The 144,179-nt window shown below is 35.5% G+C and overlaps 2 protein-coding genes and 2 long non-coding RNA genes across 9 annotated transcripts; 3 read left to right on the forward strand and 1 right to left on the reverse strand.

Moving 5' to 3' along the window:
- Positions 1-30,170: 30,170 nt before the first annotated feature.
- On the forward strand, positions 30,171-35,671 carry LOC127934214 (SLIT and NTRK-like protein 3). Its single transcript, XM_052531448.1, has 2 exons — positions 30,171-30,489; positions 31,374-35,671. Exon 2 carries the CDS (start codon positions 31,423-31,425, stop codon positions 34,036-34,038), a length of 2,616 nt encoding a protein of 871 aa, XP_052387408.1. The 5' UTR covers positions 30,171-30,489; positions 31,374-31,422; the 3' UTR covers positions 34,039-35,671.
- Positions 35,672-48,853: 13,182 nt separating this feature from the next.
- Positions 48,854-51,906, forward strand: LOC127934233 (uncharacterized). 3 transcript variants are annotated; one of them, XR_008147728.1, is made up of 5 exons: positions 48,854-49,100; positions 49,834-49,933; positions 50,934-51,049; positions 51,168-51,252; positions 51,761-51,906. It is a non-coding gene; the product is annotated as an uncharacterized LOC127934233 (long non-coding RNA). The 3 variants fall into 3 exon arrangements; XR_008147727.1 differs by lacking the exon at positions 48,854-49,100 and having other exon boundaries at positions 49,744-49,933; XR_008147726.1 differs by lacking the exons at positions 48,854-49,100; positions 49,834-49,933 and having other exon boundaries at positions 50,434-51,049.
- A 2,426-nt stretch (positions 51,907-54,332) lies between these two features.
- On the reverse strand, positions 54,333-56,877 carry LOC127934234 (uncharacterized). Of its 2 annotated transcripts, XR_008147730.1 has the most exons (4): positions 56,622-56,877; positions 55,846-55,945; positions 55,520-55,680; positions 54,333-55,132 (listed from the first exon to the last, which is right to left on the reverse strand). It is a non-coding gene; the product is annotated as an uncharacterized LOC127934234 (long non-coding RNA). The 2 variants fall into 2 exon arrangements; XR_008147729.1 differs by lacking the exon at positions 55,520-55,680.
- A 3,933-nt stretch (positions 56,878-60,810) lies between these two features.
- Positions 60,811-106,250, forward strand: LOC127934210 (sucrase-isomaltase, intestinal-like). Of its 3 annotated transcripts, none has more exons than XM_052531440.1 (48): positions 60,811-60,928; positions 61,388-61,511; positions 63,238-63,329; positions 63,409-63,529; positions 64,080-64,189; positions 64,276-64,430; positions 65,708-65,879; positions 66,682-66,781; positions 66,989-67,101; positions 67,514-67,639; positions 68,434-68,565; positions 68,737-68,853; positions 70,295-70,408; positions 70,972-71,056; positions 71,170-71,287; positions 72,140-72,311; positions 72,961-73,077; positions 73,518-73,672; positions 74,048-74,132; positions 75,997-76,053; positions 77,395-77,519; positions 78,372-78,460; positions 81,069-81,118; positions 81,297-81,470; positions 83,954-84,097; positions 84,193-84,345; positions 86,760-86,914; positions 87,437-87,605; positions 88,075-88,171; positions 89,484-89,596; positions 89,888-90,013; positions 90,693-90,824; positions 90,968-91,087; positions 92,057-92,119; positions 92,475-92,591; positions 92,908-92,998; positions 93,092-93,230; positions 93,326-93,459; positions 94,235-94,269; positions 94,527-94,643; positions 98,728-98,876; positions 99,937-100,021; positions 100,163-100,219; positions 100,403-100,527; positions 100,763-100,851; positions 102,499-102,548; positions 103,166-103,327; positions 105,273-106,250. In XM_052531440.1, exons 2-48 carry the CDS (start codon positions 61,388-61,390, stop codon positions 105,351-105,353), a joined length of 5,406 nt encoding a protein of 1,801 aa, XP_052387400.1. In that variant the 5' UTR covers positions 60,811-60,928; the 3' UTR covers positions 105,354-106,250. The 3 variants fall into 3 exon arrangements, with proteins under 3 accessions (XP_052387400.1, XP_052387401.1, XP_052387399.1); XM_052531439.1 differs by having other exon boundaries at positions 60,812-60,928; positions 84,193-84,387; XM_052531441.1 differs by lacking the exons at positions 100,763-100,851; positions 105,273-106,250 and having other exon boundaries at positions 84,193-84,387; positions 103,166-103,314.
- Positions 106,251-144,179: the final 37,929 nt, after the last annotated feature.

The following is a 144,179-nucleotide window of genomic DNA, read 5'->3' on the forward strand; positions in this document are numbered from 1 at the left end:
AATGAATTTCAATGATTCTGAATCGAGTCTCAGAAGTTTAAATAATTGACATGAAAACAGAAATGTTGATCTGTTCTACATACAAAGCTTCAGAAGACACATGAAGGACTAATTTTACAATATTTTCATTGTGCTTTATAGAGCTTAAGAGCTTCAGTGTGCCTTCAAGTGCATGCAACAGAGCAATCGGAAATTGGCCCAGAATAAATACAAGTCCACAAACATTCAATCTCACCTACTGTAGATCTGATCTGTGCCAGACATTGTGAAAAAAAAAAAAAAGTACACTGACTGCAGGAAGCCAACCTGAAAGTCCAAAACCTGCACTTTCATCTCAGCAGCTGAAAGAGAGTGAGATGGTTCTGAAGAAATAGCAGGAGTGACTCTGGGTATAACTGAATGGTATACAACATTCATTTGTTGACAGGAAATATATATATATATATATATATATATATATATATATATATATATATATATATATATATATATATATATATATATATATATATATATATTTCTTTGCATTTTTTGCACAGTATGGATATATCATATATGCATGAAACATACAGGTATTCTACAATGTTTGCCAAAATGTGCAGTATGCCATGCACTTGATGGTTTAGAGATGGCCTAGATCCTACCTGTCCGATCGCTACCATTTTTTTTTTTTTTTAAATGGGGAGTCATCTCAAATATGGAGTGCCACAAGGATCCGTCCTAGGTCCCCTTCTATTTTCAATATACATGTTGCCCCTTGGTAATGTTATTAGAAAATACGTAATTAGCTTCCACTGTTATGCTGATGATACTCAACTATATATCTCAACGAGACCAGATTCAACTTCTAAATTATCTAAGCTAACAGAGTGTGTTAAAAATTTAAAAGATTGGATGACCAATAATTTTCTCCCATTAAATTTGGATAAGACAGAGATATTAATTATTGGCCCAAAAAAAAAAAAAAAACAGTACACAGAATCTTGTAAATTACAATTTGCAACTAGACGGATGCACTGTTACTTCCTCTACAGTCAAAAATCTGGGTGTTATAGACAGCAACTTGTCTTTTGAAAATCATATTTCCCATGTTACAAAATTTGCATTCTTCCATCTTAGAAACATTGCCAAGCTACGAAACATGTTATCTGTTTCTGATGCAGAAAAGCTAGTTCATGCATTCATGACCTCTAGACTGGACTATTGTAATGCACTTCTAGGTGGTTGTCCTGCTTCTTCAATAAACAAGCTACAGGTAGTCCAAAATGCAGCAGCTAGATTCCTTACCAGGTCAAGAAAATATGATCATATTACCCCAATTTTACAGTCTCTGCACTGGCTACCTATTAAGTTCCATATCAGTTACAAATTATCATTACTTACCTATAAGGCCCTAAATGGTTTAGCTCCAGCGTACCTAACTAGCCTTCTACCACGTTACAATCCATCACGCACCCTAAGGTCACAAAATGCTGGACTTTTGGTAGTTCCTAGGATAGCAAATCCACTAAAGGAGGTAGAGCTTTCTCACATTTGGCTCCCAAACTCTGAAATAGCCTTCCTGATAATGTTTGGGGTTCAGACACACTCTCTCTGTTTAAATCTAGATTAAAAACACATCTCTTTCGCCTAGCATTCGAATAACGTATCTCTTAAATTGTGAGTGTAGTTGCATCTGATCAAATGTGGATTCTTATTCTTTAGCTTGGGTTAAACTAATTAATTTTACTCTGTTAGAACAGCAGCTATGCTCTATTTGTTTCTATGTTTTATGTATGCTCTATGTCTCTATTTGCTTCTATGTTTTGCCACTGGATTTACATATTGCTACAAGTGTGACTCATATAATAATTGCTGATAATAAGGTTCATCGTCTGGCTGGCTACGTCTTTTTCTTAAAAATCCTGTCATCGTCCACAAACTGACAGTCACCACTTATAAGCTAATACTAAATATTGTAGAAACGTAATTTTCTGTAACGAGATGTATTGTAAAAAGTGCTATACAAATAAACTTGAATTGAACTGAACTTGACTTCACCTTCCATTTCTACAAAAAAAAAAAAAATGTAGCATTCATTAATGATTTATTCATAGTGTTCATGATACAGACATGAATGCATCCATCTGAGGGTCTTGTTGGGAAGAGGTGTGCTATTTTACTTATTTTATAATGATTAGATGTACACTTTGAAGGGGGGACCAGATCCATATATAAAGACTTGAGTGGAAAACTTATAGAGCCAGTAAACAACCACATATCCTAGCAATATAATAAACATGCTTAAAATAAATTAATACATACATATAAATGCATAGCAAACTGCTAAAATACCTAGCATACATATTGTATTATTATTATTATACTTTACTAAAGTTGAATTCACCTTTTTTTTCCCCTTGGCTGTTAGATATTTGGAGGGTCAAAGGAAACAGAAAGGAAAAATGTAAAGTCTTATCAAGAGTCATCTACAAAAATCTAGATCCAATATTTGTCATATACACTATTTATTTATTACTGCATGTTTCACATACTATTTTTAATATGCTTTGAGCTACATTAAGATAGGACTTCAGCGATTCTGCAAAGCTGTGCATTGCAGTTCATTGCAAACCCAAATTATCATAACTGGCAATGATTTGATGGAATGGTTTCAAATATGCAACTATGCAGGTTAAAGACTATTATTAGATTATAGATAATAATGATTATTACAGACTATTATAAATATACAACTATGCAAATCAAAGACATGCAACAATGAGAGAATGTTTTTAAAAGTTTAGTTTAGTTTGATCTTCATATACATGGTATATATCTGTAAAAACAACAACGGCAAACGTGTGGTGCAATGACACTTAAACTTTAATGGCCTGTGGAAAATGTATGACATCCATTAGCAAAGGTTCAAATTGCTGCTGCAATCAGCTGAACAATACTGCACAAAGCGGTTTAAAAATATGACCTGCATGTTTGTATAGTAAAACATTTTTCCTCGTCTCCTTTGCATTGACATTTCAGTGGTTATATATAATACTGTATGTTGTTTTGAGATCCCTCAGTAACCCCTCGTATCTTTTTAGACTTTTATTTATACCCTGTGTGGTTAATGATAAATTATGTTTGTGTAAATTATGTCTTTATTGATTATGTAACCCACTTAAAAGCAAGATGCACCACAATAAAGCAAAAATGCTATATACATACTCCCATGAGTTCAATAAAAAAATATATTTGTGTATAGAATAACTGATTGTCAAAATAATAGATTAACCACTAGGATTAGAGTTAGTCACTAAATTATTCACTTACAGGGTAAAGCAAAAGAGCTTGCATGCATCACACTGCTATGATACTTCTGTTTTACTGTTTTGCTAAAACAAAGCCAAGAAGAATCACAATGAAATGCTAAATTTGAAAGAAATAAAGATTAACCGGAATGATGTCTTTATTTATTCATTTTCATGTTCTTTCAAACCTGTATGAACTTTTTAACAATGTCAGACTACAAAAACGACAAAAAAAAAGCAAAAAAAAAAAAAAAAAAAAAAAAAAAAAAAACATTATGATGTCATATTTATTAAGTGTAAGTTATTCTTAGTTATTCTTCCATTCCTCTGAAGAAAAACATCATAGATGCTTGGAACAACAAAAAGATGGCAATTTTAGGAATACTAATTTCAGTTTAATTTCAGTTCACAGTAATTGCTGTATATTATTAAATTCACACACACACTTACACAATTTAATTGTTTTCATAGTATTTTTAAAGCATTCAAAGCATCTGCCTATGTTGCCCCATGCACATGGAGTTTTATTCAACAGATTCACAATGGGGAGACTTCAATACAGTGCAATTCCATGGTGCTTTGTGTTGTATAACGTCACTCACAACTTAAAAACAGTACAGAAACAAGACTGTGCTCAGCTGAGGTTCTTGAATGCTCTGTATTGATTTCTTGAGAAATGGATGTGCTTCTTTTCTCTTTCCCCTTTTCTCAGGCTGTTTACTGTTAACATCCATGGACCATGAGTATCCTACGCTCATTGTGGAAGGACAACATCTGGGGGGGGTTGTCTTGTCCACGTTCCCCTAACACCTAATTAAATGCATCCAGTGGCACATGGGGCAAGAAGCGGAAATGAGCTGGGGTTAGCTGGTCAGGGGCCGGGACAGTATGCGGTGGCCTGGGTGAGCTGGAGGATGCAGCTCATAAATCCCCCTCCTGCTGGAGCTCCAGGCGTGAACTTTCTGGGGTTTACAGAGCAGAAAAAGCTTCTAGGCAAGTTCATCCCTCACTGAGTGAAGATTTGTCCAGCCAGCCACCAGACTCCTGGTCCTGGCCATACACAGACAAAAGCCCAGCAAGAGTTTGGGTGGTCACTTAGCTGTTTGTTGGAGTAGTTCCTTAATGGAAATTTCTTAACTGGTGCACAGTCACACGGCTATGACTATTGACTATTTGGGTCAATTTTTTTTTTAAATTAATGATAGGGTGGCCATTCATGCCATTTTCGCAGTACACGTCCTGGCCACGATTTCTATATTGCCTAAAATATCCACGTTTTGGCTTTGTTTGCGCTGCACAGACCAGTGGCTTCTTGTGCTTTTGAATTGCTCTCACATTACTTTAATATCATACACCTCTCAGTAAGCTCAATGCTGCTTTCCAGTCCGACACTAAAATTTACACGTATTTCCATCGGTTTGACCGTTCTCTGTAAATCCCACCTTCTCATGCACCACGATTGGTCGATTTACATACAAAGTCTGCAGGTTATTGGTCAAATGATCATTACCGTCATTTAGTATGTAAACACGAAACCAAAGCCAAAACCTGGATATTTTAGGCAATAGAGAAATCCTGGCCAGGACGTTTCCTGTGAAAATGGCATGAATGGCCACCCTAATTAATGAAGTCATCCAAAACCAAACATGGCAAAACATCCAGTATAGTATTATAAAGGTCTGATTTTGCAATGGTCATTGAAGAAAGATGCATTTAAGATCAATTAGCAGAGACAAATGGGAAATGCTAACCTGCTAACATTTACCCAACCCATTGTTTTTGAGTAACATTGATGATTAATTGAAGACCATTATGCTTTAGCAGGTTTAAATCTGGCTTTCAACATGTCTAACCCATGTTGCCCCCTTTTCCTTTCGCCGTCATTCTCAGCTGTATTTGTTTAATAACATCCACATATCAAATATAAGGTGCTTTTCTTCATCATTAAATCTAGATTGTTCTCTACTTTCCTCAGTATTTATTGACATTTCAGAATCCCAAATGGTGAATTCTGAAGTTTTTCCTCTAGTCAGAAAAGTTCATATTAAAAATGCTCTCAAGAAGAGTATTGATGTATTATCTGACATTAAAGCAGGCTGAATTTAACTTTCTGTCTCCAACTCTCCAGTCCTGTCATCTTAAACAGAATTATGACATCATTAATGATTAATGGATGGAGAGGGGAGCACACGTATCCCATTGTCTCCTGGGAAGATTGAAATCCCGCAAAATGAGCCCCTTTTCTTTGTAGTGTTCGAGTTAAATGAAAATGTGTACGTGTTAAGAATAGAAGTGTGGTTGTATGTATGCAGGGTGATTTTATATAACTCTGGGAATGGTTGATCATACACAAATAGAAAAGGCTATTTGGGTCGTTTATTATACATATGCATGATTATGTAAATTTTTAATACATATAACACTCTTTTACCAACTTTCCTCAAACGAAGCTTATCTTTTTTCTGTGAGATCAGTTTTTGTCCTTCATAGTCTTTGCTCAGATAGATGTAAAGTACATTTTTGGCATGACAATGCTAAATGGGAAATACAACCCACATAAAACTTGCTGTTTATCATTCATGTGTGATTTGAAATCTGTTTAATTGAAAAGTGTGTAAAACTTTGTGCAGCTATGTCTAAATGCACTCATGCTCACTTTTTCCTCATATAGTGAACTATGCATGAATAATGCAGCAAATTTACAGTAGAGTTTGCTTGGACATGACCTTTGACATTCACAGCATAAGATACTGAACGAAATTTCTCCTACTTTAAAAGTTGATAAGCCTATTTTATTTCTTAACTCTGCACCATTATATGGTTAGTTGCATTTAGCTTCGGATTCCTCCCGCTGACTGCGACCCTATTAAAAACTGACCCTTTTTGATCCACCGCATTAGCAGATCTGTCTGTAATGGATGTCTGTGCTGTAAGAAGGTGAAATATCTCTGCATTGTTAGTTTAGAAGCATCCCCCATAAACAAGAATGGCGTTTAATATAAAGGTGTGCACTCTTGTGATTGTATACTGTTATAGGATTTTTTCTCATAGCTCAGTCTATTCCTTGTTTACAAAGCTTTATTAACCTCCCAGAGCCCCTCCAGCCCAATGTGCTGATGCCAATTATTCTTGATATTTGTATTGTAAAATAGACTCTCACCTCTTAATATCTAATAAATGTTTGGCCTGTATGTTTTCATTCTGAAATGTCCTCTCAAGACATCCATTGAGTTAACGACCTGGAATACATGCAAGTTCCAAACTAACAAAGAGAGACTCTTGTATAGATTTAGCTATGTGCTTTTTATCAGCACATTTGGGATTTAAAGAAATGTATTTATTTATTGATTTAATTTTCATTTTTATTTGACAGACAGCATTTGACACCATCAACAAAATGTAAAGGAGGTGTTTTCCCCATCTTGTTGTTCTTACTATACACAAAAAAGAAAATTTGCTGAAAATGTACTCTCTCTCTCAGGCCATCCAAAATGTAGAAGAGTTTGTTTCTTCATTGGATCAGATTTGGAGAAATGTAGCATTTACATCACTTGCTCACCAATAGATCCTCTGTAGTGAATGGGTGCTGTCAAACAGCTAATAAAAACATCACAATACTCCACAAGTAATCCAGACCACTCCAGTTCATTTGTTAACATCTTGAGAAGTTAAAATGCTGCATAAGACATTTTTTAGTGTAAGTCTACAATCCACAATAAAGCATCCTCCCGTGAAAAAGTCCATCTCCTGTGTTCCTCACATAACAAAATCCACCAACATATTTGTTTGGATCTGTTTTGGACTGTTTTGGCTCGTGAACAGTGTTTGATCTGTGCATATTTCTCTCCCGATTCAGATGAGATGCCATTATCACTTTGTTTGTCAGAAACAAATCTATAATTTTCTCTTCACTAAATGTTGGACTGGAGTGGTGTAGATTACTTGTGGATTATTGTGATATTTTTATCAGGTGTTTTGACTCTCATTCTGGCGGCACCCATTCACTGCAGAGGATCCACTGGTGAGCAAGGGATGTAATGCTAAATTTCCAAAAAAAAAAAAAAGGTGTTGCCTTGAGCAAACAACCCATCAACTTCTTGGATAATCTGCTGATTACATGTTTAGTAATTTCATTTTTTATTTTTCTGTTTACAATTCCTTTAAGGACACGACCCATCTGTTGCAGATACAGTATTGTTCAAAATAATAGCAGTACAATGTGACTAACCAGAATAATCAAGGTTTTTAGTATATTTTTTATTGCTACGTGGCAAACAAGTTACCAGTAGGTTCAGTAGATTCTCAGAAAACAAACAAGACCCAGCATTCATGATATGCACGCTCTTAAGGCTTTGCAATTGGGCAATTAGTTGAAAGGGGTGTGTTCAAAAAAATAGCAGTGTCTACCTTTGACTGTACAAACTCAAAACTATTTTGTACAAACATTTTTTTTTTTTTCTGGGATTTAGCAATCCTGTGAATCACTAAACTAATATTTAGTTGTATGACCACAGTTTTTTAAAACTGCTTGACATCTGGGTGGCATGGAGTCAACCAACTTGTGGCACCTCTCAGCTGTTATTCCACTCCATGATTCTTTAACAACATTCCACAATTCATTCACATTTCTTGGTTTTGCTTCAGAAACAGCATTTTTGATATCACCCCACAAGTTCTCAATTGGATTAAGGTCTGGAGATTGGGCTGGCCACTCCATAACATTAATTTTGTTGGTTTGGAACCAAGACTTTGCCCGTTTACTAGTGTGTTTTGGGTCATTGTCTTGTTGAAACAACCATTTCAAGGGCATGTCCTCTTCAGCATAGGGCAACATGACCTCTTCAAGTATTTTAACATATGCAAACTGATCCATGATCCCTGGTATGCGATAAATAGGCCCAACACCATAGTAGGAGAAACATGCCCATATCATGATGCTTGCACCTCCATGCTTCACTGTCTTCACTGTGTACTGTGGCTTGAATTCAGAGTTTGGGGGTCGTCTCACAAACTGCCTGTGGCCCTTGGACCCAAAAAGAACAATTTTACTCTCATCAGTCCACAAAATGTTCCTCCATTTCTCTTTAGGCCAGTTGATGTGTTTTTTGGCAAATTGTAACCTCTTCTGCACATGCCTTTTTTTTAACAGAGGGACTTTGCGGGGGATTCTTGAAAATAGATTAGCTTCACACAGACGTCTTCTAACTGTCACAGTACTTACAGGTAACTCCAGACTGTCTTTGATCATCCTGGAGGTGATCATTGGCTGAGCCTTTGCCATTCTGGTTATTCTTCTATCCATTTTGATGGTTGTCTTCCATTTTCTTCCACGTCTCTCTGGTTTTGCTCTCCATTTTAAGGCATTGGAGATCATTTTAGCTGAACAGCCTATCATTTTTTGCACCTCTTTATAGGTTTTCCCCTCTCTAATCAACTTTTTAATCAAAGTACGCTGTTCTTCTGAACAATGTCTTGAACGACCCATTTTCCTCAGCTTTCAAATGCATGTTCAACAAGTGTTGGCTTCATCCTTAAATAGGGGCCACCTGATTCACACCTGTTTCTTCACAAAATTGATGACCTCAGTGATTGAATGCCACACTGCTATTTTTTTGAACACACCCCTTTCAACTAATTCAACTAATTGCCCAATTGCACAGCCTTAAGAGCGTGCATATCATGAATGCTGGGTCTCATTTGTTTTCTGAGAATCTACTGAACCTACTGGTAACTTGTTTGCCACGTAGCAATAAAAAAATATACGAAAAACCTTGATTATTCTGGTTAGTCACATTGTACTGCTATTATTTTGAAAAATACTGTACATAGAGGCATACTGTTATGGTTCTCTCTGTGTCCTTTTTAAAGCCTGAATGTTCCTATTTATTTTACTCTGATGGAAAAGAACATGGATCAGTCTTCAGATTTGCTCATTGTGTGTGCAGTGGAGGAAAGTCATGTAGCGAGTAAGTGGTAAACAAAATTTTATTTCATTTTCTTTTAAATTTAAATGTTTTGTCTGTGGTAATCAATATTGCACAACAAATGCAGTCGATTTTAATTTGTATTGGACCTGGAACATTAATTTAAGTTAAATTGCAACTTGTTTCATGCAGTCATTTTGTGTTCAATTTTCCTGTTTCTTTCAGTGGTGTGTTCCATGGATTCTGACCTTTTTATGCTTCCCCAGAGCTGCAATGCATGTCTGCAGTAGTGAAGTAGGGTTATCTATGGAGAAAGAATCGAATTGACACAACTGCTGCACTCTGTGCTGTTCAGTTGCTGACAAATACAGAGATTTGTGAACATACACCGTGTGTCCTTAACAAACTAGTCATACAACAACAGAGAAATTAGGAGAGAAACAACAAGAGACAGAAATAAACTCATAATCTGTGTAATATCTCTCCTATGCCCTTCTCTAAACATTACCACCTGTTTCTCCTGCTGATATCCAGTGAACGGGACTGTGTTGTGCCCAAAAAAGGCCACTTGCTAGAGTTGCTAATCCTCTGGGTGAGCTTTCTTGGAGGCCCAGAGGACATGCAGAAGGCCACTTGTGAGCATGATGGTTTGGGTTTCCAAGGAGATATTGCCTCCCACTCACTTATTGCTCATATTCACAGCAAGAGATCGATAACTTTAGCATGCAAATGCATGCAGGTTGTGTTTGTGTGTTAGATAATCCAAAATGTCTAGATCAGCACTTTAACGAAAGTAGTAAATAATTAGGTATATAATACTGTAACATTTTATATATTTTAATATATAATTTATGATTTACTGTATAATTTAATAATAATATACAATAACATATAAAAAATAATAATAAATACTATTATCAAATTTATATTTACAGAATTATATTATTTAACAACAACAACAACAACAATAATAATTATACATTTGATATTAGAATGTTTTATTTATTATTATTATTATTATTATTATTATTATTATTTTTTTTTTATTATTATTTATTTATTTATTTATTTATTTATTTATTTTTTTTTACACTAAATGTATATTCCAATAATCAGTACTTATTACTTCGGTTGGATAAATTTCATTTTGGCACTAGATCAATAAGATATATTATTTAATATCATAACTAATGCATTCGGTTAAATTAAACCATATGATTCTTTCTTTCTTTTTATCACAATAATTTCTCTGGCACATCACAATCAATCAAGCAAGCGAGCAATCAATGTTTCTGCGTACAAATTCAGAATGTCCCACTTTTTTTTTTTTTATATTACAAATAATTATATTTCATATTAGATATTCACTTTTAAAAAAGCACCAATTTAAAACAACTAAATAACAAAAAAATGTTAATTAAATTAATTTGAATAGATTGTAGTTTATGAATGCAGCTTCACATTATTATCATTTGAGCTGATTTGTGTTTGTTGCTTTTTCATTATATCCAGGCCTTGTCTTGACATTCCAAGTATTTTCTCAGCATTCGTCTGTGATTTCATCACAAAGCTGATCCCCAAACAGCATGAAGCGACACACCAAACAAAGCTCCAAGAAGCACATTTGGTCATTCGGTTTGCTCTGGTCTGTTTTCTAGAACCTCAAGGATTCCTGCCTACAACACATTAGCAACCAGTCTGCTTCGCAATCTGTGCTTGGACTTCAAGCATTGCTGAGTTCTGTATCGCAATCAAGCTCCCTCTGAAGGTCCCAACTGACATATGAACTGAAGCCATGTAATTTGAATTTTTACAGTACGCCTCTTCAACTGTTGGAATGGCCTTGCTGTGCAGTGAGAGGTGGTTAGGGAACGTTAGCGTTCTTTATGCTTGGTCTAATACCTGCTACGACACATGGTGCGGGAAAGAGCAATCGTTCTGCCATAATCAAATGACTGGAAATGTTATGAAGCATTATGTAACTAATGATGTGTACTGTATGCATAAAGTCAGACAGGGAGAGGAAACAGAGTGGGGGAGTAGGAGCCGTAAAGGTAAATACAAATATATTAAACAGTTATTTCAAAGCGATATATTGTTTTAAAATTGTACTGTTTTTTCAATATATTTTTGATCGAATAAATGCAGCCTTGGTGAGTAGAAGATATTTTTTTCAGAAACATTTTACCATCCCTAAACTTCTGAACAGCAGTGTATGTAGATGAATTTTGTGAAAGTGAAAGTCGTGACATTTACAAAGTATGGAAACCCATACTCAAAAATGGTGCTCTGCATTTAACCCATCCAAGTGCACACACACACACACACACACACACCTGGAGCAGTGGGCAGCTATAGATCCAGCAGCCGGGGAGCAACTGGGGGTTCAGTGCCTCGCTCAAGGGCACTTCAGCCATGGGTATTGAGGGTGGAAGAGAGCGCTGTTCATTCACTCAACCCACCTACAACTCCTGCCAGCACCGAGACTCGAACCTGCAACCTTCCAGTTTACAAGTCCAACTCTCTAACCTTAGGCCACAGCTGCCCCCACATCGTCGTCGACTTACACTCTGTAGAGTTAGTCCACTATAATACGAAAATAAAGATAAGTTAAACATCAGTTTGTATCTTTTCAGCTTTCTCCCCCAGTGTGTGTCAACATTAATTGACTTTATGCTAAATAGCTGCACAGTTCCAGGTGCTCGGCCTCGGTGTGTTTGCTGAAGCGAGCTCTGATGTGACACCCCTGCATGGGGAAATTATCCAGGATGGTTATGACACACTCCGCTGAGCCAGGGTCATCTGGAAGCTCATGAAATAACCTCAACCACCTCCAAGACTTTCAGCATATGGCCCGCTTGACCCTCAAGGGCACAGATACTCAAAAAAAAAAAAAAAAAACTCGGAGCAGCTTCATAATTCCTTGGCTTCTGAGACAACAGGTAAGGTATGTAAGTATTTTTAGTATTGTATTTTTAGTAAAACTATAGTCTGTAACAGGATTCTGATTGATCAATACAGTGTTCCAGCTACTGCATGGTGTGGCTATAAAATAAGTTGTAACTAAAGCAAAGTTTATTGGAGTATGTTTTACTAGTAATTTACGAGCGAAAATGGTTTCTTACACCAACGTTTTGAGTTTGCTCTTTAAAAAATAGTTCTCATATCCCATATCCGTTTAGAAAGTTGTGTTCATAACGCTAAAAGCTATTATCTTGTGACTAATGAAATTGTGGCAAATTTCAATATTATATGAGATTTGAGAGCTATGGATAAGTTCCAAAGTTTGGGTCAGTTCGGTTTTTACATATTTTTTTATGAATAGACTATTTTATTCAGGAAGGATGCATTAACTTGCAAAAGTGACAGTAAAGAAATGTATAATGTTTCAAAAGATTTCTATTTTAAATCTTTTGAACTTTGAATTGATCAGATAACCCTCGGGGGGCTTCACAAAAGAATCACAAAATATGAAGCGACACAACTGCTTTGACATTGATAGTATCATAAATTATTCTTGAGCAGCAAATCAGCACATTAGAATGATTTCTGAAGGATCATGTGACACTGAAGACTGGAGGAATGATGCTGAAAATACAGCTTTGATCACAGGAATAAATTACATTTTAAAATATATTTAAACAGAAAACAGTTTTTTCTTAATTGTAATAATATTTCACAATATTACAGATTTTATTACTTTTATGTTTGTTTGTTTGCTTGTTTATTTATCAAATCAATGAAGCATTGTTGAGCATTAGAAAAAAAAAAACGTTAAAAACCTGATCAACCCCAAACATTTTAAATGTGATGTCTTCATAATACGTTTTTTTTTCTTAACAACTGTACTGTTTCACTGAAGAACGAAAATGTGGATGATTAGCTATTCCTTTAAACACTGTTTGAGATTCAACTCCTTCCATGAACTTTTTTTTTTCTTTTTTTTTTTTTTTTAGCTGAAAAGATTAAGGTTGAAGGTTTTTGCAAAGCACAAGGCAAGAGTGGTTAAAGATGTATTAAGGCAGCAGAAAGATACTCGAAACCTTCTGATTCTCAGAAATGTTGACATTTATGTTCACAGGAAGAAGCTGGTGGGAGCAAACCGCTTGTGGTGATGAGGTGCTATTTTGCACTGATAAAAATATGTGCTTTATTTTCATACCAAGCATATAATTATAAACTCTCACAGCTTAGCCCTTAATGAATAAGGGAGGAAGGGTGAAAAGCAAAAAGAAACATCAAAAGCTTTCCACACAGCACTCTGTGGTCCAAAGCTGCCCACACACCCAGGCATTTCCATCTCTGCATCCACAGCATCACCCTTTACGTATACACCCAGATCCAGCTTCCTCAGCCAATCACAGAGCAGCACTGTGACCTGCTGTTGCCCTCATCCTGTCCACAGCCAATGATCTCATCCCCCTCGGTAGATCCCGCCCACTTCTGGTGCTTTTGCTGCATTCGCCCGAGGTCACTGGGATTTCTAGCAATTATCACTCTTTCTCTTCGCCATTCTGTGCTCCATTCAAGCTCTTTTTAGTATGCTCGAATGGGGGTGAGAGGATGTTCTCAGGGTGCTTGTTCTTGCAGTTTGTTCAGATAAACTTAGACAAATCATCAAATACTTCATACAAGGCAAGTCCGTTCACTTGTCTGACAACAAACCCGATTCTAGTCATGCAAGTACAGCTCCTGTCTTGTAGAATGGGGAAGGGGAAGTCTGAAATCTGCTGGTCTACATAACATGACTGTTTGTTTCAACAACATGAAAGTCTTAGAGCCCAGTACAGCCAGTGTCATGAGTAAAAACAGCAATAATAATTATAACTACACCATCTATATAGCTTACATACTGTATAAACTACTGTAAGAGTTCATAAAAACATTATGAAACAATAATAATAATAAATGCTGTTCTTTTGCACTTTCTACCCATCAAAGAAAGAAAGAAAGAATGAAAGAAATAATTATATTTATTGTATTTTTTATCAAATTTATGCAGCTTTGGTCAGCAAAATTATGTGTTTTAACACCATCAACATATCTTACTTCAAACTTTTGAATGTGTTTTTATTTATTTATTTATTTGCCTATTTATTTAATTATATATAGCTTTTTGGAAGGTTAAAAACCCTTAATCCCCCTTTTTTAAATGTATTATTTTAACTTCTTTTCTTATGTTTTATACAGTCTTTAAGTCTTGACCTCAGTGTTGTCCTCTCAAACGTCTTGTTTCTTCCCTGTTTTCCCTCATAGTGAAGGTTTGCAGGGACACAGGGAGATGGTTTATTGTCTTATTGGGGTGCTGAGCATTCGGCCCTGTGCCTTTTTACTGTTGGATGGAGCCCTGCAGGGAAATCAGGAAGGAATCAGTCTAATCCAACGAGCCTGCTGTATCTCTCAACACATTCTGCCAATGAACAGAGTGAACACACACACACACATACTTTATAGCAGCACTTCATCAGTCTCTCTGTGTCCCTCAGCTACCCTATCTTCCTCCATCTCGTTGATTCTCTCGCAGTACACCTGTTTATTCTCTAACCATCTTCACTCTTTTTTCCCTCTTCTTCAGGCTAAACTCAAACACCATTGCATGAGAAGTAAACAAACCAGCGCCTGACTGCAGTGTCTTCTCAAATGAAGCTCTTGAAGGGGATTGGCGGTCTTGTGGCCTTCGACCATATGCAGGTTTCTTTTATATCATTTTAGGTTTCAGAATGGTGGACTATCCCAGCAGCCCATGCAGAAAATGCAGACTCTGAGGAACAAAATACTATTTGGAACAAGTGATAAGTTCTAAATGAGACTTTCCTTGCAAATTAATTGGATTTATTGGCACTGAAGCTCCTAGTAGGGTGACATCAGACACATCAGCACATATAAACCTTCACTCCTTCTAGTGTAAGCTCCTGCTCAGCGGGAAAAACACGGCAAAAGTTGTCAATCACAGATGGCTTAGCACTGGGATATACACCCACCCCCCCCCCCCCCCCCCCCCGTCCCCTGCTTATACCTAATACCTTCCTAGCAAGGGCATCATGTATAATGGAGGACAGTTGCAAGATAACCTGTTAATCGATTTTAAAATGACCAGGTGACATTAAAAAAAATCTGTGTTCCGAAGATGAACGGAGATCTTACGTGATTGAAACGACATGAAGGTGAGTCATTAATAACGTAATTTCCATTTTTGGGTGAACTAACCCTTTAAAAGTGCTAAAATGGTTCACGATTTGAAAATGGACTAAATGGCTTGATGGCGTTTGGAGGCTAATATTGGTTCACCCATGTGTTTAGAATTGATTTGAATGATTTAGGACTGATTATTCAATATATTATGCAGTGATATGTTATTTACCGTATGCCTTTTTGTGATATACAGTAAGATCCACCACTGTCTTGTCTTTATATTTAGATGCTTTTGGTTCAACAATTCAAATATAATTGCTTTTTAATAAGTAATTTTGGTGGCAGTTTCTTCCTAATAGAGATGTATTGGGGGTTAGGAGCAGATGTGATCATTGCTTTCTTTTTCCCACACTGAAATTTTTAAGTGGCTTCTAAACAGCACAAAAAATAAGAGAAAATCTAGTAACAGTGTTGTTCTGGTAGAAATGATAATATTAAATAATCAATTCAGAGATATCTCATTTATTTTTATTTAAACTGTAGAAGTTGTAGCTAGAGCCCAGTTTCTAGAGTTTTTCATAACAAATGCCATAGTTTGTGTAATAGAAAAAACTCTCTGCAATGACAGCACAGTAATCACAGAAATGAGGAGGCGTCTTACCTGTGGTTATTTTCTACATACCCCAAAAGCTGTATTATTCACTATGAAGATCTTTAGTACATTTTCATAAGGCCAAGTACAAAGTAGAATCAATGACTTTAAACTCTGGACCTCCATGAATTATGGACCAAGCTTTCAGTTTTCCTCCTGCGTTTTGTTCTAATGATCTTTGATCATAGTGAAAAACCTGGCCTTGCTTGGCCTCCAGATATTCCAGGAGAAGACTTGAATCAGTAAGTGCCTGATGAAAGGAAAACAATATTTGTTAAGGAGTAGGAAACAAACATTTTCAGCATGATGCCATTGATGTCATGTACTGCATTTGTAAAAGTCTTTTTAATATAAATGATCTACAAAGTTATACAGTTATATTCAGTTTGCCTTCTCAAAGTAATTAGGACAAGTGGTTCTATCTATCTATCTATCTATCTATCTATCTATCTATCTATCTATCTATCTATCTATCTATCTATCTATCTATCTATCTATCTATCTATCTATCTATCTATCTATCTATCTATCTATCTATCTATCTATCTATCATGTTGGCCTGCTTTTCAATTTGTTATTCAATAACTGATAACTTAAGTATTATGTTTTCTTCTGCTTCTTACTGTATAAAGGAGGTATGGCATTGAGATTAAATTCTTCTGATGGCATTGGGGAAATATTTAAACCGAGGTAAGTGATATTGTCCGTATTGAAAATAGCTTTCAAGGTTGAACTCAGTTATTCAGTTTCACCATGTTCCTGTATAATGGTCGATTCGTTCCACATTAGAGAATTATATGATATTTTGGAGAATAAGTCAATCAGTGTAAAAACTCAATTGATATTGCATGTAAACAGTCGTATGGATTTTTATATGCGTCTCATCATTGTTTTGGTGAACAGCAGATGCTAATGTTTCTATAAGCAGGGCAAAGAGTAATGGAGATAGCAAAGCCTTGTCTTGTTCCTCGGTAAAGCGTAAATTGTTTTGATATAATTCGATTAGTAATGACAGTAGCCCTAGGTGAGTGATAAAAAACATTGATCCACTGTGCAAATGACTCCCCAAAGCCAAACTTTCTTAGTGTTGCATAAAGAAAAGTCCGGTTTACTTACAAATGTCTTTTCTGCATTAAATCTAAGAAAACTGTTTTATTGATTTTAGAAGGATGCAATGAAATGCAATGTTTATTTAGACATGAGGATGCATTTAAAAAATAATATCTGTTTTATGATAAGTGCTGTTATAGAGTGTGTACTGTAATTTGCTACATGCACTAAAGAGTTATATATATATATATATTGGTTTGTAAAGCTAGCTTTTGTAATTCACTTCATTGGTTGAATTCATGCTGCTGGTCTGGAAGCTCAAACAGTCAGCAATGTTTTGCTTTTAATGCAATGTTGCACTTACTGGTGGAATCAACCTACAAATGGCTTATAAGTTGTTTCTGCATAGTAAGCTAATGATACAAGAAATCTTTTACCATCAAGAAAATGACTCACATTCACATTTTAGGCTGTTTTCTTACTTGGTTTGACCGCTTGGTCCGAACCCAAGTCTGATTCCACCTCCTCCGCCCACTGTATTATTTGTTTCTGAACTGCATGACATTTCCAGAACTGTACATCAGAAAACTTACTCAATTCAGTTTTAAGCTTTCTCTAGGATTAATAATAATAGTGTTTGATTGGTTCAGACTTATTACATATATTCTTAACATCAAAGTTTATTTATTTAGCAGGCATTACACTTTTAACCCTCAAAATGTAGTCGTTAAATTACCTTTGAAGTTATATTAGTGTCAAAAAGTTTTAAAGTATTTAGCCTTTTTCCCATTTCTCAAATACTTTTGCTACTGAATTTGGTTGATTAACATTAATAGGTTATAACACCTATTTACAAACCATTGCAGTATGAAAAAAATATATAGATTTTTTTTCATCATCTGAATGTGAAATATTATTGCAAGTAGAACAAATTAATTTTGTTTGAAAAGTTTTTCAGCGTAATATTTAGGTTGTTGTGATGCTGTTTTGTAATAAATAAATATGTAGGTTTCAGAAACTTGAAATATGTTTGAGCAATCATGAGTTTCAAACAATAAATAAAAAAAGGAATCTATTTACATTCCTTTCCATCGATAATACTTTAAATAAATTCCAGTTTCTCTTATATATTATATATTATATATATTATATATATTATATATATATATATATATAAAATACGGTAATAACATGGTGGCCTTCATAACTTTGATTTTTTTTTTTTTTTTTTTTTTTTTACATTCACTCAAGTTGCTGATCGGATACAATATGGTTTTAGTTGAAAAAACTAACAGTTATAACTGTTTCATTAAATTATTTTTTGGGTCCAAATGCAAAAATCATATTCATGCAAAAATCATATACAGATTTGAATCCATTATGAGGGTTATCTGCATTTGTTTCTGTCATGCCCACCTTTGTCACATTCTTTTGGTTTTTATCCCTTTCTGTTGAATCTCAGAAATAGGTTCTATTGAGAAAAATATCAACAACAACAACAACATCGCTGTATATGTGTTTTCAGTTTTCACTTTCTGAATTCCCAAACCATTGAAAATAATCAGCCATGCAATACAAAAGAGATGGATGGGAGGATTGTAACTGTCAAGCTCCAGAAAGCACATAAAACTTTCATAAAAGGAGTCCTTCTAACTTGTGCTGTTCCAAGTCTTCTGAAGCCATTTAATAGATTTGTATGAATGAGAGACTGAATTTAAGCCATTATTCACTGGTAATCTTCCTTTCTGTCAATCAAACCTTGTGCATCAATGATACATTTTAATCAAGTGCACTCGACACCTGTGTGAAGAACTGCACAGAAAGTTCATCGGTTTTTGCAAATGAGATTTAAAAGTGAGAAAGGAAATTAGATTTTAAAGCTATAGGAAACTCTCCCACGCACCTTACAGTTTAAGAACAGCAACTTTAAAGGATCAGGGTGAAAGTGGAGCATCAATAGACCTTCTCTGCAGCTGTGTAACAGTGTGAAAATGTGTTCAGCTGAGCTGAATATCTGCAGGATTTGTTTGTAAAACCATACATTTACACACAGAAGGAGCCTAAAACACCTTATTGTGTGTCAGTCAGTTGCTTGCACACTTACAAAATAAAATAAATAAACAAAAAGCATATTAAACATGGAAGGTATAAACAAAAAGCATATTAAACATGGAAGGTATTAAGAGTTGGAAGTAGAATGACAAGGTTGTATTTTTAGGGTGGGAAGCACAAAGACAAAAATAGAGGCCCTTCAGTTTTCTCTATCTTACTGCGCTTGATGTCAACAAATCCTGTTGTGTGATGACACTCAGAATGGAAGCTGTGTGTACAGGTGTCAAATTCACAGATGGAGCATGTGCGATCAAAACACACCCACTTTTTGAAAAGCCACTCACACGGGATGTGCTCTTGCATTCAAAGATTTGAACTGGAACACAACCGAATGGATGTGTCTTTAAAGCAATATAGTTCACCCCAAAATTTTAAATTGCTGTAAATGTACTTATCCTCAGGCAATAAAATACGGAGTTGAGTTTGTTTCTTCATCGAAACAGATTTGGAGAAATGTAGCTTTCCATCACTTTGCTCAGCAATGGATCCTCTGCAGTGAATGGGTGCCGTCAGAATGAGAGTCCAAACAGCTGATAAAAACATCACAATAATCCACAAGTAATCCACACCGCTCGAGTAAATTAATAAATTAATGTCTTGTGAATCCAAAAGCTGCATATTTGTAAGACACAAATTCATCATTAAGACATTTGAGATGACTTTATCACTGGAGAAAGCAATATCATGGATTACAGACTTGTATTTTAGCAGAAAGCAATGGACCAAAGTTAAAAACGTCTTAATAAGGGATTTTTTTTCGCAAACTTGAATTGATGTTAATTGATGGATTTGAGTGGTGTGGATTTCTTGTGGATTATTTTGATGTTTGATGTTTGAAGCTCTTTGGACTCTCATCCTGGCAGCACCCATTTACTGCAGAGGAATCATTACTGAGCAAGGGATGCAATACTACATTTCTAAAAATCTGTTCTGATGAAGAAACAAAATCATCTACATCTTGGCCTGAGTGTAAATTTTCAGCAAATTTTCATTTTGGGGTCAACCAAAACAGAATAATGTAATGTCTTTGAATTATAATATTTAGATTATTTTTCTCACACTATATTATAAAATCATTAATAGGTATTCCATGTAATTAATTTGATTGCCATTTTAATATATTTTTAACCAAACTTAAACATTTGAACCAGTATTACTTGGATTTTATGTTCATTCTAATAGAAAGCAGATGGCTTCATCTGAAAAAAAAAAAAAAATCCTTGATTTACAGACAAATTGTAGTACTTCAATAAACAATCATATTCTCTGTCATCTGCGTAACTGTCGTCATTACCGTAATTGCTGTCATTTCAAACTCATTTGTACTAACACCAAGCGTTTGGTACTATTTCCATAAGGTTGCAAGTCTTGCAATAGTACAACGCTAATTTAAAGAAAATTTCCTCTCATTTGTCAAAGTGCTCTGGGAACAAGATTAAAGAGAAAACACTCTGTTCTCTCAATCCCAATCTCAATCTCAATCTGCGTTCTGATCATTATTGTCCACATGACAAATTTAAAAAAAGAAAATAGTTTAATTTGATGAATTAATGCACGAAAGACAAGTTGATATGTTATTCAGCTCAGCTTTATGTATTACATTCAGGTTTAAGAAATTCTTGAATATGCTAATTTGAGACCTTCTGTTCAGTGTTTCACCTCTGATGTTTGGCACATCATTAACTCTTCACTTCATATTACGTTTTAATTGGAGCAATAATTATCATGAATTACAGTAATTACTATAAAGGTTTATTTTATTTCTTTCTTTCTTTATTTATTTTCAGCAATAATTCTTCACCGTCACTATGTAATCAGTGTTTCTTATTTGTCCCGTGGTCGTTGTGGGCAGTGTGGCGAATGTCTTGATGTCTGGCTTTAGGCAGCCAGATGAGTTGAGGAAGATAATTGCGATAATTAACATGTCCACACAGTTTCTGGTTGACCTCTGGTGGGGCGACAGGTTCAAGCGTCTCTGGCTCAAGAGTGTTTTAAACCTTTTTCACATGAAACATTTTATTTTCGTGAATAACTGAGGTGGCACTATTATTACAAATGCAGGTTGCTACAGTTGACTAAAATTAAAACCATTAAAAAATCCTTACTTAAAATAACGTTTTATTTATTTATTATTATTGTTATTCAGCTAGATACACAGGAAACATTTGTCATTTTCATTTAGTTTAATTTTATGTACTTAAATATATTAAATCTATTTGTGTGTGTGTGTGTGTGTGTGTGTGTGTGTGTGTGTGTGTGTGTGTGTGTGTGTGTGTGTGTGTGTGTGTGTGTGTGTTTGTGTACATATATTGTATCACACACACACATTTATATATATATATATATATATATATATATATATATATATATATATATATATATATATATATATATATATATATATATATATATATATATATATATATAAATGACAAAAAACACATGCACAAAAAAGTACAAATAAAAAATAAGGTAAAAACAGAAATTGTAAAATGAAAAAAAAAAAAGAAATAATAATAAACTATTAATAAAAACAGAATATCACTAAAATAACATTTGAAACACCGTACTGACCCCTAACTTTGACTGATACTTTCCTATCTTCATCATTCTTGTTTCCTTCATCTTCTCATTCTTGGACTTCGTGTTTGTCCTTCTCAGAGCGATACAGAACGTTTTGATCATTTTACGGGGTCACCACACACTGCGTCAACACTAGCATGGCCCAATTACTCAGTTGTGGCCCAAAGACAGGGAACGTTGTGATGTGCAAGCTAAATAGAGGAGCTGTAAAGTAGGCCAGCTCTGTTTCTGTGTTTGAAGAGCAGTTTAAAATCAAATTACTGTGAATAAGCAAGTGCAAGTGTATACGCAAATACAAGGTTATGTTTTGTGCTGTTTGCTATTGCTCATACCTTGAGCAAAATCCTGACCCATGTTTGTGCTACAGATGTGACTAATACCACAAATCATGTGCTCATATTGCATTCAAATTTAGGAATTTACACACTGCACACCATCTGAGCCATAAGTAAATTATTACCACTCATATGTCCTTCAGAAAAGGAAAAAAAAATATTGTTAAAGGTGGCACTGGCTATCAGCTATTGGTCATAATGTGATATGAATGCATTCTTGTCATCTATTTTTTTTTTTTTTTTTCACCCACATGGGTCTGATTAATTGTGTCCTAGTTCTCGTGCAGTCTCACGTTGTCAGAGAAGAAAAGGTGTTTATAAAGGTGTGGGCATTGAGGGTGATGGGGCTGTTAAATTTTAGCCTACTATGCTAAATCTCAGCCTATTAGTAGTTCATCTGCAGGCTTTTACCCTTTTCTCTCACCAATTTATTCTAGCGCTTCATATTCTGAGTAAATTAGTATACCTCTGAGATATTATGCTTGCAAAATTGGACAGTTTTAGGCCATAGAAAACTGCTTCTGAAAAAAAAAAAAAAACAAAAAAAAATGGATTTCTTTCACCCATTTGGGAGATTTACAGCTGTCCCGACGCTTAACATTATTTGGAGGCTAATTTTCTAAGAAGGCACATTTTAATAGTAATTTCCCAAAATAGCATTATCTATTTGGAGTTTATGTTCACACAGTTTTAAATGAAATTATTGGAGTACATTTTACAAGAGCATACCATTTCAGTCTTTCTACTTTATGCTGCCTTGGTTACTAAATGAAATAAAATAAAAGTAAAAATTATGATAATTACTAAAACATAAATAAATAAATAAATAAATAAATAAATAAATAAATGATTACATGAATAAATAAATAAACAAATAAACAGAAATGCAAACAAATACAAAAATCTCATAAAATGGCTAAAACAAAAATATAATAATAATAATAATAATAATAATAATAATAATAATAATAATAATAATAATAATAAAAGCTAATTAAAATAAATAAATACATACTACTAGAATATATATATATATATATATATATATATATATATATATATATATATATATATATATATATATATATATAAAATCATAACCTAAATAAATAAAAGACCCTTAAAACACCCCAAAGCAGGTGACAGTATGTGCAATTCATTGCTGTGACAATATTAAAATTACCTGAGAAATTCCCAGGATGCCTTATTGTTCCCATCAACAAATATCTTTTGAGATTTGGGTCGCCATCCTGCTAGCTTCTAGAAAATCCTCTGGATAATGTCTTGTGACCCCATTGAAAAAGAAGAGCAGGGTTGTTTGACCCAGAGATTGGGAAGAAAGCTGGCTCCATGCTAAAACATCGAATCAAAGAGAATTTTAAAAAAGCTCCGTCATGCTTGATATTTTTGGAGTGCTTTTGATGTTCTGGGTCAGCCTTGGAGAAACCTCAGCAAAAGATCTGGAACACGGTAAAGCCAGCCAAGCAAGCGGGGTGTTTTTCCAGCATCTGGCAAAGTACTGTGTAATCTCCCTTTCGAAGAGAGGGAATAATAAACAAGGTGGTAAATTCGGGCTCCAGTAAAAAATGAAGGCTATATAATGACAGAGGCAAATTGAGTGAAAGATGGTTGATAAACAATGGAAGTATAGAATGAGGCAAAAACTTTGGTAACTCTAGATAACAGAACACATATTAACTTTTTCCTCAATAATCTCTCAATATGCTGCTTATTGATAGCAAGTACGGTAGTTGTAGTAGTTATGTTTAGGTACAAGCCTTGTCCAAATACCCACACCTCTGGTCTTTGCATGAATTTCCTTTATTTGGCCCAAGTGTTCGAGTGAGGATGAAGACCACAAGTGTGTGTCAAACTTTTCATTATCTGTGTGGATTTATTCTGTGTTAAGGGCACTGCGCTTTGGCGTTTTTAAGATCTGGACAGGTTTGCACACTTAATTCCTGTCTCTCGCACACGCCCTCAAGTGGCCAAGACCGCAAGTGAGGGTATTTGGACAAGGCATTTGGGTATAGGGTTATGGTCCTATGACCCTATAAACATAAAGAATATGGTCATGCATTCATGTGCTTTATAAGTATTGATAAACAGCTAATAGGCTAGTAACATTCATGCTTAAGTAACTGGTTAATAGTGAGAACTCGTCCCTAAAAAAAATAAAAATAATAATAATATATATATTTTTTGATTTCTGATTAAGGAGCAATAAAATGACATACTCAAAATGAAATGGATGCAGTTCATGATTCCTTTGTACTACAGGCTTAACTCTAGTCTCTTTTGAAAGATAGACTATTAGAAGTTTTATTCAAGAGACAGAATTCAAATCATAAAGAGAAACAAATGTGTCTCAGAACTATTGACTGTTTGTAACATTATTAATAATAATAATAATAATAATAATAATAATAATAATAATAATACATTATTCTTGAGCAGCAAATCATCATATTAGAATGATTTCTGAAGGATCATGTGAAACTGAAGACTGGAGTAATGATGCAGAAAATTCAGCTTTGATCAAAGGAAAATTTACATTTTAAAATATATTGCAATATACTGAAAAGCACTTATTTTAAATGGTAGTACGTGTTTTATCATTTTATATAGAAAATGTAATCGCTGCTTCACGGCTTGATGCTACAGTATTGATGTCGGTTGCCATGTGGTTGCTCAGATGTTTTGAGTGTTTTAGCTCATTGGATTTGAACATACCCTTAAATTGATCAGATATGATATGTGAATTTTCATTTTCACCAGCGAGTGGAATGCAGTTATTGCTTTGGTTGAAAGGAGTTTACTGTGGACGGGTGATGTGTTCTATGTTCTAATAATCCTGGTCATGTCTTTTTGGCACAAGTACGGCATGCTCATAGGTATGGCACAGACTGTGCCTGGGCTTTCTGCCATACTGAAACATGGCTCCACCAACTGCCTCACGCTCCTGGTGTTATTTTGGGGTGTTGCTTGTCCAAAGATTTGTGTGCATCAAAGAAAGCTGAGGCATAACGTGACACCTGCCTCAAGTCATCAGACCTATTGACTCTTTTGACCATGACTGTACTCAGCTGGGTGATAAGTTATAAAATACACTAATGTGTCAACATTTCTTTCCACAGAAAGAATATGTTGACACAAACTGACTCAGGTCTTCTAGAGATCCAACACACATAGAGGAATAAGCGTTCCACTTTCATCAAAGTGCAATATCTTTAAATAACCTTTCCAATGTCAAGTCTCTTTGCTGTCACTGTGAGTAATGGCTGCATTTAAAGCTGGACCTGTCAAGTACTTTAGTGATGGAAGAGGAGTTTGTATGTGATTGACATTGCCATATTTTTGTTTTTCAGGATGGAGAAATTCCAGGGTGGCTGATGAACTGTTACAGAAGCACAAAAGAGAAATGTTGTTTTGCGCAAAAGGACACCTTGAGCATTTATTATTTAATGGTGTAAAGACATTCCTTTCGGTCCTGTCGTGCATTGAGAATGATGTGGATGTCATTATTGGATAAATACCTTAGATTTTGGCTATATATATATATATATATATATATATATATATATATATATATATATATATATATATATATATATATATATACAGATATATATATTATATATATATATATTCACAACTATAAAAAAAAATATTTTTATTTTATATTTATACTTTATACTTTTATACTACACAAAAAACAGGTCAATAACCCTACACCTGTAGTATTTGTGTGTTCGTTTGTTTGTTTAGTACAAACCCTGGCTGGTTTGGTTAAAGAACAGTTTAGAATGGCTCATTGATTTATTTATCTATCTCTATGCTATAGTGGAAAATGCATGCTCTCTGTTATTGACAGCAGCATTACTGAGAGCAAAGTTGTCACAAGTTGATGTGAGAATTTGCATTTTACAACATGCATGTTTTGACATTAATTAAAAACAAGAAGTGAAATCAGAGGCGATTAGAAATGGCAAATTGCGATTAGGGAATTGCATACTGATGGAAAAAATAATGCAAATTAAGAAGGAGGAAAATAACAACACGTGTTATGAACTGGCTTTAGTACACTAGGATTTATAAAAGCGGAAAAATAGCAGAACAAAAAGGAATAAAGGGATTTAGGAGTGACTGGCAGAGGCAGAAATGAAAGATGGCTTTCACACAAGAAAATATGATTGACTGGCAGTTTTACACACTGCTGCACACCAACCCAGATGCGCTCTTAAACCTTCTCTTCACTCACCCCATCATTCTCTCTCTCCTCTTCTTTTTCTTGCAGACGTTAATCCACCTTGTGCCATCATGACTAATACTAACCAGCCAATCAGAAGAGCCCTCTAGGTGCGGCTTCATGTTGCATGCATCAGTGCATTGGGAAAGGTGAGCAAAGTAAAAATGTTTCCCATTGACCCTGTGGTTTTGGGTTCCTTTTAGTTGCCATAGGCTTACTCTTAAATCTTAACTCACTAGTTTACTTATCTTTACTGTGAGTGTGCTTTGTGCTTGCACTGCATTTACATTCAGATCCAGTCCAGGGAAGGCATACAAATTTATAACAGTGGTTATTTTTTATTTATTTTTTTTTTCACTCTGAGATCAAGAACTATGATTAAAAACATAATAAATATAGATTTATTTATTTATTTGGGTCATTTAGGTACTAAAATGTACTTTTAAGGCACTAATTGTTAGAAGTATGATCTGTGTTTCCTCTTTTGTTGTGTTTTGGTTTTGCCTTGTGACCTAGTTTTCCTGAGTTGTCTTATCTGTCATTAAATTCACCTGTGTTTTAACTCATTAGTTCCTTGTTTGCTTTGTGTACCTAAACCTTCAGTTCTCCCTCAGTATTTGTCAGTTCTAGTTTGCGATTGTGTTTGGTAGTTTTTGTTCCTGTTCTCCAGTGAGTTTGATATTAAACAAGTGCTCCTGAACTATTCTTCTTTGTTGTGCAAGTTATCATACTACCATACAGTAACAGAAGAACTGACCACAAGCAGTAATATTATTAGCAGCGTTTTTCACTAATTTGCTTGTTTTTAATCTCTTATTTCTTCCCATGGACCAGTCCAACTTTTCTGCTTGGAGCAGGGAGAGGGTGTGCTGGAAAACCACACATGGTTTGGTTGGTTTTTACCATACCTACCTGAGCAGGTGTTTGAAGGCACACCTTTCAGTGGACGGTCCTAAAGAGGATTCTGCTGCTTTTGTGGATGCTGGTGAACAACAATTCTCCTTTCACCATTGGCCCTGTGGAGGATGACTTTGCCACTACCCCCACTCCATTACCACTACAGACCAGCCATCACCGACTGGCGTACAATGCGACAGGGTTGTTGCTTTTGCCCACCACAGATCTTAAAGACCGGTCTTCCGAGATTGATGAGCCCCGACCGAGGTATAGGTTGGATGGAGTCATTACCCCGGAGCTCACTTCACATCATCTGTCTGAACAGCTGCGCGAACCAGCAACTCCACAGATTATGAGGGAGGGTTAGTGGAGATAGATGGCTTAGAGAAAATCCCCCCACACTCCCACCACTGTGAGTGAGTTGAACCTGGCCTCTGGAGCTTATTATGAGGAACTTAAGGATATTTTTGAGAAGAAGCTTATAGACTGAATTGTAGAGATTATTCCCAGTTCCCCTGAATCTCCAGAATGTCCCTACTGGTTCTGCCCAGCTCCTGTTCTCATGTGTTCCTTCCCAGCCTCCCTCTACCACCTCCTCAATCAGCCAGTTCCTCAGCCCCGCCTCCGCTGCTGTCCTTCAGCCCCTCTGCATCTGTCTCTCCAGGTTCCTTCATCCCTCCGGCTCTACCTTGGTCAGACATTGACCTGCCTGTGCCTTTGGCTCCGTCTGGATCTGCTTCACCCCCAGCTCCACCTTTATCCTCAGTTCCACTGGCTCAGCCTCTGTCAGCTCTACCTCCGTCTCCAGTACCATCTGCGCTGCATGGGCTCATCGGCACCACCTGGGTCCCCTTCAGTGGTGGTCGGTCATCCCCAGGGTGTTGGCTACCATCATATAGACATTTCTATTTAACTTGTATTAAAACTTGTCAAGAATAAATTACACAATAACACAGATCTGTGCAACATAAAAATGTTCATTGGTAGCCATGCTGCTGTTTTTAAATAGAGTAAACTGGCAATGTTTCAATCTGGAAAAATGTATTATTTTTACAATCCATTTCATATGACTAATATTCTAATCAATATTTTATATAATAAAAACAATTACATAAGCTTACTTGAAATCAGAGTTGACTGGCATAACAGATTTTATTTAATCGTTAATAGCCAAAATGATAGTCATGGTAATTATACAGTTTAGCTGTAATAATAATCATCATCATCATCATCATCATCATCATCATCATCATCATCATCATCATCATCGTCATCATCATCATCGCAAGCCTTAATGCAATATTTATAGTCCTTGAACAATCCAATTAAGCATGACTCATGAAAACAATCTTGTGTAAATTTATTTAAACAACCTATGCTCCAAACACTTTAAAATAACTTTAATTAAGCAACTGAAAACTTGATCTATGTTAAATATGAACAAATCAGTAGTTCAAGTACATTCAAAACATATAGCGAAGACCAAGGTTAGTTATTAAAAGGGATTTAACATAACTTAGCGATAAGATTTCCAGTCCAAACGTTTTTAAAGTACAAACTGTCTTGTGTAGACAGTGGCAAGTTATCCTTTTATTATTATTATTATTATAGGTTTTTACAATTTTAATAATAAAATTTAATTAAAATTTAATTTAATAATTTTTTTGGGCAGGGAAATAAATGAGAAAATGCTCCATAGTTTTTTAGTAGCTAAGACTATAATATAGCCTACTGTACCGTGTGTACCGAACCTGAACTATATACACAAATCTACCTTTTGCAATAAATATTCATAGTATAAAAGTGTGAATGCTTAGCCCAGGTCTTCCATTTAATTCAAAGTTAAATTACATATCAATTTGAATCTATAATAAAGATCTCCTTAGCATTATTTAAAGTAATAAGGTTTTTGTGTTATTAATAAATCGTATTACAGCGTGTTACCCATAACCTCTCCCTCATTTCCATGTAAATTTGCAGAGTAAAGGTATCCTGTCATCGCCCCTGCCCACGCGCAGAGCTCGATTGCCCGCTGCAGGCAGAGCGCGGGAAGACAGGACGCGGGAAGCGCGTGGAGAAGCAGCTGTCTTCACTGCAGATAAAACCAAACTAAATTTATTCATAAGAAAAATACAATTGTTTTATTGGACAGTGTCCTTGTTTTAATGTGTAAAGCCAAGGAACCTCGGACTCGCATTTCAACGAATGTAGTGACATTTTTTTAAATTAATTAAAGATGATAAACTGTTTAAAATGGGAATGTGGCACCCAACGCCTCAAAAGAGTTCACAGATGAAGCTCAGAGTTAAATAGCATGTGGCATGTACATCTGAACATAAATCGGAGATGAGATCGCCCTATAACATAACATTACATCGCTGACGAAGAAAGAGAGACAGAGAGAGAGAGAGAGCGAGCGCGAGGGAGAGAACACACGGTTGCGGGCGCGCTCCCGGTGCGGCAGTCAGCGCGAACTCAACAGCTCGTGCCTCCTCCATCCCAACCCTCTCCGCCAACGCCGTCTCTCCAATCTCTGCCCTCTCCCTCCCTGCTCGCTTTTCTTAAAGCTCATTTCCGTGACGATCCGAAGCTCTTCTCCGGCACGATGAGAGACGCGAGCAGCGCAGCAGTGGGACAACCCGAACCGAACCGCTCGAAGCGGAACTGAGCTGCATAACTGAACGAACCGGCGTCATAAACAAACCTGTATTAAAAAGAATAAGAAGAAGATTTCTTTCAAATCACGTCTTCATCTTCTATCTTCTTGGTCTTAGAGAGAGAGAGAGACCGAAAGAGAGGGAGAGAGATCGGGAAAAGGCACAGGAAATCTTTGAACTCGTCTTATTTCGGATGCTCCGGTGAAAAAAAAAAAAAAAAAAAAAAAGGTTTTTTTTTTTTCGTTTCAGACTTTTTGGAGATGGGAGAATGTAATGGGTGATCCAAAGAGTAATCTCTGTATTTAATACACTTATGCATTGATTTGTTTCTGATGTAACTGCGCAGAATGCTATACAAATCACCCAGTTTTAATATTATTTTTGTTAAAAGAAAATCCAAGTTATATCTAAAGTGCAAGTTAAATATTAAGTTTAACGCTGATATTTAAAATACGGAGATTTTCTAATTATTTTAATTCCGATGCATGCTTTTTATTGTATTTTTATTTGTACATTTATTATTTTCTTTGTAGACAGCCATCGGAGGCAGTCTGGGACCACCCGTCTCCAAACCCTGGAGATGTAAAGTTGGACACCACTAAAACCGAGTAGGTATTCGCTGCTTTATCGCTTGGGAATGGAATGACGTTGGAATTGATTGCTAAAGCCAGGACACAGAGGGGTGGGAGGAAAATACAAAGTGCGCTATTCATGGAAAATTGCAGTTTCTTCTGGACGGAAAACAAGGATCTTTCGAGGGTTTTTGATCCCTTTTTCCCTTTTTCAGAGTGTAGCACACCCAGCAGCATTTGGCTCTGAATTTCTTCACTGATTTGCTGATAACATCTGCTCTAATTAAGTGCATCCAGACTCTTGAAAGCAAATAACCATCGTTACGCATTAAAGGTCTGATTGGCGTTTTGGCGACAGTCTTGGGATGCACCTGTCATAGTTTTATTTATTTTTATTATTTTTTTATGTTAAGTGGATACAGCGGTTGATTCGATTTAAATATAGATTTATTTTTATTTCATGTTTTATTGATCTAATGTTTGAGATTTGCATGAAAGCGATATTTATTAAAAAAAAACATGACAAAAGTAATATTTCTCCAAATGTCTCTTGTTCTGCACTGTGTTTGTACTGTATGTGTGTGACAGATGTAGAAGAATACAAACTGAACTGTTTGTAATGGTTATATGATTTAAACAATTTCGATTTGGTTTGTTTCATTCTGTGGTTAAAAACATTAGTGGTGATTATGCCCTTGAATCCTTTTTTGGGATTAGTGTAAGCGATCATCGAATGAAAGATGTCAAATCCATGATAATGCATGATCTTTATCGTAAACATGTCATGATGTGGAAGAGGAGGTGTTTTTTTTGTGTGTGTGTGTAGTTCATTGTACAAAATGCTCAAAGCATTGCAACTGACACTCGCTGTCTGAACCTTCTCATCTGATTTTTTTTCTCTCTCTGTGTTTTTTTGGCAGTGCTGTGAAGTGGCTCTCAGCCTTAACTTCATCAGGACTCGGTGGAAGGATGCTGTGGTTTACCCTGCTAAGCACAATAGCTTTAGGATGGACTACGCCGATCCCTCTGTTGGATGAGTCGGAAGAAATAGATGAGCCTTGCTTTGACCCTTGCTACTGTGAAGTCAAGGAGGGTATTTTCCACGTCCACTGCGACAGCAAAGGATTTACAAATGTCAGCCAGATCTCCCAGACTTGGACGAGACCCTTTAAACTCAATCTGCAGAGGAACTCCATGCGCAGGCTGTATTTTAATAGCTTTTTGCACCTCAATAATGCTGTGTCACTCAATCTGGGGAATAATGCACTACAGGACATACATGTGGGCGCGTTCAATGGCCTGAGCATCTTAAAAAAACTATTTCTGCATGAAAACAAACTGGAGGTGTTCAGGAATGACACTTTTATGGGGCTGGAGAGTCTTGAGTATCTTCAGGCGGATTACAACGTCATCAAGAGAATAGAGAGTGGGGCGTTTCGGAACCTGCACAAACTCAGAGTACTTATTTTGAACGACAATTTGATACCCGTGCTACCCAATTTATTATTCAGGTCTGTATCTCTCACGCACCTTGACTTACGTGGCAACCGCTTAAGAATTCTACCCTATAAAGGGACGCTGGAATACATCGGTCGCAGCTTGATGGAGATTCAGCTAGAGGAAAATCCATGGAACTGTGTTTGTGACATTGTGCAGCTCAAAACCTGGCTGGAGCGCATCCCCTACACAGCACTGGTGGGCGACATTACGTGTGAATACCCTTTTCATTTACACGGTAAGGATCTTCGTGAGATCAAGAGAAGTGAACTCTGTCCCTTACTTTCTGAAGCAGAGCTGGAGGCCAAACATGGCATTCCCAGATTACCGTTTAATAATGAAAATGTCTGGCCCACCAAGCCTTCTTCTATGTTGTCATCTTTTCATAACACAGCCTCCTCAGTAGAGTACAGAGAGAGACACGTAAAGCCGACTAAACGGTTCAGACCCACAAAAACACCACCCACTCCTCGTAGCATTTACCCAGGACAGAATCAGCCTCCAGTCGCTGCCTACCAAACCAGACCCCCTATACCAATCATTTGCCCCACAGGGTGCATGTGCAATTTACACATTACTGACTTGGGCCTCACTGTCAATTGCAAAGAGAAAGGGTTTCACAACATTTCTGAGCTGCTACCACGACCACTCAACGCCAAGAAACTCTATCTAAGTGGGAATTTGATTCAGAAAATTTACAGGTCGGATTTTTGGAACTTCTCTAGCTTGGATTTATTGCACTTGGGTAACAATCGGATATCATATGTTCAAGAAGGCGCCTTTATGAACCTACCTAATTTGAAAAGTTTATACTTGAATGGCAACGACATTGAAAGGCTCACCCCTGGCATGTTTCGTGGTCTGCAGGCACTTAGTTACCTGTATTTCGAGTACAACGTCATTCGAGAGATCCAACCGGCGGCCTTCAGCCTCATGCCAAACTTGCAGTTGGTTTTTCTCAATGACAACCTGCTGCGCACCCTGCCCATGGATACATTTGCTGGCACCTCCCTGGCTAGGCTCAACCTGCGCAACAACTACTTTCTCTACCTTCCAGTGAGCGGAGTCCTGGAGCATCTCCACTCCATCGTTCAAATCGACCTTCACCAGAACCCTTGGGACTGCTCTTGCGACATTATCCCGCTCAAGCAGTGGATTGAGAAGCTCAGCTCCGTCATTGTTGTGGGGGAAGTGACCTGCAAGACCCCGGAATACGCTCTTGGCAAGGATCTGCGCACCCTGGAGGCTGAGGTCATATGCCCTGAGTTGAAATTCACAGCTTCTTCTCCAGTCCTGCCCAATGAAATGACGGCCACCAGCGGCTCAGACTTAGGAGAAGCGCCAACAGCGGGAGCTGTTCCGCTCTCTGTAATGATTCTCAGCCTACTGATTCTCTTCATCTCCTCTGTGTTTGTGGCAGCCGGTCTCTTCGCATTCGTCCTACGGAGGCGAAAAAAACTTCCCTTCAGGAAGCGTCAGGAGGTGGACCTTACGGGCATTCAAATGCAGTGCAAGATCTTTGAAGAAAGACAAACTGGCTCACCTGAGAAGCCACCCGGTCACATCTATGACTACATCCCCCATCCCGTTACTCAAATGTGTAACAATCCAATTTACAAACCACGAGAAGGAGAGATCGAGGGCGAGCAATTTACAGAAACCAAGGAAAATAACAGTAATTATCGAACACTTCTGGAAAAAGAGAAGGAATGGACGATGGCTGTGTCCAATTCCCAGCTCAACACCATTGTCACCATCAATCAGTCAGGTGACATGGCAGGATTTCACGAAAATGGAGTGCTTTGCCCTACTGTGATTGACAGCCAGAGACCAACCCCTACAGTGGGTTTTGTAGACTGCCTGTACACCACCGTCCCCAAATTAAAGGACATGCACGTTGCACATTCACATCCACCCGGAATGCAATACCCTGATTTACAACAAGACGCCAGATTAAAAGAAACATTACTTTTCACTGCAGGGAAAGGATTCCCTGAGCATACCCAAAGTGAATACCTTGAATTAAGGGCAAAACTCCAAACCAAGCCGGATTACCTCGAAGTCTTGGAGAAATCATATAGATTCTAATTAAATTGAAAACAATATTACACAAACTCTCTCACTCCACACCCACAAAGAATATGTATCAAAAAAGAAGCATGACAAAATTATGTGTTTCACACACTTACACATACACACACTGACACACATTTCCCCCAAGTTGCTTTTGGAGGAAAGGCCATACTCAGATTCTTCAATGAAGTGCCTTTTTTTCAGAGTAGCCAGCAATGTTACCACCCATTATTTTTGTATGGAGCAGATTTGTTGTTGAACCTCTGGAGCGCCTGGCACAGTTAGTAGAATATTTGCAGATTGCTGCATGCATTGGACTGCAGAAGGAGGTTATCGATCATAAACTTCACCTGCTATAGAGATACAGCGACGTATTACCCCGTTGAGTGGTCTATTTCATTTTCTATACAACAAAAGACAGAATTCTATCTCAAGGACGCACCGGAGGATCAATATTTGTGAATATCTAATAACACTTCAAGATTTTATGGAGTTCAGCGCACTTTCTTAAGAAAATTGCTTCTGGATACTATCACTAACAGCTTTTTAGGAAGCACTTTTAATGTTTTCTCTCTCTCACAAAGATTTGACAAAGTTACAAATGTGCATATATTTATTCTGTAATTTCAGTGAAAGATTTAATTGTAAAGGTAATGTTAAATCAATGTATAGTGATTATGCGTCTGGTATAGCCTTCTTAATAAAAATACAAAGTCTTAAATCAAATAAAAAGGGTACCAATGCATACTGTTTGTGAGAAATAGACTTGACATATTGGTATGGCGCTTCAAATGACAAATTATAAAATGCACATTAACCTATCAAGGTCTTATTGCTGCTAGAAGAGACAGATTGAGACAGACTGATGTTCCTGCCTGTGTGCATGTGTCATTGATGGGTTTGGACTAGAAAAGGAGACCTTGGATTAGATTTGAGTCTTTCTGTAAGGTATGTTGTTATACCTTGTCCACTGCTTACTAAATTACACAACATTTGAGATGAATATTTCATGCAATGTCACTTTTACATGTGTCCACAAGAGGGAGAAAGAGAGACACAACCATGTCTGTGAATGGACAAAGTTGATGTTTGTTTATTTGAAGGAAAACGCCACTTATATATTTCAGGTATGATATACAACTCTGTGTAACATATGGCATTTGAACATAAGTTATGCTTCTATGTGTGTTGGGGGTCATTTTAATGTTGATGCATTACTCATACTAGAAAGTGATCTGTCCAACAAAAACTGATTTTCTACTCCCCTTTGAGAACAACATGGATATTTTTTAAACCAAATATTTGATGTCTGTTTGTCTATGCCAGTTCTATCCATAACCATTAACTACAAACATTGAAATACAGTTAATCTTATATCGCGTATCAATATTTATCCTGAGGTTGTCTGGGATGATGGAAAGTCTTTTTTTCTGTTTTTATTATTATTATTATTATTATTATTATTTTATTATTATTATTATTATTATTTTTATTATTATTATGTTTTTAATCGTTGATTTGACTAGCGTAGCTTCTGTTTCCTCTGTTCAATACCCACCAAGATTTTTATTTATATTTTGTCCCTACATTCATCATTTAACCAGCCTGTTTTGTCAATTTCAATAAATTTTGCTTGTTCCATATTTAACAGCAATCCCTTTTGTGCAAATTTACTTCACAATAATAATGTGTCCAAACATAGATCCTTTGTCAAAAAAAAAAAAAAAAACCTGCAAGTGCTATTTCACAATTCTTAACTGGGTCTTTTTCTTTCTTTCATGTATTCTTTCAGAGCTTGTTTGACTCATTCTTATGTAGAATGAGAGGTGTAACTGTTGTAAGTGAAGTTGCCATACATAGATTGTTGGGTGATAGCTAATTTGGATTCTTCACTTGTGATGAAGAACCGCTCAGGGGACAGTAATCGTCATAGGGACAGTGTCACCTTGGATTACATCTAGGTTGTCCTTTTGTCTCTATATTTCAAAGTAATGATCTTACTTTATTTTTTGCTAAAGGGTAGTGAAGCTAATGATGTTTGATGTTAGTGTTAACAGAGTTCATTTTTTGAATGAATGATGTTGCTAAGGGTTGACCAGCATTATTATTACATCAGCTATTCTTGTTTTGGCTACGATTCATTGTATTGTTGTTGTTTTAAATGGCCTATCTTTATGACATCAAATTATTTATAAGGAGACATTTGGTTCCAAAAACAAAACTTAGTTGTATGATTGTAGTCACATATCCAGCCCAGATCACATTGTCTGTTTGCTACTATGATATGCAGGTTTTTGCTGTAAAAGCTTGCATCCGTGTTTATTTGTGGTTTTCCCACGTCTTGTCATCTTGTCATTACCCTAAATTTAATCTTGGCTTGTTAAATCTGTGCTTGATAAATGACCAGTTGATTGGGGTTTATGTAATCTATACTTGAATTATGTCCACAAACTTGTAGCTCATTTGTAGTATTGAGTGATTTCCTACAACAACATCATTGTTTTGTTTTTTGGCTTGGTCCTGGCGAACCATCGAATCTTTTGCTCGCTTCCTTTTTGCTGTGGGGGGTTTTGTTGCAATGCATTATGGGAGATGGATCACTGAATCTGTGTTTCACTTAGTTTCTTCATCATCTTGATAGTTTGTTCTTGGGCTTTTCAAAGGACTTAATTAGCTAAAAATGATCAAAACCCAAGGAGGTGAATTGAGGGGGAAAATTAAAAAGGAAACGGGAGGAAGAAAGAGCTGAATTTAAACAGGCCAAGTGTCAGATCTTCTGGAATGTGAAAAAACTGAAACTGGATTTTGGAGTTGTTAGAGTGCAATTTATTGAAGACTTTCAATCGATATTAAATAAGCAAGCATGCTTGGGTTAGTATGACTTATCATATTTCTGGTACTCCAGAAAGTTTTTGAACACATTAAAAATGTCTGAATGCCATTGCATTAGATGCAAAATATTAAAGCAGGTTGCATCTAAGATCAAATGAAATTCCTCAGTGTCTTTTAATAAGCTGGTGTTTTGATGATTTTTAGTGGGTATATGCAGAATAGTCACATGAACATGAACTTTTCGGGGCTCAAGTGTCTTTTCTGGGGTCTCTGTATACCTGTGTAGATGGATGTTTTTCATTAGTCTACCAAGTATTTGCTAGCTTTTTGAAAGATGTTGACAGAATAGTGAAGATGGCTTCAGAGCCCGAGGGAATGGGGAATGTTTAAGGTGCTGAAATTACTTTGCATGTGAATGGAATTGAAATGAACTCCTTAGAATTGTACTGTTTTGAAGTCTGATTTTAAATTAGAATGTGGAACTGCCAAAATTATTAATTTTAAGTCTTTCATTTTCCGTTAACAAATAACATTCATTTCCTCTGAATTATGAACTGAGAGCTGGAACGTATCCCATTATACAGTATTAATAATGCACATTACTTCAGTGTAAGTTAATTGCGGGAGTCAGTTTTTGTGTTATTTACTATACATGAAAACTATTTTTTTCTTTTTCTTTTATAAATATGTGTATGTATTTAATTACCCATTGTTTCTGTGCAGAGGCACAGTAATTGAGAGCTGATAGAGATCAAACCTCCCCGTGGAGAATCTGTTCACATGTCACGTCTATGCATGTGTGAGTTCAGTTTAAAAGAGGAAAAAGACAGTAAGAGGGAGACGGAGAATTGAATACCATGCTTGTGAAAAATATCTCCCCGAATTTTATTACAATTGCAAGTATTGTGTTAGACAGCATTGTGTTCGGGCTGATGTTTAGGTGTGAGCAGGCAGCAGTTTTCTCTTTCTTCTTTTGTCTCGTGGTTTTCTTTGCAGCTCGTTCATGTAGGACAAAGAATGAGAGCAGATAGATAAATTGAGAGAAGTGGGGGTGTTGTCTGCGTGTACTGTATCTGCAGTGGCATAAAACTATTCACTTTGTGGGATTCTGCTGCTGTTACAGGGCAGATATTACTGATGCTTTGCAATCATAATTTTTTTATTATTATTTATTTTATAATCATGCTCACACCATCCAATATGTACAGTAGATTAATTTGTTTCTTCAAGGGAACAGATTTGGAGAAATGTAGCATTCCATCTCTTGCTCACTAATGGATCATCTGCAGTGAATGGGTGCCGTCAGAATGAGAGACCAGCTGATAAATACATCATAAAATCCATCAAGGTTTTTTTTTTTTCTTTTTTTTTTTTTTGAGTTAGGGTTAGGTTAGAGTGGGTTAGGGTTAGAGTTAGAGTTAGGGTTTTGCCTAAAATATGAGTTCTCTATCCATAATACTGCTGTCTCCAGATTAAAAGTTCTAAAAGTCTTGTCTGAATCAAGAGAGAAATATGCACAAATCAAGCATCAAGTGAAAACAGTCCAAAAAAGCTCTAAACAAATATGGCTTTAGATTTTGATATTTGATATTTTGATCTTTAGACTTTTTGTTGGAGTAAGTGTTATTGTGTATTATGAGCTTGCATTTTGGCTAGAAAAGTGATGGGTCAAAGTTTATATGCCTTGATGGATTTGTTTCTTACAAGCATGCCGCTTTTGACTTCACAGGATGTTAATTGATGGACTGTATTGGTGTGGATTACTTGTGGATTATTGTAATGTTTTTATTAGCTGTTTGGACTCTCATTCTGACGGCACCCATTTACCGCAGAGGATCCATTACTGAACAAGTGGTGCAATGCTGCATATCTCCAAATCTGTGGAAGAAATAAACTCATCTACATCTTGGATATCCCGAGGGGGAGAAAATGTTCTCATTTTTGGGTTAACTATGCCTGTACTACAACTTAAATCTATAGCTAGACAGACAGATGCTCATTTGTGAGAGATGAGATGGTGGCTATTCCTGGAAATGTTGGAAGAGTTGGAAACAAACTCTGATTATATTACCAAGTTATCTTATGCTATAATGCATCAGAGAGGCTTGTATGAATGCTGGAAAGAGGTTGCTGTGTACTGTATTGTAGCAGGCAGTTAACTTTCTTTTGGCTCTCCGAGCTATTAGAATGCACCTCAGAACGGTACAGACACAGCTGAGTGTATCGATCCAAACCGGCAGCGCTTGCCACCGCTCGATAGAAATATCTTTGCAAGCACCTGATCGTGACTCTCTCTGTCTGTGTGTGTGTGTGTGTGTGTGTGTGTTCTTTCCTGTGATGTAAGTTGCATCTGTGCATATGGAAACGTTGAGCTGGTGTATGTGCGATTTATTCCACTGTTTTATTTTTAGAATGTATTCATGAGTGGGTTAATGATGGCAGTTTTGCATAAGCAAGGTCACTTACATCATTTCTCACTGGGTGATGAAACCCACATCAATCAATGAGGCATTTACTGATTTAATACCAGCAAACCCTTTCATACCTGCTTAATGCAAATCAGAGCATTGTTTGTTTACATTTGCATGTGACAGCAGCACGTCAAGGCATTATTAATGACTACACCTCTGACATTGACTTCATCTAGACTGTTAATATACAGCCGTTGCACAAAGACAAAGTGTTGTGTGCATGTGTGTTTTGTATGCACTTGTGTTTTTACATTGTTTGGAGCACATTTGGTATTGTTTACAGAAACAACTTGCAATGACAGTTTACATTTCCATGTAATCATTTAGCAGGCGCTTTTATCCAAAGCGGCTTACAAATGAGAAGAGCAAATAGAAGCAATTCAGACCAATAGGAGGGCAACAGTATACACTTGCTGTAACAAGTCTCAAACTAGTCTAGCACAGTTTAGTCTCCCAAAGCCAGACCTTAAGACAGATGACTAAATGTCTGGAAATCATGGCAGCTTTCATTGGACAAGGTTGACATGTCAAACAACCAATCACAGTCTGTTTTGTTCAGTGTCACATTTCGGGGCGTGGGAATGTCGTCACAATAACAGACCGGTGTGTACAACTCTGACATATTTTAAAGATTCTATGCCGCAAGCTTTAAATATTTCACATACTTTTGAAAATCCATCGTTTAGTTGATCCTGATAAGAGCTCGTCATTACAGTTTTAAACATAGCGGCTTTCTTTTGTGAAGGGTTTGGCACCACAGTATCTTTGTTTCCAGGCGGAACGTTAAAGAACGCGACACACACATCTCGTGGAAATCCTGTAGAATTCAACCAATCCAATGAAGACTTGGACACTCATGAAGTGTTTTCACTTTTGTGTCCCATGCATATGCATTAGATGTTTAGCCAACGGTCCTTAATAGGACATGACGTCTGATGCTGAGACTAAGCACAGTGCACATACCAGTTTCTTCCTTCTTTTTTCCCCCCAAAAAAGAGACAAATAGAATAAGAATATTTTAGCATTAGTTAGTCAAGTTCTGATGAAAAAGATGTGTCTTTAGATGCTTTTTGAAGATGGCCAAAGACTCAAATTGCGATCGTAGGCAGGTAATTCTACCAGCTTGAAACAGCCCAGGTAAAGATCTGTGTGATTTTTGCCTATTTGGGATGGTTCCACGAGGCATTGTTCACTTGCAGAACACACGCTTCTGGAGGGCGCATAAGTCTGAACTAGCGAGTTAAGGCACTTTGGTGCGGAGCCAGGGGTTGTCTTGTAGGCAAACATTCATGCCTTGAATTTGATGCTAGCGGCTGCCGGCAGCCAGTGTAAACTGATGAAGAGAGGTGTGACGTGCACTCTCTTTGGCTCATTGAAGACCACTCTTGCCGCAGCATTCTGTTTATGTTTAAGTTGGTGGATGGACCTTCTTTTTTTTTTTTTTTTTTTTTAAAGAATGGTGATTCCCATATAAACATGCCCATATTTCAACCTAAAATCAAAAGAAACAATAGCATACAATTGTATTTTATTTCATATTATTCATATTATGTTATTCATATTATATAAATGTATAGTCATGGCATTATATGTAATGTGTACGCATGGTGTGTGTGTTGCAGTTCAGTAAGTGACTGGATCATAATATTAAGGAGCTGCTTAATTAAATATTTTTGTTCAATTATGATGATGTAATCAGTTCTGGTTCAGCCTAAGCCATTCAGACCTTATTGATGTTGCATTCTGTGTTTGCTTGATTTATACAGTGCAACCAGTTCTGCTCTAAAAACTAGCAGGTTAATTAACAGAAAGACACTCATATTTCATCTGGTTCATATTTACTCTCATTATTACCTTCATAAAAGCTCTTCCAGAGGAAAATGTTATTGCACTTTCAAATCTCAGCAGACGTACTGGAGATGTCAGTTATGTTTTATGTCTAGGGGTATTTCTTAGAATATCAGAGGAGCAGGTGACTTGAGCGAAAATGTCCATTTGCTCTACATTTAATCTCGCTGATGTACAGGACAGTAGAGATATTAAAGTAATATTCTCATTTCTGCTATTTCTTTCCCACAGGTTGATCTAAAATGACTTATAATGTGTAAATGGCTTCTCTTTTGTGAACATTAGGCTTCTCCAGCTGCCACTACTGTGACGTCAAAAGGTTTTTTTTCTTTCCAGTGTGCTTTCTTTTACATTGTAATCAAGCACTGAAGCAGAAAACACTATGCAAACAAGAAGCTGAATAGTTGTTTTCTGTCTTCAAACTCTAAAACATTCTTGTCCATTTTTAGCGTGGACTTCATCCATGTGAAGTGTACAAACAGAATTCTCTAAATGGATGTTGTGCACTTACAGTCAAGGGTGTTTCCAGAGCTCTCTGGTTCTGAAGCACTTGCAGGAAAGATCTGTTATTGTATTGCAGATGATCAGTCAGACTGAACGTGGCTCTTTATACTGAGCGCTTTAGATGTTCTTTCTCATAATGCAAAAACAATGATTTCTAAACTAAATTAAATGTGAAATTCTGCTGCTGTTTTGGAGTTTAGGTCATACTTTTCAATTTGAGAAACACTTTTATTTGTTTTATTTGTTTAGGTATATAAAATCAAGATATGATGTTTTCATTTATTTAATAACAAATTCAATGTGATTTTTGTGCACATAAGTTTTACAGTGTTCATGAAAAGTATTTGGAACTTAAATTGTATGAATGTCATTGCATTAGATAATAAAATATTAAAATGCAAAAAAATGTTTTTCATAATTAATAATCTAATACAATGAAATCCATGCATTAAGAAAAATAGGTGCAAACAGTCTGAATGAATGATTTCCTTTGACAATGTCGCAGATTATATATATTTATTAATTTTATTTTTCATTCACAGTATGTTGTTTTCCCAACACAGTTGGTGTAAATGGGAGCAGAGATCAGGCGTGAGACTGCAGCTGTCTGTCAGGTTATGTCATGTATGACTGAATTTGCCCCCCGTCCATTCGAATCGGGCCAGTGACTCATTTCTGCAATAACTGCAATAATGATGACCTTTCATAAATGGCAAAAATATATCTTTGAAGTAATGCTTTGATGGAGTTTTTAAAGGATAATAGTGAATAGTAGTGTGCGTTTTTGGCACACTGATATTATTTTAATAGAAATTAAGCATATTTTGCTTCCAATTTGTATTGGCAGCAAAATAAAATGTAATCTGTTTTTTGTTTGTTTACAAACGTTTACAATTCTGAAGGATATGTGCTTAAATATCATACAAATTATGTTAAAATGCAGAAAAAAGCAAAGCCATACACTACACAGAAAATGTTTTTTGATAATAAGTTTTTTCACTGAACTTAAGTTACTATAGAGAGTCTTGGTTTAATTCTAAACAGAATTGATAGAAATAAACTCTTTCTCACAATTCAAAGTTTACATCTCACTATTCTGACTTGCATCTGGCGTTGTGCAAGTACTTTTATCAGGCTTGCATTAATTAATCTTTATATCTTATATCTCAATTTATAATAATATATATGTTTATATTTTGCAATTGTGAGGAATAATGTCACAATTGTGAGTTATAAACACAGAACTGCAAAAAAGAATAAAAATATGTGAGAAATAAACTCAGAATTCTGACTTTCTCGCATTTGTGAGACGTGAGAATTTATTTATTTGTATTTTTTGTCAGCATTTGATTTTAAAGACATTTGTTTGCAATCTTGTGTTAGGTCTATACTTGGTGTCCAAAATGTGTCCTGAACCAAAACCAGTAGAGTGGCCCAGATCCAGCTCACTTCCTCTGGCTCTGTCTGAGGGCTGAAAGGATCAGTGTGTGGACAGTGAGTGCATCTGTCTGCGGTGATTCATGACTCCAGGCCTTCCCTTCTGACAGCCTTCCTCTGCCATTTCTCTCCATCTCCTTCTCTGTCTTTATCCTGACAGCAAGACTTTCTGAGCGTGCCTTGACACAGCACACCAACATTTCTGAAGCAGTCTCTGGTCGTGAGGTCAGCCAGACACCCACCGATCCTGCCGTGCTCTGCCTGCCTGATCAGCCTCCATCGGCTCCAACCGCTCCTGTGTGTGTGAGGTGTATGCGTGTGTTTAAGTGTGTTTAACTCACCATCTGCTTTTCTCTTCCCGTAGTTTTCCGCACTTGCCTTTCATTTCAAGAGAATCCCTTTTTTCACAGCATTTTTCATGTGGGATCCCTTTGATATGTGTGTGTGTTTACACAAATCTGTCTCAGCACACGCTTTTTTCTTTTTCTTTCTTTTTTTACTCTTGGGGACACATATAGCTGAAATATCTGCTGTGTGTGTGTGTGTGTGCGTGTATATATATATATATATACACTCACCTAAAGGATTATATATATATATATATATATATATATATATATATATATATATATATATATATATATACGCTCACCTAAAGGATTATTATGAACACCATACTAATACTATGTTTGACGCCCTTTCGCCTTCAGAACTGCCTTAATTCTACGTGGCATTGATTCAACAAGGTGCTGAAAGCATTCTTTAGAAATGTTGGCCCATATTGATAGGATAGCATCTTGCAGTTGATGGAGATTTGTGTGATGCACATCCACGAAGCTCCCGTTCCACCACATCCCAAAGATGCTCTGTTGGGTTGAGATCTGGTGACTGTGGGGGCCATTTTATTACAGTGAACTCATTGTCATGTTCAAGAAACCAATTTGAAATGATTCAAGCTTTTTGACATGATGCATTATCCTGCTGGAAGTAGCCATTAGAGGATGGGTACATGGTGGTCATAAAGGGATGGACATGGTCAGAAACAATGCTCAGGTAGGTTGTGGCCTTTAAACGATGCCCAATTGGCACTAAGGGGCCTAAAGTGTGCCAAGAAAACATCCCCCACACCATTATGCCAACACCACCAGCCTGCACAGTGGTAACAAGGCATGATGGATCCATGTTCTCATTCTGTTTACGCCAAATTACGACTCTACCATCTGAATGTCTCAACAGAAATCGAGACCTGTAAGACCAGTCAACATTTTTCCAGTCTTCAACTGTCCAATTTTGGTGAGCTTGAGCCTCTTTTTCCTATTTCCTATTTATTTGAGTGGTACCCGGTGGGGTCTTCTGCTGTTGTAGCCCATCCGCCTCAAGGTTGTGCGTGTTGTGGCTTCACAAATGCTTTGCTGCATACCTCGGTTGTAACGACTGGTTATTTCAGTCAAAGTTGCTCTTCTATCAGCTTGAATCAGTCGGCCCATTCACCTCTGACCTCTAGCATCAACAAGGCTTTTTCTCCCACAGGACTGCCGCATACTGGATGTTTTTCCCTTTTCACACCATTCTTTGTAAACCCTAGAAATGGTTGTGGGTGAAAATCCCAGTAACTGAGCAGATTGTGAAATACTCAGACCGGCCCGTCTGGCACCAACAACCATGCCACACTCAAAATTGCTTATATAAAATAAAATGGGAAAAAAAGAATAAACTAACAGTTGAATGAAAGATGACATGTAGTAGTGATCATGTTGATAATTAAGAGGCTTTAGAAATTTTCATATCAAACATTATACAGTAGGCTTTATAGGGTTAAAAAGCAGTTTTCGAGGGCAATACTGTAAACACTGAAATTACAAATAAAAGAATAGATCTGATGACATATTTTCCATTTTTGGTGCATCTGTACTTCCATTCTTCTTGAAAAGCATTGGTTGTAACTGCTGCATGTAGTTGACTGATCATGAGTGCAGTGCTGTGCATTTGTGTGTCATTTCATGTGAATGAACGTATGCAGTCTCCTCTCTCGCTCTCTTTTCATCTCTCTCCCTCTCTCTCTCTCTCTCTCTCTCTCTCTTGCTCAAGAAAAGCAAAGAAATGTTGCTCTTTGATCCACCTCCGCCCTGCTGGTTTGTGGCTGTTTCTTTGATTTTTCAGTCTCTGAGGTTTTTGTCTGCATGCATGTCTGTGTGTATATATACAATGCATGAAACTAATGGTTTATCCTACTTTCAAAGGACTATAGGGAATGTGATATATAAACTGAGGCATGGTGAAAGCAGCACAGGGTGGGTGGCTCTCTGGAGCTGGAGGCCTGACCTTGTAAAGTCAATTTGTAGTGATAAAGTGACCAGAAGTCATTCGGTATCAAACAGAGTTAGCGATCTGAGGCGACGTGAGTGACAGCAACCATTGGCGAAGTGACATTGTTCTACTTTATGTTAAGGAACAAATATGGAAGGGACAATAATAAGGAAGAGCTAACAAGAAATGATCCTGATACAAGCACTAGCAGAATTCTGATTCAAGAGTTTATTTTCATCTCCTAAAGAGTAATAATTTAACAATTTAAAATATACAATATTTTGCATGGAACACAAAATGAGAAGATTGTCATTAAGTCATAAACGTCATTGTCATTAAGTCATTTGGTTTGTAAAAAAAAGTGGTTGATCTGTGTATATTTTACTCCAGATTTAGATGAGGTGACTTGGTCACTGCAGAAAGTAATAATATGGATTATGGACTTGTATTTTAGCTGAAAAAGAAACAGTTTGCTTTTTCATTTTTGGTTGAACTATTCCTTTAAGGAGTTTGACATCATATCCAGTTGCTTGTATTCATTCAGCCAAAAATAGGTTTGCATGCTTCAGATAGACTCATCTGCCCTTTATTTCTTGTTTATTATGTAGTCTTTCATCTATTCTTGAAAATGCATCCTTCGGTTTTTCTGACCTCTTCTCGTTCTTCTCTGTTCCTGTCCTTTGTGCGTAATGCTTATGTCCTGTTCAGTGTAAGATGGGCCGCACTGAAGTGGGTCACCATAGACTCTGAGGACATAAGAACGAACTGCTCTCAAAGCAGTGTGTGTGAGTCACATCTAAGTGACAAACAGAAGACGCTGCACCACAAATCATTAGAAGACACGACTACGGCATCATCTCTCAGCTCATACGTGTGGCACGACCACTTGTGTGTCCCAGTGTGAGCAGAGATATGAAGATATTGATCCGGTGTTTTCAGAAGCAGGCCCGTGCACACATAGACATCAAAGGGGGCTTGAGTAGGCTACCTGTACTTTTTTCATGAGATAAAGTGCCCTTTTTCTAGGGAGTTAAATATATATTTAAAAAATATATATATGTATTTTGTATAAATGAGTATATGTATAGATGTGTGGGTGTTTCTATTTGTGCACAACTTACAAAAAAAAAAAAAATTGAAGGATCAGGTTGGGTCAGGAAATGTCTTTCTCCCCTCCGCGTCTCCGTAGCACAGCAGTGTAACACACATTGTTCAGCACATCACATCGTATGAAATGATATGGGGGGCAGAAATGTATATATTTATATCATTTCATATAGTTAATCAGTATCAAAAAAGTACTTATTATTTTTTCCACCAAAAATAAGCATGATTACTAATGTGATATTGTTTTATTACATCAGTTCAATAAACACAAATTTAATATTAAGACACTAACTGTCCTGAATCCGGTCTACTAACTTTCGTTCACTCACCACCAGAGGTCACCCGCTTACTACATGGACACTCACACTATACAAACTGTTCCGCTATACCGTGCACTACATTACCCATTATCCATTGCACTGATTGCACACAGCTGTAGACAATCACAAGCTCACCTGAAAGCTATTACATACACTATATAACACCCACCAAGAGTCAGCTGAAATTGCCGAGTATTGTTCTGCATGTTTCAATCTCCTATTAGCTGCTTTACTGAGCCATTCCGTGTTTTTTGATCATTGCCTGTTTATCTTGAATTAACCGTTTGCCTTTCTGTTTCAGACTGTGTTTGCACCTCGCCTGGACTATTGCCCTTGTTATTGGATTTCACCTCGTGTCTAGCCCTCTGGATGTTGTTTGCTGATTAGGGTCTCCACTCATGTCTGTCCTTGGATTATTCTTGTGTCTTGCCCATACCATACCTGTTTGCCATTGTTTGACCTTCCTGCATTTTGACAATATTTATAAATAAATGCTTGCACTTGGATCTGCTCGCCTCACGTCTCGTCAGCTCCGTTACACTTACGTTTTAGAAACAATATTGACTTTTGCTCTATTTCCCCAAAAAGTCTCTGAGCAACATGATGCTATTTTGTTCCTGAATGAATCAACCATTTAAATGATTCGGTTCTGTCACAATTGCTCACTGATTAAGTTACTTGCTGCCACCTGCTGGCGGTTTTTCATTTCACATTTCACAAGTGTCTTTTCCTTTCTTTTTTTTAGAATTTCAAACCTCAGTATTCAGCGTTTTGTTTAAAATATCAAATTTGACTTGATGCAAAATATGATGCAAAATTTTAGAAAAAAGGGGATTTATAAAAGTAAAAATGCCCATAAACGGTACAAAATAAGTTTAAACTTATTGGAAAAGATTAATTTCTATCACTGCTTTGAACTGATCACGACACAGAATATGAAGAATATCAGAAACTTTAGGAGTCAGCTGTCCGCGTTAGTACTTAAGACATATTGAGCATCGCGTTAGTTCAGTCAGGCCATGTTAGTCATGCTTGCATCCGCCAACAGTCAGCTGTTTCTGACGTGTACCAATCCAGTCTTGACACTAATCACACGCGGTCTATTTAAATGCCCATTCTTCAGTGTCTCTTCCATCACATCGCTGCTTGCAATTAACTCCCTCCTCCAACCCCAACTCCACCAACTGAACCTGTAATCTGATCTAACTTTGTTCTTTCTTTACAGTCTCTTCTCTGGAAGCAGTCTCTATCACATTTCGTTCACTACTCATGTAATTGTGAATTGTAATTATGTATGCATATAATGGTTATGTTCTGTTCCCCAGGGGGGTTTGTCTTGCTGCTCTCCCCGCTCTGTCCAAGCAGGGCTGCAGGGACAGGTGTGTGGAGCATTGCCCAGAACATAACCATACCGCCAACACTAACTGCATGCAATATAATTATCATAAATAAACTTGACGGAAGTGGTCCTGATTGAACTGCACAATAGCACATTCAGCAATTATCGTTATCGATAACCCCCAAACCCCCCCATAAAAAAAAATAATAAAATAAAATAAAAATAATAATATATATGTATATATACACACCCTTATTATATTTAATGTTTTGTTTAGAAAAAAAAGTTAAATAAATATGAGAAGTCCCCCCCCCCAGAACCTTTGAGAACGGGATGATGCTGCTTTTGAACCAATGATTTAGCCAGCGATGCTCACTGAGTGCAAACATCCGAGACAACTGTTTTTTGTTGTTATTGTTTGTTTGTGTGTTTAAATTTTTACATTTGAATGTACTTTTTATATACATTTTGATCACAAATTTTCAGAAAATGAGAAATGTTTTAGTTTATTGTATCCATTATATGAGGCTATTCATATTCATAAAATCATTATACATTCCATAATTTCATTAAAATGTAATTTCCACAAATTATTAGACTAAAACATATCAGAAATGGTATTTAAGTGTTAAGTTGTTTTTGTTGTTATTATAATTATTATCAACCCATTCTCACTCCAAAGGCGTCAAAAACCGAAGCATGGTCAAGCGCCCCTAGCGTCACTTTTATGACGCCAAATGTGCCTCTCGGCGTCGACTATCGAAGCACTACGACCTTCATTGCTTTCAGTGGGAAACTTTTGGCGTCAGAATTCGACACGAGGACATGAGATGTTTATCGCTATGAAATCACGTTCAAGAAGTCTCATTCAGCACACATCGCGCGATACTTGCTATCAGTTCCACAGTTTGGGTGAGTAGTCGTATATACGCTCTTTTAATGCCTTTTATCAAATGTATTCTGTCTTCTTTATTAATCAGATTAGTGCCATATGTTTAATCGCTGTATTATATCGGTCATCCGCGGCTGTCTTTGAGTTTCATTGCGTTTAAATAAATGAACACAGCTGCTAATTAGTGTGATTAAACTCTATCTGTCACGTGACGTGCCATAGACCTTTGATCCGTTTTATATTATTATTAATTTCAGGATCAATGATGTAAGTTGTATTTGTAGTAAAATCATGGTAATCACGACACAATAGTAATAAATGAAATGTGAAGTTAAAACACAGTAAATGGGACATTAGTAACTGTAACTGTAGTTTTACTATGATATATTAATAATCAATACAACAATACAATAATCACCAAACCAGCTATGTTTGTATCACTGTAATGTTAGTGTTTTTATGTGCTTTTATATGACAGATATCACAGTAATCATGTGTTCTGTACCATGCTTTTAATACCTTTAAATGTGAATCCAAAAAAAAAAAAAATCAAATTAAAAATAAATAATAAAACATGTATTTTTCCATCTTGCAGTTCATTCATATCAGTTTATATATATATATATATATATATATATATATATATATATATATATATATATATATAAATATTTTGCTCACAGATCATTATTAACATTCTGTATATAATTCAATTTTATTTTCTCTCCCCTTTTTTATTATTTTTATTTTTAGCTGAAAAGACGTAAAGGCAGTCAGCCCAGTGGTGTTTCTGGAGAGGGATTCCTTCAGAAATGGAGAAGACAGAAAGCTGCGGAGGCAGATATTTGCAGCAGTAAGTCTGTGATAGTTTGTCTCTTTTATCAAAAATTCCTGCTGTTATAATTTGTACAGCATTTGTTGTTTCTTAAACTGTTGCACTGTCCAAATACCCACACTTGCCATCTTTTCACTTGACCACTTGATTACTTATTTGAAGTCTTTCCTGTATTTGGCCTAGTGTTCGAGTGAGCATGATGACCACGAGTGTGTGTCGAACTTTTCATGACCTGATGACTGTGTTTCCCAATCCTGATCCTGGAGAACCCCAGCACTGCACGGTTTTGGTGTCTCTCTTATCTGCCTTGGAGTCTTCACTGATGAGCTGATGAGTTGAATCAGGTGTGTTTGATCAGGGAGACATCTCAAATGTGCAGTGTTGGGGTTCTCCAGGACCAGGATTGGGAGCCACTGCCTTATGGGACACTTATGTGTTTAAAGAGATTTTTAATATCTAATTATCAATATTTCACATACTGTACATTAGACAGCTTTCCATGACCTCTTGTGAGATCTCGGCAAAAAGTCTGACGATTTATTCCAAAACATGATGCATGATGGGATACACTAAGCTTTGTATAGTGCTCCGGAGCAGTATTGGAGAGGTTTAGTGTGTGTTAAGGACGCTGTGCTTTGGCATTATTAAGACCGGGGACAGTCTTGTGCACACACTGTCACGTACACACACTCTCAAGTGGCCAAGACTGCAAGTGTGGGTATCTGGACAGGGTCAAAGTCTTAAAAATGATCCCTAAACACATCACAGTCTTAATAATCCAGTTTAACACTTGTATGATATTGTACAAGCCCCAGGACGGTCTCATCTGACACTATCAAAAGAATTCATATGACTATAGCTTGTTATTAATTACTTGCTTTCAATAATGGATTCATTTAACATTTAATTATACAGCATCTTTACAGAGGTGTAATGTACAAGCTGCACGTAATTAATAATATGTCCTTCCTTCTGTCTTACAGGATTTTTTCCAGATAATGCTGTTCTTCTTTTTCAGGTCTAAAATATCGAGCTCAACAGCTATTTTAAGAGCCAACCCTCACAAACCTTCCTAAAACCTAAAAGAGCTATTACTGAGTCTCAGCGAATCTTGCCATGATCAGCTCTTCCCAGGTACATTTGTTTACTCCAAAAATGCTCTGGTCTGAATCTTACTTTAAATTAACTTAATTATGTTTAATGAGCAATATTAATTGCACAGAGAGTAAGTAGAGATTATCTTGTTTCACAGAAGAGAAGGAAGACCAAGGAAATGATTTGCTCAGGATGAGGAATGAAGATGGCCATCTTGAGCTCAAACAAACAGAAGTCCTCTGGTATGTGTGTGTTGAAGCAATGTTATACAACATTTTATGATGATCTCTCACAGAACTGGTCATGTCAGCCTTGATTTCGTTTTATACTATTACAATTACAGCATGTTAGCAAAGTGTGACTGGACATTTTTAATATTATGTTTTTAAAAACACACCACCTGTTTTATTAGCAGACAAGTGTCATGAAATTGGTTTAGTTGATATAAACACCAATTGACATTATTTCATTGTTTTGTAAATGTTATGTTATTAATTGTGAATTGATAGTTGATTGGTTTGAAGCCAGGCCTTACACTGCACAGACTAAAACACGTTTGTGAGAGAAGTCAGGAACTTTGCAGAAAGATTCTAGAGGAAAAAAACACATTTACTGCAACAACAGATGAATTCTAGAGTCTCTGAGAACTACACATGCTAATGAAGTCTCATGAGCAAGACCTTTGCTTCTGTAACTTTTTCTTAATTCTTGCAGAATGACATATTTATTGCAGTATTTTTATTTGTACAGATGATCTCATCAGCCAAATGAGGGGTTTTGACCAAGTGATGCTCTTGAAAGGAGTGAAAGAAGAGGATGTGGTAAATTGTCTTCAGAGAAAAGCTTCTCAAAAGATCTTAAAACAGCTTGAAGAATGGTAAGTGTACAGTACTACAAGGGTCATAGTTACTCACCCTGCTAAAACCACACAGAACATAAGCTGCGCTCTCTGTCCATTAAACAACTTCTTCTGCATTGTTTTAGGGATCTTAGGACTGAGAGATCCTCTGGCTGAGAACAAGCTACACCTCATCAGTGCTGGACATCAACCACAAACTGTTTCCAGACACGAGAGAAGAAGATCACGATGGGGAGATGAAACCAGTTTAGATGTGATGATGGGAATCATTATTTTCTGAAACAGTATCACATGTCTTATATGTATCACATGATCTGTATCACAGTTGACTGGATGGGACTGTGACTTTTAAGGACATTTCATCACTCATCTGTGTGAACTGATTTATATATGAGGTTAATGTATCTTTGATGATAATTATTTTCATTGAATCTTATTTGTCTTGATGCTACTTTATCAACTTTATAGTCTATGCTTCAATAAAATGAAAATGCTGAATATTGTGTTCTGAAGATTCTTGGTAAATACATCATTTTACTAGGTAGGCTCATATGTGTTTATTTTAGACTTGGAAAAACGACATATTAATTATTGGGATTATTTTTTTATTTAAGACATGAACATTTTTGATCGGATTAATAACATCTGGGACATCAGTACACCAGAAAGTAATTTTTTTATATTTTAGTAACAAATATGCACATTTTTTGTGAAATACAGGGAGTTACAAGATTAATTATTCTGCATTACAAGATGGTGCCATGGGCTTTATTGTTACAAGCACTTGACGGATAACTGAGAATGTAGCAGGAATGATCAACGTGGATCTTGTACTGCATTAAAACCAAGAGCAGGCACATTACTGATGTCCAGCACATGAGGAGCAAGATACGGGGGTGAGGAGGACATTTTTACACTGATTTCGGCTAATTAGTTATATATAATGCTAATATATATATATATATATATATATATATATATATATATATATATATATATATATATAAATTAATATTCTTAGCACTGCATGAATTTGTCCTTGTGTAATAGTGAAGTATCACAATGTGTATACATTGTCCTTGATTACTGCTTTACAGTGGGGAATAGATAATGGCAAGTTGTTGCAGGTTCATCCATTATATTTCTTGCCATTTACTTCAAAAATCAAAGAAATAATCTATTATTTTCATTATTAAATCATTTCTTTATAATTTTTCCATGTTTCATCAGATGGCCTCACAATGTCCTGTCAAAAGGTATAATAGCCATGATGAATAGAATAGAAAACAGAGGACTGTGAAAACTGTCAGATATAAATGTGACTCAGCTCAGTTTGTTGTTCATAATGAGGATAATACATATATGTAGGTTTTACTGCCCTGCTACCCCCAGGGGCCCAGTAGCACCCCCCGGAAGAGCCCAAAACTGTACATTTCAAATGGCTGTAAATCAGAGTCCAATTAACATATCAAAGAGAAAATGGGCAGGATTATTACTTATGCTATGCTGATAAAATAATGTTGAGCTCAGTTTTCAGAAATAAGTGGAAAGCTGGCATAAAAGCATTTTAAATATTGCTCACTGTAAAATACCACATTTCAGCCTGCCTCTCAAATATATCATAGAGGTTTGCACAATAAACATATTTAGATATCCAGTTTACCTTAAAATAAATAATTTATTTAGTTTCGTTAATAAAAAGTTTTAAACTACATTACCCACAAGCCTCCGTCATTCTATCTATGCAAAGGCAACACTAGGGGGCTGTTTTTGTAGTTCATTGAAGTTATGCTTAGGGTTAGGATTAGGATCTCGCTAAAGATTTTTCTCAAGATAGCAACACTTCATTGTTGACTTAATATATTACTAATGTGATGATAGGAGCAAAACATACTTTTTAACATGATGCGCTGTTTAATATGGGTTAAAAGATAGTCCAACCACAGACTGTCCTGAAAAGTCATAGCCAATGGCATCTAAGCTGAGCAGCAGCGTCACACTTCCTTATCCATGTATGACAGATGTCTTTCGTTTTTCGGCTGAAAGGATAGATTCGGTTAACAATAGATTAAGCTTGCTACTTATTAGATTCTGTTTTATTAACGTCTTCACCTTCCTCCGTTGTTCAGCTTGACAAAAATTGGGCAATATTGATGTGCACATGCCCAGCAGTCGCAGTTGTATCCAACAGATAGATTCCTCTCATTAAATATAAGACACATTTTTAAGATTTGTATTTTTTTTTTTGACCAAAGACAAATATATTTACTAATCAAATGACGTGCTTCTAAAATTTACATTGTATATTACATTGTGTTTTAAAGTTAAAATTGTTCACATTTGTGTTTCTGTGATTTACCATTCTCTACCATTTGAACCCTAGGAATAAAAACAGAAATTATAAATTAATGAATGAATGAATGAATGAACAAATAAATACATAAAGCATAATAAACATGCATATTTTTGTAAGGATCTTCCATTATTTATTGATATGTCAAACTCATTTAAAGTCAACATGCCCAAATTACTACACTGCATCCTCTGTCACCAAGCTCGTTTTTGCCACCATAAAGAATAAAAAGGCAGTTATGTTGTAAACATTAACTATTTTCAGTATGCAAATGAAAATGCTTTTATTAAAAAACAAAACAGTAAATACAGTATGTCTTTCAGAGAACACTGGAAAAAGATCAATTTTATTAAAAAAATTAAATTGACCAAAATGTTATACAACACAATGTAAATGTTTCAAACTCACAAAAAAACACCATGAAGACATGCATGTCAAGTGTGCAATATCATCTATAAAACTCAATCAGCACAGCATCAAATAAACACTGATTGTCTGAACAATGGAAGACAGAGAAAGTGTTCAGGAAAACAAACACCTGCTAGCTTTGACAATAACATCATGAATTCACTTCATGACTGGAGCTAGGGGATGACTGTGTATGAATATCTCCTTTACTAAAACTCTTAATTAAAGTCTAAAAAGTTCACTGTATGAAGCTTGAAAAAGAGAACAAAATGCTTTATCAATACGAAAAACACTATTTTTAACTATTGTTTTCATCACTGGTTCTGTAATGTATTCATTATGAGCTTATAAATAAAACAAAGTTACATCTTCTGCAAAAATCAAACCACTGCAAAGTCTAATCACTGATCCAGGGACCATATCTGTGTGTGTGGGGGATAAAGAGTTAACGAGGTGAGTCCTTGTGCATGATGGAGAACTGCAGTGTTATCCTCAAACAATCCTGTAAAACAGAAATATTACATTACATTCAACTTATACATTACACTGTGTTTTGTTTAGACCATAAAAGCAGCCTCTGTAAAGATGCTGTAAAATTAAATGTTAAATGAATCCATTATTGAAAGCAAGTAATTAATAACAAGCTATAGTCATATGAATTCTTTTGATAGTGTCAGATGAGACCGTCCTGGGGCTTGTACAATATCATACAAGTGTTAAACTGGATTATTAAGACTGTGATGTGTTTAGTACAGTATGTGAAATATTGATAATTAGATATTAAAAATCTCTTTAAACACATAAGTGTCCCATAAGGCAGTGGCTCCCAATCCTGGTCCTGGAGAACCCCAACACTGCACATTTGAGATGTCTCCCTGATCAAACACACCTGATTCAACTCATCAGCTCATCAGTGAAGACTCCAAGGCAGATAAGAGAGACACCAAAACCGTGCAGTGCTGGGGTTCTCCAGGACCAGGATTGGGAAACACAGTCATCAGGTCATGAAAAGTTCGACACACACTCGTGGTCATCATGCTCACTCGAACACTAGGCCAAATACAGGAAAGACTTCAAATAAGTAATCAAGTGGTCAAGTGAAAAGATGGCAAGTGTGGGTATTTGGACAGTGCAACAGTTTAAGAAACAACAAATGCTGTACAAATTATAACAGCAGGAATTTTTGATAAAAGAGACAAACTATCACAGACTTACTGCTGCAAATATCTGCCTCCGCAGCTTTCTGTCTTCTCCATTTCTGAAGGAATCCCTCTCCAGAAACACCACTGGGCTGACTGCCTTTACGTCTTTTCAGCTAAAAATATAAATAATAAAAAAGGGGAGAGAAAATAAAATTGAATTATATACAGAATGTTAATAATGATCTGTGAGCAAAATATTTATATATATATATATATATATATATATATATATATATATATATATATATATATATATATATATAAACTGATATGAATGAACTGCTAGATGGAAAAATACATGTTTTATTATTTATTTTTAATTTGATTTTTTTTTTTTTTTTGGATTCACATTAAAAGGTATTAAAAGCATGGTACAGAACACATGATTACTGTGATATCTGTCATATAAAAGCACATAAAAACACTAACATTACAGTGATACAAACATAGCTGGTTTGGTGATTATTGTATTGTTGTATTGATTATTAATATATCATAGTAAAACTACAGTTACAGTTACTAATGTCCCATTTACTGTGTTTTAACTTCACATTTCATTTATTACTATTGTGTCGTGATTACCATGATTTTACTACAAATACAACTTACATCATTGATCCTGAAATTAATAATAATATAAAACGGATCGAAGGTCTATGGCACGTCACGTGACAGCCGCGGATGACCGATATAATACAGCGATTAAACATATGGCACTAATCTGATTAATAAAGAAGACAGAATACATTTGATAAAAGGCATTAAAAGAGCGTATATACGACTACTCACCCAAACTGTGGAACTGATAGCAAGTATCGCGCGATGTGTGCTGAATGAGACTTCTTGAACGTGATTTCATAGCGATAAACATCTCATGTCCTCGTGTCGAATTCTGACGCCAAAAGTTTCCCACTGAAAGCAATGAAGGTCGTAGTGCTTCGATAGTCGACGCCGAGAGGCACATTTGGCGTCATAAAAGTGACGCTAGGGGCGCTTGACCATGCTTCGGTTTTTGACGCCTTTGGAGTGAGAATGGGTTGTTATTATAAAGAATAAAAATTGCAAATAGTTATTATTATTATTATTATTATTATTATTATTATATTGATGCTGTTGTTGTTATATTGTTTTAAAATATTAAATGAGGTCCAGGCATGAATACTCTGACATGAATAATATTTGTGTTTTTTAAACAGCGTAATGAAACTTGTACGGTAAGTCATCTGGCATTTAGGTAGTATGTATAGTATATAGAGTAGTGTTTAATGAATGTGTGTGTGTTTGTGTGTGTGTGTGTGGCCGAGGTCTAATGCTGTAAATATTTCATAATAGGCTTTGCAACATCTACCTGCGCTTGCAGATATGATTAACCTTGAATCCACACTATAGAAGAGACAAGGACCCTTTTTTATTTTTCTTATTTTTTTGTCTAATTAGGTACACCAGAGGTGCACAGACAATAAATTAAACCTATATATAAACAATTCATGAATCTAAATATCAAATTTGGCAGAATCATAAGTGAATGGAAACCAAGTAACTGATGTCTTAAAGACACAGCAGCAATTGAAAGAAAGAAGGAAAAAAGAAAGAAAGGGCCAATAATTGTCATGCAAAGAGGTTGAATGTGGTTATGAAAAACTCAATTATTATTATCACTTATAATGATGATAATTTCGCCCTGATAAACCTTGGTCTTCATTATAAATGGACCTCAGGTAAATTACATTTATGAAATGGTGTTATGGAACTGGGTAATCATAAAGGTCATTTGTTAATCTGTAAGTCAATAGCTTGGAGCAGCTATCAGTGGTGCACATGTGCCAATCAGTCTAAAAAGAGACTCAACTGCTGTGTGTCACTTTTCTTAAATGACAAACACTCAGTGCCACCTACATTTCAGTGTAAAACAGTGATTTATGTGTGTGCAGGGGAAACTAATACATGTCAGAACATCAACGCCAAATCTAAACACTAAATAATTGATTAATGATTCTAGACAAACATTTGAAGAAAAAGAGACTTTCGATTACTTCCTGGAGTGCTGAGAGCACTGTGTGTGTGTGTGTGTGTGTGTGTGTGTGTGTGTGTGTGTGTGTGTGTGAGGGCTGGATTGTATCTCTGTTTTGTGAGACTAGTAAGGAGATAATTAGCTGTCAGAGTGTATTACTGCTCTCAGCTGGAGCTGATAAACACAGGAGAAGAGCTCTCACCTTACACAACCATACTCTATTTTCATACTGTGAATACACACAGGATCCAGAATTAACACTGCCAAGTGCCAAATATGAGTAAAATGTTGTGTTTACATGTAAATAAAACATCAACAGTTGGCTGGAAACTGTTTTATGTTTGAAAGTCCAGTGTAAGAACCAGATATAGAAGTTAACAAACGTAGATGCTTCCCAGCTTACAGGGAATGTTCTTAGATCTTTGGTTAACGTTCTGGCAGGGTTAAAGTTTTTTTTTTGTTTTTTTTTTACAGTAATGTTGCTGAATGTAATGTAAAATGTAATGCCAAAGATCACACTAGAGTTATGTGGCTTTTGATAACGTTAAAATGTTACCACAAAAACACGACGACTTCTGCCCAACGCAGCCTCCATCTGAGAGACATCCAACCTGATAATTATTAAACCCCTAATCTACCAGATTACTTTATTTCTATCATAAACAACTGTCACAGCTGCTCTGTGAGTGTGATCAGTGTGAAGAACTGGAGAATCATTAAAGGAAAGAGTCCAAGATCAAACCTTGGAAGGTGGCTTGCATGTGATGTTATTGCATTATATTACACATGTTATACTTTTATACATGCTCGCATTATTGTTCTATCATGAGCTGATAAGGAAGGTTTTATGTGTCCATGCATGTATAATTAAGATTAAGGGCTGATATGAACATGTCGGTCAAGTTTTCGTCAGAAAAACCTAGAATAATTTGGACAGGAATCCTGTTGGAAATTGTATTTATTTATTTATTGATTTATTTATTCATTTATTTCTCTCTATGTATGTTTATATATTTCTTCTATTCAGGGTTAATATCTTCTCATCTCCCATTATTCTTCACTTCAGTCTCCGCTCTCAATAGAGTTTGGCTGGGTTTTTGAATTTAGCTGGAGCTCTCTGTTTCACTTTTGTTCCACATCCATTTTCCCACAGCCGGCTCCAAATCTACTGTATTCTCTCACATGTTGGACCTGCAGCTCCAATCCAATTCTCGTACCTGAAAGTAGAACTGGCAATTCAATCCTGAGGTATTGATTCCTTGAGTTGAGGACCGGCTCTCAGCTGTGATAGCTTCTCATGTTGCTGAAACCTGATATGGCCATCAAAGCTTGACTGTACAGGCACATCTGGAGAAATTGCTATGCTGGCCCATTTGTGGCACGTTGTGCTAGCCCTAGAGAAAGCATGATGCTGTCAGCACCAGCTCTGTGGTATCATCAGTTCAGACGAATCCTGTCATACAGTGCTTTTCTGTAGCACTGATAACCTCAGATATTAACCTTTCAGAGTAAACAAGAGGATATGAACTTGGCAACTAGATTGAATTCTCAATGAAACATCTAAGAAACAGCATAGAGTCCATCGGCAATCCACCTGCACTGAAAAAATATTATTTTTGTCCTTCGTATTTTTGTCTTCCCTTATGAAACAAAAATATATTGTAATATGTAATATATTAGGCATATATTCTTATATATATTTATTTTTTCCAATATATTGCAATATATTGAAAGCGGCAATCATTTGTATATTTTGCAATATATTATATAATATATTTATTATCAATATATTATTAAATGTATCCAAATATATAAAATATTAGAAAATAAAAAGGAAAAATAATATATTAAAATATATCACAATATATTTTAATAAATATATTGGTAAATATATTTTCCCTTCTTAAGGGTTATATCTTCAAGTACAAATGTCATGCACATTCACAAATCAAGAAGCATTTACTTCAGAAGCAAATTTGCCAAAGATAACATAAGAATGTATCAAAACTTGAACTTGAACTTGAAAAATGAAGTGACTTTATGCTAAAAACAAGAAAAAATATCTGCAAATGGGGTCAGAAAAATTAAACCCTTTAAATTAAGAAATATACATTACGTGAATTACTTTTCTCATACCTCTTTCACTTTTAAATAGATAGATAGGTTAGGTGTTAGGTATTATGTTGGTTATTAACTGATTAATATAAATATCTAAATACAAGTCTAATTTAGTTTGGCACCCATTTATACACTTATTGTTTATTGTTTCTGTGTATGTGTTTTAGCAGTTTGTCAAAAAAAAAAAAAAAAAAAACATGCCTAAAGATTGAACACACCTTAAAAAGGCATTTTTTTGTCCCTCACTCACCCATCCTTTCGGGTCAAAGGTCAATCCTCAGATCGTAAAACAATCAAACTTTATAAAGTCTTAAAGAGGCTCATAAATGGCACATGTAATTGCATCATTTAAATGTACTTATTAGTCTGCGAATCATTTTATGTCTCTAAGCTCTTATTCAACACATCACTGAAAGGAAATCACACATTTCCAGCTCTGAACATCTCATGAAACCAGTTTTGTCTAATTGCTTCTTTGAATCATTTCATGCAATATTTTTGGAACAGAAAACATCTCCAGCAGCTAAATTATTTTTATTCAACACAGACGTGGAGCTAAAGACAATTGCTCTGTTATTTGACAGCTAAATCCCACGCGGAGGATTGTAAAATGTTCCGATAAACAATGCAATGATAAAGTAGCCAGTAATATCATTTCAGTTGCATAAGATCAAATGCTTTGTCATGCCTTACATAGACAAACAGCACATCTGGATCAGCCATTGTCTGTGAATGATTCCTGAATGGACACTTGTCTCAAGGAGCGCTGCTTCTTTGGTAAACCATGATGGGACATAAATTCTGGTTGTAAAGGTGTAAAACACAAACACACCCACTCAGGACTTTAATTTCATTGCTACTGTACATACGGAAAACAGACGGTTGAGCTCTGATCCTCTTTACTGTGCTTTGACTTCAACCTGCACACAGGACTGAAAAAAAAAAAAAAAAAACAACTACAGTGAAGGTAGGACAAATACAATTTGAAATAAATAAATGGTATGTTTTTTATTTTTATTTTTATTTTATATATATATATATATATATATATATATATATATATATATATATATATATATATATAAAAATAAATATATATATATATATATATATATATATATATATATATATATATATATATATATATATATATATATATATATATATATTGTTTCTGTGTATGTGTTTTTGCAGTTTGTCAAAATGAATCAGTGAATGCTTTTTGTACCTTTTTTTCTGAGTGTTCAGAAAAGGTTAACTCAGTGACAGTAAAATAAACTATGGCAAAGGTGAAAAATGTTTTAAACATTAATGTGCATTTCAAACACAGACTCAAGGGCATACTCATACTCAATACTCAAATGGATGTACTATGTATGTCAAAAATGTGCAGGGAGATGAATTACAAGATGTGTGTGTTGATCAGATGGCAAAGCAGCGCTTCTCCGGGCTGGAAGTGTCCCTGATGGTGTTGTTTGCTCTGGTAATGGTGGTGGCCGTTGCAATGGTTGTTTTAGTGGCCACTGGGGAGCCAGGGACGATCAAACATGGTAGGTGATCAGACACCAGTAATTACTCTAATAACAGCTACACACACTCATACAGAGGCACAAACACACAGAAATATTTTTTTTTTATTTTTTTTAATATTGTTTTATTTAGAGGTAAAAAAAAAAATAAATAATCTAAAATAGAAGAATAGAAAAGTACTTTTGTAAATATATTTATAACTTAGCATTTTTGTAATTTTCCAGTACAAATACCTAAACATTCTTAAATAAAGATACATTTACGAAAGAAACAAAATGGCTTGAGATATTAAGTGTTTTCTGAAAAATGTGTTGAACATTATTCGAGTTTTTGCTTAAAAATATAGTATTTATACTTAAATCACCTGGAGTGTTTATACAAGAGCATTTTAGTTTTTAGTAAAATATAATTTTATATTATTTTTTAGTTATTAAATTATTAAATGATTGATATATTTTAAATAATAATACTACTTTTAATTAGCAAAGATGCACTGAAATAATTAAAAAGTGATAAAAGTGACACTGAAGACTGAAATGTTGTTGTTTTTTTTAAGTATTTGGGGTAAGAAAAATAATCTTGTTTACCGTTTGCATTTAGAATTGTTCAGATATTTCTTCTTGTTTTAAAAATAATTTTTAGAAAACAAGACTTAATATATCGCGTCATCTTGCTTTTCAAGTAAATATATATTGATATAAGAAGGAAAACAAGATTTTAATGAATAATAAATACTAAATAAGTAATATATATATATATATATATATATATATATATATATATATATATATATATATATATATATATATACAGTATATAATAATTACAGTATAGAAGTTCTTTAGAAGTCAAAAATAACATCATCTACTAACATTAAAGAAGTAAAAAAATAACCTTATCTTCAATTAATTGTGATTTTATGACAACTGAAAACTTCCTGTTTGATATCAATATTTACATGAGTGTGATTTCAATATGTTAAGCAGTAGTAGGCATAACCTATCTAATGTTTAACAGAGTTCTATAACAGAATAGCAGTTCAACAAAGAAGTTCTTTAGAAGGCGAAAATAGCATCATATACAGTACTCATATATATATATATAGCCTAGGACAGCTGGTTTGCGTGGGGCGAGTCTGTTTGGTCTGAGATAGCCTTGTTTTAGGGGTGCAGGATACTGATGGAGATCAGGTTACAAAGCAAACCAACATATTTCTAGAAAACATCACATATAGCATGCTTTTTGGAGAAATGTTGTAGTGTTTGATTTATGATTGTGGCCAATGATTACAGATTACCTTCTGTCTGATTATGAACTATGCACGTTTGAAGAACTCTTGCAATGAGCTAGTGTAGTGATTGTACAACAGTTAAGGAATGGTTGAGGTTAAGTTAAGTAATGTGTTAAATACATTACTCTTAAATAAATCACATGTAGTTGCCAGGCAATTTGTAATAGTAATAAATAATTATTAATACTTTAATTTGGTTAGGATGTATAAACTTGATCAAAATTGACACTAAAAAACTTGTCGAACACACACAAAAAAAAAAAAAAAAAAATCTTTAGGTTTTTTTGTTCATCAAATATTCCAGCAATATGATTTCCACGAAATATGAAGCAACACAACTGTTTTTAATTGACCACAAACTTAATTGTAATGGTTTGGAACTGCTTAAAAAAATATATGTTAAACTGTATAAAAATGGTAATTTGCTATATTTGTCCAATTGTCCCCATCTTCAGATTCCGGATCTGATCCAGACATTGTACCAGAATGTCCCAGCATTCCAGAGGGAGAGAGAGTGGACTGTTTCCCGGATGCTGGAGCTTCCCGGGTAAACTGTAGTGGATATGGCATACCATACAACTCCGAACATGCTTTGCTAAATCGTCATACTATATGTGTCATCACAGCAAAAATGTTTGGAAAGAGCTTGCTGCTGGAGCCCCCTGAATGAGACTAATGTGCCCTGGTGCTTCTTCTCTAAAAACCACGGCTACAGCGTGGTCAGCGAAAGCAAGCCAGACAGTACACGTGAGTTCAGCCTGAACCGAGATGATGGCATAATAAAACATTATGATACGTATCATTGGCTTTTAGATAAGGCTTTGTATTACCTCTTTTGTCATGAGCCAGTTATTCAGAGATTATTTTAAAGTTGGAAGTGGATCGCCATGAGATATCACCATTGTACCCTTTACCAAGGTTATATCAGTGGAACCATCTCTTTTCATGATGCTATTATACGGGGAAATGGTTTGAAACAAACCCTACTGACCCAGGTTTTGTGGCAAAAAAAAAAAAAAAAAAAAAAAAATTATTTAATGAAATATTTCGAGCCATGTCTGTTTACTATTAGTGCTCATAATAACTTCTCATACAACTTGTAAATGTTTGTACAACTAACATAAATGATGTCTCAAATCGTTTGGATAGTTGTTTGCTTTCAAGTTTCTATGATTATTTCTTTGTTTTTACTTAGTAAATCCCATCGACACTGAAGATGTAAATGTGTAATTGACCATGTAGCAAGTAGAGCAAACAGTTCACCAAGATCTTATTGAAAATGTTTGTTTTGCTACAGATATTGAGGCTAAGCTGACAAGAATGGATGCTCCATCTCTATTTGGAGCTGATATTAAAGATTTGACCTTCTACGCTGAAATGCAGACAGAAAACCGTCTTCGATTTAAGGTCTGTTTACAAATTGACGCAAATATCTGAGATGATGTATCAGTGTAAACACGTCTATAACACTGTGCAATGTTCTTTGTTAAAAGATCACTGATGCCAGTAAAGCCAGGTTTGAGGTTCCTCACGAGCATGTGCAATCGCTTTCTGACACTCCCAACGGTCCCCTAAAATATAGATTGGAGCTGATCCAGAAACCCTTTGGGCTGAAAGTTTGGAGAAGAACATCTCCTGAAAAACTCCTGTGAGTGGGGAGCTTTTCCTCTTTTCTCTTCCTCTTCCTCACACAGATCATATGTTGTCTCTTTGTGAACTCAGTGCAATGCTAACAATGCAGCACAAGTGTTTTTTTGACTAAATGAAGAGCAATCATATTGACAGAAATTATAGGCATGAATAGAATGAGGGAATCCTGCGAGGTCTGAACGAAGCCTGAAGCAATGCAAACAAGCTTTTTGTAAAGCAGCTGGTCTTTGTCTCTCAGTCTGAGATGGAAATTGCATTTTTTTTTCTCTCTCTCTTTTTTATTTTTACTTTTGTTATTGTCTGCCGTCATTTGTGTGTTTTTGTGCACTTTAAAAAAAATTACAGGCAGGTTAAGAGAAAGTCCTGATTCCTAGTTCTTAGCTTTGTTCGAGCTGAATTTGATCATTTTTAAGTCACAGTGATTGTCAGGCCTGCTTCATGCATGTTGCATCTGTGTTACATAAGAAATGTATATTCATTTCAGTGACCCTTTTAAATAAATATTAAATGAATCAGAGCGACACTGGATATTGGGTGCATGTACATTACACAAATTATTTAATGAAGATCAACAATATTATGTCAACAGAGCTCATCAAAATACTATTTGCAACATTTTAATTAAATCACTAAATTAGAATTTTTAACTTGCAACAATTTTATAAAAAGTACTCTGATTTACTTTTTGGAGTGCTTACTAATTAAAAATGACTACTTACTCATTGTTTTAACAGAAAAGTATGTAAACTTTACAAGGTCACGTCTGTTTGTGAATTTGCAAAGCAATCAATGATTCATCTTTCATCTGATAAAAAGTCTTAAAAGCCTAATAATGATGTGTTTAAATCATAGGAATGCATGTATGTCAGTATGGATTTATATTTCAGAAGTAGTGTATGTTCATTATATGCTCATTATTATTATCAGTATGATGTTATTTTTTAAAAGTCCTAGTAAAGTTTTAAATAAGAAGATGCACGTCACAGAATGATTCTTAGCTATCAGTGTAGGCTTTGAGAATGGGAAGTTGTTTTCTTGGTTACAGAAGATTATCTTTAGATGACCCATCTATCAGTATTTGTCATTTACTCTGCTGTTTTCATGTGGTTTGGTTGTGCAATTTCATGCACCCCTTTCACCCCTCTGTATTTGAAGACATACTTGAAGGGTGAATCTATTGATCAGTGCATATGTTCATGACAGGTTCCATGACATTCACTCACAAACTGAACTGTTAGTAAAACTACACCATCTCTTCTTCTCTTGTTCTATCAGGTTTGACACAACCATGGGGCCACTGGTTTTTGCTGATCAGTACCTTCAGCTCTCGGCTAAACTCCCATCTCACAATATCTATGGACTTGGAGAGCATGTCCATCAGACCTTCCGCCATGACACCAACTGGAGGACCTGGCCTATCTTCACAAGAGCTGCTTTTCCCAATGGAGTGAGTCATAACATTCAGATTTTCACTATCCCAAACCAGTATGACTTGTTTGCTTCAGTGGAATACAAGGTTTAGGCAGGTTTTTGAAGAATTTTCTGGACCAATCTGTAGAACTGAGAGTGTCAAGCTTCAAAAAAAAAAAAAAAAAAAAATTCCTAACGCACCATAAAAGTAGTTAATTTTACTCATGCACCATATTCCAAATCTTGAAAAGTAATTTGACTGAAATTAAAGTCATTATTCACAGAGAACTGCTGCAGCTGGATAATTGAGTTAGTGAATTCAACTCAAGAACTGGTTCAGCTTGATTCATGAATAATTTAGAACAACATTACTATTTCTCTGAGAAGATCTAGTGTCAATATTAAGATTTACAGTCAATAACAACTTAATGAATTATGTAAGAAAACTTGAAATATCACATGAGTCATATAGAATGGAACTTTTTATAATACTTTCATGGTGATTTTTTTGTTGTTGTTTTGGAGCACAGCTACCCCCGTTATTTTATTTTATTTTTTAATAATTGATTACAGAAACATAATTTTTGGTGAACTTTTCTTTTAACGAGCTGTTTCTAATTGATTTGACTCATAGACATTACTTATATATAAATTTTTTATTGACCAAATACCTCTTTCTATACCTAACATTTTTTACATAGCAGTACTTGTGGGGTCACTTTCTGTGTAGAATTATCCTGGAATTTGTATATTAATATCACGAGTCATACATTTCTTAATAAACTGATTAAAAGGTAGAAATTTGCCATTACAAACCTTAATGTATTTTCCTACCCCAGGGCACACATAACCTGTATGGCCATTACCCCTATTTCACATGTCTGGAAGATACGAGCGGCCAAACCTTTGGAGTTTTCCTCATGAACAGCAATGCTATGGGTAAACAGATCTCTCTTGAGTAGATTTATTGTGTCATTTGTTTTGGTTTTTTCGCTTTGCTGTGGGCTGAAATCATAATCTTTAATAACATGATTTGTGATGTCTGTGCACATGAGTTTGGAATAGCTGTTTTTGTTAAAGCTTAGCATATTAGACCAATGTAAGTTGTTTTTGGCTGTTTTTTTTTTTTTTCATGTCTGTGTGCAGAGGTGACAATCCAGCCTGCTCCGGCCATAACTTTCCGGACTATTGGAGGGGTTCTGGACTTCTACATCCTGGTTGGAGAAACACCGGAGGCAGTGGTGGATGAGTTCACGAAGGTGGGTGTTGCAGGAGGATAGAAATTGAAACACCAGTGACACTTGTGTGCAAATCTGTAAATACCTTGGAAATGGTCTGATACAGCATGGTGTACAGTATTCATGCTAAGACACAATGAAACTTGTACATGGACAAAAATGAATAGGTTAAATTGCTCATCTTTCTGGTAATTTCATCACTTTCCAATCAGAATATATATTTTATGCATTACGCAAATGTTATGTATTGATATATATTTCTGGAAATAAAATAAAAAAATACTAGAATTTATTATTCTTCATCAATGCTAATTAACATTAGCTATTGCCGAAGGTTGAAGTAAAATCATATAGCCCCGAATGAGGCTCCCAGAGTAGCCTGAGGGAGTCCTGTGATGTTCAGCGTGTTCAACATTGCTTTATGTGCTTCCAGCTGATTGGCAGACCTTTCATCCCTCCATACTGGTCTCTGGGCTTCCAGCTCTCTCGCTGGGACTACGGCAGCTTGGAGGAGGTGAAGAAAGTCGTGGAGAGAAATCGACAGGCCGGCATTCCGTATGTAAGTGCCAGGAACAGAAGGAGGGATCTCGCTTTGTTCTACAAAACTTGATTCCACCCAGTACTTCAAAGCTGCAGGCGAGAGCATGCAACAAAGCCTGAATAATGTCTCCACATATGTGCATTTACCTATACATGCAGTTAGAAGCATTTAGCACCTTATGTTGGGACTCTAATTGCCGAAAGATGGACTGAAGCTCAATGTTTGATGTAATTTGAACAAAGAGGGCATTAGCATGTCAGGATATTGCATCTCCGCCTGATTAGCATTACAAAATTACTGGCAGGAGAATCTCACCATCTGCTGATGGTTGATGGAAGTCAAATCTTCCAGAATAAAATCTAAATAGCCAACAATGTATCTAGCATGCAAAAGAGGCATTAGCCATTATAAAAGCTGAAGGTGCTGACTCTAAAGGACGAGATTGCAATATCAAAGTGAAATATATGAACATTAACAACCCGTTTACACTTAAAAATAAAGGTTCCAAAAGAGGGTTTTCATCGCAATCCAATAGAAGAACCGTTTTTGGTTCCTCAAAGAACCTTTCAGGAAATAGTTCTTGAAGAATAATTATCTTAAAGAACACTTTTTATTTTTAGTTTGTGCAATGGAATGTTAAAGGTTCTTCATGGAACCATCAAATGCCGATTTAAAGAACCTTTTTGTGTAAGAGTGGAGCTTCCAAAATTATACTTTAAAGTGAGACAGGATTCAATGAGAGGAAACTTTGATTTCATGTCGATTTTACCAGGACTGAAAGCTGAATCAGCATTTTTATTTTTTTGTTACAGGATGTCCATTATACTGATATTGACTACATGGAGAACAACAAGATCTTCACCTATGATACGGATAAATTTGCAGGGCTGCCTCAGTTTGCTGACTACATGCATGATAAAGGGCAGAAATACATTGTAATACTGGTGAGCCATTGAGATTGCGGTTTCATTTATGCTAAGGTCCAGAGATTTTTAGGCTGGCAAGTTAATTCTGAGTTTTGAATGAGTTTCGAGTCATACATTTCGGCCCTTTGCCAAAATTTATTTTGTGGAGTTGACCACCTTAAAATGTTTTCTTCTTGGTACTGTTGGTAGGATCCTGCCGTATCCACAGGTCAAAGGATAAACGGACCCTATGAGGCACTTGAGAGAGGACATGCGGCTAAGGTTTGGGTCACTGAACCAGATGGGGTAACACCTCTACTGGGAGAGGTAATATCCTCCAAAGATCCATTAATGAGCATGGCATTATGTTGGTTATTTGTTACTAGGGTTTGGAATTGAGAACTGGTGATTTTTTCATTTTTAAAAATGACTGAACTAAATGATTTACATGCATTTGGTTTTAATTTATAATTTAATTTAATTTATTTTTGTTGAACACCCAAATCTTTACAGAGATGTAGACAGATAACATACTGTATTGCAATACATTGTCCTTGCTCGCTGAAATACACAGAGTGAAAATGGCTTGATCTGGGAATGAATGACTAATTTATTTTTGTAAAAAAATAACAAATAATAATAATAAATAATATGAAAACTTCTGGAACGATGATGCAAAAAATTCAGCTTTGCATTACAGGAATAAATTACATTTTCAAATATATTTAAACAGAAAACAGTTATTTTAATTTCGAATATTATTTCACAGTATTACACATTTTATTATATTTCTGATTAATTAAATGATGGAGAATTGGTACTCTGTAATATATAAAGTATAAATAGTTATTTAGAGATGGAGAATTGGTGCTATTTGCTCAAAAGAACTGAAAGACTGGAGTCCTTAAGTTGAATTAGAATCAGAGCCAAAATCATTACATTTCTTACAATTCCCATCCACCTTTTTAAACATTAAACGTTATTAATTACCCAGTTCTACTTTGGGAGACGATTAAGTTATATTAACACATTTATTTTAGGAAATAATGATGTGCTGTGTAAACATATGTTAAATAGAATATGTATTTAGAATGAAGGAGAATAAGTTAAGAGACGTCAAATAAGGAATGACTGAAAGAAGAACATCTGGATTTGACATGTGACTTACCATGAGAAAGACCATTAATTTACCTACTGTGACCTTGAGTTAGATCATATACTGTACCGTATCAGTCACCCCTCAGGGCAATGAGGCACATATCACATGGCAATAATATCACTTTTGATTATTTAGCTGATTAAGCATAGGCAGATGCTAATTGCTTTTTTTAAATGGTTTTATTTCAGGTCATTGTTTGCATTGATTTGGCATTAGAGTTTAATATCACGCTTTCATGCAGCTCAGAGCCATGCGAGATGAAAAACAGAAATGAACTCAAGAGGGAATGGAAATGCCAGTGGCTTAAAAACTAAAAGACATACATTAAAGGAAACATGTAGACTGGCCGTTATGTTGCAGTGCTAAATGTCATCAGTGACAAATTGTGATGTTATTCAATTAATCCCTTGAAACATGGGCATTTTCCCAAAATAACCAAAAGAAATAACTAATATTTTAAATCTAGATAGATAGACAGACAGACAGACAGATAGATTGATAGATAGATATTTGTATTTATTATTTTTTTCACTTTTTATTATATTTTATTTTATATATCATATTATATTTTTGTATTATTTTTCATTCATTCATTCTATTGTGTCACAGGTCTGGCCAGGGGAAACCGTGTTTCCTGACTACACTAACCAGGATTGCATTGATTGGTGGGTTGATGAAATTTCGCGTTTCCACAAGGAAGTCAAGCATGATGCTCTCTGGATTGTAAGTAATCCACAGATACCATTACCCGTGAGCAAATATTGAACCTAATCGTTTTATGACTTGGTGAAGAGGTCACGAAAGGTCATGAAAACTATTCAAATATAGTCTCCAAATATATGTCCCTGAATCTATATGTATTAACGATATTCAAACACAGCAAAGCTCTATAAACATCTGGTGTAAAATACAATATAAACCACAAAAGCTTTTAAGTCAACATGGAATCAATAATCAACCTCGCTTACAATCAATCTCCTATTAAATTTGATTAAATTAATTTGTATAGCGCTTTCACAGTACATACAGAATTGTTCCAAAGCTGCAACTGTGTCGAAGAAGAAACTTATTTTACACCATCCAATCAATTCCTGATTGATTAAATCAAGTCCCGCCCTACCATTTTTCTTGATGAATATTCTGATTACATTATAAAAAGTATATAATGGTTGCAAATGCCAGTACATGTTGACTTTAAAGCTTCCCTAAATGGTTTTGCTTTAAGCTTGAGCCAATTAGCCGCTTGTATTAGGGAGTACTGAACTAACTGCTGTTTTATTTCTAAGGACATGAATGAGGTGGCCAATTTCGTGAAAGGAGGCATCAAAGGCTGCGCTGATAACAAACTCAACTATCCTCCATTCACCCCACGTGAGTCTCAAATGCATCTACATCTAGATTTATTTATAGCAGATGGATATCAGCTAAGTGTTTCCTCTGCATCTGTATACATACAGCCTCTACATTCCCATTCAACTCTGCAGGTATCCTTGATGATCTGATGTACAGTAAGACCTTATGCATGGATGCTAAACACAAATGGGGGGACCACTATGATGTCCACAGTCTCTATGGGTACTCTATGGTCCTGGCCACTGACAAGTAAGTGTTGATTTTTCAACACTCTGTATGCAGAATATTTATGATTCTGCTTTTTTCGAAATGATAAATGAAGATGGAAAGTCAGTGGATAGTCATATGTTAACATGCTCATATATATATATATATATATATATATATATATATATATATATATATATATATATATATATATATATATATATATATATATATATATATATATATATATATATATATATATATATATAATTATATATGTATATATATATGTATATATATATATATATATATATATATACATATATATATATATATATATATATATATATATATATATATATATATATATATATATATATATATAATTTGAATGCAAAAATAAATAATTTTCATACCTAGTGAATGCAGTACATGATTAGGAAAGACGTTAACAACAAAAAAAAATTCTGAAATGATGAATTTGCTGATTGTGAAACAGTACACGACAGGTGTAAGTCAGAGCAGTGGTGCCTCAAGCAGCATCACCCTTGACTTAATGTTTTATTAACGTATGGCAAATATTTTCATATAGCATTTTGTTCTAGTCAAAGGGGGGTAAAGAACGTTCAGTTGCATCATGCTCGTTCCTTTTTTCCCTCTTTTTATTTTCAACAGCATATCTGTTTTACTCATCTTGTAATTTCTGCATCATTGATTTGTTCCACTCTTGTTCCTCTTCGCCCCCTCTCTATTCAGCTGAACTGCCACATTTAACTCCTGCCTGTGTGGTTGTGCTTTCATAGGCCACCCAACGGCGTTGTGTCTTTTCAGTACCATTGTTTTATTGTGGTGCCAACACTCCCAATGCATCTAATATTGTGTTTCTGATTCCAGGGCATCAAAAGCAGTTTTTGGGACAAGCCGTTCCATGGTCTTTACCCGCTCCTCCTTCCCTGGGGTGGGTAAATACTCTGGGCACTGGTTGGGCGACAACAGCGCCAGCTGGAATGACATTAAGTGGGCGATACCCGGCATGCTGGAGTTTAACCTCTTCGGAATCCCTTACGTAAGTGGTTTGACTCCAGACAAAGCATCTTTTTCAACATGGGTAATTGATGGTAGATACCAGTCTGTCTTCATAACACAACAGCCCCACTGAGAGACATGAAGAGCATTCGGAGAAAGCTTGTGGTTTTGATTAAGTTTCCATGAAATGCAATGAGAAATTAAAAGGGCATTCAGACTCTGTGTTCAGGTTGAATTGAGTTAACATTGACTGGCTGACTCAATAGTCAGATCCAATGAATTTATCATGGGACGGATGATGTAAAAATGTATTGCTGTACAATATTACCTGATCACCAAGCTTGTTGTGATTTGTATTTTGAGTATGGGTTACCATTCTTGGCAAATGTCACGACTTTCAATAAAAAATAATAAAGAAAATAGAAAAGAAGCTTTAGAATTTTTTATGCTTTTAATTGCAGAATGCAGACGTTGGTATTTTGGTAAATATGAGCACAATATGAGATCTCTTCTGATACTCCAGGGAGAAATTTGTCAGACTACTGTCTTTTTCATATATAAAATACTGGAGTCTCTGCTTAATCTTCATTTGATTTCCTTGCTTATTGCCTTGAAAACTGTTGAGATAATAAAGAGCAATTTTGTCCCTCCTATGGAGAGACACTAAATCTCACTATGTTATTTTGCAGATCGGTGCGGATATCTGTGGGTTCTTTGACAACTCGACGGAGGAGCTTTGCACTCGTTGGATGCAAGTGGGCGCATTCTACCCCTTCAGCCGTAACCACAACGCAAAAGGTTTTGCAGTACGTACTGCCAATTAAATACTCATAAACATTCAGTCTCAAAGTGTACGAAGCGTCGTCCTCTTAAAACATCTGTGCTACGTGTTTCTAGCCCAACGGCAAGGCTCTGATTTACAAAGAGTCCTCTCTCTTTAAATGCTATTTGTAGAAGATTTATTTCTCTAATCATTATTGTGAGATTGGCATGAGAGAAGCAATCAGATCTCCGGAGTGAGAGTTTGAGAGGGCAAATGAGGATGAATGGAAAATTATATTCTTGGTGAAATTAGATGAATAAGATTTGACCTTTTAGTGAGAGAGTAATCATTCCACGGCAGTCTCCACGACCGATGGCTCTCCGCCATGATGAACATATTATCAGTATCCACACAGTAAAATCCATTTCTGTCTTTGCTCTTCAGCTTACTCCCCCTGACTGGTTTTATGTCCCTTTCTAACAGGACCAGGACCCTGCAGCATACGGCTTTGACTCTCTCTTGGTGAACACCTCAAGGCATTACCTGAATATCAGATACACGCTCTTGCCGTACCTCTACACTTTGTTCTACAAGGCCCATGTTAACGGAGAGACTGTAGTGCGTCCCTTAATGCACGAGTGAGTTCGGAAGCACATGCAGTGCAACAGTTTCAGCCTCAACAAACGGTTCTGTTTATGTTTATAAACTTCATTGATGTAGTGTTATTTTAAATAGTAAAATTGGTTTACAATATTAGTTATTTTACTATATTTAGTATTAAATATGGTCTTGATGAATATAAGATACTTCTTTCAAAAAAATTTGAATGTAATGTAATCTAATCAAACATTTTTTACAGACTTTTATTGTTTTGTCATGTTTTATTTTGGGTTGTATTGACATGTTTTTTTGTGTTGTTTTGACATGTTTTCTTGTTTTGCCATGTTTAGAATTCTGTATTAACCAATCAGCATTCAGGAACTGCTTTATAAGAATTGTTTCCTGCTCTGTAGGTTCTATTCTGACAGTGAAACGTGGGCAGTACACAAGCAGTTCATGTGGGGATCGTATCTACTCATTACACCTGTGCTGGATCCTGTGAGTGAACACACACACACGCACACACATGCGCACACACGCACACACACACACACACACACACACACACTGTTGTATGACTTCCTGTGGGCCCATGTGGATGACCTCCTCTGGGACAAATGTGAGGAAGATGGGACTTTTTCCTCACTTTTTTTCATTTCCATCGCTTTTTCTCTCTTTCTAATGAGATCGTCGACCTCATTATGAAGAAATTAGAACTGAATATAGATTGCGGCCATGTGAAAATGGGTGATGAATTGTTTGAAGAGTCTAATGTGGCTTCATGCATTTTATCAAGAATGTGACTGATTCAGACTCCTCAAGTTCAAAGAGTTTCCCATGAGAACATGGCAAAAGGCCCGTTTTGAGAAAGTTTGATGCACATACATCAAGAGACGCCTGTGTTGGGTTTATTCAAATCTTCAATCAGCTGCAAAATCCATATGCATCAGCTGCATGAAATATTATGATGGTATGTGGTATGAAAAAAAGTTGTTAGGTGCTAGAACAAGTTGCAAGGAAGAAAAACTGCTGTTGTTTTTCATCTCGCAAGCATTAATTTACTGACACCCGACATCTAACTTGCAAATCAGTTGAACTTTGATCTTCTCAACAAGGGTTTTGACTAGGGAAATCTTTTCCCACCTTCATTTTTTTTTTGGTCATATTAGCCATCTTTTTAAGTGTTCAAATGTCCTAGCTCATCTTCACTCTCATTTAAAGAGTATGTTGGTGCTCTGCTTTTAATTCCCTCCAAAAAAATAAAAATAAAAAATGTCTTGTCTTTGTCGGGCCCAAAGGATGACTTTTAACTTTCTATTCATCAAAGAATCATGACTGCAAATAATAATAATAATAATAATAATAATAATAATAATAATAATAATAATAATAATAATAATAATAATAATAATGTCATGGTTTCCACAAAAATATTAGGTAGCACAAATGTTTTCAACACCGATTATAATAATGAATGGTTCTTGAGCAGCAAATCAGCATGTTAGAATAATTTTTGAAGGATGACACTGAAGACTGGAATAATGATGCTGAAAATTCAGCTTTGATCACAGAAATAAATTACATTTTAAAATATATTAAAAGAGAAAGAGATATTTAAAATTATATTCATATTTTACAATGTTACTGTTTTAATGTACTTTTGAGCATAAGTGACTTCTTTCAAAAACATCAAAATCGACAGTAGAATAGGTATGTATGTACAGTTTGTAGCATTTATTTATTTACTTACTTTTATTTTATTTCAATTTGTTTTTAATAGTTACCCCTAGGATTAAGTTAAAACAGAACAAAAGAAACACACATGTACCTTTCACTAAGTAATGTATTTATTTACCACTGGCTGTTTATATTGCTATCTGTTTCTATTTACAATGGCTTCAAACTTGGCTCACGCAGTCAGATTTTAGAGTCATAGCTATCAGTTGTTTTTGTTTTGTTTTTAAACACACAAACACACACACACACACACACTATTGCTATCTTAAAGTCACTCATGGCTGGGTTTTCGGTGCACAGTGCTTTCAGCTTGATATGAATATCATACTTGAGTGCCACCATCTGAAGTGTACAGTGGGTTTTCCCTCCGGCACAGGGATGAATAATCTTTTCTTTTGGTTTGTTTGCTGCTTCACTTTGTTTCAACTTCTTACTCTCCGATATCTTGCTCATATTTTTTCTGAAGCTTGAAAAACCATGAAAGGAGGACCATACCTCTCCGAAAAATCTGTGATGTACTGCCCAGTAGTTTAATGAATAATACTCACATCAAAATAATAATGTCTGTCATTATGGTCAGCTGATTTTCTTTTCTTTTTCTTTTTTTCTTTTTTTTTTTTTTTAGGGTGTTGAATTTGTGGAGGCCTATATTCCAGATGCCATCTGGTATAACTTTGAGACGGTAAGACCTTCCTCTCGCACTGCAAACCAATCTATAAATAATGGCAGGATGTTAATTTTGGGGTGAACTATTCGTTTCAAATCTTGAAACCACTGACTGCTTGTTGCTCTGGTGAGTCAGAGGCCTCTCTAGAGTCTTGTTAGTGCTCTAAGAGCCAGATTAACTAGCACCAATCAGATCACTGATAGGATCGGTCCCTTGCATCGGTGTTTTGCACGTCTCAGAACGGGTCGATTACAGAAGCTGTGATTGGCAAAGCGGGTCTTGAGGGACCCTGGCAGAGCGAGACAGAGTATGATGGAGAGGAGAAACACAGAGAACCTGATTGGATCTGAAATGACTTATGGAAAGAACGGAGACTCAATGTCTGTCTCGTCGTCTTGACATTGACCTAGTCAGACAGTCAGAGAGAGGGGTGAGGGGTCTTGAGCTCGAGACAGGTAATGCAGGCGGTGTGAGGTGAACAACATGCTGAAAGTAAGTGTATGTTGAGCTAGTTTCTGCTGAAATTTATAGTGACTACTTATTGTAATTACTGTAAAATCAATAATTAATATGGGATCTCTGTCAAGCAGTGTAAGAAGCTTTCAGAAAATCCTTGTCTGTGAAAATGGTGGTGAATACCAAGTTATTTGACTAAGTTATATGACTTCCCCAAGGGGCCTTTCCACAAGGGGAAGTCGTGGCCTAGTGGTTGGAGAGTTTGACTCCTAACCCGAAGGTTGTGGGTTTGAGTCTCGGGCCGGCAATAACACGATTTAGGTGCCCTTGAGCAAGGCACCAAACCTCCAACTGCTCCCGGGTGCCGCAGCATAAATGGCTGCCCACTGCTCCGGGTGTGTGTTCACGGTTTGTGTGTGTTCAATGCTGTGTGTGTGTGCACTTTGGATGGGTTAAATGCAGAGCACAAAGTATGAGTACGGGTCACCATACTTTCACAAACCCCAGATTCGGAAACCTTGATGTAATGTTTAATGCACTTCATGTTGTCAAGAATAACAATTGGAATTGTCAATTTGTCCATTTTTTGTCCCCTCCCATTATATAATCAAATACATAAAGGATATATTCATAAGTTGGTAGCACTTTATTTTACAGTCCTGTTCCTCATGTACATACTATGTACGTATTATAGTAATTACAATAACTATGTAATAACTAAGTACTAACCCTAACCCTAACCCTACCCCATGTAGTTACCTTGTGTTACCAGAACTTTCTTAGATAAATACACTGTAAGTACACTATAAGTACATGTTAGTACACGTACTGTAAAATAAGGTGCAACCCATAAGTTATATACATATATATTTACATTGTGATTTTTGTTTTGATTTATAGGGGGTAAAGATTACAGAACGCAAAGCAATAATTAACATGCACCTGCCAGCTGATAAAATTGGTTTACACCTGAGAGGCGGAGGCATTCTGCCCATACAAAGACCAAACATCACAACTACATACAGGTAATGGGGGGACACTCAAAAACATATTTGAAAATGACTACAAAGCTTATTTTAAATTATTGCAATGTCACTAAACTCTATCTATGAAAATACAGCCAGTCCACTGTCAGGGAGTCCTGTAGCCCGCCCACTTACATTAAAGACATCTTAATGTCAAACAAAAACATATCTGCTGCTTTTCAGAGATTGCATTATAGTGTTTTGAACATTTGGTATTCTTTGAATTACCAAAGTATAAGAATATGACAACCATTCAGTACTTGATTCACAGCATCACTAATGGTTAATACTGCAAAGTGAGTTTATAATACTGAGAAAGTATTTCAAATATTTAATATAAAATATTTAAATATTTTGTGTGTGTGTGTGTGTGTGCGCGCACCTGCATCAGTGTTTCAAACATGCATCTTTTGTTTATCATTCCTCTCAGAGGTAGTTCTGTGTTTTCATTCATCTCATTCCTGTTCATCTGCATGAGGCCTGAGTTTCTATTTAATGTTAGAAAAATAGTTCGAATTTCTCTCTGTGTTAAATAGCTATTTATTTCATAGTGTTTTATTTCCCACTGACTATATTACACCTTCAGCTGTAAAAATGAAAATGCACTGTATCTCTTAAAGTATCTTTTGGGGTTCTTTGGCATTCAAAGCAGGGGTGATAGATGAATGCATCACAAATGCAAGGTGAAGTACAAGCTATTTAAAATTCTTCTGGCTCGGAGTACGGTGTCTGTGACATGTTATTCACAAACAAGAATCCCATCTCAACTTCAAAGGATCCGTTTTCTACCTGCTCTTCAGTTTCTGGTAAAAAGTTGTACATTTGTGTGATGAAATTTGTGTGTTCCCTCAGCCGGCTTCATCCCATGGGACTGATCGTTGCACTCGATGACAACAAGGCTGCGTCAGGCGAGCTGTTTTGGGATGACGGAGACTCTCGAGGTATTTTGGAGGAGCTAGATATTAATTAAAAGTTTTTTTCTTTCTCTCTTTCTCTCTCTTGCAGGTCACTGTCAGAAACAAAAAATATACCTTATACGGTGCTCAATAGCAAGGTTATGTTTTTCTTTTTCGAAAGTGAGGTTGAGTCAGAAGTTCAGATTTCAGATTTTTTTTTTTTTTTGATGTGTTCCGATTAGCGCGAGAAAGATGCGAAAATGAATGCTGAGCAGGTGTAACGGAGGATTGCTTCTGTGATTACGTTTTGATTCCACGAGCCACTAAAGCAAACTCTGAGGAGTGGAAAAGATTTGACCATGTTTATAATGAGAATAATGAGTGAATAATGACGCACCATCAGTGAGCGCAGGAGTGCTGAAGACATCTACAGTGGATTCAATCATTTTCCTCCACAAAAACATGTAGGCTTAGCCTAATCTCTGTGAGTAAAGGTTTTTCAAATGATAACTAAATATTAATTGAGTCTTAAATGCATAATGTTGAGTATTTACGCTAATGTTGGCATTATTCTTTTATTAAATATCATCTGCCAGTGTGAAGCAAATCCGGCGGAGCCTTTATCTTAATTTCGTTATTGCCAAATACCCATCTTAATTTAAAATTCATCTTAATTTTTTTTTTTTTTTTTTACGACTTGTTTTTATTGCTGCGTTGGTCTATTTATAGGTTAAATGAGCCTATGAATGCTGAGATGTCACAGAGGACTTAGGCCCTGTCCACATGGAGACGGAGCTTACCCCAATCGGATCTTTTTTTTCCTCGTCTCAAGAAATATCCGCGTCCACACGAAGCCGCAAAATGATGTCAAAATGATCCGCAACACGCCGGATCCTTGTTAGACGAAACACCTATCCGATAAAAAATTTGTGCGTATTCACAGAAACGCATCTCCGTGTGGACAGGGCCTTATTTTATTGCTTTATTCCAACTTCCAAGTGGTCTAGTCTACGTTAGTTATGAGTAAAGTATGTTAAAACATGAATAAATGACTCATTGTTGACAAAAGGCAAAAGAGCTGTGTGCATGTGCACATTTGGATAATGTAGGGCTGTATATGGGTTTGGGCTTTAAAAAAGCTGTCAATCAAAATTTACTTGTCGGGCTCGGGTCCTGTCGGGCCTAACTTTTAAGGCCCGATTACAGCTCTATACTAGATACTTGGTAGGCTTTTGCTTTAATTGTTGCCTCGATTCGGTGTGGCATGGAGGTGATCAGTTTGTGGCACTGCTGAGGTGGTCTGGAAGCCCTGGTTTCTTTGACAGTGGCCTTCAGCTCATCTTCATTTTTTTTTTTTTTTTGGTCCCTTGTTTCTCATTTTCCTCTTGAAAATACCCCATAGATTCTCTCTGGGGTTCGGGTCTGGGGAGTTTGCTGGCCAGTCAAGCACATCAACACCATGGTCATTTAACCAACTTTTGGTGCTTTTGGCAGTGTGGGCAGGTGCCATGTCCTGCTGGAAAAGGAAATCAGCATCTTCAAAAAGCTGTTCAGCAGAAGGAAGCATGAAGTGCTCCAAGATTTATTGGTAAATGGGTGCAGTGACTTTGGTTTAAAAAAAAAAAAAACTCAGTAGACAACAGCAGATGACATTGCTCCCCAAATCATCACAGACTGTGGAAACTTAACACTGGACTTCAAGCAACTTGGGCTAAGAGCTTCTCCCACCACCAGTCCAGTTCTTCTCCTTAGCCCAGGTATGATGCCTCGGATGTTGTCTGTGGTTCAGCAAATTTCTTGCACGTTTGTGTGTGGTGGCTCTTGATGCCTTGACCCCAGTCTCAGTCCATTCCTTGTGAAGGTCACTCAAATTCTTGAATTGATTTTGCTTGACAATCCTCATAATGCTGTGGTTCTCTCGGTTGATTGTGCATCTTTTTCCTTCCACTCAACTTTTTTGTTAACATTCTTGGAAACGGCAGTCTGTGAACAGCCAGCTTCTTTGACAATGAATGTTTGTGGCTTACCCTCCTTGTGAAGGGTGTCAATTATTGTCTTCTGGACAACTTTCAGATCAGCAAGATAAGTCTTCTCTATTATTGTATAGCCTAGTGAACTAAACCGAGAGACCATTTTGAAGGCTTAGGAAACCTTTGCAGGTGTTTTGAGTTGATTAGCTGATTGGCATGTCACCATATTCTAATCACAAGACCAAAGACTTAAACTACTTCAGTCTGTGTGCATTTAGTTTATTTAATACACAAGTTTCACAATTTTAGTTGAATTTCTTGCATAAATGAACTTTTCCAGGACATTCTAATATATTGTGATGCACCTGTATCCCGTGGCCAGGACATATTATCACGTTCCCGCAAGTTATGTCATAGCCATGACAAAATCAAGTGAACCGACCAAGTCTCCTTATGGGCACCTTACAAAATGCATGAACTTGAGCAATGAATGTGAGATGTAATGAAAAAGCAATGCTGGCTTGAAGCTTTCAAATCAGTCACAGGTTCATTCTTATTGTTAGCTTTTTTGAGCTTAATTATAAGATTTACCCAGATGTTTCTTGGAAAAACAAATAATCCTTGTGTTACTAACATTTAAGTTGATTTGTCTGTCATAACTTTTCCTTCTGTCTATTTATTAGATACAGTTTCATCTGGAGTTTACATTCATTACCAGTTTTCTGTGGCTAATGTACGTCATCCTAATCTCCCCTTTTTTTTTTTTTTTTCTTTTTTTTTTTTTTTCTTAGATTGCATTACATTGTGTGTCCATGGCATATTTAAGTCATTTTTAAATGGCAACTATTACAAAAGTCTGTAGTAATATCTATTTTAATTTTTTTATCTTTTAATTTTTTTGGCTGGCTCAGGATGTTTTGTCAATGCAAGTTGCCCACAATGGATACACAGATCCAAACAACTTGAAGTTTGAGAAGATCACCGTGATGGGAGTGAACAGCGTTCCTGCTCTCGTGCTTGTGTCGGATGGCAACGTCGTTATCACTCTGAATGAGTCCCAGATTGAGTATGATTCTTCCACGAGGGTAATCATAGTTTTTCTTAATATTTAGAATTATTTTATTTTTAGAACTTCTGCTATTGTGTTAGTTTTGTAAAGTTTTAGTAATTTTTTATTTTGTTAGTTTTTTTATTTATTTATTTATTTTTGTCTTTAAATGTCTTTTGACATTTTTACTCATTTTTATTTCAGCTTTAGTTATTTTAGTTAATTAAATGGAAATCAGAAATGTTGCCTTGGAGATTAGCTGAACTAAAATTTTTATTTTTTTAATACATATTTAAGTAATGCATTTTTGTTTGGTTTGAGTAACTACAATAACTAGCAATAGCCAAAAGTCACTGTGACTGCCAATTTACCTTAAACATAAAAAATTTATTTTTGATTTATTTAAATAATATAAAATTACAATTTGGACTTTGGAAATGAACGCAACATTTGTATTTTTTCAATGTGATATATATTAGAATTTCACACTAAATATATATATATATATATATATATATATATATATATATATATATATATATATATATATATATATATATATATATATATATATATATATATATATATATAATTTTTTTTTTTTTATTACAGTACTAAATAATACAGCCGTATGCAAACATACATGATGCACTGCAACTGAAGTTAAAAATGAAAGCTATCAGCCAAATAAATTGACAGAAACCTTAATCTAATATTTCCATTAAGCCAAGATTTCTTCGACAAAAAGCCATCTGAAAATAGCCGTCCTTCAAAGGGCTTTACAGAATTCTCAGAAATATATTAGCTAATTTGACATTTGGAGAACATCTCTAAACGAAGTGAAAAATGAAGAAAAAATCACAGCCGATGTAACGTAATTAGGACTGTGAGCCAGTCCAACAAATCATGTCCACAAAATGGAGCCTGACTTCTCTTTAATATAGAGTAGGATTCCCTAGGGTACCAGCAGAGGCCCTGTCATTCCAAGTGAGTGTCCAGGGATGCTCACGGACCAGAGATTGAATTTGTCAGGGCTCTCAAAAGCACACGTGCATTAGCCTATGATAAAGGACATCACTTTCTCCCAGAGCTCAAGGTCTTGGAATGACAACATGAGGACGTGCAGACTTTGGTCTTAAACTACGCTTGACACATTAATGTCAGCTGTTGTAATTTATGGAATGTCTGCCAAGTAACGCAAACTCAACAGTCTTTGTCATTTTTTTCATCCACATCCTTTAACTAGCTGCATCACTGGCACTGGCTAGGATTCTGACATAAAAAAAAAAAAAAAAAAACCCTGCTGTCTTAATATGGAAGAAGGACCAAAAGTCTTTAATTTGACTGTGTCACCACGCACTGTTTGTCTGCAATAATGTGACAACCTGCACTGCAGCCAATGAAATTTCTGTATTTGAAACCATATTTGTATGTGCTATGTTACTATACTTATACAAAACTCAGACATCACGTTTATTCATGAAGGGTTATGGAAGTAAAATAATGACAAATGTCTTTGAAACAAAAAAGCATGCTGAATAGCACTAACTGAAAAAAAAAAATATGCATTGCATTAACAGTACTTGCATTTTAATGCCTTGTATATCCAGGACTTGCATTTTAGGTCCTGAAATGTAACATAGTTTTTCGTTTAAGCTGTGAATATTTCAATTAAAAATATTTCACACACCTTTTCATAATAAAAAAAAAATAATAATAATAATTCATATTCACGTTCCAGAAATAATTTCCAAAATATTCAATCGGTTTAAATATACAATGTATAATACTGAACAGGCAAATTTCTGTCAATTTTATTTCACTTTCCAAATTCGCTTCCACAAATTCAGTGGTTAAAATTCGGCAGATAATTCGCTCTTTCACATCCGGGAGCTGCAGGAATAGCAGTAGAGCACAGAGGCATGATCTTCATCTGCTGTCAGTCGCTCACCAGCAGGTGGTGCAAGCGGCTGCTGATTAAGACAAAAGCAACAGATGGATTAAATAATACAGTTACAAAAACTGATCTGCATAAATGGAGCAGGCACTAAGCAGAAGTTTTGATTATCAGGGTATGTGGAAAAGCTGATTGTGTGAATGTTTATTTCAACATCTTTGCCTTTACCATAGACTGTACCTCTACGGCTGTTACCCGTAGCCTACAAGTAAGCAGCATTCTCTACTATGATAAAGGATATCATAATGATGTTTTACCCAACGCTGAAGTACAGAACTAACATTACATCGAAGGAAGACATATTGCTTTCGGTTGTTTAGTTTCTGTAACTTTGTGTCATGGCTTGTGTCGCTTTTGGCCCCATCTGCTTTCCATATTAAAGTGGTCATGAAATGGAAAATCAAATAAAATCGTTCTGACATCACAATTTCCTCTTGTATTCAAGAAGGCGTTCTGTACAGCTCATGTCTGTCCACCAATCACAAGAGCCATAATGCTGTTAGGTAAAGAAAATCTATTAGGTCTGCTGTTAGGTAAATTGTTTGCTGTATTTGGTCCTCCAGGTACTACATCTGAAAAATCTGGAGCTGGAACTGGGGAAGAACTACACAGTCAGCTGGGAGGTCAAAAACTCTGTAAATATTGATTGTTACCCTGAAGAGGATGAAGATCAGGCCAAATGTGAAGCCCGGGGCTGCATCTGGGAGGTCAGAGAGAGACAATATTCAATATTCAGCCCTGTTATTTTCAAATAGTCTGTTTACAGAAAGCAAAACATAATTGCTTTTATTCATTTTTGTAGCTATTAAGTAGTCCTCGGTGTTATTATGCCGAGAACCACGGCTACATCACCAGCAACAAGGTTGAGACATCAAGTGGCATCACTGTAGATATAGACCGCAATACCAAATTCCCAAGTCAGCGTTCTCGATCTCGAGACATCAGCAAGCTACGGGTGGATATCACATACCTGAGTGGAAGGAGCCTACGTTGGAGGGTATGCTTTTCTATATTTAGGATTAAGACCAAGATAATGACAGAACAATAACAATTTAGATTTATGCATTTGGTAAGTCACTTTTATCTATCTATCTATCTATCTATCTATCTATCTATCTATCTATCTATCTATCTATATATATATATATATATATATATATATATATATATATATATTAGGGGTGTAACGGTTCACAAAATTCACGGTTCGGTTCGGTTCAATACACTGATGTCACGGTTCGGTTCGGTACGGTTCGGTACGTTTTAGATACAGCAAAAAGAAAAAATTGGCAGATAAATTTCCTTGATTTTTTTAAAAATGTTTTATTTATTAAAACTAACAAAGTATGTGTTTTTTTTACATTGAACAATGATGGAGCTATTCTTTACCCATCTTCTATGGTGTTTTCTTAGCAGCATACTGTATAAAACAAAAATAGCTCCTTATAAATTTTTTTTTTAAAATTAAATGTAATATTTTTGTAGTGGTTATGAACAAATACAAAGATGTAACTCTTTTTATATGGAACTCTATAACTCTTTATATTTAGTGTGTTTTTACTCAATTGGTTCTCTATTTGGGCTTATGTTTTTTGGAACAAAGCAGGAATTACGGTCTGTCTGAAGTGGGCTCGTGAAGGAATATTGTAATGGGGCTCAATTACATTAAGCATGTTCTTAAAACCTGCGTTTTCCACTACAGAGTAAGGTCTCATATCCGCGGCTATAACGTAAATGCACCATTCGCTGCGGTGATGTCCGTATACGGAGCCCGGGACGTCACCTGTAGGAGTCGGTTTTTGAATCCGTACCCACGAATTCATAATCCGTGCGCACGCTTTCGCAATCCGTTCCCTCGGATTTGTAAACCGTACTCACGGATTCATGCAGCAAACTCCTACGTGTTAACATACAGTTTTATTGAATATTATTATGTGGAATAGGTTTACAGCAAAGTGTCTTAAGTGATTCTCTATCAAGTGTAGTACGAGGTGGAATACAAAGATTTAATAAGAAAGATGCGCATTAAAATCTTGTTCAATTGCTGATAATCTATAATAGCACTTGATTATTATTGTGCAATAAACCTGGCATTGTGACTGACTCTGGAGTAATTTTTTCCTCTTTTGTAAGTTATTTTGGATAAAAGATTCTTATGCATAACCTGTTTAATAATATATAATAATGATACAAATAAAAATAAAGTTATTTTTTATAATTTTAATTTGTAGGCTAAATAAATGAGTACAAGACAGTAAAAATATTTGTCATAAAATAATTTGTGAATTGCTTTATTTTTAAATAACCTTTGGACAGTTTTGGAAATGCTTGTGTACAATTCTTTCTTAACATGAAGACTTATTTTTGTGATTTTATTATACTAAGCTCCACCCACCTCACCCCACCTGCCGGAGTTAGATGCATGTTTCACTGTTAAGTGTAAAATGCGTGTCAGTTTTCAAATCCGAGGGAACGGATTGCGAAAGCGTGCGCACGGATTATGAATTCGTGGGTACGGATTCAAAAACCGAGGGTACGGTTTACACAATCTAAACGCACGGACTGGGAATTCGTGGGCACGGTTTGTTAATCCTGGGTACGATTTGTTAAACCGAGTGAACAGTTTATTAATTCATGAGCACGGTTTATAAACTGAGGGGACAGATTGCAAAACCGTCGCCACGGATTGATGTTTTTCTCTCCTACAGGTGACGTGCGGGGCTCCGTACCGAGCCTTCAGCGCGTACTGAGTGAGCGAGCGCCTGACTGAGTAGCCTAACATAAACATATAAGTTGGTGTTTTTTTTTTCTTCGGGGGTGTCAGGGGCATTGCCTGTTACGTCGTTTGGGTTATTGGGCTACCTTGTTGAACGCATATCATTATATTTCACACACCTTTTTTATTTTCCAAATTTAATTAATCAGTCCAACGAACCGTTCGGTACATAATGCGTACCGCGTACTGAACCGAAAGCCTCGTACCGAACGGTTCAATACGAATACGCGTATCGTTACACCCCTAATATATATATATATATATATATATATATATATATATATATATATATATATATATATATATATATATATATATATATATATATATATATATATATATAGATAGATATAGATAGATATATATGAAGAAAAAAATAAACATGTTTACGTGATGAGCTTAATCTAAAGAACCATAAAGAACCTTTTGTGCATAATCTTCATTTTTAGGAGTGTTGGGAATCGAATCCATAACCTTGGTGTTATTAGCACCCTGCTCTATTGTTTGAGTTTTGTTTCAGGAATTAGGAAAATAAATGAATACATTTAAGGTAACATGTATGCCTGTGACTGATTTTGGTCCTATTCAAATAGATCTTCGACCCATACAATGCACGCTATGAGGTCCCCATTCACCTTGACCTGCCTGCCATTCCAGAAACAGACGAAACAAAAAGAGAGTACAGGGTTCAGATCCATGACAAACCATTTGGAATCCAAGTGATCAGAAAGGAAACAAATGAAATCATGTGAGTAACCTAAATCTTTGTTGTCCCTGGAACAACATTGTGATTAACCAATCAGATTTGAAGAACCAGTTTATAGATTTTGTGAAGTTTACGCTTAAAATCACTGTTTATTGCTTGTACATCAGTGTCATTCATCCATCATTCATTAAGTCTTGCATTTCCTGAACTGATAATTCCATGATCACTTACATAAATTATCTACATTAAAAATAAATATTTATTTTTTATTTTTTTTAAAATGCATACGTATAAAAATTATTTTAAAAGGGGATTAGCATGTCAAATTTTCCAAAGGTATTGCAACTATAAATTAATTGAGAAAAAAAAAAGAAAAAGGCAACAAAGCAGTATTGTAAAGGAGCGCATGATCAGCACAGAAGTAACTCTGAATAGCAGAGCTGATGTTGCACTTTTAGGGATTTTCTGAGAGTTTTAGGTCTATAAAAGCCAAATTTGCCACCGTATGAAATCTTGAATGTTCTGTTTTGTTAAATCTCATTCTCGTACTCTCTATTTCACTAGATGGGATTCTGCCATGCCGGGGTTTACATTCTCTGATCAGTTCCTTCAGATCTCCACACGCCTTCCCTCAGACTATGTCTATGGTTTTGGTGAAAGCGAACACCCCACCTACAAGCATGACCTCAACTTCCACAAATACGGCCTGTTTGCGAAAGATCAGCCTCCAGGGGTGAGTGTCAGAACCAGTTGTGGTGTTTTACAAGCCTTCCTGCGTGCATTTCATCTGCACTTTACAGCCGGCCCTAGTGTATAGTTTAGTCACTCAATACAGTAATCAAAAGCAGTAATTGCTGTGACAGGTGACATAGTATATGGATGGATGGATAGATAGACAGACTCATATGCAGTGACGCTCTTGCACCTCTCGGCTAACCGTCCTGTTATTGGCTGTCAGTCATTCACAGACTCCATTCATGACACAATGGCCAAAGAAAGAGAAGCAAAGAGAGAGCTTCATGCAGGAAGAGAGAGAAAGAGATGTAATTAGGTTAATTAAAACAGAGAGATGGGATTTGCAGGGTTCATTCCTTTAAGCCAAGTAAAAATCTCTCATTAACACATAATTGTCTGTTTAACACTGAGAACAACTGAAGTTGCTTCACAAACTTGAGCTCTAATCTCTTTCTCCTCATCTGCAGTATAAGCTGAACAGTTATGGAGTCCATCCTTTCTACATGGCTCTGGAGAAATCAACAAATGCTCATGGCGTCCTCCTGCTAAACAGCAATGCTATGGGTGAGTAAAATCACACACTGAGCTAATTGTGTCTGGCTTGGACTGCACTGGACAGTCTTTCTTGTAGGCTAAGACTAAGTTAAACACATCTCGAACCAGCCTAAGATGAAGATGAACAAGCCTAACATTGTAATGCTGTGAAATACCACTTTGGGAAGACAATCTCAGAATGCATTGGAAAGAATCAAGAAAAACATTCTAACTTTAGAACAGAACAAAGATGTTTTTGTATTTTCTGTAAAATACAAAGCTCTTAATTCAGCTGTGTTTAATGTATTAACCACTGCAGTTAAGTTGTAGAAAACACAGTTTTATGTGTCCTTCACATTTCTGTTCATGTAAAGGGCACTACAGTATCTCCAGGAACAATGTTTTTATTTTCTCTTTATGAGCCTAAAAATTGTCAGTCGGACACTTGCTGCATCTTTAGTATTGGAACAATTAAGTCCATCACTCGCTGGCACCAACACTGGTGTGAGTTTAGTCAGCAGGTCTTAAGGTTGTGATTAGAGCAAACGTTATTTATCAGAGGTGAGAGGCTGTCATTGAGCTCTAGTGTGAGGAATGTTTATGCTTATTGCAGGAGTTTCTTTTGAGCTGCTTACACATAATAATGGAGGTGCTGCAGTGGGGCTTTTAAAAGAGTTGTGCTCAGAGAGTCTTCTACATTCAACCGCTGTCACACACGCACACACACACATACACACACATTTTAATACTTCCATAAAAAACACATGTGCAGGCAGTCGAGTAAATGAGCATCCAGAGAACCACAGCAGGAGAATAGCTTCGATGTGGTTCACTTTACCCAGAGAAGTTCAAAGTAGTGGCCTTCAGTTTGAATGCAGATGTGTTTAACACCTTAACGCATACAAAATGACACAGAAATAGGCAGTTAAGGATAAGACCTGAAATGATTTGAAGGTATTATTGAAATTAGTTTTGTAAATGTTGGGAATGTACAGTATATGTTGAAGGACTCTTCCATTTTTGAAAGGGCTAATAGTTACAGTCCAGCAAAATCACATTTGGCAGCTTGTGCGCAGACAAATACAATGAAGACACTTTTTAAAATTTAATGCATCAAAGCCAAATATTTCAACTAAATCATAGTTTGAAAATGTATTTAATTTAATGCATAAAAAAAAAAAAAACAAAAAAAAACTGTGGAATCCACTACCTTTACTAAACCACTAACTTGCTGTTGTTTGTAAATAAAAAAAAAAAAATATATAATAAAAAAATAAGCTAAGGTCGACACATTGAGTCATTATGTAATCCTTTTTTTAATTTTGGCTTGTTTTGCTCTTAGATGTGACCTTCCAGCCTACTCCAGCTCTGACCTACCGCACCATCGGAGGTATCTTGGACTTCTACATGGTGATGGGACCCACTCCAGAAGAAGTGGTTCAGCAGTACACTGAGGTGTGTGTGTGTGTGTGTGTGTGTTTCCTGGCTTGATGAGGTTTAGCAGCTGGAGTCTCTCTGCCTCATTGCCCACAGTGTACTCAGTCGAAGCACACACACAAAATAACATCCAAAAACTCACATTCATAAATGAAATACATACATATTTATCTAAAGGAAGCTCGCTTGTCACATAAACAGAAGGGGCCATTTGACTTTCTGAAGCCACTTTAAAATGTATGTCCTAAAATGTATTTGCATAAAATGTTAAATATTTTTCTCCCGTTTTTTTGCTTTTTTTTCTGACAGATGATCGGCCGCCCGGTTCTTCCAGCCTACTGGTCGCTCGGATTCCAGCTTTGCCGCTACGGCTATGCCAACGATAAAGAGATTGCAGATCTTTACAGAGACATGAAAGCAGCTAAAATACCTTACGTTAGCAATCTCATCTTGTAGTTTGTGCTTGTGTCTTTCAGTCTCCTCCTGAACACAACATTAAACACAGTCATGTAACTCTCACCAACCTTCAAAACTTGCATCAGAACTTCAGGAATATTGTTTTTTTAAATACCTCAACCAGTTATTTTTCAGTGATGTGCAACTTGAATGATGATAACACAACATTCTGTGGCTGTAGTAAGACCTGTATTAATTAACGTGGTACTTGAAGTTTATAAAAATGCCTTCGTAGTCTGCTTGGCAGCTTGTGAATGGACAAAAGTAATGAAGACAGTAATGAATTAAAGCCAATTACTTCAAAACTAGTTCTAAATAAACAGTTATAGTTCTATAAAATTCATATAAATTCAGATTTGCTGTTACAATAATGTTAATCTAATAGGAGATTGTGAAAATATCCCATAGACTTTTGACTTGTGCCAGTAATTAACCACCTGGCAACCATGCAGAACACCTTAGCAACCACTCACAACATTATGCTGCTTTCCTTTACATTTACATTTAGTCATTTTGAAGATGGTTTTATCCATAGCAAAATATAATAGGGAGAATTTGCAGAATTAAATGTTTCAAACCAAAACCATTACTAAGTTGGCACTAAATTACTCTCATTTAAGTTTAATGATCATAATATCTGACTTTTGAATACTTAAAGGATGTGCAATATGCAGACATTGAGTACATGGAGAGGCAGATGGACTTTACGCTGGACCAAGTGAACTTTAAAGAACTGCCTGCTCTGGTGGACGAGATGAGGGCTGAGGGAATGCGTTTCATCTTCATCCTGGTACAAGCTATTCCTGATTACTCGGAAAAGCAAAGTTGTTTCTATAAATTGCATCAGTGTGGTCAGTTCTTATTCCGGCCAGAAACATGCAGTGAAATGTATTCTGTACCAGATTTACATGCTTTTTTGTTTGTGTGCTTTAGGACCCAGCGATAGCAGGCAATGAGACAAAAGGCTCCTACCCAGCATTTGATACCGGGATTGAAAAAGACGTTTTCATCAAATGGCCCCCTGAGCTCAGCAATGACATTGTGTGGGGAAAGGTATGACAAACACCAAGAAGAAGAGGAACATACATTGATTCTGGGTCAATCCCACATACCATATTTTCCGGACTATAAATTGCACTTTTTTTCATAGTTTGGCTGGTCCTGCGACTTATAGTCAGGTGTGACTTATTTCTCAAAATTAATTTGACATGAACCGAGAGAAATGAACAAAGAAAAATGAACCAATAGAATACATTACCGTCTCCAGACACCAGAGGGCGCTCTATGCTGCTCAGTGCTCCTGTAGTCTACACTGAAGACATGGAGCGCCCTCTCGCGGCTGTAGACGGTAATGTTCTATCTTAGTTCTTGGTTCTAAATAAATGCGACTTATAGTCCAGTGCGACTTATATATGTTTTTTCCCTCATCATGACGTATTTTTGGACTGATGCGACTTATACTCAGGTACGACTTATAGTCCGATCATACGCTAGTTTCGTTGACTGTATATTTTTCTCTTTTCTGTGGCACAATTTGAGGTCCAAAATGCAGTTCCTACACAACCTTAAAAATCCTCAGCATTCATCTAAAAAGCTCTATGGCCAGAGGCATATTAAAATGTGAATATATCAGCTTACAGTGTTGATTTCAAATGTCAGTTGTGCTCGTTCCTTTTGCGTGTCTTTAATCTGGCAACCCACGTGAGTGTGGAGTCTGAGGAGAACGAGTTGGGAGAAACAACTCTTTTCAACATTTTGAAACTGGACTGCAGTTCTCATTTCAACTGTTTGCAGTCATTTTTACATACTGCACCTTTAAAGCGGGAATCTTCATCTGGAATGTGTCATTAGTTGAAGAGATTTCACAAGACTAAGAGGATGGAAAATGTGTAATAACGAAAACATTTGAGACAAAAAAAAAAAAAAAAAAAAAAAAACTGAACAGATTATTCACCCAACACAACCACATTTTCATTAAAGCTTGATTTGTTTCAAACGTTTTGTTGTTTCTGTCTGTCACAGGTATGGCCTGACTATCCCAATGTCACTGTGGACAATTCTTTGGACTGGGATACTCAAGTAGAGGTATCTGCCTCTCACTTCATTATCTTTTCCTATAAATCACTCTTTTTATCTCTCTTTAATCAGAGAACCGGACATATTTTCTTTTGTATCCAAGTCTATTCAGTCTGAAATTGTCAGTACAATGAGCTATGATTGCAAATGCAGTCAAGAGAGAAGAGTGTGACATCATAGGTGCTGTCAGCCAATCAGCATGTAGAAGACACACCAAAAGCCAATCAGAACAGATCAGAACTGAATCAGCACATTATTATTTAAACAAATTGGCGTGTTTCACTACTGAAATATCCAATCAGCTTGTAGTAATGGTTGAAGTCTACAGCAGTTCTTATAATGGTTGTTTCATTTCAACTTTCAGCTATTCAGAGCTTTCGCTGCCTTCCCTGATTTCTTCAAGAACGGTACAGCAGAGTGGTGGGGAGAGCAGATTAAAGACTTTTACAAAAACATCATGAAGTTTGACGGACTTTGGATCGTGAGTGCTTTGTATTTTTTGATGGAATGAAAAAAGTAAAGATGCTACACAACTTGTTCAAGCTCCTGTTAGATGCCATAGCTGGTCTTAAAACAACTTTAACATATATATATATATATATATATATATATATATATATATATATATATATATATATATATATATATATATAAAATGATAGCTTCATAATAATGTTGTTGGGATGTTGATTCAAGGTTAAACACGGCCATGCCCCATTTCTGCACTCATTTGTGTACTGTTTTCTCCTTTGCATTCATTAAATTATAACGCTGTCTTTATGTTTTGCCATCTGAAGGACATGAATGAGCCAGCCAGTTTCGTGCATGGAACCGTTGGAGAAAATTGTCTAGGGAATGATGGTTTGGAAAATCCTCCATACATGCCCTGTACGTTTGTTTGAGTGCACGATGGTCAACATTTATACCTGTATTTAGCACTTTCTGTCCTAAATTAATCTGTACATGTGTGACATTTCCCAGCACTGGAGTCCAAGCTCAGAGGTTTGAACCATAAGACTTTATGCATGAACAGCGAGCAGATCCTTGCCAGTGGCACACGTGTCAAGCATTATGATGTCCACAACTTGTACGGCTGGTCTCACACCAAACCCACTTACGAGTGAGTTTTCTGTCCTCCATATTCACTATTGTTTTAGTTCTTAATTGTTCTGGAATGAGTTTTAATTTGTGTGCTTGTTTATGTGTATTTCCCAGTGCTTTGCTTAGTACCACTGGAAAGAGAGGTGTCGTAGTTACCCGTTCAACATACCCATCTAGTGGGCGCTGGGCAGGACATTGGCTGGGAGACAACTACTCTGCCTGGGACCAGCTTCTGAAGTCCATTATAGGTATGTGTTTAGTGGTTCTTGGAAAGATAAGCATCGCTATAGTGCTTGGATTTAGTATACACTATTGTTCAAAAGGTGTTTGAATGATTTCTGGAGGATCATGTGACATTGAGGACTTGAGTAATGATGCTGAAAATTCAGCTTTGATCACAGGAATACATTACATTTTAAATCTATAAAAATAGAAGATCATTATTTTAAATTGTAATAATATTTCACATTTATTGTTTAAATATTATTTTATTAATACAAGTCTTGGGGAACATAAGAGGCTTATTTGAAAAATATCAAAGACTTCTAACCACCCAAAACTGTTGAATGGTTTTGCATATTAAATGGGAACTAAATGGAAAAGTTGTGCAGTGAGAATTTCAATGTATTGGTTTGTTTTCTGAGGCATCAAAAACATATTTAACATATATATATATATATATATATATATATATATATATATATATATATATATATAATGCATAAATATTGTGCAAGAATCAAAGAAATAAAAAAGAGCATACCAAGTGCTGAACTGAAAACAACAGAACTTGAAATGCAACAGACGGATATCTTTGCCTCAGATTCTTATAGTGACTTCTTAAAACAAGCCTGTAACTAATCAGCCAGAACACCTTGGCACAACATCACAATATTTGTGTCTGTATACTTTTGCTTTTGACCCACCTCCCTCATTAAACATTGTTATTGTTGAACATCTACTGTAAAGTTCATTGTATACCTGAATATTGGCATACATGAATCCCCCCCATCTATCTTTCAGGCATGATGGAGTTCAGCATATTTGGCATCCCTTACGTAAGTGCCTCTCTCTTTCTGCTGCAGCACTTGCTATTGATTTTTTATTTGTGCTTTATTTCCTATCAAACAATGTTTTTAGTTCATTTGGGTGCATTACAGTAGCATGCAGCCATTACACTGACTCTAAAGTTTATTTATTAATGTTTTGGAGTTGGCTCTTGTGGCCCTGTTTTTACAGAGATCTATAGTTGTGTTCTCTCTCTCTCTCTCTCTCTCTCTCTCTCTCTCATTCTCCCTTTTCACTCGTGTTTCAGACTGGTGCTGATATCTGTGGCTTCTTTAATGTTGCTGATTATGAGATGTGCCTTCGTTGGATGCAGCTTGGAGCTTTCTATCCGTTCTCCAGAAACCACAACACCATCAACATGCCAGTAAGAACACAGCTTTAGAGAATTTTTTAATCATGAATTTTTTAATGATTTTTGGACCAGTGTTAACCCAAACTTGACCAAATCATATTCTAAGCCTAGGTATGAGGCTAGCTTGATCAGTCAATTGTATCTGAGCTTTTTTCCCTTTTAAAATCACGTCATTAGAATTTTTGGATCTAAAAATAGGGATTTTGAGATGAAATTTGTAATGCTGCACATTTGGGGGGTGGGGCACTTGTAGTTTTTATAATTAAAATTGCAATTTAAAATTTGATGAAAGAAAACCCATTGACATGTAGGGCCATTGTTCAGTAAACAGTGTGAAACTGATCTTAATTGAGACTGATTTGGTGTTCAGCCAGATAATAAGTGACAGTGAGTGACAGGCATCAAAACTGAGGGTGAAACAAGATAGTCACTGTACAGAACGCCATGACAACTTCTATATGAACGCTTGTCTGTATGATGCCCTGAGAGAGTAAGAAAATGATCTCTGAATCACTGAGACAGACAGTACAGTAGTTCATCACAACGCTCCAAAACACACGGCGGCAATTGAAAAGGGCCTCCCACACAAGCTCTAACTAATATCTGGCATCCGTAGACAGGTGGGCTGTCAGGTATTCACTCTGGCACTTGTTTAAAATGTGACCTTTGCAAGTGTTTGGACCTGTCACAAAAATCTAATGAGCCCGGGGAGTGAGAGGGATCGATATGGCGTTAGGAAAATTCTGCAGTGAGTGGATGTGGCAGCTTTGTAGCTAACAGATAGATTTCAGGGTATAATTAAATGCTCACAGTTATCCAGAAGCCTTCTGGGGTTCAGTCATTTAGAAACGGCTTTACTGAATGGGTGATTAAACAAAGGACAAACAAACAAATAGAATCTAGAGTGGGAATGGCCTAAGATATATGCCCTGAATGTCCTATAGGATCCTGTAGCTCAGGTGGTGAAGAATTGGACACAAATGTCAAAATGAATAAATGTAATGAGTATCAAATAAGATTCTACTGGATAAATAGAAGTTCCATGTGGATTTATATTTATTCCTATTTAAATCTATGTTTTCCTGTTGGGAGTTGTTTGATTGATTTAACGTTTAAATTAAATTTTGATTCATTTAAATTAACCTAGTTTTAAATGTTTTTTGTTAAAATATTTTAGTTTAAATTTAACTGTATACATATTTAAATTAACAGAATTTTCTTTCTTTCTTTCTTTCTTTCTTTCTTTCTTTCTTTCTTTCTTTCTTTCTTTCTTTCTTTCTTTCTTTCTTTCTTTCTTTGCATAAATATTTTAACGTTTACTTTTGTTAATGTTTATTTACACATATCTGTCTAAATATTTTCAAATTTTATTTATTCATGCAATTTAACCAGATTTTAATCAATTAAAAAAAAAAAAAAAATAAGATTCAGATAAGAATTTCTATTACAATCCTTTTAGAATTTGTTGCAAATTATGACAGAAATTGGGGTTGAAGGAATAGTGTTTGCTAACTGCTCCCTATCATTTTGCTGTATTTCTCAATAAAAATGGCGAAATTAAAAAAATCACAGAAGTAAAAAAATAAATAAAATAAAACTCTTATAAAATAATGTATTAATTCTGGTATTTAGCGCACACTGACAGTGACAAGACAATTTTGAGTGCTTTATTAAAACAAAAGTGCAGAGCAGCTCTTGGGAGACAGCATGTCCGAATATTTTCCACTGGTATCCGGTGTGGATGTGCCCTCCACGTGTCTCAAAGACAGTTTCAATAAGAGACTGTCCTCAGCTCGCCTCTACCCCTGCACCCCGACGTATTTATCTCTGCACTTCCCCTTGGTGCTGTAATTACCCCTCCAAGATGTTATTAGTTTTAATGTGGCTACGCAGGCAAATGGAAGGTCATCCAGAGACAAACAGCAAAGGACGGGGGTCGTCAAGGTGGCCTGAATTACTTAGTGATAGAGAGAGACATGGTGGAAAGTGAGTAAGAGAAAGAGAGACACTTCATGAATGTTTTTTTTTTTTTTTTTCTTGGTTGGTCATCTGTATGGTTGTGTAATTCTAAAAGTTTAATAAATTCACGTCATGCATTAAAAGTATATATTTTGTAAGAAATTTTGTAATATTAATAACGTGCTCTGACTAGCACTGGAAGTAGCAAATCATGGCTATATGTAGTTTTTATTAATTTTATGAATTTCAGTGTTCATTATTAAATAAAAATGTGTTTGTGTGTATATATGTGTGTGTGTGTGTCTATATATATATATATATATATATATATATATATATCTATATATATATATATATATATATATAGATATATATATATATATATATATATATATATATATATATATATATATATATATATATATATATATATATATATATATATAGATATAGATATAGATATATATATATTTTTTTTTTTAATTGGGAAGAAATTTAGAATGATCACCTTATTTGCTCCTAATATTTGACTAAGTCATTTGCCAGTGCAAATGTTCCACAGCTGCCAGAGAGAAAGAGACTGTGCTGCAGAAGCCAGCTCATAATTCTTCCACTGCTGCCAAGATTTCCAAGTTCGTCCGTCTCTCCATCACACTAAGTCACATGCTAATGCAGTCAGAGGGCAGTACATTTGGAATAATTTGGCTTTTTGTCAGCGAGCAGAAGTTGGCTCTAACTGAAGGAAGGTCTAGTTCATTCAAACACTTTAACACAGAGATATAAGCTTTTCCCATTACATCAGAAGGAGTTTTCACTATAAGTGAGCGAGTGAAAAAAATACTAAAGATCCTAGAGGTCAGAAGGGCAAGAACGGTATAAAGCTACTGTATTCAGTGTGTTTGCTAAGCCTGCCATCAATATTATTATAATAATTATTATTATTCAATTACTATTTTATAGTTTTTATTAGTTATTTATTGATCAATTATTCAGATAATACAATTATTTTATTAAATATTGATATTAACTGTATTACATTAGTATAATGGAGATACTATTTTAGGTTTTTTTCTAAAAAATGTTTAGTAGTTATTGTTTTTGAATATAATATTATATATACATACATACGAAGAAGCAAAACTGCAAGATTTTTTGAGAACTTACTGTATGTTTATTAATGTAAGGGTATTCTATTTTGAGTCACTGTCTCACACACACACACACACACACACACACACACAGATATTATATATAATTATTTTTAACCATAAGCAGACTAAATAGATTTTATTCAAGATACGTTCTCTGAAAACAAGCTTTAATATCCAACACAGTTTTGCATATGCAGATTGTTTTAAGGACATTTATAGGAGGTTTTTTTTTTTTTTTTTTTTTGCCTTAGCATATAACATACAGAAACTGTGGGGAGTTCTCACTTCATAAAGTGTTTAATTCATGTTTAAGTATTAGCACGCACACATTAGCGGTCGGATCTGTGAACGTGTGGTACTTGAGAAATAATTATCAGATACAGTTCACCTTTACATCTGTGAGAACGTTAACTCACACCCACCGCTCTTAACAGCACTCAGTGTGAGCACCAGACCGGCGTACAGGCCAGCGACGGGGCAGAGCCGCTCTCTATCTGACAGATGATTAACATTCAGCCTATACACACACACACACACACACAGGCACAGATGCTAAAAATGGTGTACAGATATGTCTGGTTTCACGGGACACAGCTGTACGGATTTGGATTTTGCAAATATGAAATATAGTTCAGGGCTAAAGTATTTATTCCCATGGTGTCACAATGCATAATGCAGGACATGTGATGTTCTAGATCTATCTGTTTGCAGCTGGATCATAAATGAATCAGTTATTAATAGAATACAAATAGTTCATGAAATATTGATTAACTGTGTGTTATATATATATATATATATATATATATATATATATATATATATATATATATATATTTAAAATATAGATCACAATAAATATTAAAACTATTTTAACATGTACAGTACATTGCAAGGAAGGTGTACTGAGGCTTTCTTATGAATCCATTCAGGTTTCTTCACAAGTGCTGAACGACTGTAATGCTGAATTTTTTTGTGATCTTTGACAGAGGCAGGATCCCGTAGCCTGGGGGCCGGATTTTGCTGCCATGTCTCGGGATGTGCTGAACATTCGCTATACCCTCCTGCCGTATTTGTACACGTTGATGTATGAAGCCCACGTTCACGGAAACACTGTGGTCAGACCGCTGTTGCACGAGTGAGTGTTCACCAGTACTCAAGTTTATCTATAGTTCACACACAAAAGAAAATCATTTTGTCATCATTTGCTCCCATTTGCAATTTCAAAACCATGAGTTTTCTAACATCTATTCAAACATTAAGCGAAAATTCCACTTGATCATTTTGCAAACATTATATATATATATATATATATATATGACCAGATAGTTTGGTATATGAACTATTGTTACACTGAAATAGCTCTTAGTACAATACAGAACTGTAGGTCTGTAAATTGTGTAAATGTATGATTTTTATTTTTGTATTTATTTTTTTCTCAAAGTAAACAAATAATAGTAAAAAGGACATCATTTGAATGTATGGGGGGAAAACAAAATGTAAACCTCTATACTGTGTTGGGGTGTGAAAACCAGTTTTCATCTTTGACTCATATAATGTTTTTGTGCTAACGTTTGGAAAGTATTATAAGACCAGATCACTTTAAACAAATGTTCTATTGACTTTACTGGAAGTATTTTTTTCAGAACTTTGAAAGAATTTTGCCATAACATTAAAGGAAGTTGTGTGAATGTAGCAAGGCCTGTGAGTTAATGATGACAGAAGTTTCCTTTTTGTGTGAAATATCCCTTTAAGACCTTCATTCATGTTCTGCTCCTCTCTTTCCTTCCAAATATATCTTCATTACACCATCTTTTCTTTCTGACACTATTTTCAGTCCATCCTTTCGTTTCAATTACATTTCCCCCGAAGCACCATGGGAATGACTAACCAGAACTTGGGCTTCTGTATGAGTCTATAATCCTGAATCTAATGATTTTTTTTTTTTTTTTTTTTTTGGTATCACTGCTCTGTTGTCCCGTCTAAGCTTCCTCTTCCATGCTGTTTTTAGCAGCCTGATCTATTGGACAGAATGTACTATTTTGTTCAGCCTCTCAACCTTTGCATGTTTTCATTTCATGCTCTAAAACTCTCTCAATTTTACCACTTTTTTTCCCCCCCTATCTCTCTCTCTCTCTCTCTATCTCTCTCTCTCATGAACTGCATGAACACTGAGTGGATGATGTTCTGTACTGTAGGTTTGTCACTGATGAAAAAACATGGGACATCGACAGACAGTTCCTCTGGGGTCCCGCTCTTCTAATCACACCTGCTTTGGACCCGGTATGAACTCAAAAACACCCTGGCAATGGTCACACTACAAGCAAAAGTTTATATATATATATATATAGTGCAAAATGTTTTTGTTTTTTTTTCTCATTTTTCTTGTTCTTTTTTTTCCCTCATTGATTTTGTTCTGTGAAGGGTGTTACTGTGGTCAGGGGATACGTGCCAAATGACCGCTGGTATGATTACCACACGGTAAGCAGTTTACCAACATGCAAGTAAGCATTTTATTAGTAAGCATTCAAATCTTTTTTAATTGGATGTCAAATAAACAACAAATCATAATTTAGCTGGGTTCCAAACAAATTCAACCTACACTGCTTTGTCCTCCGTATATTGGGGTCTCTTATCTGCTTATGTGTGATTTTTGTCTTCCAGGGTAAAGCTGTTGGAGTGCAAGGACAGTTTGTGGATATGGATACACCGTTAACAAAAATTAACCTGCATGTGAGAGCAGGACACATCCTACCCTGGCAGAAACCAGAGAACAACACACACTACAGGTGAAGAGAGGCTGCGTCTTTGTTAAGAGCTGTTTAAGGAGCCATGTTTCTATAGTTGCATGGTACTTTTCCTTTTTCAGGAAGCTTCTTGCACCATAAACAGTCAATTTCCCACTTCTCCCAGTGCCTATAAGAGTTCACACTGTTTCTGAACACTGAATAATTAATCATATGTAAATGTGAGTTGTTCTATGTAAATGTATATATATATATATATATATTTTCTTTCTTGTAGTCGTTTGAATCCTCTGGGTCTGATTGTTGCTCTTAATGATGAAGGTGTAGCATATGGATCCCTGTTCTGGGATGACGGAGAGGGAATAAGTGAGTTTTGTGTGTGTGTGTGTGTGTGTGTAAGGATGGGAATCATGAGGAATTTAATGGTTTTGATTTCTCTTGATGTTTCCAGTTCCATTAACAATTTATTCAACCCAGGCTCATTAGAAATATGTGGAAACATGACATTTCTGCAAAATGGTATTACTTTGTTGCACTGTATTATGATGCTTTCAAAGTGTTCAAGTGTTCAGCGAGTAGCTTTTAGACCAAACAATTAAATGCAACTGTTGCAACTTTTTATTAAGTTGGCTGTGCATATTGCGGCAGTTCAGAAGTGAAATATCCAGTGAATGGTCCTGATAGGTTAATGTTCTTGTGTTTGAATGTAACATACTACCTACACTAAGCCACACAATAAACATATTGTTAATAAGTGATAAAAAAAACATCATCTCTGCAGTGCAAGGCTGTACTGGGTGCACTACCGAGCAAATTAACAACATCAGAAGATCCATTCATATGGAGCTAAATGTCAAAATGTGTTAGTTTACAAATCACATTCTATGGTAAATGGTTTCTCAGGTTATTATATAGTATTGTGCAAAGAAACATGTGAAAATAAGTCTTGATAAATCACTGATCTACCCCGCAATCATAATTGCTGTGAAAAGGAATACAATTTACTGGCACAAGTGTGCAGTGTATTAGTGTTGGTCGATATGGTCATTTTTCAAATCGTCATATCGTCGAGATCGACGATAAATGATATTGCCGTGCATGGGTGGAGCAAGAGAGAGACTCTTTGTTCTTGTCATAGCAGAACTATTTGGTGTTTTAAACCGTGCAGGTGCGTGAGAGAGAGCCTATGGAATCACCAATAATCGAAAAATATACTTTATTTTTATATTTAATGTTAGTTTATCAGTATTTAAAACCGCTAGTTCATATATAGTTGGACACAACTGGCATATCGCGTCCTGTGACAAATTTGCTGCATTTGCGCACTGAAGTTATCAGTCTAACGTTCTGCAAAAAGAAACGGTGAAAATCAATAGTTTCATTTAAAGTCCAACACTAATATTGGACATAAATGAACACGCTAAATATAAAGTATTCAAAACAAAAGTTAATATATTTGGAGTAAAGTTCAATCTCCAGACCGTGTGCGAGCCCGATGCACCTCCACAGAAACGAGAATGAGATGCACGCTCACATAACTGTGGCATTAAACTTAGTCAGTTTAATCATTTATTAGTCAGTTTAATAATTATTATTATTTTAGTTTAAAACATGAATAGGAGAATGAGCCTTATATCGTCTTGACTATCGACAGAGACCTCAGCTATTGTCGATATATCTCTGACTATCGTCGATACACAGTACTACCATCTATCGACACAACCCTACAGTGAATTGTACGTATAGACATGTTTTGGGATATTAGCAAAAATGTAGGAAGAAGCACATATTTCCAGTGAGCTTATGTTGGATTTTTTTTTTTTTTTCTTGAATCAACTTGCTAACATTATTAATTATTAATTTAAAATCTCATCAGCATTACAAGCAATGAAATTGTGTGTGTGTGTGTGTGTGTGTGTGTGTTAGTTTTTGTATTTGTTTATGTATATCATTTAAAATCACTTATCCCAATGTATTAAAATACTGTTCTTCTTTTTTTCTTTCTCCTAACAGATACTGTTCAGAATGGACGATACCTCTTGACAACTTTCTCTGTGTTTGATGTACGTTAATATGGTTTGAAGAAAGCTAAGTGTGCAGTTCTTTCAGATTTATTTGGATCGTGGTCTTTAAATCCAATAGGGAATCCAAGATTGTCCATCTCACTTGAAGCCAAACATCTGTGGCCACTTTCTATTTATAAACCCATCCAGATCCAAAACCGTTTCATGCTGTGGCAGCTCAAGGCCACTTGGCCCAGGTCAGAGCTCTCTGGACGTCCTGTGTGTTTGATGTCATATATGCTGAGATTATTTGAGCAGTGGGGGAAACACGGCCCTGTGGAGTTGAGAACTGTTTGTAAAACGAGGTCAGATTCAGCTAGTTGGAGTTGTCTCAGCACAGATGTTACATAAATACTGAAACAACACAATTTTCTGTTATTATTCATTCTGTTCAAGTAAGATTAAAGTGAGTTCATCTCAAGAAATGGGTCATATGTCCAAGTTTTTGCATTATGACATTGCTTTCAAGATAATTTAAGTGAATTTTCCTCACAAATATTCATTACTATAATGCATCTTGATGTTTTACTGTCAGCAGTTATCATATTCAACAGTATTTTTGTTCGTACTGTAAATGGCCATGTGTATGTAATAGATGTGCTGTGTTATGTTTCTAGCGGAATCTTACGAGCGAGGTTTCTGTAAATGGGCTGGCCGAGGCTGACCGACTGACCCTGGGTGTCGTGAGGGTTTGGGGTGTAACAGAGGAAGTCTCTCAGGTTACCATGAAAGTGGCTGGGAAAACAGATACCACCTTGGATCACCACTATAACCCTGAGGTGAGATGCTTCACGCAAACATATACTTTAGCCATTCATATACCATTCATGCTGTCATGGTGTCACAACAACAGATACAATTATGAGAAGTTATATATATAACTATATATATATACAGTATATATATACAGTGTCAAAAGGTGCTGCTCGAAAAAATAAAATCTGTTTTATTTTTATTCAGTTTTATTTATTTGAAAATAAGTAAATAAATCATTACCATGCAATGTTTAAAAAAAGTAATTTACCATGTTGATAAATTAATTGTATTCAAAAAATTTGAAATGCAGCTTTTAAAATAAATTTTTTAATTGATTGTTTTTGAAGCTATGTATTTGCCATGTGTTTGCCAGTTTATAAAATGATTGATTTTAGTAAAAATGTTTAAATGTATGCAGTTAAATAGTTTAATGTTTTAAGAGATATTACTTTCATGAGAATGAGGAATTTATAAATACTTATTATTTATATTAAAAATTATTTATACAGTATGGAAGAGTTTGTTTGCTTTAATTTATCCTGGTCAAATTTTACCCCAAAATCAATACAAGGAAATATATAATTACATTTATTTAATTATTATTATTTTTTATCATTATTATTTTGAAGAGACATTTTACTTGTAACATTTCTAAGAGATATTATTTTCTTTAAAAAAAAAAAAAAAAAAAAAAAAAAAAATATATATATATATATATATATATATATATATATATATATATATATATATATATATATATATATATATATATATACAGTATATATATATATTATATATTATAATAATATTATATAATTGTTATACTATAAATTTTTTTTTACATATTATGGAAGTATTTGTTTGCTGCCTCATTGCTGAGAACAATTTATGTGTGTGTATACATGTATAAACCATAATAAGAATCATTGAAAACAATTTAGGATCTAGACAACTTTACAAACAGAATTCCTCCCTGTATTGTTTTATTTGTTATCCTAGTCCTCCATACTTTCACCCATGCACAATGAGTTTAATGAAATACATAGAGAGGTTTACATTGTCCTGGAATGCTTTTAAGAGCTGTATGTGCATGGACCGCAGCATTTCTATTAAGACCACATGCAGTAGCTCCAGAGTCTTATAGGAGTCATGAGAAGCAACGAAGGGAGGGAAATGACTAAGAAACGGTGTGCATGTGAATCTGATTAACTAGTGTTCCAGCACACACCAAATCATTTATCTTTCTTAGTATTTCCCGACTGCATAATAAGTCTGAAAGAGGCGAGGCGAGGCGAGGCAGCTCCATCTGTCTCCATGTGTGTGTTTGCCCATATGTCAGATCAGAGGTGGCGTTTCCCAACGATTCGCTCGAACATCTTTTATTTTTCTTCATCATGCCATTACGAGGTCATTGACTGAATTGGTCTGTAATCACACGCTCTTAAAAGAATAGTTCACCCAAAAATGAAAATCTGCTTAACATTTACTCGCCCTTAGCCATCCAAGATTAGTTCTTTTCTTCATGGGAACAGATTTGGAGAAATTGTGCATTCCATCATTTGCTCACCAGGGGATCCTCCGCAGTGAATGGGTGCCGTCAGAATGAGAGTCCAAACAGCTGAGAGAAACATCACAATAATCCACAAGTCCATCAATTAATGTCTTGTGAAGTCAAAAGATGTGTGTTTCGCATAAACAAATCCAGAAAAAAGTTTGAACTTCAAAATGTTGTTTCAGCTAAAAAAAAAAAAAATGCCTTGATGGTTTGGCCCAACAAACATGTAGCTTTCCATTTCATTATTGTGGATTATTGTGATGTTTTTATCAGCTGTTGTACTCATTCTGATGGCACCCATTCACTGCAGAGGATCCCCTGGTGAGCAAGTGATGTAATGCAAAATTTAGCTTTCATTTTGTCTGAAAAATAGCATTTTTCTTTTGGATTACTGCTCCCTTCTTCTCCTTCAGATTCAAGAGCTGCAGTTTGACGCAACATCACTATCTCACACCATTGAAAAGTCTTTCACAATCATCTGGACCAAAACTTAGTCATGGACTGTCTACGGAGACCATCTTGAGCCAAGAGTAATCGCAACTATTTCTGTTTATTAATGAATGTTCAGTCAACTAGTAATTTATTTAGCATTTCTTCTGGAAGCTTTTTATGGTAGATATCGTCTGGACTTAAAACGTTAAATTATTTCTTGTTTTGTTGATGTCTTTTTGGTCTGGATCTCATATTAGAAATAGATCGTGGTTGTGCAACGTTGGGCCTAACTTGGAAGGCATTCTGCAATGCTGGCATTTGGAGAAGAGGGAATATAACGATAACCCTTTATTATTGACAATCACAGCTTTTTAATGAGAAAACCTCGTAGCGGTGGCTACCTGCTGGGCTTGCTTCACGCACGACTAGAGTTTGATGTAATGATATAATAATCAATTATTCATTCTACAGTAAACATAATGATATCAATTAAGCAATGGAGACTGTAAATTGATTTCTTCTCTAACTGGCAATCATAACGAGCTGGAGAGCTGTTTAGATGCTAGCCAAAAACAGTGATAATTGAAGTGTTTTTTTTCTTCTTTGTGAAACAGGACGGAACCGTTCTAACTGAGACTTTTATTATGCAAAAGGGTTTTATCCATTGCATGTATTTAATTAACGGAACAGCGGTCCTGCTTTCCACAGTTTTCCTACTCTCGTCAGGCAGTGAGGAAACGTACAATTATTCATGGAGTTTACACAAATTTAACTTGTTATAAAAACATCAACTCTGCCTGAGTCGGTTGTTTATTTTAAATTATTATTATTATTATTATTATTATTTTATTAGATATACAATATATGGATGGATAATACAGCTGTAACCTGGAGAAATATTTTAAAATGGCAATAAAGTGATTTAAACCTCAGTAAGGCTGTGACTGCTTTGACTTGCTGATTTTATGGTAATATTTGCTTTAATCTCTGAAGAAACTTTTTTTGTTTCTTTCCCGCACGCACGCAATCCAAACATCAGTCAAAAGTCGGGTGCATTAAAAACAATCAAACTGACTCAAATAAATCAAAAACAGACAGATAATGTTGTCTTGATTTAAGCAACCCTCCAAACAAAGACTGGCATTGAGAGGAAAGTACTCCTGTAAAAAAAAAAAAAAAAAATAGAGTCAAATAACAAAGACGACATGAAAGATGAAACACACACTCAAGTGACTTCAAAGCATCGACGTGTGATTGTGAGTGTTTGCGATGTCTGAATGCTGGGAATACATCAGATAGAACATGGTTTGAAAACAGAAGTGCACAGAAAACATCGACACAAGCTGATCCTGAACACTCACGCTTTGTTTCCACAAAGGTTACAGATGTGGAATCACGGTTTCACCTGGAATATAAAAAAATATATTTAAGTATGCATGTAGTTTTGTGATGAAGAATAATGTTTTTATTATCAGTGATAAACAATTTCTAATAGTTTTAGTTGACAATAACAACACTGTGTTCTGAGAAAGTTTATGTATTGCAATGAAGCTGAAATGAAACCAATTTTAGATGAAAAACTTACACTTCAAAATTTGCTATATTTATTTAAATAAAACCAATAACAAAAATCACAAAATTACTAAAATTTAATATGAAAACTGAAATATAAAAACAAATGCAAAAGATCAATAATAGTCTAGAACTACTGCTAAAATAACACTGGTTTCACAAGAATTAACTATGGTAACAGATGCAACTTTGTAAGTTGGAATTACTATTAATAAATAAGCTTTGTTCATTGTTTATTTTAACAAATGCAGTTGTAATTCATTAACATGTCTATTTCATTATCAATGTATTTTTTTTAAACAAAACTGCAGACTTTAACTGTGTTCTATTGGCTTAATACTTCAAAATAGATTTTATAAAAAATGCAAATAAAAATATGTTTCCTCAAATAAAACGTATGTTAAGTAAAAAATTTTTGTCAGGTATGTTTTAGACAGACATTCTGCATTTTGTCAAAGCCTTTCATTATGCTAATTTGCAATAAAGCTAATAGCTTTATAAGATGAAGGTTTTGTTTTAAAAAATGTGACAGATGAAAAATCCAAATAAGTCATTTGTGTCAACACATATTGAAACATTCAAAAAAGAAAGTTATTTGTGTGAAAGCATATTGTTACCATATAATTCACTTCAGGTAATGGCAATATTCACTAGTCTACAACTTAAGATTCCTAAAACTTCAGCTGTGCGTCCTGTGTCATGAACCCAGAACTAAAATTTTATTTGTGAACCGGCTCGAAAGAACGATTGGTTCAAGAACCGAACATCACTAATGTAGAAAGTAGTTCACATAACATTAAAATGACTTAAAAAGAAGAAGAAAAAACTTTCAGATCTTTAAGGTTGTAAAATATGTAACGAAAACTGATGTTCATCACTGTTTTCAAAGGTTATTGTCTTTTTTAAGTTGAATTTAATTTAAACATAATGCTGTGCTACGAAAATACTGCTCTAAATAATTTATAATTAAATCATCAGATCATTTTCAATTATAAATAGTTTGTCGCCAAGCTAGGGTTTCAAAATAGCTGAATTCTATGGTGTGAACAGAGACTAGGACTGAGGGGAATCAGTAGAGAAGGAATTAGAAACAAGTCTGTAAATGTGTAACATCTGGTTTGAAATGAAAAGCTTCACACAAGTGCTGGGTCTAAAAGGAAAGGTAATAACCTGACTGTGAGCACACCTATCGGTCTTCAGGAGTTTTTCTAATCAATGTTCTCTAGAGCAAACACCAAACTAAAAGCAGATAAAATCACAGCAAAACGAATGCTATAGGGTCCAACAGAGATGCCATATCAATACAAAGTTTTATGTTTGAGACAGACACCAACAGAGAAATCCTTTAACACCCTTTACAAATTTAATGGATAATTAAGTTCATTCAATAGTGACAAAAGCCTCATTTCAAATATAACAATATTGTTATATATTGTCTTCTCAATTAAGAAATATACTTAAAGTTGTATTTTGTGAGGTTATTTTTTTGTTATATTATATTATATTATATTATAATAATTTATATTTTAATGTTATATTTTTATAATTATATTTACATTTTATTTTATATTAAATCTATATTTTATAACAGTTTGTATTATTGTGAAAAAAATATTAATAATAATATTATTCAATGTTACATAATTGCATTTTTATATTATATTATATTATATTATATTATATTATATTATATTATATTATATTATATTATATTATATTATATTATATTATATTATATACATTGAACAAAATTATGAGCTGAACTCAAAGGTCTAAGACTTTTTCTTTGTACTCAAACGGCCTATTTCTGTCAAATATTATTCACAAATCTGTCTTAATCTGTGTCAGTGCACTTTGCCTAAATAATCTGAAAAAACTACTTAAAACCAGTCAGTATCTGGTGTGACCACCATTTGCCTCATGCAGTGCAGCACATCTCCTTCACATGGAGTTGATCAGGTTGTGGCCTTTGGAATGTTGGTCCACTCGTCTTCAATGGATGTGCAAAATTGCTGGATATTGGCAGAAACTTGAACACACTGTCATATATGCTGATCCTGATCTCAAACATGCTCAATGGGTGACATGTCCAGTGAGTATGCTGGCTTTCAGGAATTGTGTACAGATCCTTGCAACATGGGTCTGTGCATTATCATGCTTCAACATGAGGTGATGGTTGTGGATGCATGGCACAAAAAGGGGCCTCAGGATCACATCATGGTATCTCTGCAGATGAGCTTCCCTGAGATGATTTCTGACAGTTTGTGCAGAAATGTTTTGGTTATGCAAACCAATTGTTGCAGCAGCTGTCCGGGTGTGTGGTCTCAGACAATCTTGGAGGTGAAGATGCTGGATGTGGAGGACTTGGGCTGGTCTGGTACATTTGGTCTGAGGTTGTGATGCTGGTTGGATGTACTGCCAAATTCTCTGAAACGCCTTTGGAGCCGGTTTATGGTAGAGAAATGGAATATTCAGTTCAAGGGCAACAGCTCTGGTGGACATTCCTGCAGTCAGCATGCCAACTGCATGCTCCCTCAATTTCAAAACTTGTACCTTCTGTGGCATTGTGTTGTGTGATAAAACTTCACATTTTAGAGTGTCCTTTTATTGTGGCCAGCCTAAGGCACACCTGTGCAATAATCATGCTGTCTAATCAGCATCTTGATATGCCACACCTGTGAGGTGGATGGATTATCTCGGCAAAGGAGAAGTGCTCACTAACATAGATTTAGACAATTTGTGAACAATATTTGAGAGAAATAGGCCTTTTGTGTGCATAGAAAAAGTCTTAGATCTATGAGTTGAGCTCATGAAAAATGGGGGCAAAACAAAAGTGTTGATTTTATCATTTTGTTAAGTGTAATAATATAATAGAGAATAGATTGTATATATGTAAAATGACACATGCATTCCATGATTTTCATCCAAACAGCTTCTGTGTAAAGTTTGCTGAGAGACTACAGTTCTCCAATTGCAGCCATCCATGATCAACCAAATGAGATATGCTTTTTTGTCTGTAATGTCTTCCACTGTTTTTGCTCCACAACAGTCCATGAGATTGAATGGGATTCCAGTTGGCAGTTTAAATCGCAGGGGTTTGCCAAGAGACCCATTTCATTAATAAGTGAAGCACAGCACCTGACATAATGGCACTCAGAGCGTCAGTTAAGAGAGTGTTGTGCAAAGTCAACCGCCACTGTAGACGGACATCAAGCGCACGGAGCCAGAGCTAAACACTGCTTTAATTAATACACACATCTGCTGTCCTCATAGAGCCGCAAGGTGTGTCACAGGTGAGCAATCAGTGTTAACATCATTTCAGCAGATTGCAGTGGTCATAAACATAAAATATGAATGCTTTAATGAGACTACATTCACTGGGAGAATTCTACAGACAATCGGGACAATTTATTGAGCGACAGTTCCTGCCTGTTTCTCGCTTCATTTCATTTCTCCCCTTCATCCAGGTCTAAACTGTTTTTAAACTTTAGACCTATGAAGTGAATATGGATCCAGAATTTTTAGACAGATTTGTGTGGATCTGTTGTTTGCATTTGATTTTACAGAAAAAAAAAAAATGTCAAAGAAATGTCAAGTTCAACTACCTGAAACAAAATGAGTTTAAGTACTAAAATTACTATCATTCTACTATGCCAAAAATTCAGCCAATCAGAAAGTGGACAGTATTAAGCCTGAGGCAGACACTGATCATTTCCGATGCATAATACTTGTGGAGAATGAACAAAGCCAATCTGTATAATCTATTTATCACCCTGCAAATCAGCCAACCTCACTCTTAAGTAAATGATCAACAGTTCATTTACAAACTGATTCAGCTGGGGCTCAACACTTCGCTGTGCAACTACCTGTTGGACTTTCTGACTGGAAGACCTCAGGCAGTACAGGTCGGCAGCAACACATCCAGCACCATCACACTGAACACTGGGGCCCCCCAAGGATGTGTGCTGAGCACCCTGCCCTTCACTCTGCTGACCCATGACTGCACACCATCACACAACTCCAACCTCTTTATTAAGTTTGCAGAAGACACGACTGTGGTGGGTCTCATTAGCAATAAAGATGAGACAAACCACAGGAGTGAGGTGAGCCGCCTGGCCAAGTGGTGCAGTGACAACAATCTCTCTCTGAACGTGAAGAAGACAAAAGAGAATGTTGTAGACTTCAGGAGAGCACACACTCAGCACGTTCCTCTGACCATTAACGGTGCGACCGTGGAAAGACTGAGCAGCACCAAGTTCCTGTGCGTTCGGTGTGCACATCACAGAAGACCTCTCCTGGACTGAAAACACAGCAGCACTGGCCAAGAAATCACAACAGCGTCTCTACTTCCTCCACAAACTGAGGAGAGCCAGAGCCCCGGCCCCCATCATGTACACCTTCTACAGAGGCACCATCGAGAGCATTCTGTCGAGCTGCATCACTGTGTGGTACGGCGCCTGCAATGCGTCCTGCTGAAAGACTCTACAACGCATAGTGAGAGCAGCTGAGAAGATCATTGGTGTCCCAGTGTGATCTCCCCTCCCTCCAGGACATTTATGGAACACGTCTCACCCGCAAAGCCCTCTGCATCACAGGTGATCCCACTCACCCATCACAGGGCTCAGAGCATGTTTTGACTTTACGCCAAACATGCTTACTATTTGCTCAAATCAATTACATGTGAAAGTGACATTCAGCCAAGTATGGTGACCCATACTCAGAATTTGTGCTCTGCATTTAACCCATCCGAAATGCGCACGCACGCACACACACACACGCACGCACGCACACGGAGCAGTGGGCAGCCATTCATGCTGCGGCGCCCAGGGAGCAGTTGGGGGTTCGATGCCTTGCTCAAGGGCACCTAAGTCGTGGTATTGAAGGTGGAGAGAGAGCTGTTCATGCACTACCACCACCCACAATTCCATCCGGCCCGAGACTCGAACTCACAACCCTTCGATTGGGAGTCCGACGCTCTAACCATTAGGCCATGACTTCCCCATGTAAGTGCGAACTTGTGAAGTACTTTTGGTTCAATTAAAGGTGCTGTAGGGAACTTTTGTAACAAAATATTTTTTTACATATTTATTAAACCTGTCATTATGTCCTGACAGTAGAATATGAGACAGATAATCTGTGAAAAAATCAAGCTCCTCTGGCTCCTCCCAGTGGTCCTATTGCCATTTGCAGAAAGTCATGCGCGCCCGGTAAAAAATAACCAATCAGAGCTGCGGTCCGTAACTTTGTTTGTGTTCAAAATGTAGAAAAATTTATATAATAAGCGAGTACACCATGAATCCATTTTCCAAACCGTGTTTTTGGCTTGTCCTGAATCACTAGGGTGCACCTATAATAAGTGTTTATATTCGGACTATTTTAGATTGCTTCGGGGATACCGCGGCGGAGTAACCCAGTACCTTTGTGATTCTTCATAGACATAAACAGAGAGAAGTAGTTCCGGCTACGATGTTCTTCCGCAAGACGCAAGCAGTTCTGTTTATTAACCGCTAGAGCGTCAAAAGTTCCCTACCGCAGCTTTAATTGAAAATGTGAAATGTTGAAAATGTTTTCTTGGCAACTACAACAATTTTTATTACAGTGATGACCCTGGCTGAATGCTCTAGTAACATTTTTTTTTTTTTTTTTTTACTTTACTGTAATAACCCTGGCTGACTGCTTTAGTGCTGAGTTTAGTCTGGCTCATGGATCTCAAACTTTCAGGTCTATTTTGTTTCAGGTGTAATTGAGTCGTAATATGAGAAGACGGTATTGATCCGTACTTCAGCGGTGCAGTTAAAAGCGTGGTCATGTTAGCCGGTGAGCCAAGGTTAAGGTAATTTGCATGAGAGACTGCAAAATGAACGATGGCTTATAAAACATCACCTTATGGTCTGACCAGTCTGACCAGCTGCATGCCAGTCATCAGCCTCCAGGAGCTCTTGTTATTCCAGTGCCATAGTATGATGTATCAGGTGGCTAAGTTAATAGTTTTAATCAGGGAAGACATTTTTTAACTGATTGTGAAATTGTGGAATCGGTACTTCAGAAGAAAAAAGGATAAAATTGTGTTTTTTATGCATTATGAAATTGTTTGTGCCTATTTAAATAATCATAATGTTTCCTTGGTAACTAAAAAAATGATTCCTATAATGACCCTGGCTGAATGATTTATTAACAAAATTATTATTATTTTATATTTTTTACTTTACTGTAATAACCCTGGCTCACTGCTTTAGTGTTGAGTTTAGTCTGGCTCATGGATCTGCAATCTTTCAGGTTTATTTTTTTTTCAGGCCTAATTGAGTCAGAATATGAGAAGACTGTATTGATCCGTACTTCGGCGGCTCAGTTAAAGCGAGGTCGTGCTAGCCGGTGAGCAAAGTAAAGGTAATTTGCTTGTCATTGGGAGGTCTGGAGCCGAACTTTTGAAAGGCCTGCAGTCTGGCACTGACTCTCTGTTATTTTGCATTTGTTTAAGTGCTATTTGGCCTTAAATTGAGAGACTGCAAATGAATGGTGGCTCATAAAACATCACATTTGCCTTATGGAGATGAGCTGACCACATCCAGCTGCCTCCAGGAGCTGTTGTTATTCCAGACATGTGCCATAGTGTGATTTATCAGGTGGCTAAGATAATTATTTTCTTCCTTGTTTATGAAATTGTGGAATTGGTGCTTCAGATAAAATCATATGTGCCGATTTAAATAATCATACTACACTACACATTTTATATATAGCCTGTATCTTGGTGGAGGAAAAAGAAAGAGTGATGTTAAGAATGAGGAAAGATACTAACAATTCAGAGTCATCATCTCCCTCCAGTTCTTATTAAAGGCGCAATATGTAATTTTTCTGCTTTAAAAATAGCAGAAATCACTATATTTATGTTATATATATTTTTTAGTTGTGTACTTACATCATCCCGACAGTTTCCACGAACTTTCAAATCCGGAGAAAATTACAGTTTAATTTGAAGACACGGCACATTTCTTTATTTCCGTTTTGTCGCCCGTCTATGACGTCATATAAACTTTGACCCCTCTAGTTTATCTAACTTCTTGCGGAATCGCCAAATACAAAGGTGAACAGAAACAAAGACGAGACGAAGAAGAAAAAGTAGTAGCCTTTATCGAGACTATTATATTTTATATTTATATTGTTTATATTCGTATTTAAACCTCAATCAATAACTATGGATCATGATTATGCTTTGCCTGCACGTTCTGTGAAGCCCAAACGCACGGGTGAAATAAATGACCCGAGATGGTTTTGGGCAAGAGAAGCAACAAGACACGGGTAAATATTGGAGTTGCATTTCCAAGATAGAGAGAGCTTCGTGACAAGCTGAAACTACAGAGAGATGCCAAACTCGCTTGCATTCTGATAAACAGGTATGCATCCATTCAGCTAACTTTATATATCCGTATATTTTGTGAAACGATGATGTCTTGTGTAAAACGCAAATGGACTAGCTCTCATGTAAATCTACATTTGTTCTATATCTAGCTGAATAAAGTAGCTTCAAATGCAGTTCTCTAACTTGTTCGATATCATAGTATAACCTAATTATAATTATTAACGAAAGGCGGCCGTGTTTTTTAACATATATTACTACTAGCTAGATGGAATATTGATTTGATAGGGGTCTCATAATTCATATAGACGGTTTCATTGGGCGCACGGTCGTGTATATCGGTCTGGCTGCGGTGCCTTCTACAAACGCAGTTAAAGGGCAAGGTTATGAGTAGACTGAAGTTGGGCTCAGGTGGATGTGCTGCAGGATGTGTTTCCCATACATTTATTTATTTTTTGAGACTCGCAACAATTTTAAAACTGATCTTTTTTCAAAAAGACTTCATTGAGTAACGTTGCGTCCCGCACGTTTAATAATAATAATAATAATTCCTTACATTTATGTTTAAATATCAAAACGAGGCACAGGTGTTTTTATATCGCTGTATTTCTGAAGGAAGACTAGCATGTTATATGCCTGATAGCAGCGTATGAGTGTACCAGCTCTGATTCTTTTACAGCTGTTACTGGGGAAACCTCTATTTCTGGCGCTTTATGTCTGTGCTTTAAAACATCTCCTGCTGGCAAATAATGAATTTGCATTTTCATTAAGTCCGCCTGATCCACGCAGCAAACATTTTGTTTTTTATCAAAAAATATCTACTCTAGAGGGACTTTGCTGTTGTTATTGATTCTATTTGGAAGTCTACCGGAAGTTAAGTTAGGTCCACAAAAGCGCTCATGCGCAGTAACGTTTGTTTATGTTGTTGCCGTTGAAACCGTCTATATCTCTCTGTTCGAAAAGACGTGATTGTCAAAATACTAAGTTAGAATGAGTGAGGAATGATAGGGAGCGACATGGAGCATGTTCCAATGAACAACAACTTCCATGAGCCTTACGCTCTTTCCCGACGTCATCAAAGTACGTCTTATGTTATTATTTTGATTGAGTGACCCCTGGTGGCCAAAAATTACATACTACACGTTTAAAGGCACAATTCTGTTAGAACTGTAAATCTGTGATCAGGAAATAATACTTCCATGCTACTCATTATTTCTGTGCTGGCTATGGTTTCCCTGTAATGTACTTGATATTACCTTTCACTTTTCAAGTGGACTTCTGGACAGATGAAAAAGAAGTGATCAGACATGATTTTGAACATGTTCTTAATTGTGGTGAAAAAAAAATGTTGGATTCATTTATTTATTTATTTGTAATCATAGGTTTTTATTTAACAGTTTAAATAATCGTTTTTTATTTATTTACATTTTTTACAACAATGAAAAAAAAATTGATTTTAATGAAAATAGACACACAAACACACACACACACACACACACACAATGTGTGAAATGAAAATTACAAGTATACAATGGAAGTAGGAAGAATGTATACTAATTTGTATGGAGCACTGCTTAATGTTAGTATCTGATATGTTCTTGTTTAAATAAGCAAGCGTTAATTACTGTACATATGGTAATTTATGCGTTTCAATACAATTAAAAAAAAAACAAATGTTTAAATAAAACTACTTCAGTTTTTGCAGCCTCAAATTGAGAGAGTGAGAACATTTATTAAAATTTACAAATGAAATTATTTAATGTTCATTCATCACACTGAAACTGGAAGGTCACGTTGAGCGCAGTGTATTGTGGAAAACAGTTTATCATGTATGTGCTTTGATTACATACTAAACACTTTGACAAATGTATCAGGTCATCTGAGAATTTCATGCAGAAAGTTTTCATACTGTGTAGTGCTTGAGGATGAGGAAGGACTAGAGGACATTATGATTGTTTATTTGTTAAAAGGAAGCTTTATGCTGTATGAAGTGTTAGTCCAACAGATTTAATGGAGCATTTAGGCAAGTATAATAATTTACTCTGTCGAGGCGTGCATGACTCAGTAGTATTGGGTAATGGAATTAGCTGTGGCTTTGATCAATATGAGATGTATTCAGATCGGCCAAAGGCCACAGATGTCCAATGAGCCAATTTTTGTACACGCAAACAAGAAGTGAGAGTGCTTGTTAGATCAGCTCTGACAGATTCATCTGTTTTATTCCAAACTAAAACAGCCCATTGTTCAAAAGCCAAAGCACCGAGGACAGAAGAGCTCTCAGATGTTTTTAATTTCCAGGAAGTACTTTTAGAATTCATGAAATTGTGATGATTATTGGAGATGGAAAATTGAGCTAAATGTCTACTCGTCATCAATATTTTATTTTATTCTATTTTATTTTATCTTTTTTTTGTTTAGTTTTTCTTTTCCTTTCTTTGTTTTTATCTTCTGAATGTCCTTTGAATGTCACAAGCATGCTCTTTTGACACCATTCCTGGAACTGAAGTCTTGTTTTGGTCTAAAAAATGACAAAACTTTTCTTCTTTTTTTTCTGTGGATGTGCTGAAGTGTGTCCTTAACAAAACAGTCTCTCAACACCTTCCACGTGATTCACAAGGCTATGAAAGTTTCTCAAGTGTCAGCGACACATAAACACGTGTGTATGTGGGCGTGGGTGTGTGTGTGTGTGTGTATGTATGTGTTTGTGTATGTGTGTGTGTGTATATATATACTGTACATAGACACACATACTTAATATTGGCTGCAAAAAGCTCACCAAGGCTGCATATTTGATAAATAGCAGTAAAAATAGCAATATTGTGAAATATTATTAAAGTTTAAAACATATTTTTGAGTTTATATTTTAATATAATATATATTTTTCAAATTTAATTTATTGCTGTGATCAAAGCTGAATTTTTTGTAGTATTTCTCCAGTCTTCAGTGTCACATGATTCTTCAGAAATCATTCTAATATGCTGATTTGCTGTACAGAAACAAAAGTTATTTTAAGTTGTAATAATATTTCAAAATATTATGTTTTTTACTGATTCTGTAATCAAAAATTGCATATTATGTTGTGTACAGTCAGTCAAATCTGTCCTACATGAGCCACTGGTATGTTAATGTAACTAATAGTCAAGAGTTCTCATTTGGTGTTATTTTACTCGTATTGCAAATTCAGCAAAAAAGCAAATTTAATTTCTTGTTTTTCACTTTAAGCCCATTGTCCTGTTTAAATAACATATAACTCCTTTACATATTTCATTGTTAAGCCATTGTCAGCTTTCATGTCTCAATTGAAATTCTACCCTCTAAAGCAAAAGACATCTAAAGAGAAAAGAGACAAATCAACATATGAATAAATTCGGTTTCATATTTTATTCATCAGCAAGCAGTTAGCAAATGAAAGAAGTGACGCGGTTGCAAATGGAAGGACTGAGAGATTGTGTGCCTTGATTTTAAGCAGCAGTTGTAATGTGTGTCCTCTGGGCCTTGTGCATTATTCAAGTGAACATCTTTTCCCCTCAATGGGGATGACAGGGACACATAGAGTGGCTAGAAAACATCATTTAAAATATAAATGACTGTGTGATTTCTCTGTGTATGTGGTCTGGGATCCATCCGATTTATTACAATTTATTTATTAATATATATATATATATATATATATATATATATATATATATATATATATATATATATATATATATATATATATATATATATATATATATATATATGTATATATATATATATATATATATTTCCAACATGATCTCATTAACATTTAATGTAAAAGGTATTGTTTTAGCATTATACAGTGTATACAGTATACAATTGTAGAGTTTATTTTATTTTTTTATTTTTTCAATTTTATTATAATTTTTTTTTTTTTAATAGACACTGATACATTATTATAGAGTATAGAGTTGGTTTTGATAGCTACTCAATTTAGAGTTGTTGTTGTATTTGATAGACTCTAATCTTAGGGGTTTTGGATATGTTCTAATTTTACATTTTTTTTTTTTTTTTTTAGGATGGACACTTTATTCAGAGTTTTTTTTTTTTTTTTTTTTTTTTTTTTGATAGAATCTGATTTTATAGGTTTTCATTTATTTATTTTTCATTTATTTATTTTGAATGTATAATATTTATTTTAGTTTTGTTGGATAGACACTGATCTCAAAGTTGTTTGTTTGCTTGCTTGCTTGTTTTTGTATGTGTTTATTGTGATGGCATTCAAAATATTACATATTTTCATAAAATGGTATTATAATTACAATAGGTACAAAAATACTAATACTAATAATAAAAATCTAATCTATACAAAAAAAAAAAATAAAAAATAATAATAATTATCTTTCATGCTACTGCATGAAACTGAACAGAAAACTAATAACTATTTGCATATTTCTAAAGGTGAATCTGTCCAAACACTGAAATTGTTCACATCTTTGTTGTCAAACCGAATAATATGATTTACATGAATACTAATGAGATCACTTTGTATTGTACCATGTCAAAAGCATAATCAGCATAATTTAACTAGTTGTCATATCAGACAGTATCAGCAGACATTTCCCTGTTTGCACAGACATGAAGTTTCTTTATGAAGCTCTGTGGAGTCTCCCAGGCAGACGGTAAGGGTTTGTTCAGGCATCAGCTCAGTGTGAGGAGGGAGCCGCTGTCCGTGGTGCTGAATTGCCAGTTGTGTTGTCTGTAGAGATTACATTAAACCCTACTGACTGACTGACTGGCACATTTCAAAGCAATTGCTGATCTGGCAATTCCAGCCTGCTGAGAAGCTAGAGTGTCTCTTTGCCCGTATTGTTGTGTAAGGAAAGATATCTGAGTGATCAAGAGCTTTCAGATATAGCCTGTTGCTCCAACCCACAAGAAAAAATAAATAAAAGAGAGAGAGAAAACTCTTGTAATTCCCTCTCTTTTTATACTCGGCCAGCATGCAGTGTCAAACTAATCCTCTTTTGGGATTTTGAAGTTTGAACTTTGTGTGACTTCTGAAACAGCCTCACATTCTGGCATCAGATTCATGTTGAAATAAAATATGAGAATGTAAATGGAGAAAATACAACTGATGGACACAACAGAAACAATTCAATTTGGCAAGGAGAGGAACGGTAAGTTTGATGGCTAAAAGCTGAAATTTTAAGCAAGTAATGAAGTAAATAAAACTGTATAGACTTTTTATTATTAATATGAAATCAGAATTAATGAAACAGGATATTTATATGAAATACTGCCATATATAGGTTAAACTTTTCTTTACAGTAATGATATTAATTTTGGGATAACAAATTATGTTAGACAAATTATGTTAGACTATATATATATATACTATATATATATATATATATATATATATATATATATATATATATATATATATATATATATATATATATACATATATATATATATATATGTGTGTGTGTGTGTGTGTGTGTGTGTGTGTGTCTATTTTCATTCAAATCGGTTTTTGCTTTCATTGTTGTAAAAAACTTAAATAAATAAAAACGATTATTTAAACTGTTAAATAAAAACCTATGATTAGAAATAAATAAATAAATGATAAAACCTTGACTTATGGTCTGTCATTTGATCAACTAAAACTTCCATAATTGACTTCCTATTATTATTATTATTATTATTATTATTATTATTATTATTATTATTATTATTATTATTATTATTATTATTATTAATAATAATAATAATAATAATAATAATAATAATATATATTAACATCCAATGAAAACATTTAGTGTGCACTGAAATATTGATGGACACATTTCATTATAAATTCATGCTACTATCAGCATCATTTTATTGGAGTAAAATAAAATCATACAACTTTTTTTTTTTTTCAGGGTAAAATTTCACTCGCACGTACTCTTCAGATTTCTTGAGATTGACCCAGCTAGAGGTGAGCAATGAATCAGACTTAAGAGAAAAAAGCAAACACTGACAAGAGCTCAGGAAGTTGTGTTTGCATTATTTTATGCACCAAGTGCATTTAATTATAAACTTCTAATTACCAATTTGCAGATTTATCTAGATCACTTTTTTTTTGTCACCAAGCTCTCCTCACCCCAACCCACAAAAACGAAGGAAAAAAGAGATCGCTTGCTCTGCGGTTTGGTTTAATTAGCTCTCCTTCCTATCTATCTAGGCCTCTGTTCTCTTTTTTTTTTTTTTTTTTTTTTTTTTTTCTTTTCCAAGCTGGCCAGAAAGAGGAAGTGTGTGAAATGCCGAAATGTCACTAGTGATACATATACAGTACGGCCCATTGTTTCTCCTTCCTGTGTATTTGTAGTAGTGTGTAGCATTCTGCTAAATTCCTGGTGGCATTTGAATACAATATAGAGTTTTGCTATTACTGAAGACCTCCAAAACATATGGATTCATTTCAGCAAATGTCAGGCATTAATTTGCTGTGAAATGCTGGGTTGGCGAGCAGATGGCGAAGTGAGACGACAAATATTAGCAATGGGGGAAAACGGCAAATTACCAAGTTAAATATGACAAAAAAGGACATTCAATTAAATAGCAGTTTTGTCTAGTGCTAGAAATCATTACAATCGGTTCCTCATCTTGCTGCTCACATATATACGCATCGGCACAAGGACAAAGTCAAGGAGAAATATCTCAATTATTGCACACACAGAGTTGAGTACAACAAAAAAGCAGCATCAATAGTAGATTGTAATTGGGTCAGCACTTACACTTGCTGTACGTTCTTCATTTGAAATCTCCATTTTTCACCGCTGGCATCTTTTAAAGGACATAAATGGAAAAACTTTTTAATACTGTAATCAGGTGATCAAGCTGTAATTATTTGATATGATTTATACAGAGCTCAACTGTAAATGTTTGTGGTCAATAACCATTTTTCTTTGGTTGTTCATTCAGTTATTAAGCCATTTCATATATGTTATAATGTCTTGTGATTAAAAAAAGTACAATGAAAGCATTATTATTAAGACTATTTTACATTGCCACATAATTTTCATTAAAAATAAGTTAATTTGCATTACTGTACCCTGTAAATAATCTGTAATAATAATAATAATAATAATAATAATAGATATTAATAATAAATCAAAGTCAGTTTAGAGTGAAAATAAATACATTTTAATTTGTTATTTCTATATCCTTTATATATAAAAATTTAAATTTAATTTGAATTACATTAATAACTGTATAATGAAAATAATTGTAAAAATAACACTGTATAAAGTTATTGTTGGTTTAAAAAATTAGTTGGTTGCCCTTCAATATTGAGTTCAAAAATTTGTGTTAATATAAAGAAAGATAATGGTTTAATCAACAGACACTCAAAGTATGTTCTTTTTTATATTATATTATATTATATTATATTATATTATATTATATTATATAACTGAACAACATTAATTATATAAGTTGATTTGACACACACACACACACACACACACACACACACACACGTTTGTTTTTGTGAAAACTTGGGACATCCCATAGGCGTAATGGTTTTTATACTGTACAAACGGTATATTATATGGCCCTTCACCAACCCTACACCTAACCCTAACCCTCACAGGAAACTTTGTACATTTTTACTTTCTCAAAAAAAAAAAAAAAAAAAAAAACCTCATCCTGTATGATTCATAAGCGTTTTGAAAAATGGGGACATGGGTTATGTCCTCATAAGTCACTCTCTCCTTGTAATACCTGTGTCATACCCATGTCATTATACAGAGTTGTGTCCTGATATGACACAAAAACAAGAGCACACACACACACACACACACACCTACAAAGTTGTAATAACAAATCATGAAAATAATTTTACAGTGAGTGTGTGTAAATTACTGCATGACTTGATGAATGCAATGCAGGTTGCTTTGGATAAAAATGTTTGCTGAATGCATAAATGTAAATGTACATGAGCACTATAAACTGAAAGAAAATATTTCATCAAGAATTACCTAGTCTTCAAGTTCCACATTTCATGAGCTGGTGCTTCAAAGAACTTGGAAGAGCTGGAATGTTCTTAAGTTAATAATAGTTGATCCCAAAAAAATAGCATACTAATCTGAAGAAGCTAATTTGTCACTAGCATCAAGAACTTTTTCTAAAGATTTAACAAAATTACAACAAAGAACTCTTGAAGATCCTTAATTTTAATAGAGTGTATGTGAAATATAAAAAGATGTTCTTGAAGATGATTTTCAGGAATGTTGCTCGCATGCTACCTGTCAAAATCCAAAAATATAATTCACTTTCTGAAGCTTCCAGCTGTGCTGCATATTCCCCTGTCTTACAGGAAAAAAATAAGTGAATACAATAAAAGGTACACCAAATGTTTTTAATGGAAAAAATTAGTGTCTAATCCATTCAGACCAAGATGAAAGAGAAGATAAAAAGAAATTCATCGGAAGCATGGACTTAAACTCTCTGCCATTTTATTTCTTCTCTCACTGTTACCTTTTTAGGGGGGATCTGTGGCCTAATGGTTAGAGAGTTGGACTAGTTACCCGAAGGTCGCCAGTTCGAGTCTCGGTGCTGGCAGGAGTTGTAGGTGGGTTGAGTGAATGAACAGCGCTCTCTTCCACCCTCAGTACCCATGGCTGAAGTGTGCTTGAGCAAGGCACTGAACTCCCAGTTGCTCCCCGGCCGCTGGATCTATAGCTGCCCACTGCTCCAGGTGTGTGTTCACTTCTCACTGCTGTGTGTGTGCACTTGGATGGGTTAAATGCAGAGCACCAATTCCGAGTATGGGTTACCATACCTGGCAATACTTGGCAAATGTCATGACCGTCATGTTCATTCACTTTTTTTATTTTTTATTCAGTGGTGGAAATAAGCTTCCATACAATTGGGACTAACATTACCAACATTCTACAATTTGGTAGAAAGACTTCTTTTATGTTTAACAGTTGAAAGCATGTCATACAGGATTGAGGTTTAGTAAATTATGGCAGTATTTAATTTTTAGATTTGATTTCTTCCTGTAAGTTTTCTTCCTGTATTAGGAATGAACAGCTGCTAAATGAGACTAAAAAGATTCAAGAAGGTAAGGACTAATGAGGTTAACGAATGGATTATTAATTATTTATTTTATTTATTGCATTTTAGGCAATAAATTGAGCAACTGAGTAATTATATGTGATTTAATCCACTCCACGGGAAAACCTCAGCTGAATAAAACAGATTGAGAGACAAATTGTGGATGAACGGCACACTCACTGTTGAGCAGTGGGCAGCAGTATTGCAGTATGTAAGGCGTATGGACAGATGCTCACATTATGAGTGGGGCGGGCGAGGGGTGGATCTGTGCTAGTAAGAGCTGTTCCAAACGCTTGCTGGAGACACTACGGCCCCCTTGTGTTCTTCAGTGTACCGTCTGTCTAATTAATCGTTAATCTACGACATCAGAGACCTGATATATCATATGATGATATAATCTCTTTCCCATGAAAAGAAATGCAAAACAATTTCTGCTGGTACGAGATCAGTGCTTCCCCTTCTGGAGGTCTCTGTAGCTTAGATTAAAAAAAGTGTGTTTTGTGTGTGTGGATAAATACACTGGGGGAAAAATGGTGTAAAAAACAGTTATTCACTCAGAAATTACTAGGGAATTTCACATTGAATAAAACATGAACGAACACAATTTTGAAGCAGAAAGACTTAAATAGTATTTTCTTTAAAAAAAAAAAAAAATACTCCAATAATCTTCTATTTACAACTTTGAATTTATTTATTTAACTTATAGGTCATGTTTTACGCGCTTTTTTGAAGCTTTGATTGTTTTTACAATGTGCAATATAACGTGTTCATGTTTCGCGTGTAAAAAAACACAGTATTTTTCACACAGTTCACCTATCTGTATACTGCTGTTTTCACTGTCACAAAAACGGGCTGATGACTTCCTTGGTCTATCAAGTCCCTCCTTCAGAAAAACGTAACGGGTTCTGATTGGGCCAGCGGTACCTGTGTTGTGATTCGACAGCAGCTGAGAGCAGGCTGCCCTCCTGGTAACGTGATTGGGCTAGAACGAACGTGCTGGAGATTTATTTATAATCACAGGAGCGTTTTTACTGACGACATGCGCATGAAAACCGCATTAGTTTTTTTGCACAGCCCTAACATCTAGTTAACAAAGCTAAACAGCGTTGCCCTTTGTGTAATAAGTTACAGAAACTGTTAAACGCACCAACTTAAATAATAAAATACACTTACCGGTTGGGGTCCATAAACAACGCCTTCTCCAAACTAAGAGGGAACTGCTCCATCTTTCAAGAATAATCTTTGTGCAAATCCAGCATTAAACTGATTGAGATTGAGAAAGTTGTCCTCAGTAAGCTGTCCTCAGCAAAATGAGCTGCACATAGTTTTACATGTGCATTATAATTTTTGGGAACCGAGTTAAACATAAATTGTAACCATTAATCTCAAAGTACAGCGTTCCTGGGAAGCCCAAACAAAGGTGATTGGACTCAGAGATGAAAAAAACAGCGTTTCAACGACATGGCGACAAACACAAACAGCTCTTCCTTCTTCTCCGTCGGAGCGCAACAAGGCCACGCCCCCAGTTTGTGAATTCATGTGGGCGGTGGTTAGTCAAAAAAACTGTTTTAGTGACGTCATTACTACAGGAACTAGAGGGATGTAGTCCAAACGGGTCATTTTTTGTAGGCGAATTCTGTTAAATCAAATATCTCGCTTGGCATTGAACTTTGAGCTTTAGAATTTTATAGATATTATTTATACTCTAACAACAACATTACACACTAACTAAAGTTTAAAACATGGAATCACGAAGAAGGGAACCTTTAATTATTTATTTACTAAGCAAATGAGGGTTTTTATAGTTGACTAAAATGCAAAGTAAAATAATAACAACAAAAGTGTTATTTGAAATCAAATTAAATTTAACGGAAATAAAAAAAAATATAATAATCTATTTTATGTTTGTTTATATTTCTAATTTTATTTAGTTTAACATTATGTGATAAAACTACTGAAATAAAATGTAATAAAATCTATATTTAAATATATATATTTTAAAAAGCCAAACACACACACACACACACACACACACACACACACACACACACACACACACACACACACACATATATATATATATATATATATATATATATATATATATATATATATAAAATGTTTTTTTTATAATTATAATAAATAATATAAGATATATATTAAATATATAATTGTATTTTATTTTATCATATTTTTTTATAATCAGCTTACAGTAGGTAAAAACCCAGCATCACCCAAGCATTGTGGTTTCAAGCTTTGCATGCAAGCACCCAGAACTGTAGTTTGTCCTAGTACTAGGAAATCAAGTGCATTTATTTTTGGCAGCACATCAGCTCAAATTAGTTCACACATGATCTTCACAAATTCCTGCCTACCCTCAGAGGACCAGCTGGGAACACAGCGGTGGCTCTGTGAAATAAGGCATGTGAGCTTACCCATAATGCCTCAAGTGTCAGCAGTATATCAGCACACACTGATATAGCTTGACGTCATTGAGCTTTACTAGAGGTGCACTGCAGTGAAGAATACACCTTCATTTTGCATTTCAAGGTAATTTTGATGACCTCTTCCCCCATTAAATGAGCAAGCACATGTTTATTTTTGAGCTTGTGTGTGCAATATATTGTCTGGTGCTGCCTGTAACAGTTCTGCCTGCCAAAACAAGCAGTCAGTGCTCTGTGTGCATCTCAAATAGCCTGGCTTACATCCAAGAGGCCGACCAGAACACTCTCTCACAATCAGCTTATTTCAGTCACCAGAATGCAAAGCATTGACGTCTCTTCAGTGATGTTGTTATTCAACATATTGTGTTCGGAATTATTATTATATATTTTTTTATACAAAAAAATGCCCCCAAGCTACAGGGCTGATGTACAGAAGCTAGGGAAGTGGTTGCCTTGCTGTCAACTGCCTAGGCAGCCACCTTCTAAGGCAGTGTCATGCAAATCATGTCATTTTTTTTCAATTAAAGGTGTGGTGTATGTATTTTTAAAAAAATAGACTGAGTCGAGCCTTGTACCAAGACAAACTTGTAGCCAATCAGCAGTAAGGGGCGAGTTTACTCATGATGTGGAGGAGAGAGCACTGAGTGAGTGCATAGGATGGACGTTAGCCAAGTCAAGTGACGACAGAAAGATAGAGATGGTGGATAAAAAAACAAAAGAGGAAGATGCATGCTAAACAAAAGAAGGTTTGGACCTCAGGTCCATGTAAATTTCAGATCAGCTTTCCAGGGCTGGAGAGAACTCGAGGAGTGGGAAGGCCTGCGATCTGACGCCGTGGTTGCTTTGTTTCTTCTCAGTAGGTGGGTAACATTGGTTTTGCTTTGTTTATGTGCTAATATTTCCTGGCTTTTGCTTGAATATGCTCATGTGTCATGTTTGCTTGTTTGCTTATCTGCAATTGTATTGTCTTTCTCTTCAGCTATGATAAAGACACATTCATTTCCACACCCTATAAACCTGGAGCGTCTAAACCTCCTCCACTGTCTGTTTCAAGCGTCAGCTCCCAAAGTGTGTCCAAAAAGTAAGATAATATGTTTTATACAGCTGCTAATAATACAGCAGATTCTGCTATAATTGTTGCCTGGGTTGCGCACGTATGTGTGGGGTGGAGCTATAAAAATAGGGGCGAAACCCTTTTGGGGTAGGGGTGTTTGTTTTGGTGATTTAAAATATCAACATTGGCTGCCAGAAATCACTTACCCCATCTTTAATGCACTTGTTTGGAAACACATGTCTGTCATTCATTCAGTACAGTCCATGAATGTAGTAAAATGTAAAAACAGACTGACTAATGCATGATACATTTTAACACAAACCTTAAAACTAGTCTGGTTAATAGTGTTCCTGGACAAATTCAAGTGATACAGGAACATCAGATAATATATCATTTATATTAATTCTCTGAAATACCCTTTTGTGCAGTGGAAAATTGAGAACGGCAGTGCTAAAGACAGTCTTAGAGTCGTGATTCTAGCAAAATCAAACCATCAACATGAATGTTAGTTTTGTTTGTTTTTTTACTTTACATTTACCTTCCATATAATTTGATGTATGCTTATTTTAAACAGGCAAGTTAAGTTACCTAGCTTTAGGCTTTGCAATTAAAACGTATTTTACTCTCCCAGTCCAAAATAATGTAGGAGTGTCAGGCCAATGTTAGCCTTGAGATTCAAGCACACATTGAAGTATTTGATGCACATAAACTTGTTTTCCTACGTGTTCACTCTGTGAATTATGACTCTTCTTAACACTACAGTCATTTCTCTGTCCTCTATGGGCTGAACTCAAGTTGCTATATTAACAGCCTTCATTTTTCGAAATACACACTGTTCCTGTCGCCTGAACCCTGGGACACCTGATGCTTTGATTTGGAGCAGAGTTACAAGTTCAGTTGCACTGTGTTCTCATTCAACCAGGCTTTGTCCCTGGAGCCGTCCGTGAAGATAATTAGAACACTGCCTCAATGGCACTTGCAGCCTTCTGAATATATCTGAAGAAATGTTTAATGAAGTATTTAGCCTATTAATGACGAAGTGTAAAACCATGCAATATTCATTATTGATGGTTTAGCCAGTGAAAGTCTTATGATGCTCATAAATAGAAGGACTAGATTATTTAATATTATCAAATGCTGGTTTGTTCAAAGTTTTTGGCTCTATCAGGTTGATTCAGTTAAACTGAACAGCGTTCTTCAGAAAAATCTTTAAGGTCCTGCGGATTCTTCTGTTTTCCAGCATCTTTGCATATTTGAACCCTTTCCAGCAGTGACTGTATGATTTTGAGATACATCTTTTCAGACTGAGGACATTTGAGAGACTCAAACACAACTATTAAAAAAGATTCAAACATTCACTGATGCTCCAGAAGGAAACAAGATGCATTAAGAGCTGGGGGGTGAAAACTTTTGGAATTTGAAGATCAAGGTAAATTGTACTTAATTTGTGTCCCGGGAAACATACAAGTATCTTCTGTTTCTGTTTTCACCCACCAGCTCTTAATGCATCTCGTTTCCTTCTGGAGCATCAGTGAATGTTTGAATCTTTTTAAATAGTTGTGTTTGAGTCTCTCAAATGTCCTCAGTGTGATAAGATGCATCTCAAAATCATAAAGTTATTGCTGGAAAGGGTTCAAATATGCAAAGATGCTGGAAAACTGAAGAATCTGCAGGACTTTAAAGATTTTTCTGAAGAACGCTGCTCAGTTTAACTGTTCAGAACAAACAAGAGACTCATGCACAACCATCACAAAACAGAAAGACAGCCGAGGATCATCAGGTAACAGAACACAGTATTAAGAACCAAGGGTTCCCAAACTTTTGAGTGGGGTTATTTTAATAATTTCAGCATTTATTTTGTCTTGTGGACTAAATGTTAATATCTTTTATGTACAATATCTTACTCAGGACAGTACTAAATAAAATATAACATGCATTTAGTATGATCTCTCTTATTTTTTGAAAATGACTTGCATTTTCACAGAACCAGCAAAGGGTGCCCAAACTTTCGATCCCCACTGTGTGTATATATATATATATATATATATATATATATATATATATATATATATATATATGTATATATATATATATATATGTATATGCGTGTGTGTATGTGTCTGTGTGTGTGTTAAATCTCAATAATCTCACTGTTCACGATTTTTCTTTCCTATGTGTTTATTTAGTCACTATAACTTTATTTAGTTGTAATAACCACAGATTGTATTCATGTTTGGCTGTGTATAATCGCAGTTAGGCATTTGAGTGTCTGTCTGTCTGGCTCTGCAGTTTTGGATTTTGAAAGCGATTTAAATGTTTTGTGTTCAAGCATGTTGAACCTGAAGTAACAGAAGCTCCCTCAGGACAGGAAGAATGAATGACAGCGTGAGGCCTGTAATGATGGCTGGCTGGAGAAACGCTCCTGCTGGGAATGGTGGACTGGTGTGATTACTATTGAGCTTCCAGCAATGACCCTGGATACATGCTACGTTTGGGTGTAGATTAAGCTCTATCAGACCTAGAAAGTGTTTGGCCCATCCTGCTTCTGTCTGGGAGAAATGCTGCGGTGCTGAGTTTTCGATTGATAAGAGTCCGGACACTGCTGTGCATTTTAACCACCACAATCTTTTCAATACGCCAGCAACAAGTATCACGGAGAACAAAGTTTTCCAAATTGTTCAGCCACATGACTTTTTGATGCTCACCTTGGATTAGTAACCTCTTCTGTCATACTTCATGCATTTGTTTTTACCTAACAGAACACCTTTATCCATCTCAAGTGGATATATACAGCTTTTATGTGTATGTTAGGAATTTTTTTACTTTCCATAGAGCATTTGTTATGCTATTTCTCTAAATTTGGTAAAACTGTCTATCTATCTATCTATCTATCTATCTATCTATCTATCTATCTATCTATCTATCTATCTATCTATCTATCTATCTATCTATCTATCTATCTATCTATCTATTTATCTATTCTCAGAGGGTTCAGTCATAACGTTACAAAAAATACGTTTTAATTCTACATCAGCACAACATAAAATCAATGCTTTTTATTTGTTTAAATATGGTGGGAAAGGATGAGCCTGTTGTTCAAAATTTTGTGGGGTTTCACTTCTAATAATCAAATAAATGCAGCCTTGAAGAGCATAAGAGACTTCTTCCAGAAATATGAAAAGATCTTACCAACCCCAAACTTTTGAACAGTAGTTTATACCATAATGCTGAATGATTACCATATTCCTACTCTCATGTAATGTACTTCAAAGAATGTCCAAAATACATTTTAATACATTTTTTTAATAATAATGTACTATGGTATTTGCATGCTTCTCCAGTACTTCAAAGAACACCATGGTACATGGTACTATTCGTAAGTGCATGAAATCAAAGGCCTCAGTATATCCGTCCCGTTGTGTTCCCTCAGAAGTTTTCCAGAGAGTTCTCATATTTCTCAAAGTTCTCCCCTTTTCTTAGTTTAATCTTGATGTATTGGCCGAATTTGTCATTTTTTTCCCCTTTTAGACAGGAACAAACTGATGCTGTCTGGAATTACTGATGCTCCAGCCGCTGTGATGACAGGAAGCGTTTAAAGAGAATATGGAGCAGCAGACAGATAAATCATATGACACAGAAGCCATTTTAAATGACAAACATTCTGACCCCTAAGTGTCCTTTTGGTCAGTTTAATACTCACCTGTTTCTCTCAGCTCATCTCTCACACACAAATGAATGTCATACTGCAGTACAGATCAACCTCCAGACTCCTAACATAAAGCACTACATTTTCACTACAGTGAATCACTTTTCATTTAAGCACTTGGTAGATTTTATTTTTCCAATACTGACTTACATTGTATTCAAGGTATTTTATCAGTTCATTCTTGGGAGTCAAACCCATGACCTTGGCGCAGCCAGCACTAGGTCTACTGTTTGAGCTTCCAAGAAGGATTAGTCAATAAGATTTTGAAAAATGAAAAAATCTCTGCTGCTCACCAAGGCTGCATTTATTTGGTCAAGATACCGTAAAAACAGTAATTTTGTGAACCCTTTATAGGTAGCAAGGGAACTACAATGTTCAAGGCCCAGAAACATAGTAAAGAAATAAAGTCACTATTTACTTTTCTTTGTGCACAATGTATTCTCAAAGCTTCAGTGGTTGAACCTGATGTTGCATGAACTATTTTAATAATGATTTTACTGTGTTTCTGAGCCTTGAATTTTGTCGTTCCCTTGCTGTCTATGCAGGGTCAGAAAGCTCTCAGATTTCATCAAACATTTCTTAAAGGGGTCCTATTCTGCTCATTTACAAAGTATTGATTTTGTTTTAGGGGTGTACTAGAACATGCTCTCATTCTTGTTTGTTCGAAAAACATTATTTTCCCAAAATTTACATTATTAAAATTACTAGTTCCTTTCAAAAAACAAAATGTGATGTGATTGGTTAGCGTTGTGTTTGGTGAATAGCTTAGTTGATTTTTCAGTACTGTCAAAGCAGCAAGTTCTGTCTGCTCCAGTATAGTTAAGGATGGCATCAATATTTCCATATATATTTGAAATAAATACAAATATAAAAAAATACAGAAAAAACTGTAATATTGTGAAATATTATTACAACTTAAAATAATAGTTTTCTATTTGAATATACCTTTAAAAAAAAATTTATTCATGTGATGCAAAGCTGAATTTTCAGCATCATTCCTCCAGCCTTCAGTGTCACATGTAACATCCAGTCTATCACATGATCATTTAGAAATCATTCTAATATTCTGATTTATTATGAGTTTTGGAAACAGTTCTGCTGTCTAATATATTTGATGAATAAAAGGTAAAAAAAACTGCATTTATTAAAAAATGTGGCTCTGCTGGATCAAGCAGGTGTGCGTGTGAGACGTTTTATTATTTTTTTGAGCATTGATCTGTGTTGTTTGCATGGGTTATTTATTGTTTATCTTCTGCATTGTTTGTGTGCATGCTTTGTAGCTTCTCATTAGCCATCTGTCGCAGGCGGTTCTGATGTCTGTCCAGTCACCACTGTTGTTCACGGGTCATGGTGGGCAATCCTGTATCCTTGTTTGAATCGGAGAACGAATGGAACGTCCAAACTCTCAGTAGGGCAGGTGTTGCTTTCTCTCCACCTCGTCTGTTGTTTCTCTCCTCTCTGTCCTCCCATCTGCCACATTAACTCACCAGGGTTTATCAAGCCCTGATATTTTTAAGATAGCAATGAAAATGATGACTCATATTTAAACAAAACCTTTCATGGGTTTAAATAACCTTTCCAGCCAATCCCAGTTAAAAAATAACCAATTATTGCAACTACATTTTGGATACACAGTTTTATTAACTTTCATTTACATCCCAGACAGAGTTCCAGCAATTGGCTGATAAACATGGCAGTGTTCAATTTAGACATGGCTACTCTGTTTGCAGCTCCCTGTCAAAATAATTTCGCTGTGCCCTAATCTAACCTTTTTTTTTTTTTTTTCTTGGACGATTGACTTCCATGCTGAAAATATTAGTACAAACTTGTCAAGGAAACCTTTTGTCCCTCCCTTAGTGACCCCGAACTGTCGTTAACATGATGGGCTCTGTCTTAGCAATAGTAAATATAACAGCATTTAATGGTCACATGACATTGTGACTGCAAAGAAAATAAGAGGATTTCTGGATTGGGTGAGATTTTAATATCTGATGGCATTAAAGAAATAGTTTATCAAATCTATATGGTGTAAATTTGAGGAATGTTTTTTTAAGGGAAATGCATAGTGAATTGCTCTACTCTATTGTTTAAAAGTCTCTCATGCTCACTAATGCTGCATTTGTTTGATTAAAAATACAGAAACAAAAACATACATTTTCTGAAATGGTATTACAGTTTTGTGTTCACTTTTTTTCACCATCATTACTCTAGTCTTCCTTCAGAAATCATTCTAATATGCTGATTTGCGTCAACCCCCCCCCCCCCCCCCCACCCCCAGGACTTTTTGTTGAATAGAAAGTACATAAGAAAAGCATTTATTTGCAATGTAAATATAAATATTTTGTAAGAGTAAAACTTGCTTTACTGCCATTTTATGTCAATGCATCCTTGCTGAATAGTAATCATTTCTTAAAAATAAAAAAAATAAAAAAAATAAAAAATCCTGCTAACCTCAAAATTTTGAACTATAATGTATTTACATTATGATTATTATTTATTTATTTATTTATTTATTTATTTATTTATTTCTTCCGCAAAAGTATTCTCCTTTTGTGTTCTACAGAATATATAACATCACATGGGTTTGATTGACTTGAGGTTGAACAAAAATGACAAAATCTTTATTTCCAGTGTACTATTCCTGTAATTGGAATTGTTATCTTTATTGGAACAATAAAGTACATCTCTCTTTTTATCTGTGGCTTTTTTGAAGTCACGACAATGAAAAGAATAGACAAATATTAACTGCATGTTTCAACTGTCTCAGAGCAAAGTTTTCCAGTCCACTGTCTATGGGAGGCAAACAATGCAGGATGTAGCCAAGCACCGTGTGTCTTAAATTATGCTGGAAATTTTTGATGCTGTCACTTCATAAATTAAATTGAGCTTCCGTAATGGCTGGGTCACCGTAAGTATTTAAAATTGACATTGTATGTATGCTTTATGGATTCAGAACCAAACAACCATAAATCATAGTAGACTTCATAAGTGAATATTTACTGCAAGGATTTAGGTTTTGCAGATTACTGATTCTTATTTTATAACAAGTGGCTTACTTAGTTACAAGTCATTTAACAGATGCTTTTCATGTAAGACAGCTTACAGTTTGCTAATTTAGGGCCGGTCCCTCTGGACCAACCTTGGGGTTAAGTACATTCCTCAAAGGCACTATGACTGTGATCTCAGCAACTTTGTAATTTCTGGCTTACTTTACTGGAATTAAACGGACAACCTTTGTGTTAGCTGGCCAGATCGCTCACTATTAAGCTGTCACATGTATTTATGGAAGCTGAAAAAAAATAAATAAAATAAAACTCTTCCTGCATAATTGGCTTGCCCTTTTAATTCGCAACAGTGATTATTCACAAATGTCTGACTTGAATTCATGGTTTGTCATTTCATGTGGTATAAATATTGCATGAAGAAAAAATCTCAAAGTACTGTTCAAATTAAATGGTACTGTGTGCTATGACAACACACACTGTAGCTGGTTTTGTTTAGGATGGGATAAGAATTATAATGCAAAAATATTGTACACCTTGCATGACTTTGCATATTTTCCATATCTTTTGTGGTTGTTGAAATCTTCTTAAAAAAAAAAAAAAAAAAGCATGAATATAAGGAAATGGCAAGAGTTTGAAATAAATAATTAATATCATTCTGTGCATGTCAACATAAAATAATAAAACTCAGGTATTCTGTTTGAGAATCTGTACACAGATGAAAAAAAGTTTATGAACAAAAGCTGCGGCCTTGACCACAGTGATCGTGTTCCTCAGATAAATCAATGGTAGAGCTCAATGGTTCCATTCTGGAAGTAAAAAGGCCTTTCAAAATGTCCAATGCAAAATAGATTTTTAGCCTACTGATTATTAACATAAACTTTCAAGACAGACGAACCAGAGCTCAGAGGTTGATAAATGATTAGATATGCTCATGCAGATGCTATAAGTCATTGCAACTTTACGTTTTGATTTTAAAATACTTTCAGTTAGTTTAGAGCAAAATGCCAAATTCCTAGTAAGGTTTTACACTACCGAGGGCAAATGTTTGGCTGGTTAGCATGGCTCAGTTAGCCCTTGCTGGTGGAGTTGTAACTACACATTTGTTTCTGCACTAATGGTCCGTTTAGAATTAGTTGTAATGCATGTAAGCATATAAATGCATGCATGTAATGCATGTAAGCATGTAAAGATATATAAATCACAAATATTTAATTATAAACATTTTAAGTTTTACATCTTAAGTTGCTCTGAAATGTTCTCTGAAAAATGAATGTTTGCAAACTTAAAGTCCAGAACAGCTCTAAACAAATATGTGGGTGGCTTTTGATTTGATAGACAACAGGAGAAGGACCTTTTTAACTGGGGAAAGCCTTATTATGGATTATGGACAAAGTTTTTTTTTTGGTGGACTGGAGCTGTGTGGATTATTTATGGATTATTTTGATGTTTTTTTTTTTTCAGCTGTATGACATCTCATTCTGACGGCACCCATTCACTGCAGAGGATACTTGTTTAGTGAGCAAGTAATGTAATGCTACATTTCTCCAAATCTGATGAAGAAACAAACTCATCTACATCTTGGATGGCCTGAGGGGAAGTACATTTTCAAGCTACTTTTCATTTTTGGGAGAACTATTCTATTAGATAATATGGGAACAAGTGGAGTTTTTAGAGGTAATAGGAGGCTAGATAGGTATTGATTGCAAACGTTAGCCAGCTACTTAAATGTGATTTTGAATTGTGACTTGTCACCTGATTGAGAGCTACGCAATCTGCCATTTATATATTTACTTATGCCCCTACTATGTCCTATGCAGTTTCTGTAATGTAATTCTGGGACTTGTGCCGCAGAAAAAGAGCATAAACTGTGCAGTCTTAACCCAATTTGGTCACTTGATCTTGTGCGACTAACTTGTATAAACCCATGGTCAGTCCTACCATCAAAGACTTCCAGTTTTAATTCCTTCGAGGCCCATCAGAGTGGTTCCACCCACTCAGAAACACCGCTAATGTGTCAAATCAGTTTCTGTAGCGTGAACTCTTTTGAAAACACCACTTGGCTAGACTGACATTCCAAGTAAATATCATCTGGCTGACATTACAAATTCATGGAACTGCTTTTCAAATCTGCTAAGGAATTTAACTACACACTCTCCAAATGTGCTACTCTTGTTCTGATTGAATTTACCTGCTCTATTATTAATCTTAATTGCCTGACTGGCCTCTCAAGTATTTAGCACTCAACACCTGATTTGAATAATTTACAGAACACAAGTCATAACCTGAGAGAATGGCTGGTTGGTATGTAAAGACCTTAACCTTAATAATTGTGAGAGCCTGGAGAACAGATTGGTTATGACTTTTCCAGCTTGCTGTTTCAATAGGGTAGGAAAAGTACAAACGAGGATGTTTCGTTAAATAAGGGAACAAAAGGAGAATTCAAATATGTATAAAAAAATAAAAAAATAAATAAAATTAAAATATATATATATATATATGTGTGTGTGTGTGTGTGTGTGTGTAAAGCCATTTGAAATCTATCTTGAAATAATCGTATCCTAACAAAAATTTATATATACATTACAGTTCAAGTTTAAGGGGCAGTAAGTGTTTTTTTTTTTTTTTTTTTACTAATCATGGATGCATTATATTTTGCATTAGACACTAAAGGCATTTTTAATGTCAGCATATGTTTTAATATATATTAAGGCAGCAGCACATTTGTCAGTGCAGTTATGAAATGTCAGACACATCTTAAGAGGTCTTTTTTTTTTTTGTACTACAGTGCATGACTCTCTGTATGAGTCCGGCCCGCAGGAGGAGGAAATAAGACGTAACACCAATAAAACTGACAAAACAGATGCACACTCCATAATGCACCAGCAGGACATGGAAACCACCACTGCTTTTGATTCCCAAGGCATTAAGAACAATGGTGGATGAAGTACACAAGTCAAATAATAAAATATTACTCCAGTAAAAGTAAAAGTACTTCTTTTGTGCTTTCCCTCGAGTAAAATTGAAAAAGTACTAAACAACTTTATGTACTTAAAAAAATACTCACAAATAGATGTATTTAGCAATTTTATAGGCTACTTTATTTAATTTTATTTAGCACATATTTTGGAATCCTACTGCCGGGGGCGTCTTGCACTCATTATTTTTTAGGAGGCACGAGTGCACTGTGACAAACAGCAGCCACAATAGCACTTATGTTTTATTTACTTTTTTATTTTTATTCATAACTCCAAACGCATTAACTATATAATGAAATATCTTGATTCTCACCTTATAGATTATGTTGATCTATAGTGGGCAATGGTCAAAGTAACCTAATAATTTAATCTATTAACTATGCATAAAAACCTGTCTGTTTGCTTAATTAACTTAATTAACTTAATTAACTTGCTTAATTAGGGAATGAATGCAGATTTTAATTTAGCAGCTGATGATATGACACACTAAATGTTATAATCATGCTGGTTTGCCTCGGATTTTCCCAAAATAACCACTATATGGGGTCAATGTATATTTTTGTTGTTGATATGGACTACGTTGAGGAAAGTGATGTAGTAATGTTCATTGTGAAGCTTACACTGCAATGTACATGAGAGAAAACTAATTTGACCAAAGCGGAAGATGATGGATGGATGGATGGATAACTTTTATTTTTTATTTTTATTTTTGTAGAAATTCAGAATATTAAAAGGATTTCTGAAGGATTGTGTGACTGGAGTAATGATGCAAAAAAAGCTTTTTGTTCCTAATAAACTATTTAACTGCACTTGCAAGTGAATTTCAAATTATTTTGTGGGATAATTAATTATATTGTAAATAAACTACAAACACAAAAATATATAGATTTATTTTGTCCTCACATTATCTCTTGCAGCTCTTCCCTCTCAGTCACACAGCTGACTGAAAGGCAGCTCATTATGTAGCTCATAATGCAGGTCTTTGTCTTCTCAGGTGTAAATCACAATGATATTCATGATAGTTTATGCCTACTCGCATATGCCATTTTGAAATGAAAAGTGTCTTAGAAAATTTAATTCAATTTTGTTTTCTGTGAGTTGATGATTTTCACAAAAAAAAAAAAAAATTTCACTAACCATGCATAAACGTTGTTTTCTCAAAAACAAAATCATTTACCTACATGCTATTTACATATTATTGTAGCCCAGTTTGTACTGAATACATTGTTTTCAGACTTTAGCCATGTACATGTTTATAAGCAACTGAAAAAGCACAAAAGTCAGGGCATGTCAAAAAATTACCAGGCCCCCAAAACCCCCTAGACCTAAGAGGGTTAAATAACTCAATTTGAACATATAGACAACATCACTGCTTTATGCATATTTTACATTACATTACACAGGTGCAGCACAATAAGAAATAAATAAAGAAAAGCTTCCTCACCCATGCGGGTATTTAGATTTGTGCACAAAGCCTGCTGAACAGGAAGTGGGAGGGACTTGCATCAGGGCCCATCTGCTCTCTACAGCTGGCTGCTTGACAGCTAGAAATTGAATCTACTGAGATTGGTACCTGTGTCTCAGACTCAGCACTGCACACGGCCTGGCCAGTGCATTAATGCAATTAATTTAGCCCGCAGTCTAAAAGCCAAAGATGGAGAGGAAGACAGAGAGATGCCAATAAAGACATGCCATCAGCAGTTATGTCGACACAGCACTTTGAATGGAAAGAGAGAGAGACTATATCACTTTTATTTCATGATGTTCATGCATATTCTGAAACAAAAAAAGCTCCTTGTTTGTGTCCAACATCAGCTACATCAAATAAATACCCCCTCCATATATACTGTGTGTGTGTGTGTGTGTGTGTGTGTGTGTGTGTGTGTGTGTGTGTGTACTTGTTTTTCTATTCTGGTGGGGACTTAAACCTGAATACACACAGACTCATGGGGACTCGTGTCACGGGACCTCAATTTAGGTCCCCACGGGTAAACGAGCTAATAAATTACACAGAATGAAGTTTCTTGAAAATCTAAAAATGCAGAAAGTTTCCTGTGAGGGTTAGGTTTAGGGGTAGGGTTGGTGTAGGGCGATAGAAAATACGGTCTGTACAGTATAAAAACCATTACACCTATGGAGAGTCCCCACAAGGATAGCTGACCAGACAAGAGTGTGTGTGTGTGTGTGTGTGTGTGTGAGAGAGAGAGAGAGAGAGAGAGAGAGATTAATGATTAATTTGTTCTGTGTCTGCACATGCTTAAAAAGATATAACATGTTATTTATTTATTTTTTTATTTTTTTATTTTTTTTTACTTTTCATCTTAACTGTTTTTTAAATCATGTCACAGTTGCTTAACTATTTATTTATTTATTTAATTAATTAATTAATTCTGAATTATAATTTAGGAATTAAAGGCTTTGTGGTATATATATATATATTTTAATTAATAGATTTCAATCTAGGCTATATACTACAAATAGGCAATAGGTGTGACCCTAGCCTTATCTAGGCACTCTCATATCACACAGACATGGCCATGGGCTCTTTTTCGCTTGAGTCGATAAGTAACTGTCTAGCAACATCCTAGCAACCCAAAGCCTAAAATACCTCAGCAATGCTGCAAATTGACTCCAACATTATGGTGGCAAGCTTTTGTTCACCCAACACCATGTTTCTACACAAAATCTAAAATATGAATTTCATTTGTTAACATAACCATCTGCACTACTGTTCTTTCACTACTTGTGCACTGGCTAAACAAATGTGCAGTTTTGTCGTGCCAATAAGGCAGAGTAAATGAAAAACCCTTGAGAGAGACTAAATTGTATTCTCTCTTCCTGTTCCTCCAAGACTTGAGCACATCCTCTCAGACTGAGCTGCTCTGATTCGAGCAGAGAGATGGTACAGGATTGATTCGACTCCAGAGAGAGAGAGAGAGGTTTGATGTGTGAGGATGTGAGCGAGGCCTTCAGCAGGCCTGGGACGAGCTGAGTGCTGAGAGTCAGGAGTCTGCAGGCAGATAGATGCTGAATCAGCTCTCCTCACCTGACCACAGACACACTGAGTCTGACACCAGCAGCCAACGGCCCAGAAAGACAACATTACAATAGTACTTAAGCTGAACCAAAAGAGGAACTCCTGAGTACTGGGAAACAACAGCAATGATCTATCAAGAAACATGTGACTTGATTTCACCTTTGATCATTAAGTATTAGAAAAAAACATTGACAACATTCAATTCAACACAATTCAATAAATGGAACTTACTGTGTGATACCAAAGACCCTTCAAGGCAAGTCATTTCATTCAGTGGCTGTCTTTGAAATGCCTATCAGTCAGTGTACAGTGAAAGATTCATAGCCTTCCATTGGCACTTTCGTCTCAAAAGTGCAGACACAGAAGACCATGAGGGTGCGAAACGGGACAGGGCCATAAACTTCACAAAGCTTTTGATTAAATTTCATATTTGAAATCACCCATCAAATATGACAACAACTGTCTCGTAAATGTTGTTTCTTATGCTCAAATAGCATTAAAAAATATATATTTTTCAGACTAGTCTTTGGCAATACCAAATATTACACTGCCTTTTTATTCTCCAGAATAATGTTGATGCAAATAGGATCGTCATTTGATCAAATAAAACCATTTTAAATAAATTTTGATACATGGTTAATCTTTTTTTTTTTTTTTTGAATAATCTTTCACTGGAGCAAAAAAATAAAAGGTCCAAATAAAGTTTTATCATTAAAGGCAAGACTAAAACATTTTTTTTTTTTCAGGGTCATTTTATTTTATTAGTATTATTATTTGCTTACTTATCTTTTCTTCTTTTAAAACACTGGAAAGGAAATATTTGTCATTACACTATTTGGGCTTGTAGATTTGATTGATTTGATTGAATCAATTGATTTATTTTCTGGATTTTGACATTTTTCTATGTTTAATGATATTGAATTATTATTAGTAATTTATTTTATTGAAAACTTTTAATGTCATTGAAATGCAAAAAGAATGTTAAACTAATTTAAACGGTATAATTTATGTATTTATTTATTAGGATTTCTGTTCTAGAAATGTATGCAAATTAGGACATTTAACCAGGCCCTAAAAGGCCTCGTTTGCATATTTAAACACGACATTTCAGACTAAATGTACAGTGATTAATCTCAAAGTATGGTCAACTGTAATATATTGCCGTAAGAGAGAAAAAGAAAAACAAAACAAAACAAAACACTAATTTTGACAATTGCTGCCAAGTCACCATTCTTTTATGCCACAGCCAGAAATGACCACGGACACAGTGGGCAGAAAAAACAAAACTATAAATAATGAGGCTTGATAAGTCCTCGTTTTATGTTGTGGCTGTATTTGTTCATGGTCGTGAGATGCTCAACAACATCATCATTGTCCAGGAGCTTGAAAGAAGAATGTGAGCCTAGAAGCAGAGCATGTGTAATCAGGGTTCTGGTGGCATGAGGGGCCCAGGGGGCCCGGACTCAATCAGGACTGAGCCTGATGGACTATCGAGAGGACACCGTGAGCAATCTCATCTTGTCATCTACTGAAGAGTGAAGACACTGCTAAAGCCTTCTCTGGACTGCACAAGAACACACTTTAAACTCTTGAGCTACAGTAATATAACAGCATATAAAAGTACAAATTCACACACACACACACACACACACACAAACACACACACATATATATATATATATATATATATATATATATATATATATATATATATATATATATATATATATATATATATATATATATATATATATATAAGCAAATAAAAAAGTTATCAGTTGTGTACTGTGAATTGTCAATGTATTTTTAATGTATTATTATTATCATTATCATTATTATTATTATTATTATTATTATTATTATTATTATTATTATTATTATTATTTATTGTCTTGAATTGGACTGTATGTTTTTTTTTTTTCTTTTTTTTTATAAAGCAAAAAAAAAAGATATACTTTATAGATTAACATAATCATCTAATGGCTTATTAAACATTATGTAATGTATACAATTGTTACCACACACACACACACAAATAAATGCATAAATAAATCAGTAGTGTAATGCTTTTTGTAAAGATATGAAAGTGTTCATGTTTGGTTTTATTTTGAAGTATCACCATGTCTTGTGAGATCTTGTTTCAAGGATTATATTCATTGGATCTCCAGTGTTTGAATGCAGAAGAATACTTAATTTCCTGTCCAGTATAGAGGTAAGAGCTCATGTCTGAATGCAGTGTGTGTGTCACATCCTATCCACCAACTAATGCCCTATCCCAAAAGTCTTTAGCTTTATCTTGTTGTCAGTTGATGTTGTTGCATTGTTTACACTTGTGTATTTACAGCCGCATGTTTGCCCTTGTGTTTATCATGTACTTTCTAGGCCAGTGTTGTTGTTTATAGTCACAGTGAAGTTGCTATCTAGAGTTCTTACAGTCAGCCCTTGACTATCTGCTCAAGTCCTGCTTTGTTTTGTGTGTAATTGGAAGAGAAGCCAAAGGGAGACTGAAAAAAATGACAAAGATAAATTGAATGTAAAGAATAAAAGGAATACTAAAAGAGTTCCTGATAGAGTGACAGAGATTCGGGGAGCCACAGTTTCTTATCAGTAAAGGTCACTCGAGCAATTACTCAACATATTGATGAAAGCATGCTATCAGAAGGCATGTGTTCTGTGGACCGAAGGTCTGTTGTTAGGAATACATGCCTAAAAACCTTGCTCCATGTCTTTTATTGAAGCGAATGGCAAATGCAAGGTCTTTCAAATATTTACTGTAATAATTGGAGCTCGTTTTCATGGCCTGCATATAAAGTGAATTCATTTGGGTCAGACAAAGGACAAACTCAAGCTGCAAATTTTGATCACACTGACGTAAAAAAAAAGTAGATCATGAAACAGCAATTACATACATGGCAAGCTGTTTATAGGGCAAAACATTTGCATTTAAAATTAAGATGGATGGATGGATAGATAGATAGATAGACCTTTAAACATTTTGCACTAAAATGTGTTTTTTTTTTCCGTTTAAATATTTCTCTTTTATAAACCATACACATACATAAACATATATGTACACAACATAAACTGAAATATTTTATATATTACATAATAACAGAATATTTTCCCTTCTGACCTCAAACTTTTGAATGGTAGTGTATTTATGTGTGTATGTGTGGTCTCTCTCTCTCTCTCTCTCTCTCTCTCTCTCTCTCTCTCTCTCTCTCTCTCTCTCTTTCTTTAGCTGTAAATCCTTTAAGAATCCGAACATTCACCCTGAAAGTCTTTTAGAGTTCACTTCTGAACTTTCTCATTTAGCAGATCGATCAGTCACTGAGGACTCAATCCTGCAGTAATGAATACCCACTGCTTATTTCTCTTTCTCTCACCGCTGAATTTAGCATCCTGCTGAGAAACACTTGCCTAGCTGAAAAAAAGAAACACAAACACACACACAAACACACACACACACACACACACATATACACACCCACAAACACACACGCGCGCACACACACACAGAGGGAGAGAGAGGTAGTTTACATATATGCAATTCATATTTTAGCATGCACTATGTTACAGTAAGATAATTTACTGTGTACTATTGTACGATATATACTGTAACTCATGAGAATCATATCTCAAATAACCTTAGTATTATTTTTTATTGTTATTTTTAAGTACACTAGCATGCAGTGTTGTAGTCGAGACCAGCTCATCCGAGTCCGAGTCCAGATCGAGTCCAGAGAGGGTCGAGTCCGAGTCAAGACCGAGTTCAGAAAGGGTCGAGAGATTGGGTCTCAGACAAGACCTATAGAAATCTTCAAGAGTATGTAAAATGTTAGGTGGAAACAATAAAGGGTAAAAGGGCCACATAGTATGTGGTGTAAAGTTAATTTTATTAGTATTATGAATTGTTACTTGTCAATATTAAGTGCTCATTTTCACATAACATCGTTGTACCACTATACACATCCATATAACCTTTCTAGTACACATAACATTACTGTATGACTCTATATTGTAATTCTACATAACACTTCTAGTACAAGTAGCATTACTGTACCACTATACCTGTAAATGTTCAACTGTAACAGCTTTTACATAACTTTTAACCTTGAAGCTTAACTAATGACTGCTAATATCCTTACAATGGCTTGGATTATGTGCACTTTAGATGTTGTGAAGATTACAGATGGTCAACTGTAGTTTTACAACTACTTTTCATAAAAATAAGTGAGGAGACCATCCTGCTACCCAACCAAGCACGATGTGGTCTCATGATCAATCCACCCAGACTAAAAACTCTCTCTACTGGCGCAGAGGAAGCGGGGACTGACAACAATTACCATTTTATCACTTTCTGTAACAGCATCGGATAATCTAATGCTAATTTCCCTGGATGGTGCGTTTTAAGGGTAAAATACACACTAGTCCAAGTTTTTTTTAGTTACGGAGGGCATACACACAAGAGCCGACTGACTGTCCAGGAAAATTTCATGCAAAAGTGTGTATGTGCCAGGGGAAGAAAGCTGGATGAAATGCCATATAAGTTCAATGCATTCTGTCAGACATTTTGGGGGGGGGAGATGTTTAGTGTTGAGACAGTCAGTCTGTGTCTGTATTCATTATATAATTTAATTAAACGATTTTTTTTGTGATTTTTTTTCTG

Source organism: Carassius gibelio, chromosome A18 (genome assembly GCF_023724105.1).
Source record: "Carassius gibelio isolate Cgi1373 ecotype wild population from Czech Republic chromosome A18, carGib1.2-hapl.c, whole genome shotgun sequence".
In the NCBI taxonomy this organism is placed as follows: Eukaryota; Metazoa; Chordata; class Actinopteri; order Cypriniformes; family Cyprinidae; genus Carassius; species Carassius gibelio.

Bases quoted from the DNA above. Each gene is read 5' to 3' on its own strand.
- LOC127934214 (XM_052531448.1), top strand. From the start codon at position 31,423: ATGCTGTGGTTTACCCTGCTAAGCACAATAGCTTTAGGATGGACTACG.
- LOC127934210 (XM_052531439.1), top strand. From the start codon at position 61,388: ATGGCAAAGCAGCGCTTCTCCGGGCTGGAAGTGTCCCTGATGGTGTTG. The intron at 93,460-94,234 runs GTATGTGTTTAG...TCTATCTTTCAG, and splicing joins GCTTCTGAAGTCCATTATAG to GCATGATGGAGTTCAGCATA. The intron at 100,852-102,498 runs GTGAGTTTTGTG...TTCTCCTAACAG, and splicing joins GGATGACGGAGAGGGAATAA to ATACTGTTCAGAATGGACGA.